At 40.3% G+C, this 144,179-nt stretch overlaps 1 protein-coding gene across 3 annotated transcripts; it reads left to right on the top strand.

Annotated features, from left to right (window-relative positions):
• The first annotated feature begins 72,649 nt into the window (after positions 1–72,649).
• On the top strand, positions 72,650–142,059 carry LOC148041748 (uncharacterized). 3 transcript variants are annotated; one of them, XM_087682034.1, is made up of 6 exons: positions 72,650–73,108; positions 73,195–73,279; positions 73,559–73,706; positions 140,776–140,892; positions 140,985–141,137; positions 141,380–142,059. In XM_087682034.1, the coding sequence occupies exons 1-6, from the start codon at positions 73,003–73,005 to the stop codon at positions 141,425–141,427; spliced, it is 657 nt and encodes a 218-aa protein (XP_087538160.1). In that variant the 5' UTR covers positions 72,650–73,002; the 3' UTR covers positions 141,428–142,059. The 3 variants fall into 3 exon arrangements, with proteins under 3 accessions (XP_087538160.1, XP_087538154.1, XP_087538145.1); XM_087682028.1 differs by having other exon boundaries at positions 140,985–141,141; positions 141,363–142,059; XM_087682019.1 differs by having other exon boundaries at positions 72,656–73,108; positions 141,363–142,054.
• Positions 142,060–144,179: the final 2,120 nt, after the last annotated feature.

The following is a 144,179-nucleotide window of genomic DNA, read 5'->3' as shown; positions in this document are numbered from 1 at the left end:
CTAGGGACAATGCTATGATTATCAAAATTTGCATTATCTTGTGCTTTCCTCTTACCTTCTCATTGGGCCTATCATTGCACATTTTATGGCACTACAACCTCATATGACCCTACTGCCCATAGTAATAACATGTCAAAGAGGACTTACATCCACATGACCTATTATGAGATTGTCCATGAGACTAATTTTGTCCCTGTTGGGATGTGAGTCTCTATTATGATTATTATTGCCATTACCACCATTTCTACCTCTAACGATCAATGCATGAGAAGTGTGGGCTGCATCAATGTTCTTTCGATTTACCTCTTCTATCAATAGAGCACTCTCTACATCATTACATTTAAAACAACCCTTATGTAAGAGAGGGGAAATAAAATAATGAGGATAAAATACCGCCTACACTAGCCGATATAAAAGGTGTAAGGGAGTGGATTTTGGACTATCAGATTATAATAACAAGTCTCCTTCATCTTCTCTCCCTCTCTCTAGCTTTCATGGCTTCCTTCCTTCCTTTTCTGTCTTTCTCTCTCTTCTTCTAGTATTTCTCTCTCCTCGTCATTCTCTTTCTCTCTCTTTTGCTTCTCTTCTTCTCTCTTCTGTAGTCCTCTCTTCTCTTTCTCTCTCTCTAGTCCTTTCCTTGACAATTGGTATCAGAGCCATAGGTTCTTGATCTAGTTGGCCAACATCCCATTCAGTTATCTTTTTTTTAGTCACATAGATCTAAGAGCCACAGGTACACAAGTACATACATGACATGGAGCAACAGTGGAGTTACCAAGGATCTCTGGACCACAAGGACTACAAGTCTAGAGCATTAAAGGAGTCTTGGACCAATTTTGGTGGTAGGAGGTTGAAGTTAGCAACTCGTTGGTCATTTTAGGCCATTTTCTAAAGGTACTTCTCTTAAAACAATGGTAACAGGAGCTAGTGGAGGATATAGTTATTGTTACTTTTCAGGGAGAGTCTTTTTCTCTCTTTCTTTTCAAGCTTCTACCAAGCTTCCATGGAGGATATCAACCCCTTCTTCCTTCCATCTTCTTCCTTCCAGCTTCAAATCCAGGCCAAACTCAAAAGAGATTAGACTTAGAAGCACCTAAAAGCATCACAAAACAGATTTTTGCTTTCACTTCCCTTCTTTGCTAAACCTACTTTGGCATCATCCTTCTCCCTGAGAATTTGGCATGGTTCCTCGAGCTTACTCTACTGTCCTGGGCAAGTGTCTTCTCACTCGCAAAGACCTTTACAAGATGCCGATCGTGCCCAAACTTAGTTGTGAAGAGCTTGTCTCTGACGACCAAGTGCTGTTGACAATCACGGGCATGGCAAAATGCCCCGTCTGCTCATGTACTAGAGAGACAACAGTGAGTACATGAATACAAAGACCAAAGTAAGCCAGGAGACAAGAGCCAAAACATGTTACCTATGGAGGAAGGGCTTTATCTTGTAAAATTATTCTTGAAGACAACAAGTTCGAACGTGTTCAGATTCTAATGCCTTCTTTGCAAGCCTTGCCTGGGATCATGAAAAATGTGATTCGGCTTTGCACGCCCTGGAGAATGAACTTATCATCAATGCTTGCTTCGAAAACTTTACCTGCCAGAACAACATTGTGACAAGTTCCATGACAAGATTCACTTCAACTCAAGCCAGGACTGTAGATTACTGCTCACTCATGACAATTATAGTGTTCTGGCCAAGCTTCCATCAAAGTCAACATTTATGGTTACCAGCATGTGGCATCTTGTAGATCGTGCCTTTAGCCCTTATGAGTTTCTATCGAGCATTGATTGCAAATATCACATGTACACATTGAATTGCAGAAGATCATACATCAGATTTCCTTTCTTATTCTGTTGAGGAGCAAGCTTAAGCAGAGTCATTGTTGCAAGCGCTTCCACTTTTCCACAAGGGAATCATTTCAATTTGGCTTGAGAGCTAAATTGAAAAGTGATGTTTTGCAAGCGCTTCCACTTTTCCACAAGGGAACCATTGCAATCTACTGAGAGCTGAATTGAAAAGCAATGTTCTACTAGATGGATTTTTTTAAAAACAGTGTGAACATGAGACCTTGTTTTCTTCTTCCAAAGCCTCCATTGCTGTAAAATTATGCTGTAGATTTATGCTGGTTGTACTTCATAAAGTTGGCAAATGGAACTGTGTGTGGGCATGATAGTAGCATCGCTGTCTCCAATTTTTGTAGAGAAGCCCGTGGAGTGATGAAGAAGGCCTTCGCCACCACAAGGGAGCAAGCCACCTATTTTCGACAACATTTACAAGGCCATTGAAGTGTAATACAACATTTTATTCCTTTGAGCTTTTGTTGAAAGTTGCAGAGAAGGGAGTTATCAAATTTGCAAGGACTGTCGATTCAAATTTGTAAGGACTATCGATTCATGAGAGTCAATTTCCAAAGTGTTGACAAGCTCAAAGTCAGCAAGATGTGGTTCAAGGTTCTCATCAAGGAGAATGTTATTTGATGTTTTTGTAGAGCAATCGTGACTTGTCTCACAGAATGCATAGGGTTGTCCAAACGAAGAAAGAACATGTACTTGTTACAGTCAGTTGCTAGAAATGTTGTGTATTTGTCATAATGAAAATAGCCTGCTCATCCTCTTCATTTGAAACAATCATATTGTTTGGTATATTGAAAACTTTCTGATATCTTGTGATCTTGTCATGAAGTTCCTCTTAGATTCTCTAAATCGGATGGTATAGGCATACATACAGGCAGATTTCTGTGTCATGAGTGAGCATTCATACTCGATGTAGAGCAGCTATTGATTCCTTCCTCTCCAATTGCCTAGTACTGGCATCCTCTTGTTTGTGAGAAAGTTGTCAAGAGATGGCTACATTTGAAATATTAATGCTACGTATGTTGAAACATACCTGCCACAGGTTAAGGCTACTTTCTTGGCTTTGATGACAAGATAGGCTGCTTGAACTCTCCAGCAATAGCTGCAATCATTGATGAGTCTCCAGGAAGATCAAATGGATTTCTTGATATAGATGGTGTTTGATTATAGCTTCCCACTTGCGTGCCCATTCCTCCTGCAGTTGCATATGGCAGACCAAATGGAGCTCCTGGCAACTATAGTCCTGGTTGTCATGCACTAAAAAGATCCATTGCAATTTCTAGTCTGGAATATTTTTGTTCTTGGATCATACCAGTAGCAAGAGGTACAGAGAGCTTCAAAGACAAAGCAAGGAAAAACCTGAGCAAAGGCTTGACAAAATACTGTGCAAGAAATTCACTCCTATCGTCCATGGATTTCGTAAGCATCTTCTGAAATCTTCAAATGTGGTATAAAATCCCCTACACATGACTCAAAAATTGCTAATAGCTCCTTGGATAATAAGCTCAGTAATTGGCAAGCCCACTTTACAATACTTGATCTTCAGTCTGAAAGTTGAAGACTTAATGGGTCAATGAGATGTTTGGGAAGATGTTTGAGATGCCATGAAGACTGTTGAGTGGCACATGCTATTGTTGATTTGTCTCTTGTTGAGATGTTGATTGTCCATATGGCTCATGATAACATAGAAGACCTACAGTCAATTACAGAACCATGAGATACCTCCGCATTCTTTGAGGATTCATGATCACATGATATTGTTGTAGCTGGCTTCTGCCATACTTTGGAATATTCTGAAAGCAACGTGATTACAATGGCAACTGAGATAAATAGCTCCAACTCTATTGAACAAGGTTGGCTTCAAAAACAGGCTAATATTGATAAAGTTGGAGCTTTAGTTGATCGATATATTGCTCTTATGAAGGTGGATAGAGAAAAAGGAGCAAGACTTGAATCAAGTATGGATTCTCATCACCCTGAGTATTATCAACAACATGATGAGTATTATGGTCATGATGAGTATTCTCATGGGCATTATGCATCTGATGCTTATGCTTATGGTCAACATGTACATGTTGATGGTACACACTATGATCTGTATGCATCTTATGAATATGGATAGCAACAACATGCAAATGAACATGAACAATATGCAAGTACATCTGGACAACATGTTAATGATTATAGATATGATGTACCATGTCATAATGCATAGTGTCATTCCATTGAACCATGGTAGCAGAATGGCTATATTGGGCAACATGCTTATGCTTATGAGCATCCACCTTTTTAGCAACATAGTCATGATTATACATGTGAACCTTCTTTACTTCAATAGCCCAATTCTTATGGACATGACAATAATGGTCATGCTTATCAGTACTCTTCTAGCTTTGGTGAGAAACAAGTTCATAACTACCATGGTATCCTATATCCCAATAAGCTCTTACCTCATGATCACCCAAATGTAATGATGAGTTCTTTTCAAGGTGCTAATGATGAAGAAGAGAGTAATGAGCAAGCTAAACAACAAGAAGGGGATAATGAGCAACATGATCAACAAGAAGATGCACACAGTACAGAAAATCATGCTGAGATGATGAAGGAAATGCATCAAATGAGAGACACCATGGACACACTTAATGCCAATATCTCTAAGTGGTTGGAGATTCAACTGAAGGGAAAAGAGCAAGAAGACCAAGAAGATGTACAACAAGGGAACAGTGAAGAGCAAGATGTACAAGCTCATGACATATCAGTTGAAGAATCACATGAGCCACTCGCAGATGTAGATGGTTATGTTGAAGGTTTTAGACTCTTGGAGAAACCTCATGATGACCTCTTGAGCATCAGTTTACACTTAATCAAAATTTACAAAGCAGGCATTCAATGCATTTGAGAATGAGTACCTTGATCATGGTTACGATGTCTGGTATATGTTTGATGAGGATGTAACACATGATTTGGGCACACATGAAGATGAAGATGGCATTGTGCTTCCCTATGATCCAGGAGATTATGGATGTGATTATGGACTTGATTATAGGGATACTTCCTTGTATCCATTTGATCCAGGTGGATTGGAGTATGTGGTTGATGGCCATTCTCTTCTCTTGGACAATCATTATGATGGAATACCTTTTGATCTAGGAGGTTAATGGATTGCTTGGAATCTCATTCAGACAAGCATCCATCTCGCAGGTTTTTTTTTTTTTTTTTGGTAGACTCTTTTGGTTGAAGATTAGTTATCTATGGCCATATTTTAGTATAGGGAAGATTGCAAACAACTCATTGTTTTACACCATATTAAACTCTAAACTCTGAACAGCCAAACCCAACCTTCATGTTTACTACAACAAGGTCATGTAGTAGACAACATGCTGTCCACTCCCTACAGGCTTCATCTTCTTAGAGAATATGGGTCAAGTTTTATATTTTATCATTCCCAAATCATACCTATATATCATACTTGATCAGTGATCCTTTATACATCAACGATTACTCGTCATTCCATTAGATAACGCTTGTAATGTTTGCAGCAGAGTACTATTCTAGTCTACTCCTACCCTATTGTTAATCCCAATACGAAGAAAGCAAAATGAAATAAAAAATATGCAAGGAAAAGGCGGAAAAAAGGTAGCCCGACTGAAGAAAGAAGAGGAGAAAAGGCCAAAAGCGCAAGGGCAACCTTAAAAGTCCAAGGCAAATGCAAAAGGGGAAAGGTGCATTTTAAAATACAAAGGCGCACCCTGAAATCTTGTAAAAGAGTGCCAGGTGGTGGAAAGTCCGGAAAGCTAAAACAGAAGACAAAGACAAAGGCCAAGGCAAAGAGAAACGGAAGACAAAGGTGCACAAGGAAAAGCGCAAGTCAAAACTTTTGTAAAAGAGCGCAAGCGCATCATGGTTTAATTCAAGGAGCGCCGGGCTCTCACCCGTGCAATTTATAAATGTAGATGGGCAGTGGAAAGGAAAGCTAGGAAGATAGAAGGACAATGGGAAAAAGGGCATATACGACCGGCCATGTAAAAAAGGGGAAAAGGGGATGACTACCCAAAAGGGATTTAGGGTTTTGTATATAAAGTTGAAAAGTGAACGAGAAGCTCATTCTTGTGTGTGGCCAAAAGTAGCTCTCCTCTTCTTCTTCTTCTTCTTCTTCTTCTTGCTTGCTTGAGCTTGTGCTTGAGAGAGGGAATGTGAGGGAGTGAGGGAGTGAGTGTGTGAGGGTGAGGGACCGTGGGGTGGAGAAGCTCTCCATCTTCTCCTCTCTTATTCTCTTTTCTTCTCTTCTCTTATCTTGCTCGTGCCGATGGAGCTTGGAGCTTGGAGCGGGAGGATCGAGCTTGCTTGAAGCTTGCACTTGGATCGTGGAGCTACTGGAGTGTGTGGGAGAGGAGGCAACTCGATTGGCATGAAGGTAAGCTCACTACACCCGTAGATATGGATGGTGCGTCGGCTATGTGAGAGTTAGCCATTAGTGCTCAGCTTGGAACGCTTGAAACAATAAGCGGTCCGTGGGTCTTGGCGGTTGAGCGAAAGCTCCCACATTTTGGTTCCGTTGCCGGGATCAACGGATTCAATCTTGAGCACTTGCATGCCTCATATAGAGCATCGAAGTAAGGGATTCATTCCCGAAACGGAGCTTGAGATAGGTAGGAAGTTTGGGTGTTTTTTATCCTCAAAACAAGTAAGTATTTTGGGATATTTTGTTTGTTTAATGATTGGGAAACATGGAGAAATTATTTCAGTTTTTTGCTTTCAATTCTTGTTGCATTTAGAGTAGGTTAGGATTAGGAAATCGCACCGGAGAAGGGTAAGGTTTACTGTTGCAAAGCAGGGCAAAAATCGTGCAAAAAATGGTAAAAAGCTCGCTTGTGATGCCTAAGATCTGCAACAAGTGAGTGATTGGGGGCGTCAACACCATACCCGAAAAGGGGCATAAGAGCCAAGAGGCCAAGGTAGAGCTCATTTGTGACCATTTCAGTGAGAGAGAGAGAGAGAGAGAGAGAGCCATCGCACGATTTGATCCAATCTCACCATCGACGAGCCTACTACTCTATTTAGGTAAATGAATCCCTTCCCTTATCCCCCTAGATAGGATCTGGAGGTTTATGCTTGCTACGATTGATTAAATCGCAAGAATCGAGCGAAATCAAACTCTTGCTGTCGATGTCGCACTGCGTTCGGCCCGTCCGAGCGGTCGCTTCGGGGCCGAGTCTCAGAATTGGCCCTTGGTCCTTTTTCATTCGGCCCACTCGACCCAGACCTACTTGGCTCATCCGAGTTGACCATTTGGCCCTCGGCCTGTCTAAGCCAAACTGTCCGAGCCATAGGATTCGGCATTGGCCACGTGTCATATTCGGCCCTCGGCCCAAGTGCCTCGGCCCATCCGAGTGACCTCGTCCGAATTGACCACTTGGCCCATCCGAGTGACTTCCTCTGAGTCTGCGCCTCGGCCCGTTCAAGTCTACCCTGTCCAAGTCCCAAATTCGGCCCTCGGCCCATGTACCTCGGCCCGTCCGAGTGACCCACTCGGACCCTGCAATTCGGACCAGCTGGGTTGAGTGAAAATTTTATCAAATTCTCAGAACTTTGACTTGACCCGGCTAGAGCTCAGTAGCGCAAACTGTCGAAAGCCCTTCCGATGCTCAGAACTTGATTCTGGCTCATGGAATAGACGAAATCGTAGGGAGCAGTCGCTTAGCAGCTTGAAGTAGGCAACAGTGAGACCCAGAGACCTAGACACAAAACGCTGAGCAGTTAAAATCTGATTGGCCAAAAACAAACGAGGCAACATATTAGAAAAACCTTGAACCCCGAAATTGACCCCAAAGGCTACGTAGAGCTAAAGGCACATCATAGACCCATCACTGGGCTGAAACTTAGAACATTACTTCAAAATTTGGCTAAATGGTCCTCCAAATTGTGCATGGTGTTTACCGTATCGGCCCTACGGGCTGAGGGGCTGCCCCCCCCCGGACCCCCGCAGCTCTGCCCCCTCCACGCCTCCCCCAAGTAGGTTGGAGAGAAAATGCGCACTATGACAGGTTCCCCAAATTAGACCTTAGTGTAGTAATGGCTCTACACTAACGAGCCAAGACATCAGTGGAGAATCCACATCTGGTCGTGCAGTTGGGGACTCAAGGGCATTTGTCAGAAGGCTTAAATTTACAAGCCGAGACTCGAAAGATGAACACAAAGTACCACCTGCTTATCTTAGGGTCAAACTCACCGTGAAAAGAGAGCATACTATCGATGCTTTGATTGATGAAGGAGCAGATTTTAATGTCTTGACCTGTGAGAGGCATGGACCCTACTAGGCCAACCAGAGCTGACACCGACTAATGCAACTCTTAGCCCTTATGGGGGACCTCCACAAGCACTCATAGGGAAGTGCAATATCCTTGCAACAAGTGAAACTGAAAGCTTGCCTATCCTATTTCATGTTCCTCCAAATAGTGCTAAATATGGTAAGGAAACCCTCCTGGGAAGACCCTTCAAAAGGGTGACTAAATGTGAGGCTGACTATGTAGCACAGAGGATACACCTGGCACTACTGGGTGTGAGGATAGTCACAACCTTTAGCAAGGGTGACCTCATTGAACCTCGAGGGAAAGGCAAGGAAGGTGCTGACTTAACAATCAAGCCTACTATCGAGAGCAAGGACTTGTTGGGAGAGCTGATACAAGCACAAGTCGAACAACGAGAACCAGTAAGTGAGGCCACACTTGAAACAAGAAGGTCAAGAGACAATGCCAAGGACAAGCTTTGGACTTACAAATATCATAGAAGACCCCAAAAGAAGCCCAATCCTTATAGATAAAGGCATCGATGGAGGGTCAGCACAATGCCGCAATGGATATCCAAAGCATTGCTACGTGCTCAAGGGTATTACGCAGGTAACCGATGGATGTGGGTACCAAAATCCCCTGCTAAACCATCTCTATCAGTTGAAGGCAAGATTGCATCAAAAGCAACGAAGCACAAGAGGAAATCTAAGAGAAACTCTAGGTCTCCAGGCAAGAGACTGTACATGACTGTTCAAAAGAAAGAGCCTTAGCCTAGCATGCTTACTAAGCAGATGTCATATGTAGCCATTGAGCGTGCACAAAAGCCATTAGTGCCCAAAGAGCCTTTGATTTTCTAAGAGGATAATAGGCATCATAGGCACAACATTGCTCATGGCAAGGCTGATCACTCAACAAAGCAAATGGCACAATCATCTAATAGCCTCAAGCAAATCATTCAACCAGTGCCAAGTCCACCTAAGAGTCCTAGATCTCCTACATCCTCTTTTTCCAAATGGACACAGGAAGCACAACAGCCGTCGTCAATAGCAGTTGTTCACTCCCAATCTCTATCTCCATCAAAGCTTCCAGATGTCCAAGAGGCAAGACACGACAACACCCTTAGCTCTCAACCTAAGGATATGCCTGTGCAATCCACCGTGGCTAGCTCAACTGATACTCGATCTACGCAAGTGAATGCTCTAAGGGCAACAAAAGACACGACCACTTCCAATTGCCCTAAGGACTTGACACCACAATCCACCAATAGTAGCAAGTCCACTGAACTAGTTGCTAGTACTTTAAATCAGGGATCATAGTAGTCATAGCCCTTGGCCGTGACAATGTCCCTTGCGAAACGTGTCCTTAGTAGTTTACCTGTGGAGGAGGTGTCAGAACCAACTTCATTAACAACTCCAGCACTTCCAAAGCACCTAAAGCCTAGGCTGGAGAAGTTAAACACATGGGAATTGGCTGAAGAGCTAGACTCTCTCAAAAGGGAGGTAGTTGTACCCTCACAACCTGGTGAGGCTAATCAGCAGGCCACGGCTATGTCCCATGAGGACACACTAGAGAAAGGAAATGCTGAGGCCCAACCAAGCACATCAACGGTTGACCTAGTCCAGGGTCCTGAGTCGTTGAGAGATGCACCTTCACTGACCAAGAAAAAGAGGAGAAAACGGCAAAAACGACAACGGTTGCAGGTGGTTGTGGACCCCAAGAACATTGAGACAAAGAGCGCTGGAGAGCTGATGAATAAAGCATCAAGTCCATCCACCAATGAACCCATTGATGCCTCTCCTAATAGCGGTGAAACCTCAGACACATCCGTGTGCTCTGAAAAATCAAAGCAGTCGTTACCATCAATGGCTGCTTGCAACTCTCAATCCACCGACAATGAAACTTGCATTGACCAATCAAGAGTGGATATAACACTATCACAATAGGGTGACAAGCCTATACCAATCACATCCAAGGAGAACCATGATGCAATAACGAAGCCTCAAGAGTGGATATAACGCTGTCACAACATGGTGACAAGCTATACCAGTCACATCCAAGAAGAACCATGACGCAATAACGAAGCCTCAAGAGAAACATGGAAACCCCAAGAGCATAAGAAATCCTAGCATTGGCCAAACTTGCACATCTAGGCCTGAGCCCCTAGCTACGCTAAAGCCCAGGCAAACTCCTAGAACCTTGCATGAGATAGCAACCGAGCAAGCCCTCTTTGAACATAGAAGTGTCATAGAGTGCTTAACTGAGTTGGATGCTAAGCTCAAAGTGTTCGCACGTGTCTATGTCTTGGCAGCTCAAAGAATACTTGTCTATGTCTTGCGCGCATTCCCTAAAGAGCAGCTCAAAGAATACTTGTCATTTCCCTTATCTTGGGAAGAGCACGAACATCTTGACGAGCACTATAACATGCTCCTGTGTAAACGCATGTGACTCATCTCTGGCGAGGACGCCGACGAACTGCGCTTAACTGTCACATTCAATTATGCGCTCTACCAACCAAATCTCTTAGAGATAGAGCAACTAAAGTGACTATTAGAGGGCCGAAGTCAATTTGAACAGCGTTGGTGTGAAAACTATGTTGCAATGGCCGAACTAGGAGCCCAGATCATGACAGTCTCAGAGGAGCAATTGGCCAAATGGCGGTCTCAAAGAGACCCAACCTATGTGGCACCAACTTCCCTTCAAGTGCTGACTGCCATTCAGGGTACGAACTTAGCTGAACCTAGCCAAGAGAACTCTCTGTTTGATAAGGTTCTCACTGAGGAGGAGCTACATGTTGCCAATAGACTTGGACAAGGTTCCATGCTACTCAATGTTGCAAAATATCTATCGGTATTGAGTAAGCTGCCACAAGTACTGGATGCATGCGCCACACTCCAGTACAATCCAGAGTTCTATAATTGGCTTTTATCCTCATGAAGTGACATGGATTCATGGATATGTATGTAAATAAATAATAACTTTTGTGACCCTATATAGACACTATCAACACACACAAGCAATAATAGTTAAGCGTAGGGAGAAGAGTTGGGGTCAACAGGCTAAGCTCGTCATGTCCTCCTCTCACCACATATTTAGAAGTTGTGTGACCATTTCCACCTCGGGGCAGAGGGCATGCACCCCTCATGACCACCATAGGAAGCCTTGACCAACATCTTTGATGGTTTAGACAGGGTGCAGTCCCTTTCTATACACCTTTTTCCCTTTCCGATCTATCCTTCCGAGGATGAGCCCTGCCCCAATCCATGACCACCAGTCCACGTAACTCAGCGTGAGCCAAGATCTGCTAATGGCTGGAGGCTAAATGAACATCATCATGGGGGCCATCCCTCTACAACAAGCACTGCATACCTCACCCCTCCCCATCTCGTCATATGCGCTTGATAACCCACACTATAATCCCTTACATGCAAATGGTTTTATCTTGTATCAAGGCCTAATCCTTGGTTCGCATCTTGCAAGTCCCCCTATGAGGAAGACATGGAGCACCTAGGGCAACTGGCTTGCAAAGATGCTCTCCGCCGTCGACAAGAACATGCAGCACACGCCCCTCCACCGGTGCGCTACATGCCTACCCTCAAAAGGTATGCAAAGAAACGAGGTCCCAAGCGACACCGCCCTGGACGTAGGCCAAAGAATCCCCAAGTCAGGGGAGTAGAAGTTCAAAGAAGCACACAAGGTGTGGCAACACCGATTGTGCAAGCCCCCAACAGGCGCTCGAGCACCAGGTGCTCAAAGGCTAAAAAGGCAGCTCGAGACAAGGAAGAATTCGATACATTGTTCAAAAGCATCTTGGAAATGGTTGCAGCCAGAGACTACACCATTCAGGTCCCGGCCGACATCTTCCATGCCCAACCTCACAGGAGCCCCTCACCAGCAGAGCCTCAATCACCTAACCACCTGGACTCACCCTGCCTTCTGTAAATCGAGTAGCCCCTATGATATACAAGCAGCTTAACAAGCCGTCCTACCATAAATTTTTGTCTTTTGATGATTAAAGGGGCAAGCTCCCCACTTGTACACACTTTCTTTACTATCGTTAATATATGCCATGTCTTTAACAAGCAATGGCATAGGCATTGCAATCAGCATCATAGCATTTTGAAAAGTTATATCTTAACATGATTGCATTTGTTCATTGTACTTGACGCAAGCAAGCATATACTCTCATGAAGTGACAAGTGGATGCAAGATGACACAGGTCTTCGTGCAAACATATTCAACGCCCAAGTCATCACAAGACCACCAACCGTACAAAGAACCGCAACAAAGCCACGCTGTCAAATGCGAAAAATCACCCTTGCGAGTGCCCACATCGCACGAACCAAAGCATAGTCATGGGCTAGGCTCTCTTCTTGGGTCAAGCTCTACAGTAAGCTCACGATGGTTGTTACGTCAAGCATACCAACATCGCAACAATGGCTTCTCTAACAACGAGGCTAGGGCACAATCATCACTGTCATATCCAATTCCCGAGCCTTTGAAGCTTGACATTTCCCAGCCCATTGAAAAGCTGATAACCTCAACATATTGCAATGGTTGTACTCAGGCAAGTCACCAAAAAAAAAAGAAAAGAAAAAAAAAACAAACGAAAAGATAAAAAGCACCCACGATCACAACACCACACCTAGGGGTCCTCAAATTAGGTGCATCCAGTGACCTTGGTCGGATGGCTCCGTCCCTAGTCCCCTAGCCCCCTAGCATCACCCACAATAGTTCAGGGCACATCGAGGGCAGGCCAGACCTACGAGCTTGTCTCACCTATGGTTAGACCTGTCACCCTGACCCATTCACACAATTCCCTCTTGCACTCTGCCTTAACACCATTGCAATCAATTGTGGTAAGCACTGCACGAATGGCCATGAACAGTACACTGTCCTCATTGCACAGGCCCAGTGTCTACCAGCTACCGATAGTGCAATATCCATGTGTTCTATTATGTTACGTCGTGCAATCACAATGCATAGGATGTCGCATACATCTTCACGTGTACTTCTTCCCACCATGGACGACTTTGCTTCATCCACGTGTCATTATGAGAAACCAACCCGCGGTCTTCTCCCTATGTAATATCTAAGTATGCACGAGCACTCACATAATATCTGCACCGAAGTATATACATAGTTTGGGTCCTCAAGTGCAGGACAATACTCTCAACTTGCTTAGAGCTTGACCTGTCTCCCAAACTAATTAACCTCTGTCTTGCGTACAATAAAGAAGGCTCGCACTACCCCTAGGGAGAAACCACCTATGAGAGGTTTTCAATTGCAGGTATTGAAGACTCCAACGAGGGTGTCGTTCGCTCTTCATCAACACTCAACTCTGAATTCCTATCCTTATCACCCTGTAAGCCTGCCATTGTACACCATCAGTGCAACCCCCCCAAAGAACAGCCCTACCACCAACTCCCATTGCCCTACCACCTACCACTTAACCCACCAACGTGACCTCAACGACCTTCCTCCCCACCACTACCAACACTCCACCAAGGCAACCACAGACGCCCTTGCCACCCACGTCTTCGGTGCATGCTAATACCTGCTACCTACGACGGTAAGTGCCATGGGACTGGCACTCGTCTAGGAGGGGGTAATGTTAACCCCAACACGAAGAAAGCACAATGAAATTTAAAAAAACGTTGGGCAAAGGCCGAAAAAAGGTAGCCCGACTGAAGAAAGAAGAGGAGAAAAGGCCAAAAGCGCAAGGGCAACCTTAAAAAGTCCAAAGCAAATGCAAAAGGGGAAAGGTGCCTTTTAAAATACAAAGGCGCACCCTGAAATCTTGTAAAAGAGTGTCATGCATTGGAAAATTCGGAAAGCTAAAACAAGAGACAAAGACAAAGGCCAAGGCAAAGAGAAACAGAAGACAAAGGCGCACAAGGAAAAGTGCAAGTCAAAACTTTTGTAAAAGAGCGCAAGCGCATCATGGTTTAATTCAAGGAGCACCGGGCTCTCACCCGTGCAATTTGTAAATGTAGATGGGCGGTGGAAAGGAAGCTAGGAAGATAGAAGGACAATGGGAAAAAGGGCCTAGGCTACGGCCGGCCATGTAAAAAAGGGGAAAAGGGGATGACCACCCAAAAGGGATTTAGGGTTTTGTATATAAAGTTGAAAAGTGAATGAGAAGCTCATTCTTGTGTGTGGCCAAAAGGAGCTCTCCTCTTCTTCTTCTTCTTGCTTGCTTGAGCTTGTGCTTGAGAGAGGGAGTGTGAGGGAGTGAGGGAGTGAGTGTGTGAGGGTGAGGAACCGTGGGGTGGAGAAGCTCTCCATCTTCTCCTCTCTTCTTCTTTTCTCTTCTCTTCTCTTATCTTGCTCGTGGCGATGGAGCTTGGAGCTTGGAGCTTGGAGCGGGAGGATCGAGCTTGCTTGAAGCTTGCACTTGGATCGTGGAGCTACCGGAGTGTGCGGGAGAGGAGGCAACTCGATCAGCATGAAGGTACGCTCACTACACCCGTAGATATGGATGGCACGTCGGCTATGTGAGAGGTAGCCATTAGTGCTCGGCTTGGAATGCTTAAAACAATAAGCGGTCCATGGGTCTTGGCGGTTGAGCGAAAGCTCCCACATCTATCTTTTTGTAATGAGTGTCCAACTTGTTTTTGAGGGCAAAAACCTTTAGGTAAGGATAGAATGTAAGAGAGGGAAAATAAAATAATGAGAATAAAATACCAGCCACACTAGCCGGTATAAAAGGTGTAAGGGACTAGATTTTGGACCATCAGATTATAATAACAAGTCTCCTTCATCTTCTCTCCCTCTCTCCAGCTTTCATGGCTTCCTTCATTCCTTTTCTATCTTTCTCTCTCTTCTTCTAGTCTTTCTCTCTCTTTGACACTCTCTTTCTCTCTCTTTTGATTCTCTTCTTCTTTCTCTCTTGCAGTCTTCTCTCTCCTCTTTCTCTCTTTCTAGTCCTCTCCTTGACACCTTAAGGGAATGAGCACTCATATAATCTTTAAACTAAATGCCCTACAATATGAGCTAACTAAGCATGGAATGAAACTCATTTAAATGAGTAGGCATAACCGTATCCTCCTTCATGTGAAGGTCCACAAGCTTCTTCAATCAATATAATTGAGATACAAGACTTCGTTTATTAAAAAGATCACAAATCTTTTCCATAATGCATGATAACAACCTTCACTGTCAATGACATTAAAATACATGCTCTGAGCATGATAGAATGATAGTGGACTTGCATAGCTTATCAAGTTTTGCCCAATCCTCAGCATCATAAAGCTCAAGCTTTACATCCTCTAACTTTAATGGCTTAACCTATCACTTTTGCACCAAGACTTGCCATATCTGTGTCTTCCAATATTAGAAGCTATTACTATCAAGCTTTTCAATGTTGAGAATAACACTATCTACTGAAGAACTTTCCATAATGATCACAAATGTTTACAAATGACAAGAGGATAGGCTACTTTAAAGTCAACAAAAAAGCCCTAAAAGTGATTCAAAAGGGTGTGAGCAAATGAGGATATAGTAGTTCACAAATTAAAATCAACAATAAAGTGCCAAAACAAACTCTTTGTTATTCCAAAAGAATGCTTAAAATTTTGTAGTCATAGCAATGCTAAATAAAAGACAATAATACATGCTAATCCAACTATGGGCAATCAACCAAGAAAGCAAGCTCCTACTGCTAGGGATATATAGATAGCAATTTGAGATATGTAGAATGCAACTAGCAATGTAGCAACCAAGTACTAATAGTTGTCAAAGCATACAAAATCAAATCAGCCCATAAGCGGAGGTAACTACTTCCAATAGTATACAAGAGAGCATATATATGAACCAAGAGTCCTAGTGTCTCAAAGAACCAAGCTTTGCCAAGTTCCCCATTAGAAGTGAATCCAAAATGCAAAGTCGGCAATAAGCAAAGCTTAAGACATATACATGAAAGCATTTAGGAAGCCCAAGCACATCACAAAAACATCCAAGAGCATAAATGTCCAATGAAGCTTCAATAACCATAAGTAAGTAAGCATCAAGGCTCAAAGCAACTGATCAAAGTCTAAGTATATCAAATGTAGCTTAATGTCATAACCATATCTTGGCTTATACATCAATGCTAGACATCACTTAGACATGTAGCATACCTGAAATACCATATGCACAATATGTATACAAAACGTACTCACTATTATATGTTTATTGTCCAAACTATTTTACAACAATAAACACTTCAATCAGTAATTTAATCAAGCTCTAATAAGCACAAAATCCTTTTTAGAGCATTGCAAATATTCCCCATAAGCATCAATAGAGCATAAACTAATCAAATGCTTGCTACCCAAACCAAAAATATTTTGTTATATGTTTTAAAAAAAACCTAAAAATTGGCTAAAATCAACTCTATGAGTATAGCTCTCATTGCATTATTTGTTTCTAGCTATAGAACACTTGAAATCGATATCATATGCAAAAATAGATAGAATGGCCAAAAATAGCTATGATAATTGTGTACGATTGCAATATATTATGTAACCACATCAAAATAGATAGAATGGCTATTTCTCAACTCAATAAGCACTCAACAAGGCTTAGCTATGTCTTGGGAAGTTTCTCAATAAGCTAGGATCAAGTTGGGAGAAGAGAAGATTCAATGCATACCTCAGGAGAAAGAAATATTGGTTGCCATGAAACCTTGAAAACTGAAGCTTCTTCATGGCATAAAGCAAATGATTAATGAAGCTCCTCATGTCTAAGCTTTGACACCAATTGAAAGGTAGAGCTCGAGTGGAATCACACAAGAAAAAGCAAGAGCAAACCAAGAGCTATAGTGGATGGAGCAAAAGAGCAAGGGAGAGAGACACCATATATGGGAACTCCAATAGTCATAATGTGCGAATGGCCTTCCCTTATTGAATAGTCATTGAAAAAATAAAGAATAAAGTAACAATGATGGATGCCTACTACCTACAATGTACAAGTGTACGAATACATTGTCGACTGAGTAAATGCAAGCGATTATGCACAAGCGCCTTTACCCCCAACATTCATGGTCTAGGGGCTAAGGTCTTAGACTTTAAGAAGTGTCGATTTATTGAAATTAAAGTTTAATCTATTTTTTAGAGAATAGAGCTAAGGATTTTCCATGCTAAATGTGCATAGCATCAAGACTCGGTTTTCCATGGTAGATAACATTAGAACTCATGGCATTGATAGGAAATGATCTTTAGTACTCATTTTTAACTAAGGTCCTAAGGTCTTTATAGGTAGGGGATAAAGTTTTAGACTTTAAGAAGGATCTATTTGTGAAAGATCTATTATGCCATTGTCAATCCTAGTCTTCCTCTGCTCTATCACTATATGATCTTTTTCATAAAAAGAGAAAACTTAGATTCTTGAGAGATGTAGTGCCACCGTACTACTACTAGTAGATGCGATTCAATAACCATTTTTTACTAAGTCTTAAGGAGTTCATGGGCTATGTGCTAAGGTTTTAGACTCTGAGTATGAAGGGCTAGAGTGAAACATGTGAGAGAGAGAGAGAGAGAGAAAAAATAGCCGAATCATGGAGGGATTTGAGAAGATTAGGTTTACAAAATAAAGAAATAAAGTTTACATAAATGAACATAGTGTTTTGGAGAATAAGAAAATTAAAGTTATAGGATTTGTTTTCAAGAGGGCTAAGCTAAAGATTTTCCATGGTGGATGTGGATAACATCAAGGCTTAAAACTAGTATTGTCTAGGAGCCACCAAACTAGCTTAAAGCCACATAAGTGGCTAAAATAGGATTTGGCAAGTAATTTGATAATAACTTTCACATACATTATTTAAAAGTTATAATATTGATCAATTCTATATTAATAACCATAATAGCACATTTGGATGATCTTATTTTATGGTTTTGATTGATTTGAAAAATGAAATGTCGAGGAAAGCCACAAAGTGGTATTATTTTTCCTTTGCACCCCTAACTTTCAGTGCTTCAAAAAGTTGACAGTTTTTCTTCAATTGATATAATACTTATATGGATCAGTTTTATGCATGTTAAATAATTTTGGATAAAAAAATTTACGCATTCAAAAAATTGTTCAAAAAGTTATTGAGGAAATTATCATTTGAACAATCTTTTTGTAAAATACCCTCAATGATACCCCTCAAAAAATACACTTTCTTCCTCATCACTTGCTCATGTTTTGACCTCATTTCTTCCTATCATCACATGGAAAGATTGTGTAACCTTAAAGCATGTTAATTCCACTCTCTCTACAAGCATGTGGACTATTTTTGTAGGGCTGCAAGTGGTTGTGTTATTGGACAAATTGTTATTTGTACCACAAGTGTTTATCATGAGTTGTACATGGCATGTGGGCTGCCCTTCTAGGATGCTATGCAAATTATATCCTTTAGTTTACCATCATCAGCCAATGTTTCCTACTTAGGAACTTTATGGTTTGCAACCTACATCTCTATCCTCTATTACTTTGGGGCTAAGAATTGAAGAGAAAAAGCCAAGGGGTTCTCAAAGGATTGGATAATGCCATGTTTGCAACTTGTGAGCTACTATGAATTGACTATGATTGATATAATTTTGAACGTTATAATTGCATTTGATTGTGAAATAACTCTATTTGAGCCATGAAATTAGCATGATATGCTCCACTTTGTGGCATTGTTATCAAAGCAAGGATTTTCTTCTTTGGTTTTGTGCATGAAGAGGTATAAGGCATTGCTAGATTCATAACTTTTGGCACATCTCTAGTGCTAATTATGTGAGAGGAAATATTGAACAAATAATAGAAACATTAACAAAAGAGAATGAAAAGTTTTCATAGCAACAAGCCAACATGAAAAGCAGTTCAAATTGGCAGCCTTATGAGCAAAGGAGACTAGCTGAGCAATTTCTCTATGATGTAGGTAATCTAGTATGTTATCAGTTGGATGATGAATGGTCCATTTTAATATTAAAAGAGCCCAATATGATTTCATGACAAACATAAGAAAAATAAGTATCATGAAGTAAGGAATGTAGAAGAAAATAAAACGCTAGCATGAAGCAATCACATAAGCATAAATCTCTTAGAATTAAATACTTTAACAAGAAGAAAAAGTATTGACATACTTTGAGAACTAATTGGATTCATGAATCTTCTAATTCTAAAGATGCTTCTTCTTTTTTTGAAGATGATACCAACTAAAAGAAAAAGATAATGAGAAGAGATCTATCCCCTAACTCTTTAGCTCTTCATCTAATAGTAGTTTTTAATCAAAGTCTTTTAACTTTGAGTTGTCTTCCTCATTTGGTGACAATCATAAGAACAAAAAGAAAAAGAGAAAAGATAAGTGTTTTAAGGTTGGCAACAAAAATTATAGAGCCAAAAGTTTTGATGGCAAGAAGAAGAACTGGGTGAGAAGGCTTTATCATTTTTGAGCTAGTTTGAATTGCCATTTTGAGATGAGAACTTGTCAAAACAAATATAAGCTAAGGCATGTTGGGAATGCATCATTTAAATTCAAATAGTGATTGGTGGTTGGGTGTGAAGGATATTGGCAAGGATGAAAAAACATGGAAATATTTCATTGAGTAGTTTTGTCACATATTCTTATCATAGAAGTTTGAGCAAGGGATCATGAAAATATGACATAATCTAAAACAATGGTCCAACTCTCTTAAGATTTACATTCAACATTTTAGAAAAGCACCTCTTTCCATGATGCCATTTACGAGGATCTTTGAAAGCACACAACTATTGTTTGAGAAGGTTATGTACTTGTATTTGTGTGCCACACTTTTGAAAGAAATAGATTTAATATGTACTTCTCAACATTTGCATACTAAGGAGACTCAAAGAAAGATAGAGCCTAGTGATTGGAAGACTAAGTAGACAACAAATCAAAAGTAGGGACAATTGTGAATGGAAAAAGAGATTTAAAATTGGTAGATGCTTTGATTCTAGCAAGAAGGGCATCATAATACTAACAAAACCACTTCAACCCCCTAATCTAAGGCAAGGCTCCTATGATTATTGTTATCATTGAGGAGAACTCTAGTGAAGAGAAAACAACATGACATCAATTGCCACAAGTGTGGGGGGTTAGAGATAGAAATGCATTTTGCTTCATTGACAAAGCTACTTCACATATATTTTTCATTATTGAGTTGGCTTACAAATTGAGTATTACAGCTAATAGATTGGGTCAAAAATGATTGGTGATGCTTCTATGAACTGATGCATACTAATGCAAGGACTTTGTTGGAAAAGTTGAAAATTGATGTTCAAGGATGTATTGATAATATGACATTTTTGGTTGCATCCATGAAGACATGTGATATTGTTGGGATTTTTCACACTATGATATTCAATTTTAAGTAAAGAATAAGAAAAAGTTGATTTGGCTTATTTTCATTTTTAAAATGATAAAGGTGAACATGAAGATTATGTTGTTGAAGGGAAATTTAGTGGAACCATAAGCACAAACACTATCAATTAGGATAGATTTAGGTTTTTGGATCAATAATCTAATCGTTTTTCTCATGCACTTTCTAGAGAGTTTCCACCCTAGATGCATGAGGATTTTCAAATGATGTTATTCCTAGATTTACATCGTCTAATAGGCCTTATTATAAAGTTAGCCCATAACAACAAGAGCAACTATATGAGAAGTGGCTGAGTTGCTCAAAAAGGGTTTGATAAACTTATACTTTTGGTGGAAAATAAAGAGAGTACCCGCCATATGTGTAGATTATTGAGCTTCAATATGATCACTTTTAAGAAAAGATTTTTGATTGGATCATTGAAAATATATTGGATAAATTATCTGGTGCAACTAATTTTAGCCAAACTGACTTGAAAAATAGATATCATTAGATAGATATGGAGCTTGAGGATGTTCATAACATGAATTTCAAAAATTCATTTGGATTGTAAGAATACCTTGTGAAGCCTTTTGCTTTGACAAATACACTTGTTATATTCAACCATATGATGGACATCATTTTCAAATCATATAATGAGTTTACAAGTACTTTCTTTGATGACATTATAGCTCATTCCTCATGTAAATTACTCATGAATATATGTGTGCATCACGTTGGTTCAAAATAATGTATTTTTAAAATACCATTGTTATATAATTTTTTAACAATATAGAAGGGTGTAATTGCATTGTAGAATAAGATATAGTCCAATGTGGACTTGACATAACGCAATGTATGATGCAATGTATCCAAATGTGGCTTCCATGGAAGCTGTATAAATTGAGTCTCCAAATCAACCATGTGGTTTAGGTCTAGCCTAGTGATCATTAAATAGATAGGGCTGCCCACAATCTTCCAGGATGGGACCCGTAGGGGGTTCCACCCACCCGCTTCCCTTGATAGCTTAGTTTCCTACTTACTTAAGGGCACATTAGTGGTAACACATACAAGTGGCTTCCTTAATTAACCTGTTAGTCACATGTTCCTTTACGTAATTTTATGCACTGACACGAAAATAGATCATACAAATTCCTTGAAGTAAACTTTATATTAAAATTTCAACTGAGATACAAATCCCGTCCATGGGACAATTCTCGCAATCCGTAAGGATGTGTCTTGTTTTCCCTCCAAAGGATTATTTACAAATTGAATAGAAAAGGGTTATGCTTTATTCAAGAAAAATTCACAGATAAGGATATTTATAAATAGACCTTAAACACGCGTAATGTAGAGGATATACATATAGTAACTTCCTCGAGGCTCATTCTAAGAACAAAACCTGATTTGATTTGCATGCTTTGAAAATAGGCACTTGCCTCTGTCAACAAGATTCAGTGATGTATATGTGTGTTTGGTTATGTATTGAGCTTCATCACTTTCTACTCAGTTAGTTGTGTATTTAACAGATCTCTACACTTGATTGAGATCTCTTACGTACACAAAGTTTATGCCCATGGGATGTATTGCTTATTGACTCCCTTGACTTTATGATAGACTTTAGTACCAATTGTATGTCTATTCACTACTAGTTGCTTTTACAAATCCCAATTGTTACCCATATATTCTTGGCAGTGGGAGCTTGGTATCTTCTGATTATTTGCCCACATTGATCTTAGTCATATTGCTGCATTTTGTAGAAATTACATGCCACAATAGATAGAATCTGAGCAAGGATCTACGTAGAGAATACACAACACATATGAGAAGAATAGAAACTGCTTTAATTTCAAATGATGTGATATAAAGATGGCTCTATTTTCCTGTGCACTTCCATTGTGAAGCTTAGATGTCGATCTAGACAAGATGATAGGCAAAGAGCTTAAGGGTAGCTATAAGAACTCTAACTAAGTGAAGGATAGATTGACCATGGCTTTGGAGGGGTCTCGACCTTATTTGAACCTTCCCTAGAGTCAGCTAACTAGGGAATATTCTAGAGAGTATTTCCTTTACCATCGGAAAGTTGAGGGGGGGGAGGGGTGGCACTACTCCCAAACCCCTATTAGGGGGACCATTGGCCTCTTTGAGACCCCCCAACTAGGGGCCGCTTGTGTGGCCCCCGAACCCAAAAATAGGGGTCCCTAATAACTCCCACACCCGACAACTCAATGCATTGTGCCTAGAGTTGCTACTAGCATAACTACTCTATTTAAGCCAATGGTTAGATCCACAAAGGCCACCTTTTTTGAGATCTGGTCGCATAGACCTCACTTGATATATAAGTCGGGACCCAACCAATGTCCATGCTCACACATAGCTTCTCCTCATAATGGGGGCCTTACAACTTAGAGCACCATGGATCATTGGTGGCCCCTTACAAGGATGAGGCATTGAGCATATCTAACACCCTCTCTCAATGTCTTGAACTCCAGCCTCAATGTTGAGTCTCTAAAGATAAATTTGAAGGAGACCCTTCGTAAGAGCTTTGGTGAAGATATTTCCTTCATTCTCCTCCATTGGACATTAGACTAGCTCTACTATCCCATCCTTGATCAAGTCATGGATGTGTTTGGTATGTGTATGGAAAATTGGATTTTTGGCAACGGTGATGCAACTCTAATTGTCACATATTCGCATTGTTGGATCTTCATCATGTACTCCCATATGCCATAGGATCCTCCTTAACCATATTGCTTCACATGCATCAAAACAAGCTACCTTGTACTCTACTTTGGTAGAAGACAATGCTGCATTTGGTTGCTTCTTACTAATCCAAGATAATATTTCTAAACCTAAAGAGAAGCAATATCTAGAAGCTAATTTTTTGGAATCCCTATCACCTACCAAATTTGCATCACAGTTTCTCATAAGAGCACTTCCAGAAGTGTATGTGATATCATAGTCAAGAGTTACCTTCAAGTACTTGAGCACTCGCATCCAGGCTTTCTAATGACTTTATTGTGGTTTATTTGAGAACTTTCTCAAAACACCGATAACAAAACTAATATCTAGCCTGGTGTTACACAAGTAGATGAGGCTACCAACCAACCTCATGTACCTCCCAAAGTTTGCTAGTGTTAATGTATCCTCAATGGATAACTTCACATTGATCTCCTTAGGTGTAGCTATCTCCTTACACTCAATCATGCCAAATGTTTTTGAGATCTCCCATGCATATTTCTTTTAAGAGATGAATCCAAATAATAGTGCAATAAGCCTAAGTCTATCATTTCAAACTCAAAGCTCAAAGCCTTTCGAGTCCTGATGGATCATATCTTCATAGTCACCTATAATAAGAAGGTCGTTTACATATAGGATAATCACTACAGACTTTTCACCATCCTTGTAAACATACAAGTTAGCATTTGAGGCACATCTTTTGAAATTCAAGCCTAAAAATAATTCTTCTATATACTGGTACTATGCTTTAGGGGCTTGTTTTAGCTCATATAATGCCTTCTTCAACTTACAAACTTTGTTCTTAGAATGGAGGGGACCTCAAACCCCAGTGGTTGAGCCATGCACATCTCCTTCTTGAGGTCTCCATTCAAGAACGTTGATTTAACATCCATTTGGTAAATTGGGCACCTGTTATGAGTGGCCACTACAAGTATTGCACGAATAGTGGCCATTTTAGCAATTGGAGCAAATGATTCTTGAAAATCAAATCCTTCAACATGTGAAAATTCCTATGCAACTAATCTAACTTTGTACTTTTCTAAGCTACCATCAACCTTGTACTTTACCTTCTAGATCCAGCCAATAATCTTCCTCTTTTCTAGCCAATCCACTAGCTCCCAAGTATCATCTTCATTATGCTATCATATTCATCTTCCATAGCTACTCTCCACGTTAGATCCACAAGTGTTTCTTCAAAGATTGTTGGTTCCTATAATTCTCTCATAATCTCAACCATTAAGGTCATATTGACGATGTGAGCAAAAGCCTTTATTTGCTCCTCTATTCTTAGAGACCTCCTCAGTCGATCTGCCTTTTCCTCAACTATGGTAGGCATAGGATTACTATGATCACAGAGTTGCTTTACCCATTATGGCAATGGCTTTTTTGATGGCATGATTACAGGTTTGTGAGCTTTTTCTTCATCATCCGAAGATGATGCTTCCTTCTCCTCAAGGGTAGGGACAACTCTTGGGATAGGACTATTTCTTTGGTAGATGATAAAGTGGAAGACCTTATATTCTCCTTCTCCATTGTATGTGGCTACTTCTTGAACACCACATCACAGCTTGCTATAATCTTCTTTGCCTCTTGGTCTACAATTTGTAAGCCTTTTGCTCATCACTATAATAGAAGAATATACATTTTGTGCTTTTTGGATTTAACTTGTTTCTCTTATCCTTTAGAACATATCCATAACATTCACATCCAAAAGTTCTAAAATGTGAGACAAATGGTTTCTTACTAGAATAGGCTTGGTGAAGAGTTTTGCCCTTAAGAGCCTTTGCATAACTTTGATTGAGAATATAGACTGTAGTATTAACAGCTTCTTCCCAAAACTGATCTCAAGCAATCCCTTACCCTTAAGCATACACCTTGCCATTTTCACAATGATGCAATTTTGGCATTCAACAATGCCATTCTTTTAATGTCACATAGTCAAATATTTATCACTTATTTGAAATTGAGACTTAGAAAATTTCCAAAATCTCTATTATGTTGTTACCATATGTTCTAAACTTCTTCACACTTTTTCCTATTTCATTCTCAACAATTTTTAGCCATTCTTTAAACTTATCAAAAGCTTCGACCTTATCACAAAGGAAGTACACCCACATCTTTATAATGTAGTCATCAATAATCAACATAAAATAAGAAGATCCTCCCAAGGCTCGTGTAGGCATTTTACTGCACAAGTTAGCATGCACCAACTCTAGAGAAGCCTTTGCTCTATCCTTAATTTTTTATGAAAATTCCTTTCTCTGTTGCTTGTCCATCATACAAGCTTCACATGGTTCCCTTATTTCAATTATTATAAGTAGGTGAGCAACTATATCTTGCTTATGCATCTTCTTTAACATTGCAAAATCAATGTGACCAAATCTTTCATGCCAAAGTTTATTCGTGCCCATACTAGCAGTGGTTGTAAAAGCACTTAGCTCATACAAGTTGTTTCTTCTTTCTCCTTTGCCAACAACTTTGCCATCACCGTTGATAATTTTTGTAGCTATCTCAGTGAACCTCACCTCTTGGCTAAGATAAGTTACATAAGCAATTGATAATAGATTTCTCTAATCAATGGAACATACAATACATTTGAAAGATGTTTGAGTTTACCATTTGTGGCAACAAAGGAAATAGTACATGTGCCCTCAATAGGGTAGTTCGCATCATTTCCAACCATCACAGTGATGGATTCTTGTAGAGGCTTCATAGAACTATATAGACCTTTCTTATTGGTCATGTAATGGGAGGTGCCACTATCCAATATCCATGAGTCAATGGTAGATATGTCTTGCATTGAGGATCACACTTCCTCAATGGTCAACATGAATAACTCTAACTTTTCTTCAATCGTATTGGCTATCCCCTTCCCTTTAGTCTTTACAGTGTCATTCTTTTCATTTGCCTTCTTGACATGACACTCTTTGCAATTGCACGTTCTTTCTTCTTGTAGTAGAAGCACTCTCCTTGAAACTTTTTCTTACCACCCTTCTTCTTTTTGTCATTGTTGGTAGAGGAACCACCTTTTCCTTTCGCTGTCATTGTTGGTAGAGGAACCACCTTTTCCTTTCGCTTTGGGAAAGAATGCAACATCTCCACTATTGATACCTTCTCAAACTTTAAGCCACAACTCCTCTTCCATTAGTAGTGCACAAAATTCCTCAAACATCAAAGCTTGGGATCTCACACGAGTATTTAGGGTAGTTTGGTCCATCAAACTTTGGTAGACAAATCAAAAGATACCTCCGAGCTAGCTCCTCACTAGACTTTTATATCCTAGTGCCAACCATTTGGTTATGTAGATGTTTGATTCGAGCTTCAGCTGTCTCTCCTTTAGCACACTTCTCTCTTGCTAGTTGATTCTCCAAGTTCTAAATCTTTATTCGATTTCATGTTTCGTATTGACTCCTCACTACGTTCCAAGCCTTTAATGCCTTTGTTGTATACCAAATCAAGATCAAAACACTGTTAGAATAGCTTATAACTAAGGCACGCAATGCATCTACTTTCATTTGTTTCCAAGCTTGTAGAATATATGCATTTGGAAGAATCATAACATTGTCAAAACAGCTTGTAACTAAGGCACACAATGCATATGCATTCCTTTGTTTCCAAGCTCATACAAGATATACATTTGGGGAAATCATAACACTAAAATTTGATGGGTCAGGGATAGTTTGTGGTTTTGGGTCAATCCCTAGCACCGTCTCCGGAAGCTCATATGAATCAAGCATAGTTTTGATTATAAACTTTCACAAAATGTAGTTTGTACCATCTAATCGCTAAAGATTGGTGGATAAATCCTTAATGTTTGAATTGTCTATATAGCAATACCACCACCTGTGTGCTAGCACCACTAGATGATATTTCTCCTCTTTGTTGTTGAAGCCCTTTCCTCTCACATACTCTTTTCTCCTTAGAGCTCCCTGGGCTGCTCTGATACCATGTAGAAATTATATGGCATAATGAACACAATCTGAGCAAGGAATAGAGAACACACGGCAAATATAAAAAGAATAAGAACTGCTTTAATTTCAAACGATCTAATACAAAGATGGCTTTGTCCACTCATGCGCTTCCACTATGAAGCTTAGATGGCAATCCAGACAGGTGATAGGGAAATAGCTTAAGGGTAGCTGAAAGAACTCTAACTGGGTGAAGAATAGATTGACCATAGCTTTGGAGGGGTCTTCCTTTTAGAGCCCAGGAAGGTAGTCTAGTTGGCTTGGTTGACGATATTATGAACCTTTCCTATTTGTTCGAGGAATATTCCCTTTATTGTGGGCCAAGGACGCTGTCCCCGAACCCCCATCAAGGGGGCTACTGGCCCCCTTGAGAATCCCCAACTAGGGGCTACTTCTGCAGTCCCTGAAACCCAAAACAGGGGTCCCTAATAACTCTCGTATCTTGCAACTCGATGCCTTGTGCCTCAAGTTGCTATCAACGTAACTACTCTATCTAACCCAAAGGCTAGATCCACAAAGGTCACATTTTTTGCCATCCAGTCACATAGACCTCCTTTGACATATAAGCTAGGATCCAACCAATGTCCATGCTCACACATGGCTTCTCCTCATAATGGGTGATTACAATTTTCAACATTGTGTTGGAGAGCAAACATTGTACTATGATAGTCTATTTATTGCAATTGGTGGATAGCTCTATACTTTGGTATCCCCCCCTATTTTTTCATTGATTGGTTGACTTAAGATTAATTTGCAATCGTTAACATCAACCCTTTCTCTAGATTTTTCACTGGTATACTATCATTGTGACTGGCTCTTCAAATAATAGTACTATTTTCAATATTAAAAAGCTCGATAACACATATTTCACATATTGGAAGATGTAGATATAGTAGGTATTGGCCCAAAAGAAGTAGGTTAGAGTATTAAAAACCAAGAGTGTAAGGCTTGAAGGTATGGATCAGGATGATTGGGATGAGTTGGACAAGCTATGTAAATCCATCATTTTGCCATTGTCTAAATATGTTTATTTCAATATTGTTGTTGTAAAGGAGGATAATGCCTAGTAGTTATAGAAAAAGATACACAATCAATATGACAAGTAGAGTCTTGAATCACAAATGTATTGGATGAAATAGCTTGTGGACCTTTGCGTGAAGGAAGGGCCTAGTGTGTGCATGCATATGAATGAATTTCATTCTATTCTCAGCTAGTTGACTTTATAGGGTATTGAGTTCAAGGATAACTTACCTCCCTTGTTCTTCCTTGTGATACTTCCCAAGTCATTGGACACTTTTCATACAACCATGTGTACTAATATACCTAATGATAATTTAAAATTTGAGGATGTTGAGGGTGCTTTATGAAAAGTAGAGCTTGAGTGGAAACACATAAGTGAAAGTAAGAGCAAAGCAAGAGAGAGAGACACCATATGTGAGAAGTCCAATAGTCATAATGTGTGACCGGCCTTTCCTTATTCAATAGTAAGTGAAAGAATAGAGTGATAGTGACGGGTGTCCACCACCTATAGTATATAGGTGTGCAATCACGATGTGTAAAGCAAATACAAGGCGGCATAGGCACAAGTGCCTTTACCCCCAACAACCTCCCACTTAAACGTGAATGTGCCTCTAGTGAGAAGAGAACAAGGACAAATTACAAATGTACATAAAGTACATTGAGATGAGGAATAGACACCATCTCATCCTATACCCATCATCCTCCTAAGAAAGGCAAAATGTTCCATTGAGGGACTTTTAGTGAGAAGATCTACAAGATTCTTCTTAGTCCAAGCTCAACAAACTTGCCCTCTACCCCCTCCCTGATAAAGTGATAGCACACCTCAATGTGCTTTGTCTTTGTATAGAAGATTGGTGGGTTCTTGGCCAACTCAATAGCACTCATAAAACATGAACATAGTGTAGGAGTAATAGTAATATCAAGGTCTGTTGCCACCAAATGGCCTAACCATAGGCCTTCCTTTGTAAGCCTTAATGGCTACAACATACTCTATGTTAGTAGTAGATAAGGCTATGCATTTTTGCACCCTGTATCCAAGGTATTGCATTTGTCACTGGGAACATGGCAAAAGGCCTCACATCAAAAGATATGCAAATGAGCATATGACAAAGGTTTTCTAGACCATACGTCCTTTGTAACCTGACAACCAATAGCAATGCACAAGGATTTGTTTATCAAGTGTATGGTAATAGTAACCGCCTCAGCCCCAAAATGCTATTGTAAGCCTGCATGGTTAAGCATACTACAAACTATCTCTTGAATTTGCTTTATGGGATATACTTAGAACTTATGCGAATAATCATCAATGATAGTCACAAAGTACTTCGCACCACCTAGTGATTGACAAGGCATGGGACCACATACATCAGAATGAAAAAGAGCCAAAGGCTCACCCATATACATAATACTAGACTTCTTATGAGAACTGCATGTCTACCTGCCATAAAGACAATGATCACATGAATCAAAACATTTGCAGTGAAGGGGCAAAAGATATTGCAAATGGGAATGCATTTTTATTCCTTTTAAGGACATGTGCCCAAGGCAACAATGGCATACAAATACATATAGTATGTAAGCCATAGCCAAAACATGGTCAATATATCCAAATACAAGCAAGCAATAGAGGCTGCCAACCTTGGCACCTTGGGCAAAGACAAGATTCCCAAGGATAATCTTCCACATGGATCACGAAAAGATACATGATATCCTATATCATTCAACTATCCAACAAAGAGTAGGCTTTTGGTCAAAGCTAGAATGTGGTGTACATCATGCAAAACAAAAGTACTGCCTGAAGCAGTTTTAGTCTAATATCACCAATGCATATAATATCCAATGCGAAGTCATTTTCTAGTCTCATAGAACTTGTTATTTTATGATAGAATGAAACCTATCCCTATGCGTGGTAATATGAAGAGAAGCCCCCAAATCAAGCAACCAACGCTGAGAAAAAGTGGATGAGGTATCAACCAACTAAGTAATATCAAGAGAAGAAGCTACCAAGATGTAATCATCATTAGACTTAGGCTCCAAGGCATTTATCTCCTCAATTTTCACGTCGGGCTTACTAATAACAATGATGTGACCATCAAACTTTTCTTGCACTTTATCCTTGCCTTTCTCTTTGTGTTTATCAACATGCATCTTATGGCACTAAGACTAAATATGATCTTGCTTCCAATAATAATGGCATGTAAGAGAGGCCTTACGACCATGGGACTTACTACGAGACTGACCGTGACATTAAGATCTCTACGTCTCTACCATGGTGGTCACTACCACTCTTACCATCATGTTTGCCCCTAACAGTCAATGCATGAAAAATATGGGCTACATTTACATTCTTTTTGTTTATCTCCTCTATGAGTAAGGCACCCCCAATATCCTGGAATTTTAAACCATCCTTAGGCATATTAGCACACATTCAAGTATAAGAAGTGTCACATGACTCGAAAAGTGTCACACAAGTAAGAACAAAGGAGGGAGATTATCCTTGAACTCAATGCCCTATGAAGTCAACTGGCTAAAAATACAATGAAATTCATTCAAATGCACAAATACACTAGTCCCTTCCTTCATGAGAAGGTCCATGAGTTGTTTCAACTAATTCATTTATGAAGTAGGACTTTGCTTGTCATAAAGATTGTATGTCATTTTCCATAACCAACAAAGTATTATCTTTAGGTGCCATAACATTAAAAAATACATATTTTTATAATGATAATATAAGAGTGGATTTACATAGCCCATCCAACTCATCCCAAGTATCCTAATCAATGCATTTGCAATTTACACTCTTGGTTTTCAAAGGCCTAGCTTGCTTCTTTTGAATCAATACCTGCCATATCTATGTCTTCCAATAAGTAAAATTTGTGACATTAAGATTTTCAATATTAAAAATAGCATTATCATTTGAAGAGCCAACCATAATGATAGTATACCAATGTAAAATCCAAGAGAATGGGCTATTGTAAATGACAGCAAATTAGCTCGCAAATCAATCCAATTAAGCTTTAATACCCATAAGTGAGTAAGCATAAAAGCTCAAAGAAACTAACCAAAGACTAAGTACATCAAATATAGCTTAAATCCAAGTGCCAAAGCATGTCATAACCATATTAGGGCCATAACCATATTAGGGCTTATATGTCAATGCTAGACATCACTGTAGATATGTAGCATACCATAAATACCATGTAAGCACAATAGGCATTCAAAGCATGGAGTTCATAGTTCTATACTTGCCATCCAAACTATTATGATAGCAATAAACCTTTGTGAAGCTATGCTAATCAATCTCTAAATAATCCAAATAGCATCCCAAATCATAACCATACCATAGAGGCACCAAAATAGCATCCCTGAAGCATCAAACATGCATTATCGAATTTATTGTTTGCTATCCAAAGTAGAACTGTTCTATTTTGTATGAAATAGAGAATTGAAAACTAAAAAAAATCAATTCTTTGACTACTCAAATCTGTAGTTCTCATTGCACACTTTGTTTCTAACTATAGAAGTCCTAAATCCGATATTGTATATAAAAGTTGTGGCCAAAATATAAAAGGGTTGTTAAGATGCCATAACTATCCACAACTTTTGTAGCATACTCTATATCCACTCAAAATGGACAAAATGACTATTTCTTAGCTCAATAAGCACTCAACAAGGCTCAACAATAAGCCTTGGGAGGCTCCTCAGTAAGCTGAGAGCAAGTTGGAACAAGTCGAGAGAAGGGAAGACTCAATGCTTACTTCAAGAGGAAGAAACGATGGATGCCATGAAATCTCGAGTTGAAACTTTGAATCTAGGCTGAAGGAAAGGATAAACAAGCTCCTTGAATGGTTCGCTCTAATACAGTTGAAAAGTAGAGCTTGAGTGGAAGCAGAGAAGTGGAAGCAAGAGCTATGGTGGATGGAGCAAGAGAGAAAGAGAGAGCTATATATGGAATCTCCAATAGTCATCATGTATGATCGGCCTTCCTTTATTCAATAGTCACTGAAGGAATAAAGAATAAAGTGACAGTAATGAGCACTTGTCACTTGTAGTGTATAAGTGTGTGGTCACGATGTGTGAAGCAAATACACGGTAGTGTAGGCATAGTTGCCTTTACCCCCAACACTTTACTCATATAAGAGATAAACAAAAAGAATGTAGATGCAGCCCACACTTCTCATGCATTGATTGTTAGGGGCATACATGATGGTAAGAGTGGTAATTACCACAATGATTGATAGAGACTCACAAAGATCTCAGTCTTGCGAGTAGTCTCATAGTAAGTCTCGCGGTCTTGTAAGTCCTCTCTAACAAGTGTGGGAAGTAGGGTCATATTTGGACACAGTGCCATAAGATGCGTGATGATAAGCACAAAGAGAAAGACAAGGGAAAAGTGTAATAAAAGTTTGATGATCACAACATTGTCCCTAGTAAGTCTAACAATAAGATTGAAGAGATAAATACAATGTAGCCTCGGTCAAATTACTAGCAGCTTCCTCTCTTAACACTTCTTAGTTGATCGATGCTTCATTCACATATTCTTAGTGTTGGCTACTTGATTTGAGGGCTTCTTATATTATTACCCAACATAGGGATTGGTTTAAGTCACATTACAACATGATAGGTTCTATAAGACTAGAAAATGACTTGGCATTGGATATTATTGTCAATGGGGATGTACATCTACAATTTCCTTTAAGCAACTCCTTTACTTTGCATAATGTATGTCACATACGGACTTAGACCAAAAGCCTTCTATCTATTGAATAGTTGGATGATGTAGGCTATTAAGTATCTTTTGGTGATTTTGCATTGAAGATTACTCATGGGAATCTTTTCTTTACTCAATGTGCCAAGATTGGTAGATTCTATTCTTTATTTGTAACTGGGTCCCTTAACCATGTTTTGGCTATGACTGACATACCACATGTATCTTTATGGCATCGTTGCCTTAGGCACATGTTCTTAAAGGGAATGAAAATGGTTACTCGTTTGTAATATCTTCCGTCTCTTGATTATAAATTTGTTTATTCTTGCGACCATTGTCTTTATGGCAGGTAGATATATAGTTCTCATAAGAAGTCTAGCATTACATGAATGAGTGAGCCTCTAGTATACTATATATCTACCATGTTTCTATGATTGTGCTAATATCGCTACTTTGTTTAGTAGAGCATTTAGTATTTTTTAGTTGACCATAAAATTTATCCATGTAAATCATATCATAAATAATTGACATTTTTTAAAATCTAATATTGACCACGTTTATTAGTGTTCCAAGATTACTGTTGCAAATGAAGATTTTAGAAACCAAACCTAATAGGAGCTTAGCATTATTTGGATAGTGCATGTGATAAATTATATCATTTTTTGAATTGTGCAACATGGAGCATGTTGAGTCATTCGATGTGAGATATCATGGGTTTAACCCTGATATTGTACTTTGCGCTCCCAATGCTCAAATGAATTTGTGCAAAATGAAGGATATGGCAAATAAGACATCAAGAAGTCATACCCTCAAACATGTTAGAGGATATACAATAACGTTGGATCCTTAAGGATCTTACGTCGCTTAGACTCCATTGAGAAAAGAGTAAAGAGTTTGTCCAAAAATCAAAGTGACTTAATTTCTTTCTCTAAAAACTTTGGTGATTGTTTGTGGCGAGTTGAACAACCATTGTAAGAGAAGGATGATGGCAAGTTGGCTAATGTAGGTGGAAGGAATAAATGGATACATAGGAGAAATATGTGAGCACATGCAAAAAATGTAGCCAGTAGAAACCTCTAGAGATTATGAGAAGAAGCTATTTCAACTAACTAGAAGTAGTAGCCACATCGAGAGTGGAGTACATAAGTTTCTTGCTCACATATATGTCAACTTGCATGGATCATAGAGTTTCTCGCGATGCACAAGTTGCCTTTTTTAAAGTTTATTTCAATAGATTTTTAGCCATATCAACCTAGATGAATCATAACATGACTTCATCCTCAAAGCCAAAGTTTAGCAAACATTTTTAATCTTCCTCTTCATTTTGATGAACAATCAAGTAGAAGGATTTCAAATAGTTGAATTTCCAAATTCACTAATGTGCTCAACTTGTTTTATCTTCAGCAAATAACTTGATATAGTATGAAATTAATAACATCGTATCATATTATTATAATATATATACTTTTCATGTTTTTTCTTGGATTTGCTATAATATATGATGCTCCTGGTATGTTATGTTTTGCTTGATGTATTTCCTCAAGCCTCTATTCATATACACTCTTAATATTCCAATTGTGTGTTTTTGTTTGCAATTTCATACCTAGATCAATTGTAACATGGCCGCCATTTTTACACACTCATATTATTCGAGTCATGTTTTTTGTTTGCAGTTTCTCTTGTATTTTATTAAGGCAAGGTAACAAATGAGCATATTAATTTGGTTTGCACTATATTTTCTCTTAGTTTTCCTTCCACGATGGTGCTCCTAGTACATGTTTTACATAGGGATCATGCCTTAAATGCATGCAGACATGCTCTTAATGTTACTAAATGTAAACATAGGTACAATACAGGAGTTAGAATAGAATTGCACCAGCTATATGTATCTTATTCTTACATACAAAATATGCATATGTTAATGTCTGCAAGAGATATAAATTCAATGTCATTCTTAAGATACAAGATCATTCTATGTCTTCATTACCTTCGGATATGAGCATGGCCTTGGTCAATGATCAAGGACATGGTGGTTGCACAAGCAATTTCAAGTTGCAAGTTGCAATTGGGGCTATGAATCAAACTTATGAGTAGGATGCAAATTATCATAGATTGTCAACTATCAATGGTGAAATGTGAGCTTTAGAAGCGCAATCGGTTGTCAATGAACACAATGCACTTGACATTAGGCTAAATGCTAATATATATATAAGTAATACTGATGTTGAGATAATGGATAGGCAATGCAGAAATAACCACCCTATGTTTCTTCCAGAAAATGTTCGATTTTGTTCTATTCTCCATGAAATACCAACCTTAGAAGCTCATCCATCAACAACCATTGTTCTATATCAAAAACCACCTAACAAAATATTGGAACACTATGAGAGGTTTATGAGCTTTTCACGGCCAAGTCATGGCACTTAGAAATAAAGAGTATGCATGTTGTTTTAATAGGAAAACATTGTTATAGAGGTGGAAAAGTAGATTTACCACCTTTACAACTACCACCACAACCTCTACGTGATTTATTGGGTGACTCACATCCACGTGGTGGAGAATTCAAAAAGAACATATGTGCTTACAATAGTGCTCTCGCATTTGTTTCAATGGGTGCAAGAATAGACGAGCTTTTACCTTAATATCGTGGTTATACCTTCTAAGTTCATGGATCAATATATCATCACATCGGTTCTCTCTTACCAAATGTGATTGAAAATCAAAGACCAAATTTTGCACCAATTTATATTTATGATACTAAACATGAGCTATCAAATCATATAGGGGTTATGTCTAGGTTTCTACCTAATTTGTTGGAGGAGCTTCAATGTATGACGCACGAACACAATGTTTATACAATAGCATTTGGATTAGTGGGTGCATGTTTGCAAGCCAATCCATATGTGGATGTAAGAATGACTATTTTTGGGAATCAAAACAATATTTTGTTTCAATTATAGGTGAGATTGTTGCAATCATACATGGGCAAGGTGATGCTTTATTGCCTGGCCAAACTGCATATGATTGCCCATATCTTACTAGCTGAGTTTTCCATGAAAAACATAAGGATATTATGTAATCAATAATTAAAAATTAACTCTTTGACAAGGTTTCTAAATATGTTTCTATGTTACAATTCTAGAATAGAGGATTACCTCATTCTCACACACTATTAATATTAGAGCCATGATTTAAGCCCACTCAACCAAAACACTATGATAGATTAGTGTGTACTAAACTTTCAAATAAAAAAAATTTCCATATTTATATCAAACTCTCACCAAATGCAACATACATGGTTCATGTGGGGTGTTTGATTGAAAAACTCCTTGTATGAGGGATGGTTGATATACAAAGGGATATCCAAAAAGATATGTCCACCTAACTATAGTTGATAATACCGGTTATCATGTGTATAGATGACAAGACGATGGAATTAAGCCCAATATAAAAGGTAATATCCTAGATAATCAATGGGTTGTGCCATACAATCCTTACTCAAGTCTAAAATACAATACACATATAAATGCAGAGGTACGCTCCACAATTGCTGTGAATCATGTGACCATTAGATCGACAACTACACATGATTTCACATCAAATGAGGTGGGCAAGCAAGATATAGATGAATTTGAGAGTTATTGGTATGTGTGGTACATTTTTGCTTTTGAGGCATGTTAGTGAATATTCAAGCATTAACTTTCTGATGAGAAACTTGATATTCAAGCTTACAAATGCACTTACCTAATGAAAATAGTGTTGCTTTTCATGACTCCGATAATATTCTAAGGTGATACAAAATAAAAATGCTCAAAAATAACTCTTAAAAAGTGGTTTACTTGTAATTGTATGCATTCTGAGGCTAACACACTTATGTATTAAGAGTTTTCAACATATTGGGTTTGAAATGCACAAAGGAAAATAGGGACTAAGAGAAAGCAAGGAAACACATGTGGTCAGATCTATCTTGTTGCTCCTACATGCGGGGAGAAGTACTATTTGTGTCTACTCCATACTATGTGCAAGGAACACACTTCATTTAAGGCCTTGTGTCCAATTGATAATGTCATCTATTCTACTTATAAGGAAGCTTGCATAGCAAAAGGTATGCTGATAGCCAATGAAGAATGGTATATATGTTGTCAAGAAGTTGCATTGATGCAAACTAGTTTATAGTCGAGGATCTTGTTTGTCTCTATTTTGGTATTTTGTGAGCCTCACACAACCTGGTCAACTTTGGAAGGACTTTTTAGAACCACTCAAAAAGGATATAGTACATCTATTATCTTTGTAAAATAGACCAAATGTTTATTTGTAAGATGAGGCTACTAATGAAGCATTGTTGCATATGCAAGATCTTTTGTGTCAACATGGTTGCACCTTAGTTGACTATCTAGGATTACGTGAGGCGAGGATGTATCACTATGCAAACCCTTTGCTACAAGATGAATTGACTTATGACAAAATGAAAGAAAAGAAAACTTTCTTTGCTTTGAAAGCTATGCTTAATGATAGGCAAAGGAATGCTTTTCTAGCTATAATAAATTCCATTGATAATGGTTCAAGTGAAATATTCTTTTGAGATGGTCCACATGGTTCATGAAAATTTTTTCTCTATAAATGCTTACTAGCAAAGTTACATAGTCAGGGTTGCATTGCCTTGGCCATAACATCTTTTGGTGTTGCGGCATTGCTTCTTCCAAATGGTTATAGCCATTCTACTTGCAATATACCTATTTAGAATAATCTTATTGAATTGTTGAAAGAAATTAGCCTTATTTTATGGGATGAAGCTCCCATGATGCATCAATACACTTTTGAAGTGCTTGATAGGACTTTGAAGGACATAATGCACAATGATAGGCCATATGGCAGCAAGGTTGTTTTGCTTAGTGGAGATTTTAGGCGAATCTTACATGTTGTACCAAAGGGTAGACATGAGGATATTGTGGGTGCAACTTTTGTTGTTCCAATTTATGGCAGCACATCAGAATTTGAAACTAATCTAGAACATGCGGGTAATAGTGGATGGGCATTGCTTTATCAAATGGATGCAAGACATCAAAGATGGAAAATCTTTATCAGATAATGATGGTAGGCTACAAATTCTAGTTGGAATGGTATTGAATTGGGGGGTCAATGCATGACTTGGTTAAATGCTCTTTAAATATATCTATCAAGATGTGGATAACGTAAATGATCATAGGTCCTTCTTTAGTAAGCGTACCATTATTCCATGCCGAAATAGTGAGGTAGAAATGTTAAATAATCATGCATTGTAGTTGATGCAAGGAGAGATCAAGCAATATTATAATGTTAATTCTATTTGCAGAGACTGATGAGAACTCCTTCTTGTACTTTGTGGAATATCTTAATTCTCTTGACCTTGGTGGAGGTATTCCTCCTCATGTCTTTCTATTAAAGATAAATTCTCCAATAATGTTTCTTAGAAAATTGAATATTGCTAAATGTCTATGTAATGACACCAAACTTATATGCAAGGCATTTAACAAAAAAGTCATTGACATTGAGATAACAAAATGAATCAATGTTGGGGAAAGAGTATTCATCCCAAGAATAACCTTTATCCCAATTGCATTACAACTTCCTTTCTCTATGAAACATATGCAATTTCCTGTCCGTTTAGCATTTGTAATGACAACTTAATAAATCTCAACAACAAACATTATCATATTTGGGGTTACCTCTAAATACGCTAGTTTTTACTCATGGGAAACTTTATGTTGCACTCTCTCGAGTAAAATCACCACGTGGATTGAAGGTCTTGCTAAGTGAGAAAGAGGATATGGTAAATACCACCATCAACATTGTATTTAAGGAAGTTCCACAAAGAGTATTATAACCTCTTATTTCCTACTTTAACATTTTGTCAACATTTTTGTGCAAGTGTAAGGCTTTCATTGCTTGCTTCAAGACTTTAGTACTTATACTCTTAAGAACATATTCATATATAAATTCTCTTGAGTAAAATCACCACTTGGATTAAAGGTCTTGCTTAGTGAAAAAGAGGGTACCACCATCTCTCATTTTCTCCTTTAACAATTTATCAACATTTGGTTTGGTTTATGTAAAGTCTTTCATTACCTGTTTAAAATTTTTAGTTCTTATGACATTAAAAACATGCTCATATATAATTTTAATTTATGATTTATTGAAATTAGTTTTATTTTTAAAGTTATTTATTATTAGTTTAGTCCACGATAATATTTTTAATGGATTTTTTGTTGTGACTCTTTTAGCTTTTTAGTATACAGCTATGGCTATTTTCAAGTGCTACTGTATGCTTCCAAATTCTATAACAAATTCAAGAGATGTTGCGTCCATTAACTTCAAATGATAGAGATGTTGCATCCATTAACTTCAAATGATATCATTTGTAGAAGCCTAGCATGGATAATAGAGAGGCTATCCAATGATCACTTTATTAATATGGGCACTTCTTTGTTTATAGAGATTTGCTACCAGAGCTATAGTCAATGCTATCACCTATTGCCATTTGATTGTGAGGATAGTATATCTTGCTCACACGTAAGCTATATCCCCCATGATTGGAGTAAGTGGGAGTTGTAAGACCTATCTTGCTTTGAGACTTTGCATCAATTTCACCCCCAATCTGCAAGTTACTCAACAAATGAAAAGGCTTGACAAGTTACCTCACCAAATATGATTTACTTATTTTTGAAGTTAATCTTGAGTATATATGTGAGTTAACTGATATGTGTTCTTTTTAAATTTTAGGTGAAATAACACAACAATCTAAGAGGGATGTGATATAACTTCACCCCTCCATGTACTTAGTGCACCAAATTTGACAAATTTTGGGAGGAAGAGGAAGCTATCGTTTATATAAATTTATGTTTATGATAGTTGCTCTTTAACTTTCAGATTTTGGGCAAAGAAAGTAGAGATTATGTTCTATAAGCTTTATAAACTTTTTTAAGATTTGTGTTCTCCTCTATTCAAGGTATCAAACCCTATGCTTAAAGATATGTTTTACAACCTTCTACAAATTTATTTTTAGCAATGGTCTTAGAAAACTAAACTATGGTTATTTCTAGATGTAAATTGCAATTATATTGGGAAAACCTCTATATTTCTTATCAAAGGAATAATTTGGAGTGTATTTAATGTGTGGCTTTATACAAAAGTAAGAAATACATTTGATTTTTATATTGTTATTTAGATGTGGCTTAAAAAGCCAAACACAAGTTCTCAATTTAAAGATGTAGTACGAGGTACACTTAGTTTTCTCTTAATGTGTATGTGGATGTATACATGATGTAAAGGCTACTTGGTGTTGCGTGTAAAAAGCATAACATTGCACATATTTATTAAAATAGGTTTTATGCTTCTATGCAAAGATTTGGCAGTTACTAACATCGGTGTCAAGTATTGACCTAACATTGGTGTGATCCATAGGATACGTAGTGCTCCAACTATCAATGACATTGGTGCAAAACACTAGGAGAAACATAGTGCTTCAAAGTTTGGCATGAAATGCCAAACTTAAGTAGCACTAGCCTTGGTGCAAAGCACTAAGAGGAAAGTACGCATGGATCACCTCCTTTACATATTAAAAGGAAAGAACCAAACCTAACACCCAAAGTACCAAAAAGAAGATGAGTCTACATGGCATATCCACAAAACCAAGCATTCAAGCAAAAAATAAAACAAATGTTCACTATATCACATGTATATTCAATACTCGCCCCTCTCTCTCTTTTCCTTCTTCTTTTGTATCATCCTGCTATGCACATGATGAGCATTCATTGTCAAACCATGATGAGCACATCTCTCTCTCTCTCTCTCTCTCTCTCTCTCTCTCTCTCTCTCTCTCTCTCTCTCTCTCTCTCTCTCTCTCTCTCTCTCTCTCTCTCTCTCTCTCTCTCTCTCCCTAGTGTCTGTCTTCATGCAGTGTCTTTTTATAGTTTTTGCTCACATCATGGAGCCATCTTGAGCTATGCATACTTGCATCACAACCACCCTAAACTATTGAAAGATGGTGAGCCTTCTTGACCATGCCACACTACAATCTTGTTTGATTGCATAGCAAAACCTAATAGCCCATCTTCAAGCCCAAATCACTTGCATAATGCTCAAGGGCCCAACTATAGCATGAGCAGGTTTGCATTTTAGGAAATGGAGAAGTGGTGCAAGATTAGGATCAAAGAACATGAGCCAAGATCTCAATGTATGCTTTGGCAGGGCTTCTACTCTCATATGTTAAAGAAGAAGATAGACGATATCGTCCCTTGATTTGTTAATGAGTTTGTGGACCTAAGGTAGGTATACTATGTGCACATTTGATTTCCTGCAACAAGCACATGCATCTTTTCCTTACTAATGATCTTTTTTTCTCACTAATGTCCTTTGTTTGCAAATTGTTCCTAGATTGTTCGTCATGTTAGTTTGCATGGTCTCTCTGCCCAATAAGCATGAGGGAGAGAACTCAACGAAGAAGCTTGCAATTTTTATGTTGCCTTGGGAGTAGCAAAAGAAATTGAGATAGGAGCAAAGGATGTGGAGGAAGATGGCTTAGATGGTAATGCCTTGGTGAGGAGGTGAAGTTCGTGAGAGGAGTAGGTTGTAAGGGTAGGTGTCAATAATGGGGTTGCATCATTACATCCCTAAACAAGGACTACCCAATTGAGAAAACCTAAAATGAAGCACACATTTCATGACATCCATCTAAACAGTGCTTGTTGAGAGAAGACATGGCAATGATTTGCAGGAAAGGCTCTCTCTCTCTCTCTCTCTCTCTCTCTCTCTCTCTCTCTCTCTCTCTCTCTCTCTCTCTCTCTCTCTCTCTCTCTCTCTCTCTCTCTCATAGTTTTGAGCCTACGAGAGAAAAGTGAGTAATGTTTGTTTAGTTTGTTTGTGAGGCTAGTAACATATTGAGAAGAATAAGGGTTGCTTTGCATCTCTTTCTCACACACATTCATGCACACCCACATGGGGTATCACATGAATCAATTAGTAGATATATGTAGAGATACACATATGCACACGTTTGATGAGGTTCTTTGGCGGGGCCATGCTCATCTAAGGAGCTTAGCTTAGCCCATCCAAAAAGAGAGATAAGGGCCGTAACCTTAGAAAGAAAGAGAGAGAGAGAGAGAGAGATAGATCTTTCCTCCATAGCTTAGGCTCTATACTGTTTGTAGGTTTCATTAGTTATCACAAAAAACATTGTCGAGCTATCATAAAAAGCATGGTGGCCAAAGTTTCGCAAAGATAGGTTGATGATAGCTTATGACTGTAGATAGTTGCCTATGAAGGATTGGGATCGATGCATTATGTGGTGCTATACCATTAGCACATAATGGTAAATTCATTTTAAGAAGAAGACACGCCATAGCATGTACCAATGAGAAAGTGAATTTCAATTATTTTAGAAAAAATTATGTAAAATAATTTTAAGAGAAGAATATACAAAGTATGATGTTAATTTTACATGAACAATACCCAATGTTGACTCCAAAACACCATATTCAGCATGGTCCTACATGGCAAGAGGGGGATGTTAGATGCTTATTTGATCATTGTGAGAAACCTTTCAATAAGTTTGTAGACTTATGGACAAATTTATTCCATATTATGATATATCTTGTCATTGGTATTCATTAATACGTTAGTTTTTCCACGACAAATCCAATATTCAATTTTTAAAAGAGAATTTGTAATGTTTATTTGGCTGATAGAGAGATCAAGTACATGTTATGTTAACTACCACTACAAGATATAGGCCTCATGCCAACGTTCAAAGTGATGAAAATGTTCACCAAAAAAATTACCCCCGTCGTCGCTAAACACATCGGTATTAGCAACGCCATAGAACCATCGCTATCGACGTCGCCATTAGTGACGCTTTGCGACACAAACTGCGATCTAATAGCGACGTGTGTAGTAAATTTGCGACGCTAATAGCGACGGTTACAAAGAAAAAAAATTGTGGCCCATACAAAAGAGTTACAGTAAAGTGTACAATGCTCGTTAAAATCAAAGCAAAGTGTACTTGAATCCATAAAACTAATACATAAAATAAGTACAAGATCATATAATGAAAGCGCTCATGGAATCATGGCAAGATACAAAGGATGATAATAAGATAGTGCATAGAAAATGCCTACATAAATCACATGACCAAAAAAAGAAGAGGATGTGCGCTCCACGGATCCAAGTGCGAGCTATAGATCCTTGCCATCTGAAAGCTCATCCCATCGTAAAGGAGAATCAAACGGACTCTTCAAAAAAAGAAACAACTACACATCAGCCCACCACCATACAATAATGAATTTTAATTAAAATGAGTAAATACGGACAAGACATATGAGTGACTTACTAGGCCGCCACGTGTATACAATATATCGATCAATGCAGTGAGACCGTGTCTCTCTGCATATCAAGTCTGTAGGGGCTGATGGGATCGCGGTTTGTAATGGAATGCTACAAAGAAAACAAAATACAAATGTTAGAACACGATTATCAGTACAAGTGATATTACAAAAAAATAAGCGAAAAGAACAAAAGAAAAACTTACAAAGTCCTCCATATAAGTCCTGTGGCCGCCACTCCTAAGATGATGGACCACTCCTGCCTCTAGTCATGCCCTCGCTACCTTGCGCTGCTGTCTCCAATGTCCTGGAAAATCTATAGCCTCCTCCCTGAGTCGGTGCCAGTCATCTGCATCTAGCCACTCGAGCTTTGAGGACCCACTCTTAAGTGCCTTGCGTGCGTATTGCCTATGTGACATGTACGCACGAATGCACTCCATCATCCAGCCTGTGGAAAACCTATCTGCTGCAGTGTTGGATACCAGAATCTCCTCATGCAAGGATGCTACTATGTAGTCCTTACTCCCCTCTTGTATGTTCTTCTAATCATCCAAGAGGTTGTGCCAAAAAACTTGTTGGCACAACTCTCTCATACGAGACATCACCCTCCTCCCCTCGTCATTCATGATGACAGCTCATGTCCTATCATCTACAAGGTATCCATACCCCCCTAGGGTATGTCTAAGATGTGTCGTCTGCCACCTATTGTCTTGGGCATATCCAAGAGACCCCTATACATTTAGTGTATCCACGGGGGTGGTATCTCTCGAAGTAGTATCCATAGGGGTGCCACCTGTGGATGGCTGGAGCAAAAGCTGGGTGGAGTGACTGGAGTAGATGTCCCCACATGTGTGACAGATCCCACAGGTGACGCAGCTCCAACAGAACCACGAGACAGAGACATTGCGTCAGTACCTCCACAACAACCACTTGAGCCACCCTCTCTCGAACCTGCACGAGAGTGAGGAGTAGCACCTATATCTCGAGCTGCCAACCACAGGCTCATCGCATCCATGTCTCCGCAGCATCCCCCATAACCACTCCCTCCATCTGGCCCAAGTTTGGAGCGTTGACCTTGTCTACTAGAAATCGAAGCATCAGAGCGTATTGAAGTAGATCTAACGAAATGGCCTGATGGTGTCCGAGACAGCTCCTGGTCTACCATATCTCTGAATCGAGCCATCTGATCTAGAGACATACGTATGAAGATCTCCTATAAATCCTCGTAGCTCATCCCTTGACTCATCATGCGGATCCAAATATCCATAAAGGTCACCTACATAGATAAAAATTGATGTTAGCATAATTAATATAAATCAAGCAAAGCACGGTAATAAAAATCTTAAACAAATGATCTCACTTAAAACGCATATTCAAGAGTACCCTTATAAGCAATTCATCAACGAATTGAGTAAGTAGATGCTCCAAGTATGACGTACCCTATGGTCCCATGTCAATCTCCTAACACAACTCCGCATACACTGGAAGGTCGAATTCTTGGCCTCCTGTCTTTCCATCATTGTTACCCGATTCTGCCTCCTCTACATGCTCCAAGCTTTGGGCGGTCTCCACCTTGCAATATTGACCCCTCTATCTGCATATTGTCCTCATCTATGCTAGGAACATTACTTTCATCATATACTCTCGCACTTCGGGGAGCTAATGGTACGAGATACCACCATCGAGGTTGTCATGGGTTTGGATAAAAATTTACATGTTCAAAATCACGTACAAGAGAGATTTAACATTTGTGACATATACCATGGATCGTAATAAAATTTAAAAAAACATGAGTTCATGCACATGTTCACAATGGGCCGACAATACAAACGTGTCGTGCAAATTCGTCCATCTTTTTTTGGAATCTATTTTAAGAAATCTAGATGGACCTCGTCGAACAGTTGCCCCGGCTCCTTCAAATACCACTTTGAACCACTGCACATCGAATAGGATCATGGAGAAGCTACAGTAATCCACCGTAATAATACTTTGCAAGTTTCCAAAATACTCCGTCTCATCTATAACGGTGTTTGGATCCATTGCTCCTCGTCGGCTCACTTACTCAACCTTTGCCATGATACCACAATCTATTGTGGAGCGCATTTTGTCAATACGCTCCACACGAAAATATCATCCGTGTGACCACACCACATTGTATATTTTGTATTGTATATTGAAATGATTAATTAGTTGTTGCATATAAAATCTAAATACAACGGCTTATAAAACACGTGGTCACATCCCCTTAAGAGTTCCTACTCCTCAATTGAGATCTCCACCCCTTTGCAAGAGGCTGCAGTCAAAGCTCCATGCAACCATTGCATTGACATAAACCGCGGCATCTCCTCCATGCCCTCAGGATATGATATTAAATCGGTCGATTGCGCGTACTACATTGAAATTTAGATCGCGCTTCTTCCCGATCTTTCCTAGCTTACTCGTACCTAGCGAGCCACGTCTCCATGGAGAAATAGTGCAACATACAAAAATGATTCACTTTCTCCTCCATTGCAGCATCCATCCTTTTTCTATCCCATTTACAACCACCACATCTCCGGCAGTCCATCATCGTCCTTCAGTGACCATAGCATACTATTGTCTGAATCCATATTGGTAGCCACTGTGAAATATGCACTAACACCTCATACACCAACCAAACTTGAGTCATGCTACCTTCTGGCCAAGCTCGTTGTCGCGCAAAGCCTTTTAGGGTTTTCATGAAATGCTCCAAGAAGAACATCCATCGCGTATGGACAAGTCCCACAATCTCCACTTTATCTACAATATACACCACAAGCTAGGTTTGTATTGTGAGTATGCTGGTGGGCAAGTACTTCTCAAAGATACAGACCACCGTCTCCATTGCTCCCTGCCTTGCGGATTCAATAAATGATGTCTTGATCTCCTTTTGTGAGATCCATTGCACTAAATTTAACAACCTGTAAATCACCCCGCAATCACGATCAATAGTACAAACTATCCCAAATGAAGAAGCATTACGAGCAACAACTAGACTCCAAATAGCAAAATATGCACACGACTTACAATCCATTCGTAGTACAAACCTGATATATCTTATGCCAATCATGGGATTTTAGCCTTGATAATTGGTCGTCTTTAGAAAACACGGATATGAGAGAATGCATCATACCCATTGGAGTGTGGATAAACTTGATAATTTCCTTTTCAAAGCACTTTTCTTTAGTGGACAAAACCCAAGGAGTGCGAGGTAGTTGTAAGTGACCATCAGTACCTGACTACGGCCAAAGCGCCTCCATCTTGCCTACCTCCTTCAAATCCATTCATGCCCTTGCAGTGTCTCTCTTTCCTGTGATGTGGTCCCATAGTAAGCTGCCCACATTCTTGAAAATATGCATGAGATCCAATGAGTTGATCTGTAAGTGGGTCCAATATGACAACTTGTAGAAAATTGAGAACCGTCGCATTCCGTTTGGATGCAACTCCGTGTGGACCATTTTCAACTCGTACCAACTTTGGGCATTCATTCATGCTAGAGGTTGTTCAAGAAAACCTTCCCTCGGTTCATGACCCTCCAACAAGAAAGCGGCGTGTCCTTGATATACTTCCTTCTTTATAGTTCGTAACCTTCGGGAGTCTAACCGTGGCCCCCACACAATAGACATGCATGATAACCTGAGGTAACCAGACATGTCCCAACATCCAAATATCCTGTGAATACAAAATTGAATGAGCTATAATAGATATTACCAACGAGAATGGAAGCCTACTTACCTGAGCGCTCCCTGAATCCCGAAAAGTCATGCATGGTCCACATGAGAATGGCTCGTATATTGGCAGACCGTCAACCATCGCGCTTACTCATATCTTCCACGGCGATCCCCTCCTCCCACAAAATCTTAAGCTCATCGACTAATGGACAGAGATAGATGTCCATATTCTTGACTTTGTAATGGCTAGGAACAAGCTAAGGATTAGGTGTCCTTTCTTCGTAGAAAGCCATGGTGGGTTGTTGTAGTTAACAAGGACTACAAGCCACACACTGTAAGAAGTTGAGCGGAGACCGAATGGGTTCACGCCATCCATAGCAAGACCGAGGCGAAGGTTCCTTAGCTCTCGTGCAAAGCTTGGAAAGGTAGAGTCAATGTGGCTCCATGCGTGTAAATCTATTGATATTCATTGGACTCCATCTCTGGATCTATTCTGTGCATATCATTGTCAAGCTCGCCATGCCTGATGTACGAAACATGTGATGTATACGGGGGATAAGCAAAAAGTGTCTAAGAACTTTTTAAGGGATTGTCTACCCTTGCAAGTCGTGTCGATACTTGTGAGCACTACACTTTGGACATGTCTCCACAGTCTCATATTCTCCTTCAAACAACACACAATCGTTGACATATGCATAAATGCTTTTATCGATTTTTGATGATTTGTTATTATGTTTAATTGTTATTAAAGTGATTATTTTATTGATACTTATTATTATTATTATTAATTAGTTAATAATTAATAACTATTTAGTTATTTAATTAATTAAAGTTAGTTGATATATGATTTGTTGATTAATTATTGTTGATAGTTATTATTATTATTTAGTTATCATAATGTTATTAAAATATTATTTGGTTATTATTATTATTATTATTATTATTATTATTAATTAGCTATATATTAATTAATAAATTATATAGTTATCTATACTCCTTTTGTTGAATTGAAAGTTGATAGTTATAGATTATAGATATAGATTAATTAATTAGTTATTATTTAGTTCTTATTATTATTATTTAGTTAATCTTATAATATTATTAACATTAATAATTAGTTAATAGTTATTTGTTGATAGTTAATAATTAATAATTAATTTAAAAAATAATTATTTGTTATTATTATTATTATTAACATTGATAATTAGTTAATAGTTATTTGTTGATGTTGATGTTGATTTGATTGTTGAGGAACCTGATAATTAATATTAATTAGTCATTATTTAATAATTATTTGGTTGTTTCATTAATTAATAGTTGAAGTTGATGATGCTGATTGATTATTAGTTATTAATTGATCAATTAATAATGACTATTTTGTATTAATATTGATTAATATAATATAATATAATAATGTGATATAGTAAATTAAACTAATAAACAGAATAGATATTAGTATTAGATTGTTTAGTACATATTAGTAGTAGTGATTGATTTAATAATTAATTAAATAATAATGAACTTTTACTACTTATTAATATTGATAATATTAATTAAATCATAGTAAGTTGTTGATTAATTATTAATTATTAATTATTTTAATTAACTAGTTAGTTAATATTAATTTTTGGTTATTGATATAATATTTATAGTTATTATTATAATTATAATTATATAGATCATATAATATAGTTATAATTGCAATTGTAATATTGATTGATTGATTAGATATTAATTAATTACTAATTTTATTAACTTTTTAGTTATTAATATTAATTATCAATTATTATTATTATATTAATAGTTAACATTTATAATTATAATTATAATTATACAATTGTATTATATAATTATAGTTATTATATGGTTATAGTTATAATTATTATAATATTAATATAATGTATATAAAATAATAAAGTATATATATTATAATAATAATACAATGTGATATCATTAGTGGTAGTAAAGTAATTAATTTAATAATGAATAATGAATTGTGATTATTGATTAATATTGATTAGTTAGTTTATTAGTATTAGTCTTAGTAAAGTAATTAATTTAATAATAATAAGTAATTGTTATTAAATCATAGCAATCAATACTTAGAGGTTGATTAGTAATAGTAACTAACATTGATAACTATTAATAATTAAATCATAGTTATTAATAGTTAATGGTTAATTATTTATAATTAATATATTAATTAATAGTTATTAGTTATTTATTGATAGTTAATGGATTAATTGATGATTAATATTAATTGATATTAGTTAAAGTTATTTAATATTAATTAATTAATTAATAATTATATAGTTATATGGTTATGTAACTATATAACCATATAATAATTATATAATATAATACTAGCGTTCCTTGTGCGCTTCCCCCGCAAGGAACGTTATCCCACTTCGCAGCAACTTCAGCGGGGTGCGAGGGAAGCCTATCGCATAGTAGCTTTGCCACCCTTGAGCACATAAACATCACATGCTTCACTATCACATGCTAATACTATCACACGACAGCTTCACTTCCCTATCGCACAGTAACTTTGCCACCCTTGAGCCCAAAAACATCACATGCTTTACTCTCCTCTACTCACAACCCCTCTTATCTCTGACCCCTTTTACACCTCCCCCCTATGTATTCACACTCTCGCTCACACACACACACACACACACACACTCTCTCTCTCTCTCTCTCTCTCTCTCTCTCTCTCTCTCTCTCTCTCTCTCTCTCTCTCTCTCTCTCTCTCTCTCTCTCTCTCTCTCTCTCTCTCTCATGTATAAAAGGCCAGATATGCATTTGCATCCATGAGTACATAGACGCATATATACATGCAATGACCATGCACCAAACTTGTAAACTTGTATCCATACTTGCTCTACACAACAGTTATAGAAGTAGCTCTACATATCGTTGGATGTTACAATTATGAGAAATAACATTGCTATGCTGAAACAAACCATAAAGAAGATACATGAACCACACCACAAATTTTCAGTATATCCAAGCATTACATACAGACTCTTAGTATTAATAACCTAAACATGTGAAGCAAAGCCCGAAACCAAAGTTTGTTCTAGAGACTGCGCCAATAACTTCGCACCACAAATTCAAGTATCAATAAACCACAAAGCGTCACTCCTTGATTGTGCATATGCATCTACATCCAAATGTTACAAAAATTTTGAAACTTCCCATGGGGCCCAACCAAAATGAAACTTTCTTTTCTTTGAGAAATCATTGGGAAATTTTCCATTCTCCAATACAGCATGGCTAGGTGAAGCAAGCCCCATCGCCACTGTTCGTCTTGGTGATGATACAACAACAATACCTAGCCTAACATCCGCAAACCACTCGGTAGGCATTGTTACAGCTTGATGTAGCGTCACAAAACAATAGAGGTCTTTAGATTCATGCATCGGCCACCCCCTTGGTATCCTGTCTCAATGTGAGATTATTGAAACCTCTTATCATATTCAGCTTCACCCATATGCACTCAAAAACACTGAGTATACCCACAACATCTTCCCCCCTGGTCTATGCCTCTCCTCTGTTTGCAACCCCTCTCCCACACCATTTTTACATCTCTCCCTGTCTTTTTACACACACACACACACACACACACACTCTCTCTCTCTCTCTCTCTCTCTCTCTCTCTCTCTCTCTCTCTCTCTCTCTCTCTCTCTCTCTCTCTCTCTCTCTCTCTCTCTCTCTCGTGTACACATGCATAAAAGGATAGTTATGCATTTGCATTTAGGTGTATAGAGACTCATATATGTATGTAATGCCTTTTATGCACCAAACTTGTAAACTTTGCCCATACTTACTTTGCATGATATCTAGAAGTAGCTCTATACGATCCTTGGATGTTACAATTAGAAATAACATTGCACCAAACCATAAACAAAAGACATGCTAAATGCATATTTTGTATCATTGAGTGCAAGAAATCACATGCTTGATCACTATATTCTCTCTATCCCGAATCTCTCTTAATATTTTTTGCCTCTTTCTCCCTCTCCCTAACCCTTTTCACCCCCCTTCTCCATTTGTGACTCTTCTCGCATCTATTTGTTACCCATCTCTCTTTCTCGCATCTATCTTCCTCGTTTCCTCCCTCCCTTTTTATCTCTCTTCTCCCTCCGCAACCTCTATCTCTTCCTCCCTCCCCCCCTTTTCACCTCTCCCTCCCTCCCCTCTTTTATCCCCCTCATCTACTCGCAACCTCTCTATCTCTCACCCCTTTTACACCTCTCCCCTCTGTATTCACACTCACTCACTCTCTCGCTCCCTCTCTTCCTCTCTCGCCCTCTCTCTCTCTCTCTCTTACATGCATGTATAAAAGGCAAGACATGCATTTGCATCTAAGAGTACATAGACTCATATATACATGCAATAACCATGCACCAAACTTGTAAATTTGCATCCATACTAGCTTTGCACAACAATTAGAAGTAGCTCTAGATGATCCTTGGATGTTACAATCAGAAATAACATTGCTACATTGAAACAAGCCACAAGTTTTAAGCATATCCAAGCATCATATACAAACTCTTAGCAATATTAATAATCCACACAGGTGAAGCAAAACCCGAAACCAAAGTTTGCTCTAGAGACTGCACCAATAACTTTGTTCCATAAATCCAAGTATCAACAAACCACAAAGCATCACTCCTTGATTGCGCCTATGCATCTACATCCAAATGCTACAAAAATTTTGAAACTTCCCATGGGGCCTAACCAAAATTAAGTTTTCTTTTCTTTGAGGAATTACTGGAAAATTTTCCATTCTCCAACACACATGGCCAGGTGAAGCAAGTCCCATTGCCACTCTTTGTCCCAGTGATGGTACAAGGGACATGATACTCTTTTCTCTCTTTCTTGCACCTAAAATTTTAGAAGCCCACAATGTAAATGTAAACACATCTAACAATCAACAAAGATTACTTAACATTAGAATAACAATACATGGCCTAACATCCATAGACCACTCGAAGGCATTGTCACAGCTTGATCTAGCGTCACAAAACAACAGAGGTCCTTAAATTCATATGTCAGCCACCCCCTCGATATTCTATTAGTGTGAGATCATTGAAACCTCTTATCCTATTCAGCTTCACCCATACGCACTCAAAAACACAGAGTATACCCACCTCAATAAAAACTGAAAGTAAAATCTCTATATTGACATAATCATATAGATGCCCAATGACCCTTGCAAGCGTTCTTCTTATAATATTATGCGTTGTCACTATGGGCAAGATACACTGTAGTTCCTTCTTATACTCATAAAATGAATAATATCCCCAACTTGGAGTAGGCATCTGCAAAAGTTGAGAAAACACTTAAATATAGTGTAGGAAATACTCAATTGCCACTAAGTATATGCCAACTGAATATAACACAAAGGCCATTTCACATATATGCCGAGCAAGGACTACAAAGCCGTCAAAATTTAGCATATACATCTATGCAAAAAAGCAAGCATATCATTCCACCCTCCAAAAAATACATATCTGTATGCATCTGTGCAAAAAAGCAATGCACCTTATTGCATCTTTTGAAGTACATCCTTGTACACAATGTCCATTGTGACATTCACAACGCTTCCATTCTCATCCAACAAGAGCCTCACACCGCATGAGAATTTCACCCTTGAAAATGCAACATACAATTGTCCATGTGTTAATACGAGTGCCTTTAAGTAAAGACCAACAACAGACAAAGTTAGGCCCTGTGACTTATTGATCATCATAGCAAACGCCAATCGAATAGGAAATTGCCTCCGCCTCATAATAAAATGGAAATTGCAAGGTGCTAGGAATAAATTTCCTAACCAGAATAATAGGTGCATTCATCTTTAGCAGCAATAAATGGGGAGGAAATCTACCTCTAATATCTAGTGTATTTAAATACTCTACAAAGTATAAAACTAAGCTATCATCCGTTTTTGCAATTGAATCCGCACTATAGTATTGTATAACTTCTCCTGGCATCGATTGCACTGTGCGATGATTTAAAGAAGCCACCTCTGTATTCTGCGCTGCAAGTATAGCACACTCGCTGAAATATGCTCCAAAGCCTCTCACCATGGATACTTCACCTTATACTATCAACCAAGGTTTCGAAAGAATGTCCTTCAATACCATGCCAGCTGGAATATGTAACTTATCACAATTCTCTATAATACCCACTCCATCCTATATCCCTTGAATCCGACTAATAAATCCATTATCCATTATACCACCAATAGTTGACATCTGCATATTCCTAGACAACCTTAGCATCTTAACATGATGCCATAAATGAGAGTAACATAGTGGCGCATTAACAATATCTTCATGAGAGCCCTTCATCTTGATGACCGGGATCTTCTAAAATCACCTCCAAGTAAAGTGACCTTTCCACCAAATGGTTTATCGCAACTCATAATATCTCTTAAAGTTCTATCAACTGCTTCAAATGCAAGCATATGCATCATGGGAGGCTCATCCCACAAAATAAGGCTCGACCATCTCAATAGTTGAGCAAGATCGCTCTGAACAGGAATATAACATGTGGATCGATTACTAGATCCAATGGAATTTTAAACCTATAGTGAGTAGTACAACTACCCTGCAGAAGCAAACCAACAATGCCAAATGATGCTATTGCTAATGCTATATGCTGATCATTACGTAGTCTAGCAAGCAAACACTTGTAAAGAAATGTCTTTCCATACCCACTGAGACCATCCAAAAAAAAAACATCCCCAGAGTTTGTACCAATAACATCTATAACTACATTATATGCAACTCTTTGTCCATCATTCAACATTGCCTCCATAGAAACACAAATTCTATGCTACTCCAATATATCATATGCATATTCATCTCCTAAAAGAGGGTTAGCGCACAAATGAGGATCAGTTCGACAAGGTTCTTGCAATCCATCAAAGTGAGACAATCTTCACCCTTGTTGTCATAAAAGATCTTGAAGATGCAACAAAGCCCTGTTTGATGCCTCTTGTTGTAGAAATGCAAAAGATATATGCACATTCTCTAGCTGTAACTTATTCAGAATGTCCTCTACCATTGGTGACATAAACCTATCCCAAAGCTGACCAGGCTACGCAGGCTCACAAAAGACCAAAATTGTAGCAAAAAAAGCATGCAACTGGGCACCAATTTGTATAGAGGCAGCTTCTTCCAAGCACATAAAACACTCCTCATCACCCTTTAACGCACCCTTTGCAACGCAGGCTTCCTTAAAAGTGTTGCATATCACATTGCCAACAGTATGCAAATCATCAAAAGACATACATCCTCAAGACATTGTCAAGAGCATTCACAAGTAATAATGCTCATCAAATGTGGGCATCACAAAGTATATTCGACCACATGTATTTCCATGCTTTCTCTACGTCCATACCTTTTGTTGTGCATTCCACACCCATTACATTGGGAAGTCTTGATAGCAAATAGCTCGAGCCTCTAGATGAATACGATTACACACAAAAACCATTCTATAAGAGTAGTTTTCCTTATATCTTCATTCTACATAACATCTGATATATTGTCTATATCTTGAAACACCAGACAATTCTCATTAGGCAAGTGCACCTGCAACTGCTATATATTAGGCTTCTCCGTATGCAACGTATAGTCATATATACGCCAACACGCTTCCAAAGCAAAAACAGACCATGCATCTAAATAACTCTCCATCTCATCCACTTCACTGATGCTCATACCATTCAACCCTAAGTTTCCAACATAAAATTTAATGGTTGCACGATCACGTCCCTTGTATATTTACTTATACAAATACTTAAGAGCTGCCACTGTTGAGCAGACCTCAACATTTATATGTGCATTGTAATTTTTGCTAAAGTAAGGATTGTAAGGAACAATCCATCAATTATCAATAGTATTACCCTTTATTGTGACCTTCTTTCCATCAACTCGTCTTCTATAAAGAGGATAGCCAGAGCTGTCAACAATTGTTACATTCACAAAACCTTCGAGGAAAATTTTTAGTACATTGGCCATTGTGCATGCAAGGGCTCTTGGGATTCATTACACTGTAAGGACCATGGACATTGCATTTTGAGATAGTTTCAAACAAAGTTGAAAACTTTGCTTTATCAAGAAACTCAGCACAAACAAATCTATCATAATGGCATGCTTCAAAGGGTTTAAAAGGGTGCTCCAAAATTAGCAAAGTATGAGAATGTAGTAGCCCTGGCTTTTGAAACTCAATCACACTAACATAGCCTACAACATTCCCAAATAGATTCCTTCTCAACAATGTATACATCATATCAGCATGTTTTTTATGAAAGAGTCCAGTAGTCAAATCAAGACGATCATAAGCAGCCTGTCCCGACAACAAAGCATTAGTTATCTCTAACCACTTTGGATTACATGTCATTGTTATAATGAGATCACATTTTCCCTTAATCCGCACTATAGCCATGGCATCCTGATACAACTGATACATGTGCCTTGGCCCACCAGTAAAAGAAGATGGCAAACCCACCCTTTTACCAACAACAAATGTACCAATAATTACCATTGGCCCATCATCTATCACTCCCATCATATCTGCCAAGCTCTTACAAACTTTCAAGCATAAAACTAATTGATTCTAATGACACCAAGCCAACCTACATTGCTCTATACTACAGTAAGCATCAATAATAAATTGTTGCAACAATTGACCACCCTGTAACATGCACACCTTAGTGTCCTCGTACACTTGTAGTCAAAATGCATAAAATTACACTTGAGTAACATAGTCCTTATTAGAAAATCCATGTATATAAGTTGGAACATTAACACCACTATAAGGTACCTTTACATGCCAACCATCATCAGCCGATAAAGAAGAACATATAGCATTGGCATATATGCCCGATGCAAGTTTGAAATAGCAATACATCATCCATCTCAACTATAAACATGTATGTCTCAACGATCAAGAGTATTCTCATCGCCTTGTCCTGGCATGATAGCCGCAACCTCAGTTGCCACTAGAGTTGAGAGCTATCTATTAGCCCATTGAACCCCAAAAATAATCATTCTTAAATCATGGAAGGGATTGTTTTGCAATTGCATACCCACATATCTAAAAGATTGTGCATATACATTGTGTTGATGCATCATAGACTGAATCTCCCCAAGCAAATTTGGCAGCAAATTAGGCATAACATCCAATTGACTAGATAACTCATGCTCGATATCAGAATCATAAAGTTGTGCAAATCTTGGCCTTTCCCATCATTGCACATTAGGAATCAAAGGGCCTATACGATGATAAATGGAGCCATGCACTCTAAAGGTATATGAATTTCCCATAACATACAAAAACTCATCAACATTGGCACCAAGTGACACAAATACAAGAGCACTATTATATGCCCATATATTATTTTTAAATGCTCTACTTTGAGTATGCATACATGCAACAAATCATGCAATAGCTGTAATGGATGTTGCAACGGTGGCAACATTACTTTTCCATTTCGACAACAATGTTTACCAAACAAAAATGATCCCTGCACTTGAGCCTCACATCTCCGCAATTTAGCCGAACATCACTCACACATCTCAAAAAGACTCCCCATGGAATGCACAATCGGGTCTTGAAATAGCAATATTGTAGTTGCAGGATGAATATCCACTAAGGCAAAGCATGTAAAATGGAGCAAAAACCTCTGTTTTGAGGGCTAAATGTTGGAGCATTATTAACATGTGATTCATTAATCACAGGATTTTCTAGATTTTGGTGATTTTCAGTATCACAATTATAATCCGTAGCAAATTGTTGCTCAATCAATTCATTATTTCCATTTAAAATTCCCACGTGAGAAGCATATTTTGAATACTATGCATCAAATTGTGAACTCCCTCATGAATCAAGCTACCATGATTTAGAGTCCCTCCTTGCAAAATGTTCTGGCACTCAACTATAGTAGAATACATATCTTTGTGCCCCCTCCAGTCATGTTTTGCCATTTGATCCCTAAGCCTAGCAACTTGTCGTCGTCTATGTCATGTAGAGTTGAGTCTATGCCTATGAATACGTAGCACATAATCCTTGCTAGTTATCCGATGTGAAAATCCCATATTGATTGGATTCTCACAAAGCCTGCACATGAAGAGAGACCATGCATTCTTTCAAGGAGAGACTTGATTGGGATTAGTATTTTCAAAAAGACTTAAAAGTAGAATCAATCCAGAATCACATAATCCAAAACATTGTAGCAATTTAAATTAGCACAATGCTCCTATGTGCAAGGAATGCTAGTAGCCAAAATTAGAATAATATATTTTTATATTCTATACAATTAGATATCTAATCCAAAGACAGATGAAAAAAAATTATATCTAACCAGCAAGCGATTCCCCAAAGACTATAACTTAAACCCAAACATATCACTCTTCAACAAGATTGTGCAATATACCTAAAACATTAGGATTCTTAAATTATTTCCAACACTAATAACTTTCTCGAATGTCATAGATGGCTGTCACTAAGGGTTGAGAGAGAGAGAGAGAGAGAGAGAGAGAGAGAGAGAGAGAGAGAGAGAGAGAGAGAGAGGGGGGGGGGGAGGGGGGGAGGGAGGGAGGGAGACCCAAATGAATGCACATGCATTTTATATCATTCATCATTAAATTCTCTGCACATGATCTACGTGCAAATGCAAACACAATTCTCCAAGTACAAAATGGACATATTAATGACCATCAAAGGTTTTTTCATCATCAAATATTTTTCTAGATGCAATGGACACACACACACACACACAGATTATGCCATCACTTACCGAAGAATTGACGAAGAATCAACAATTGCAATAACAGACTCATTTCTTCACATGAAATGCAGCTTCATAAAAAGAAAGCACACAATATTACAAAAAGCACGTGTTGATGCACTTTAAAATGCTAGTAGTCAAAATCAAAATTGACCCAAACCCAAATCGAAAAAGGCCCAAAAAAACCACAACTATAAGAGAGAGAGAGAGAGACACACACATAGGGAGATAGATTTTCACTCAATAAGTTCAGTCGAGACAGCTCAATTGCTACAATAGGACATTCAACTTACAAACACTCATGTATACCCAACAAACGTATACTTAAAAATAAAAATGTATTTAATATTTATAGAGAGAGAGAGAGAGGGTGTTGGGGGGGAGTTTAGACAATACTTAGCCGGCCTTTGTTGAGCAATGTGTGTGCATGTGCTCATGCATGGCCATATATGCATTTGGTTATGCATGTTGGACCTAATGCGTATGCATTCTTTTACTTTCAAGTTTAGGATACCTTCTAGACTAGTATATCTTCAAATTTGAGTGATGCTTACTAGGCCTTCAGCAAGTATTATGTGCACATGTGGATGAATGGACATACATTGGAGAGGGGGATCATGAATTGGCCTTTGGCGGGCATTGTGTATGCATGTGCTCATGCATGGTTGTTTACGTGTGTGTTCATGCATGACCATTCTTTTATCTTTGAGTCCAAGTCACCTTCGATTTAGGGTTTTCAGTTGCAAATGTGTTTAGCGATTGTGTCTTCGATGGCTTTGAGATATCTCTATCGGGACTCTTATGCTCTTTTGAAAGTTTCATTGCAACATGCCCGCCTATTGGCTATCTAAGCACGTTTTAGCGGTCCATCGAGAAACAAATCTAAGCGTCGCCGCCTGGCACTCGCATGGAATGTTCTAGGGTTTGTCGCCTAGGGTTTCCCAAGTCTGCCTCGCAATGAAACGTTCGCGGTCGAGTTTTGGACATCCTACTTTACGCAAGGATACCCAATCCAAAGCAGATCCACACCGCAATTGGTTCAAAGAGAATGGGAAATGAGAGGGATGCACCGCTCAACCACTCTGCTCGTAGGGCATAGTCCCATTCCAGTCCCCTAAAACGGCATGAATCGGGTTCTAACTTAACAATACCTAAAGTCATCAAAACCTTGTAAGAAGCCTCCCAGTTCTGTGGGACCACCCTGCCTTAGGACGGACCCGTCGGGGATCCCGTCCACCCGCTTCCCTTAATATCTTTAGTTTTTTAATTAGGTCCTACCACATTTATGTGTGACATTTAAAATCAACTTCATTAATTAAGCCTTTTAGGGCACATGGTTTGTTCACGTAATTTACAACACAGACACGAAAACAAAACAAGAAGTCATTTTCACACACACACACACACTCTCTCTCTCTCTCTCTCTCTCTCTCTCTCTCTCTCGGAGGGGTATCCTCCTCTCTACCTCTCTCTCGCAGCCTTTTGGGGTCTCCTTATGCTCCCTTGTGCCTCTCCATGCCTCATATTTATAATGAATTAGAGAGGAGGGGATAAGATTGTGGTGGGCCTCTTGGAAGACTTAGTGATCTGATGCTTAGATCATAAATCTGATGGTTGCATTGGCTCCAAAAGGGGGGTAAAACCCCAAGACACTTACTTAGAAAGCTCTCAGGTTACTCCTTCTTTTCTCTGTTCGAAGTGTTGTCTACTGCCTGTAGACTGCGATCGCAGCACACGCGATTTTACCAGTCACTTTTCTTTATTTTTCTTTTTATAAAATCTCCAAAACTAACTAAAACATCATTTGTATTTTCTTTTAAATGACTTTCAATTCTATCTTTTTAGGATAATATCTAAAATATACTAGTTTTTTTGGCTCAAAAATCTAATATTTTTGGACCATCCAAACTACACACATTAATACTAGTGATTAATATGACTCATAAGTCTCGATCACGTTGTAACTTCCATGAAGGGTGGCTACGGTCCTTGTCAATCCAATAAAAATATCAGATTATGACTCTTTATTCATTTTAAAATATATTTTTAATTAAATAAAAATAATTAGTTATTAATGTTTGTTAGTTTTTACCTTAGTTAGTCTTTAGTTAGTAATCTTTCTAACTTATTAACTGACTAACCAACTTTCGAACTAACCAACTAACTTTTATTGCATGGAAATGTTACATCCTCCTCCCCTTAGAGAAATCAAGATGTTCTTATCTCGAGAGAAACTGGGGAAGACAAGCATTAATGGGGCTTAGGGCCTGTGGGTTAAGACCCACCATGCATTTGCTACGCTACTCTTAATGTTTCAAGTAGTGCACTCATATTATTCCAATTAACCATAGGTACAAGAGTATGATTTATTCTCAATTGTGTTACATGTCGACTAAGCTTCTAGGATTTTAGTCACCCTAAAGAGGTGTTGTAGGTTCTAGGTCTTTGTCTTCATCTGATTCCTCTATATATCCATAGACTACACCTGTGTAGCTTTGTTTTCTTGGTGGCTCAATGTCTTCTGGACTTAGATCAGGGCAATCTGCTTGGATATGCCCTAGCTCATTACAATGGAAGCATTGACGATAGGGACATCTCCTACAGATGTGCCCTATCTCTCCGCACGCATGGCATCTCTTACTTTGATCTCGGGAGTCATCTTTGCTACAATCGCCTGATTTAAGTTCTTGGACGATTGGATTCGCTCGGAGAAATGCATCTCGCAAGTCCGTTGGACGCATTGCTTCAAGATGGTGGTTCAAAGGAGTGTTTAGGCCATGGCAAAACTTGGATACTTGATGTGCAATATCCATAGGTGGTGCATATTTTAGCAGGGTTACAAACTTTGAGTAGTAAGCTTCCAAGGTTAATTCCATCTGCTTGAGCTTGAAGAATTCATTCATCTTCAAAGTGTGGTAGGTTGGTGGAAGGTATCGTTCGCGTACAACATCTTTCAGCTGAGCCCAAGTAACAACGGCTTCAGAAATACCTTGGTCTTTGCACCATTGCTTCCACCATAACCGAGCCTGGCCAATTGACTTAAGTTTGGCTATCATTACTTGATTCATGGAGAGAGTACCCAAAGTAGAGAAATAGTCATCCATCGACTCAATCCATATCTCCACCTCTGTTGCGACATCTATCCCTTCTCCATCAAACTCGGGTGCCTTAATTTGCTTGAGAATGAATTTCTTCTCTTGCATGTCGGCATTCGTGGGTGCAGAAGGTTCGTGACAATCAAGCCATACCACTCAGGTTATTTCAGTTTAGGATATGTCTATGAACCAAATATTAGTCAATCACGCATCATCATGAAGTTTTGCTCCGATACCAACTGTAACGTGCCCACCTATTGGCTATCTAAGTACGTTTTAGCGGTCCATTGAGAAACAAATCTAAGCGTCACCGCCCGGCACTCCCATGGAATGTTTCAGGGTTTGTCTCCTAGGGTTTCACAAGTCTGTCTCGCAACAAAATGTTCGCAACCGAACCCACTAGGATCAACCTAAAATCTGGGTTCCTAGTTGTCAATGTCTCTTAATAGCATTCCAGCATCGGGTTTTGGACATCCTACTTTACGTAGAGATATCCAATCCGAAGCAGATCCACACTGCACTTGGTTCAAAGAGCATGGGAAACGAGAGGGATGCACCGCTCAACCTCTCTGCCCGTAGGGCATAGTCCTATTCCGGTCCCTAAAACGGCATGAATCGGGTTCTAACTTAACAATACCTAAAGTCATCATTGGTGAAACCTTGTGAGAAGCCTCCTAGTTCTATGGGACCACCCTACCGTAGGACGGAATGTCATTCCTTTTATGATTATGCTATTCATAACCCTTGACTGATTGCTCTATCAACGAATAAGCCATACACAACTAAGTGCAATTAACTTCCCTTGATACATGCATTTTGCAAATTCCATCTTTCAAATATGTGAGAAGAGGCCTATCCCTTCCCATGACCTATTCTTGTCCATCATAGTATGGAGCCTAATGTATGTCATGCGAGAATCAAAACAAGCATCTATCAATTTGAAAATATATTACGTACGACCGGTACCGCAATTGGATTGACAGTGATGCCTTCGCCCGAAGCTTCGTTGCTGGTTGTAGGATTGCCATCCGCACGCGACATTCTTGGCTTGGAGGCCATCATCCGCAAGTACACTCAAGAGATTAAGAAGGCAGAATAGATTTGAGATGGGAGAGGGTAAGGGAAGATGGCTAAGTCGAGGATCGAGATAGAGGGGAATTGAGCTAACTCTCTCTCCCTTGCAACCTCTCGAGGTAACTATTCTCTCTCTCTCTCTCTCTCTCTCTCTCTCTCTCTCTCTCTCTCTCTCTCTCTCTCTCCAGCTCTCTCTCACAATCTCTTGGAGGGATATCCTCCTCTCTACCTCTCTCTCGTAGCCTTTCGGGGTCTCCTTATGCTCCCTTGTGCCTCCCCATGTGTCATATTTATAATGAATTAGAGAGGAGGGAATAAGTCTGAGAACAAGAGTGAAGGGCCTCTTGGAAGATTCAGTGATCTGATGCTTAAATTATAAATCTGATGATTGCATTGGCTCCAAAAGGGGGGTAAAACTCCAAGACACTTGCTTAGAAAGCTCTCAGTTCACTCCTTCTTCTTTTCTTTGGTTGAAGTGTTATCTACTGCCTATAGACTGTGATCGTGGCGCGCGCGATTTTGCCAATCACTTTTCTTTAATTTTATTTTTATAAAATCTCAAAAATTAACTAAAACATCACTTGTCTTTTCTTTTAAATGGCTTTCAATTCTATATTTTTAGGATAATATCTAAAATATACTAGTTTTTTTTCCAAAAATCTAATATTTTTGGATCATCCAAACTATACACATTAATACTAGTGATTAATATGGCTCATATGTCTCGATCACGTTGTAACTTCCGTGAAGGGTGGCTACGGTCCTCGTCAATTCAAAAAAAATATCAGATTACGACTCTCGATTTATTTTAAAATATATTTTTAATTAAATAAAAATTATTAGTTATTAATGTTAGTTTTTACCTTAGTTAGTCTTTAGTTAGTAATCTTACTAACTTATGAATTGACTAACTAACTTTCAAACTAACCAACTAACTTTTGTTGCATGGAAATATTACATTCGTGTAGTCATCATGGAACAAAGCAAAGCCATGGACGATGTTCCAGACATAGTGCATTCGACTCCATTGAATGCAATTGATTCAGTGGAATTAAAGAGAACACCCATGTCTCTTCAACGCTTGCCTACTGGAGCCGTTCGCATGGATATGGGAGATAGTTGTTTTAATTGTATTTGTGTCAAGGTATTGTATACTTTTTGGGGAGATAGTCATTTGTGTATTTTGTTGCAGCCAAAATGTGGAGTTTAATAGAGTGAATAAAGTTAATGTGCAAAAGATGAAAGAAGTGGCAAGGAAACAGGGAAGGCATGTTACTAAATCTACAAGGATAGCAAGGATTCGAAGAAACACAGAGGCTACTTCAAGTCCTTTAGAGTTTAAACGCCTCGAGACCAAGGTGAATGAGTTGATGGAATTGCATATGAGTTTATCCACACGTGTCGATCATGCACTTGCCATTTACTCTGCAGAGTTGCATGAACTGGCTAAAGGTTTGTATGGTGTTGTGTGTGAGACAAAGCACACCCAGAGTGTTCTTCAACAAGTCTCGAGTGGTTTGAGTGGTGAAGTAAAGGAACTTTCGGCATTGTCTCTAAGACAAGTAGGTTGATGAATTTGTTGGTGAATGATATGTGGGCATCATTTTGGGGGCTTGGAGATAACCATGAGCATGTGATTTGCCAAAGGGGTTGTTAACTATTGTTCTTGCAGTTTTAAATGAATGTTAATAGGTTTAATGCCTTGTTGTAGCAATGGAGTTGTCAAATGAATGGTCACAACTAAGGAGGACTTGCTCAGGATGAGGCTTATGATCTATTAATGTCTCACTTATATGATTTTAAAGTGCTTGGGCCGTTGCTTTTTTTGTGATGATGTGTGCTTACTTTTTGTGAAGCCTATATTGGTTTTAATGTAACGAGGCTAAACTGAGTAAAATGTATTGGGTACCTACAATGCGATGTGATGCCTCTTTCTTGGGGTTTGATCTATATAAAGAATTATCATGTCTTGCAATGTGGATATAACTTTATTGATTTTTGTATTGTAATGCATGTGAGAGTAATATTCTCTAATTGTATGGTCTAATTGTAATGTTTCACATCTCTCTCTCTCTCTCTCTCTCTCTCTCTAACATTTGAATGAAACTTATGATCTATTGTTGTCTTACTTATGTTATTTTAAAGTGCTTGGGCCATTGCTTTTTGGTGATAATGTGTACTTCCTTTTTGTGAAGCCTATATTGGTTTTAATGTAACGAGGCTAAACTGAGTAAAATGTATTGGTGAGTATCTACAATGTGATGTGATGCCTCTTTCTTGAGGTTTGATCTGTACAAAGAATTATCATGTCAAATAATTATTGATTTTTGGAGTGTAATGCATAAGAGTAATATTCTCTCACTGTAATGTTTGAATATTCACCTCTCTCTCTCTCTCTCTCTCTCTCTCTCTCTCTCTCTCTCTCTCTCTCTCTCTCTCTCTCTCTCTCTCTCTCTCCAACATTCGATTCAATTCATAGGGACTTGAATTAGATTAGAATAATAATATGTATTTTTCTCTTTTTTAAAGAGAGTTTGTATACATTGATCGCATTTTTAGTTTTGTGTATGTGTCCATTGCCTCTTTCTTGAGGTTTGATCTATAGAAAGACTTATTGTGTCTTGCAATCTAGATAGAAAACTTAATTGATTTTTGCAATGTAATATGTATGAGAGAGTAATATTCTATGTAAAATACTTGGATATGGATAGCTCTCTCTCTCTCTCTCTCTCTCTCTCTCTCTCTCTCTCTCTCTCTCTCTTTCTCTCTCTCTCTCTCTCTCTCTCTCTCTCTCTCTCCAATATTTGTTTCAATGTCTAGGGACTTGCATGTTTGTAAGTTGAATGTCCTATTGCAGCAATTGAGCTGCCTCAACTGAACTTGTTGAGTGGAACCCCTCTCTCTCTCTCTCTCTCTCTCTCTCTCTCTCTCTCTCTCTCTCTCTCTCTCTCTCTCTCTCTCTCTCTTATAGTTGTGATTTTTTTGGGCCTTTTTCAATTTGGGTTTGGGTTTAATTTGATTTTTACTACTAGCATTTTAAAGTGCATCAACACATGCTTTTTGTAATGTTGTGTGCTTTCTTTTAATGAACTTGCATTTCATGGAAGAAATGACTTTGTTATTGCAATTGTTGAATCTTTGTCAAGTCTCCAGTAAATATTGGCGTAATCTCTCTCTCTCTCTCTCTCTCTCTCTCTCTCTCTCTCTCTCTCTCTCTCTCTCTCTCTCTCTCTCTCTCTCTCTCTCTCTCTCTCTCTCTCTCTCTTTGTGTGTGTGTATCCATTGCATTTAGAAAAGTATTTGATGATGAAAAAACCTTTGAGGGTCATTTAGATGTTCATTTTGTACTTGGAGATTTGTGTTTGCATTTGCATGTAGATCATGTGCGGAGAATTTAATGTTGAATGATATAGTATGCATGTGCATTTGTTTGGGGCTCTCTCTCTCTCTCTCTCTCTCTCTCTCTCTCTCTCTCTCTCTCTCTCTCTCTCTCTCTCTCTCTCTCTCTCTCTCTCTCTCTCTCTCTCTCTCTCTCTCTCTCTCTCTCTCTCTCTCTCTCTCAACTCTTAATGACAACCACCCATGACATTTGAGGAAGTTATTAGTGTTGGAAATAATTTAAGAATCCTAACATTTGAGTGATATGTTTGGGTTTGAGTTATAAGCTTTGGGGGATCACTTATTGGTTAGATATAAAAAAATTTCATCTGTCTTTGGATTAGATATCTAATTGTATAGAATATAAAAATATATGATTTTGATTTTGGCTGTTAGCGTTCCTTGCACGTAGGAGCATTGTGTTGATTTAAATTGCTCCAGTGTTTTGGATTAATGATTCAAGATCGATTCTACTTTTAAGTCTTTTTGAAAATACTAATCCCAATCAAGTCTCTCCTTGAAAGAATGCATGGTCTCTCTTGACGTGCATGCTTTGTGAGAATCCAATCAATATGGGAATTTCATATCGAGCAACTAGTAGGGATTATGTGTTATGTATTCATAGGCATAGACTCAACTCTATGTGACATAGACGACGATAGGTTGCTAGGCTTAGGGCTCAAATGGCAAAACATGACTGGAGGGGGCACAAAGAGATGTGTTCTACTATAGTTGAGTGCCATAACGTTTTGCAAGGAGAAGCTCTAAATCATGGTAGCTTGATTCATGAGGGAGTTCACAGTTTGATGCATAGTATGCAAAATATGCCTTCTCACATGGGAATTTTAAATGGAAATAATGAATCGATTGAGCAGCAATTTGCTACGGATTATAATTGTGATATTGAAAATCACCAAAATCTAGGAAATCTTGTGATTAATGAGTCGCATGTCAATAATGCTCCAACCTTTAGCCCTCGAAATGGAGGTTTTGCTCCATTTTACATGCTTTGCCTCAATGGATATTCATCCTGCAACTACAATATTGCTATTTCAAGACCCGATTGTGAATTTCATGGGGAGTCTTTCTAAGATGTATGAGGGATGTTCGGCCAAATTGTGGAGATGTGAGGCTCAAGTGCAGGGATCAGTTTTGTTTGGTAAACATTGTTGTCGAAATGGAAAAGTAATGTTGCCACCGTTGCAACATCTACCACAACTATTGCATGATTTGTTGCATGGTATGCATCCTCAAAGTAGAACATTTAAAAATAATATACGAGCATATAATAGTGCTCTTGTATTTGTGTCACTTGGTGCCAATGTTGATGATTTTTTGTCTGTTATGGGGAATTCTTATACCTTTAGAGTGTATGGCCCTTTGATTCCTAATGTGCAACGACAGGAAAGGCCAAGATTTGCACAACTTTGTGTTTCTGATGCTGAGCATGAGTTATCTAGTTGGTTGAATGTTATGCCTAATTTGGTGCCTAATTTGATTGGGGAGATTCAATCTATGATGCATCAACACAATGTATATGCATAAGCTTTTAGATCCGTGGGTATGCAATTGCAAAACAATCCCTTCCATGATTTAAGAATGACTATTTTTGGGGTTCAACGGGCTAATAGACAGTTCTCACCTCTAGTGGCAACTAAGGTTGCGGCTATCATGTTAGGACAAGGCGATGAGAATACTCTTGATCATCAAGACATACATGTTTAGAGTTGAGATTGATGATGTATTTCTATTTCAAACTTGCATAGGGCATATATGCCAATGTTATATGTTCTTCTTTTTCCTGTGGGTGATTATGGTTGGCATGTAAATGTACCTTATGGTGGTGTTAATTTTCTAATTAATATACATGGATTGTCTAATAAGAACTATGTTACTCAAGAGTAATTTTATGCTTTTCAACTACTAGTGTATGAGGACACTGAGGTGTGCATATTAGGGGGTGGTCGATTGTTGCAACAATTTATTATTGATGCTGACTGTAGTATAGACCAATGTAGGTCGGCTTGGTGTTGTCAGAATCAATCAGTTTTACGCTCGAAAGTTTATAAGGGCTTGGTAGATATGATGGGAGTGATGGATGATGGGCCAATGGGAATTATTGGTGCCTTTGTTGTTGGTAAAAGGGTGGGCTTTCCATCTTCTTTTACTGGTGGGCCGAGGCACATGTATCCGTTGTATTAGGATGCCATGGCTATAGTGTGGAGTAAGGGAAAACTTGATCTTTTTATAACAATGACATGTAATCCAAAATGGTTAGAGATAACTAATGCTTTGTTGGCTAAACAGACTGTTTATGATCGTCCCGATTTGATTTCTCGAGTCTTTCATTAAAAAACATGATGATACGATGCATACATAGTTGAGAAGGAATCTATTTGGGAATGCTATAGGCTACGTTAGTGTGATTGAGTTTCAAAAGTGAAAGCTACCGCATTCTCATACTTTGCTAATTTTGGAGCACCCTTTTAAACCCTCTGAAGCATGCCATTATGATACATTTGTTTGTGCTAAGTTTCTTGATAAAGCAAAGTTTCAGCTTTGTTTGAAACTATCTCAAAATGTAATGTCCATGGTCCTTGTGGTGTAATGAATCCCAAGAGCCCTTGCATGTGCAATGGTTGATGTACTAAAAAATTTCATCGAAGGTTTGTGAATGTAACAACTGTTGATAGCTCTGGCTATCCTGTTTATAGAAGATGGGATGATAGAAAGACGGTCACAATAAAAGGTAATACTATTGATAATTGATGCATTGTTCCTTACAATCCTTACTTGAGTAAAAAATACAATGCACATATAAATGTTGAGATATGCTCAACGATGGCAGTTGTTAAGTATTTGTATAAGTATATATACAAGGGACATGATCGTGCAACAATTAAATTTTCTATTGAAAACTCTGGGTTGAATGGTACGAGCATTCGTGAAGTGGATGAAATCGAGAGTTATTTAGATGCACGGTATGTTTCTGCTTCAGAAGCATGTTGGAGAATATATGACTATGCATTGCACAATGAGAAGCCTGATATACAACGGTTGTATGCGCACTTGCCTAATGAGATTTGTGTGGTGTTTCAAGGTACACACAATATATCAGATATTATGTAGAATGAAGATATCAAGAAAAGTACTCTTAGGGAATGGTTTGTGTGCAATCGTATTCATTTAGAGGCTCAAGTTATTTGCTATCAAGACTTCCCAATGTATTGGGTGTGGAATGCATAACGAAAGGTATGGACGAAGAGAAAGCGTGGAAATACATGTGGTCAAATATACTTTGTGACACCCGCATCTAGTGAGTGTTATTACTTGTGAATGCTCTTGACAATGTCTCGAGGATGTATGTCTTTTGATGATTTGCATATTGTTGGCAATGCAATGTACAACACTTTTAAGGAAACATGCATTGCAAAGGGCGTGTTAGAGGGTGATGAGGAGTGTTCTATGTGCTTGGAAGAAGCTGCCTTTGTACAAATTTGTGCCTAGTTGCGTACTTTGTTTGCTACAATTTTGGTCTTCTGTGAGCCTGCGTAGCTTGGTCAGCTTTGGGATAGGTTTATGTGAACAATGGTAGAGGATATTATGTATAAGTTACAACTAGAGCATGCGCATATATCTTCTGCACTTCTACAACAAGAGGCATCAAATAGGGCTTTATTGCATCTTCAAGATCTTTTACGACAACATGAACAAAGATTGTCTAACTTTGATGGATTGCTAGAACCTCATCGAATAGATTCTTAGTTGTGTGCTAACCCTCTTTTAGAATATAAATATGCATATGATATATTGGAGTAGCATAGAGTTTGGGTTTCTATAGAGGCAATGTTGAATGATGGACAAAGAGTTGCATATAATGCAGTTATAGATGCTATCGGTGAAAAATCTGGGGATGTTTTTTTTTTGGATGGTCTTAGTGGGTCTGGGAAGACATTTCTTTACAAGTGTTTGCTTTTTGCTAGATTACTCAGTGATCAACATATAGCATTATCAACAACATCATTTGGCATTACTGCTTTGCTTCTATAGGGCAATCGTACTACTCACTTGAGGTTTAAAATTCCATTGGGTCTATGTAATCAATCTGCCTGTAATATTCCTACTCAGAGCGATCTTGGTCAACTGTTGAGATGGTCGAGCCTTATTTTGTAGGATGAGTCTCCCATGATGCATAGGTTTGCATTTGAAGCAATTGATAGAACTTTAAGAGATATTATGAGTTGTGATAAACCATTTGGTGGAAATGTCACTTTACTTGGAGGTGATTTTAGACAGATTATGCTCGTCATGATGAAGGGCTCCCGTGAAGATATTATTAATGCGGCACAATGTTACTCTCATTTATGGTAGTATGTTAAGGTACTAAGGTTGTCTAGGAATATGCAGATGTCAACCGTTGGTGGTATAATGGATAACGGATTTATTAGTTGGATTCAAGGGATAGGAGATGGAGTGGGTATTATGAAGAATTGTGATAAGTTACATATTCCATCTGGCATGGTATTGAAAGGACACTCTATTGAAACCTTGGTTGATAGTGTACGATGAAGTGTCCATGGTAAGAGACTTTGGAGCATATTTCAGAAAGCGTGCTATACTTGCAGCGCAGAATATAGAGGTGGCTTCTTTAAATCATCGCACAGTGCACTCGATGCCAAGAGAAGTTATACAATACTATAGTGTGGATTCAATTGTAGAGACATATGATAGCTTATTTTTATACTTTGTAGAGTATTTGAATACACTAGATCTTGGAGGTGGATTTCTTTCTCGTTTATTGCTGTTAAAGGTGAATGCACCTATTATTCTGCTTAGGAACTTAAATCCAGGAAAAGGTTTGTGTAATGGTACATGGTTGATATGTAAGTCATTCAATAAAAAGGTGATAGATGTTGAGATAATAATATGGACAAATGTAGGGGAACAAGTTTTCATTCCTAGGATTACTTGTATTTCTAACACCTTGTAATTTCTGTTTACTATGAGGCAGAGATGATCTCCTGTCTGACTCGCGTTTGCTATGATGATCAATAAGTTGCAGGCTTGACTTTGTATGTTGTTGGTCTTTGCTAAAAGACAATGGTATTTACACATGGACGGTTGTATGTTACATTTTCAAGGGTGAAATTCTCATGCGATGTGAGGGTATTGCTAGATGAGAATGTAACCATCGTGAATGTCACGACGAACGTTGTGTACAAGGATGTACTTCAAAAGATGCAATATGGTTCGTTGCTTTTTTGCAGAGATGTATTTTTTTTAGGGTGGAATGATATGCTTGCTTTTTTGCAGAGATGTATATGCTGAATTTTGACGGCTTTGTAGTCCTTGCTTGGCATATATGTGAAATGGCCTTTGTGTTATATTTGGTTGACATATACTTAGTGCTAATTGAGTATTTCCTAACCTACATTTAAGTGTTTGCTCAACTTTTGTAGATGCCTACTCCAAGCTGGGGCTATTATCCAGCTTCTGAGTATAAGAAGGAACTGTAGTGTATCTTGTGCACAGTGACAATGCAAAAATATTATAAGAAGAACACTTGCAAGGGTCATTGGGCGTTTATATGATGACGTCAATATAGATATTTTACTTTCAATTTTTATTAAAGGTAGGTATACTCAGTGTTTTCGAGTGCATATGGGTGAAGCTGAACAAGATAAGGGGTTTTAAAAAATTTGTAGCATTTGGATATAGATGCATAGGCACAGTCAAGGAGCGATGCTTTGTGGTTTATTGATACTTGGATTTATGGTACCAAGTTATCGACGCAGTCTCTAGAGCAAACTTTGGTTTTCGGGCTTTGCTTCACCTGTGTGGATTATTAATACTGCTGAGAGTCATTATCATGTGATGCTTGGATACGCTTAAACTTTGTGGTTCGTTTCAGCGTGGCAATGTTTTTTCTAATTGTAACATCCCAGGATCATGTAGAGCTACTTCTTATTGTTTCGCAGAGCAAGTATGGATACAAGCTTACAAGTTTGGTGCATGGTCATTGCATGTATATATGAGTTTATATACTCTTAGATGCAAATGCATGTCTTGCCTTTTATACATGTGTGTAAGAGAGAGAGAGAGAGAGAGAGAGAGAGAGAGAGAGAGAGAGAGAGAGAGAGAGAGAGAGAGAGAGAGTGTGTGTGTGTGTGTGTGTGCGCACGTGTGTGCAAAAAGACAGGGAGAGATATAAAAATGGTGTGGGAGAGGGGTCGCAAACGGAGGAGAGGCATAGGCCAGGGGAGGGAGGAAGATACTGTGGGTATACTCAGTGTTTTCAAGTGCATATGGGTGAAGCTGAACAGGATAAGAGGTTTCGACGATCTCACACTAATAGAATACAAAAGGGATAACTGGCGTATGAATCTAAAGACCTTAGTTGTTTTGTGATGCTACATCAAGTTGTGACAATACCTACCGAGTGGTTTGCAGATGTTAGACTAGGTATTGTTGTTTTAATGTTAAGTAATCTTTGTTGGTTGTTAGATGCATTTACGTTTACGTTGTGGGCTTCTAAAATTTTAGGTGCAAGAAAGAGAGGAAAGACTATCATGTCCCTTTTACCATCATTAGGACGAAGAGTGACGATAGGTCTTGCTTTGCCTAGCCATGCTGTATTAGAGAATGGAAAATTTCCCAATGATTTCTCAAAGAAAAGAAAGCTTCATTTTGGTTAGGCCCCATGGGAAGTTTCAAAATTTTTGTAACATTTGGATGCTGATGTATATGCACAATCAAGAAGTGACACTTTGTGGTTTGTTGATACTTGAATTTGTGGTGCAAAGTTATTGGCGCAGTCTCTATAACAAACTTTGGTTTCGAGCTTTGCTTTACTTATGTGGGTTATTAATACTGAGAGTCTTGGATACACTTAAACTTTATGGTGTGGTTCGTGTATCTTTCATTTATGGTTCGTTTCAGTGTAGCAATGTTATTTCTCATTGTAACATCCAAGGATCATGTAGAGTTACTTCTAACTGTTGTGTAGAGCAAGTATGGATACAAGTTTACAAGTTTGGTGCATGGTTATTGCATGTGTATATGAGTCTATGTACTCCTGGATGCAAATGCATATCTGGCCTTTTATACATGTGTAAGAGAGAGAGAGAGAGAGAGAGAGAGAGAGAGAGAGAGGGGAGGGAGGGAGAGTGTGTGAGTGTGAATATAGAGGGGGGAGGTGTAAAAGGGGTGAGAGATAGAGGGGTTGCAAGTAGAGGAGAGTAAAGCATGTGATGTTTTTGCACTCAAAGGTGGCAAAGTTACTGTGCGATAAGGAAGTGAAGTTGTCGTGTGATAGCATTAGTATGCAATAGTGAAGCATGTTATGTTTTTGTGCTCAAGGGTGGCAAAGCTACTCTGCCATAGAGAAGTGAAGCTTCCCTCACACTCCACTGAAGCTACCGCAAAGTGGGATAGCGTTCCTTGCGCACGAACGCTAGTAATAGAAAAAAACAGAATATATGTACGAGCAAGGAAACGGTCCGAAGGAAGGTTCGGCGATAGCCCTGTTACTTCCCTCTGCTTGCAGAACATTGAAATGCGATCTTGGGGAACCTCGTGAGCATGGCAATGATGCTTGCAAGCTCCAGCTACTAGATAGAATCGATAGAAAATAGAGTGGTTTCCCCGAGTCTCTGTGTAGTCATCAGTATCACAATCGAGACTTCAGCAATCATCACTATCGAGAGACCATGGCTACTGCCGACATAGAAGAAGCGGTGCAACAAGCGGCCCAAAAGATTCTGTCAGGGCAACCAGTTGTAGCTTTCACAGGAGCCGGCATTTCCGTCGAATCGGGCAATTCCTTCTTTCATCTTATCCTTGTCGATTTTCTACCACTTCTGCCGTTCTTCGTGAATCTCATACAACCACCGTCTGCCCAGGTATTCCTGATTTTCGAAGCCCGGGCGGGCTATGGACAAAGTATGACCCTTCAATCTACTGCAAGTACACGGTCTTCAAGGAGAGGTGTGCGCGTAACATCCTAAGAGGGCTTGGCTATAAATTTTGATGAATGTGTGTTTTTCCCACCTGCGGGAGTCGTTCATCTTTATCCTTCTCTTTCAATTTTAAACAATCCTATTTGTCTGACTCGATGATGATGGTTCTTGCTCAGTGGTTTAGCCACTTGCAAGTCGTCATCTGTTAGGTCAAGTAGCATTATGGGTAGTGAAGTTGGAGGTAGAGAGGATGTACAGTGAGGTGGCTTGTCTTAGGTCGCTTAATCTGAAGCTCTGTGCCGTCCAGACCTGAGCTTTTCTGGACCATGGCAGCTGAGATGTACGACACTGTGAGCAATGCGCAACCAAACCCTGCACATTTTGCACTGGCAGAGCTTGAACGGTGTGGTCTTCTATCATGCATCATCACTCAAAATGTTGATAATCTTCACCAGGTTTGTGAATGCTTTAGTTTCAATACTGTCACAGTTTACAAAGAATGAGGTTACAATGTTTGTACAAGTGCATACAGTTGCATGCTTATGTTAGAACTTATCAGATATAATAGCAATTATACAACCTTCTTGATTTTGGAACACTGTAACATCACCAATGTTTGAATTTGAACGCTACTTTCAATCAATGACAAGTAGATAAGTATGGAAGAACAAAACGGAAACTATCATGATAATAGGCACAGGAACACTGCAATGAGGTGGTAAGGGCCAACCCTCTCATAAAGACAGCGTTTTGGTCTTCTCAATCAGGAGAAAATACCTAACAGACGTCTCAAGATCTTTAATTTTTGTATTAGATCTGTTTAGTCTTGACAATCTGAAAAGCAATCATCCACATAATCTGGAAATAATCTGGTAAGAACAATTAGTCCAGAATGTCTGAATTTTGTTGAGAACAGCTTCAGAAATGGCATATTTATGGACATCTCGGAGGGGTGTTGGCATCATTGATTGGAGCCCTGGGTCATGAGTGATATAGTGCAAACACACTAAGGGCACTTTTAGGGTTAGGGCAGCTGAGTTCTATGCCCATTTGTGCACACTCATTGTGATCACTATGGTTGGACTGCAGGCCCAATGGCCATTGCGTTTGTACATTGGGACAGTGTGGGTTGGTGGTACTGGATGTCAGCCCTTGTTATGTGAGTGTGGCCTGGTATGTAACATGTTGGCCCCAGGCTTAGGGGTGAACCTGTTTGGCTCTATGGTTGGAAGACTGAAGTTGAGTCCTATGTCCATTCCCTTGTGGTTTCCTTATATGGGTAAAATTTGTGTTGTCTTGTGTGTAGGTCTGATCCTAGTGGGATGTTTCATTGGTATTAGAGTGTGAACCTGTTTTCTTGTGCATATATAATGACATGCACAAAACTACTTTGTTCATAGGACCATGATGGTCCATGCTTGATGGATTCACTTTCTTCTCGAATAGGGTGGTATGGGACACTACTAAGAGGGGTGAACATGGGAGGAACATATATGTAGGTGGTGGGTACGATGAGAAGTTCTTGTCCGACAATTGTGCTTGGGATGTTGTAAAGGGTTATGGTGTTAAGTTTCATGGATGTTTGTCAACAAATGGGGCTTGGGGAGTTGCCACTCCATGGCTATGGCGAACCATTGCATGATCACTATGAAATGTGTTTCACTAGCACTAAGGCATGAAATGCTTGAAACGTTTCACTAAAATGCAAAATGCCTTGAGTGAAATGGCAGATTGAAACATGTTTTTTAAATGGAAAAATTGATTTTTTCTTGCTTTTTTGAGGGGGTTTCTAGACACTCCATATATAGGATAGACATTGTTTGTTGACATGAGAGGATTTGCATGGTATAAATGTGTAAGTTGCACCTAATTGTTTACGAAAAACATTATTTCACATATATTACTCAATGTTTTTACTTGGCACTTGTCCAAAAGTGAAACATTTTAGGATGAAACACAACATTTCATGGGTGAAACATTTCAGGGGTGGGACATTTGTGGTTACCTTGGACAATTGTTAACCACCATGGGACTTCATGCATACAAGTAATTTTAAACTTAAACTTTTATATTTGTAACGGTTTTAGATGTCATGTCGATGAGAGAGAAGTGTAATTTTGAAGAAGTGAAGAGAGAAAAATTGGTCGAATAATGGCAAGTTGAGTTGTGAAGAGATATATAGAGAGAGAGACGTAGTAGTTGGTTAGCAGGGTGAGGATTGATGTGTGCAACCAAAGGAGTGGTGATAGGCTCATTGAAGTGGCTAAGAGCTAGGCAACACATGGTTTAGATGGCATGTGGTTGTTTGAGACAAGCAATCTTGCTATTGGTGATCATGAGCGGATTGGCCACTATCAATCAAGTTGTGAAGGAGCAAGTGGTTACTCTTGCAAATGAGGTGGTTAGGTAGTGATCGGTAGGACATTTGGTAGGTCGCTTGATGGGATAGATAGTCAACGAGATGGTGGCATATTAGTCAATGTGGATTCACATGTCCACTTGAGGTCTCGTCACCATTTTCCAATGAAATGTCCACCTAGGATCTAATTTGCATATGGGACATGATACAAGTTGTTTCAATCCTTGGACTCTTTTTGCATATGCTTGAAAGTTTTCCTTATTTTGACGGTTTTTGTTTCAAACTTTAGCATTTCTTGGCATTTGTTCCATCTCTTGAATTATTGGGGTTGCTCGAATCAATGCATCCTATAAATTTGACGGTCTCATTGACTGAGGATGCATATTTAGGGGTGGATTTAGACCATTCCAAAATTTGGATATTTGTTGTGAAATATCCATCGTAGATGCATAATGTGAAGAGATTGGCATTGGACTTATGTCCCAACCACAGAGCCAAATAGACTCATCCTTGAGTCTAGGAGTTAGTAGCACTTTGGGTCATAACCACATCCCAAGGATTGGCGTCCCATACCACCAGTCCACACCATTCCGACGTATGAATGTGTCGGCTTGCGGACAAGAGTCCAAGAGTGGTGATCGCACAATGATGTGCACAATAGGGCCTTGAGTTCAATAAATACGACTTGACTGTCCTAACCCCAAAGTGACCTAGTGTATTCGAATTAAGTCACTTCATGATCACTGCGGCCAAAGATGAAGGTAGACCTGATGTCATAAGGACATGTATTTTTGAAGCCTCACGTAACATGTGGATTAATTTTTAATCACATGATTAAGTAAATGTTGCATATGTGAGGTGCAATTGGGGTTAAAGTAAATGTACGAGCTCGGGACCCGAAGAAATCACGGGATGTCAAAGGCAAAAGTTGCTATAAGTTATGCTGCACAGGTACTTGGTGGTATCTGGTGCCAGTTGTTGGCCTAGGTCATTCATTTGGCCATAAGTGTCAGTTTGTGATATTACAGAAGTGGCGTTTAATGGTACCTAACACCGATCTAATGGTCAAAGATGGCACAAAGAGATTTGAGAGTGAAAGATGCTTAGCCAATTTAATTATTAGCTAGTCAGATTATTTTTTGGGCACCAAAATTATTATTAGATTAATTTTCAGTAATTAAAGACTGAAAATTAATATTTAATGATGGATAATGTTGAAAAAACCATTTGAGAAGGCTGCCACTTGGCAAACTTGCCCATATAGGCTGGTAAAAGGTTGAAGAAGAGGAAAAACGAGAGGATTCTTGCCATGTCCAGCCTATTTTCAGCCATTGCAGCCAACCACGAGTCAGTTTTGAGGAGGGGATTGCAGATTCGGACCCTCCACAGTTGGACGATTGCATCTAGGTACAAAGTGACAGCTGATTTGGATGTCTCAGTTGTAGGCGACAGCATTTAATGCTGTTGTGGAGGGGCAGCAGCTGCATTTGATTGATTTTCAGTCATTCTTCGTGACAAAACTTTGAATTTTCTCTCTCTACAGCTTTCTATCTCATCTCCCAGCCATTTCATAGCCTTGCTCCAAAGATCTCAGCATTTAGACCCTTGGAGGTTGAGAAATTGCAAATTTCTCTATTGTAAACCCTAATTTACAGCAGAAATTAGAGTTTAGCAACAGCCTCGGGAAGTGTGCCAGAAATTGGAAGCTCCAAGACTTGGATTTTTCAAGGCTGAAGATGAATTTCAGCTAAATTCAGGTGAAGGACTAGCTAGCCATTGAATTTGGGGCATTTCCATCGTCTATGAAGTGGGTGAAGGCCAATTAAGTGCTTGAATCAAGGGGCAAATCAGATTGAAGACTTGCTGGTTAGTTTGGACAGCAAGGGGAGTTTGGATTGCGAAGGGGATTGGGAGAATCCCATTGTAAATCAACTTCTTCAATAAAGTTAAAGAAATACCAAAAGGGGCGCCAATTGGGTGCAGATTGTCCAATATCAGTAGGTAAATTTGTATTTTTAGATTATGATGCCTCTTAACTGGAAGAGATAAAGGAGAATCAACTATTTGGGTGAGAGGAATGTTGTGTTGACTAAGTGGCGTAGGCAAGCTTGAATCTCATCCTTAGGAGAGGGTTCTAGTGCTAGTTAGACTCGCGAAGATAGCAGTTCACCGTGCAAATAGGCCTAGTGGATGAAGAAGAAAGGCTTGATACTCCCCAACTTGAAGAGTGGGGGAAGAGTCAGCCATCTAAGTAGTTGGGATGTGCCCTTGATCTCGCAAGATGGCTTCAATGCTGACGGTGTGTCATAGATGTTAACAAATATGTCAGTTTATGGCTGAGTTTGTGCATGTCAAAGAGGGCTTGGCACATTTCAGATATTTTAGGCATTTTTAAAAATCATTTTGATTGTGTTTATGGCATTTATTGCTGGCTGACCTGACATAATTTATGGCATTATTTTTGCCTATTTATTCAGGCTGCTCCTCCACAGTCATCGTGCATCATCTGTCATTCATCATCTAATAGGTTTTTGGTGGAGGGAGAGGAGCAGGTGCTAGTGCCTTCATAGCTGGTGACTCACATTGGTTCTGTACTGTCTCATATATTGTTATATGGATTCCATTTCTTGAGCATCTCTTTGCTTCTGAGTTCTTTGTGTAGTATTCTTTTCTTTTGTAGTGTTTCTCTTTCTTTTTCCTTTGTCTTGTGTTTAGCAGTCTATCACAACAGCTTTCCACACTTCCATCATTGCATCTTTTCTTTTGCAGTATTTCTCTTTCTCTTTCCTTTGTCTCTTGTGTTCAGCAGTCTATTACAGCAGCTTTCCACGCTTCCATCACTACATCCACTTCTGACATGGTATCGGATTGCAGGATCATTGTTCCTGCTGCTGTTTTTTACTATTTCAAGTCTAAGTTTTGACTTTTTGTCTGCTGATTTGACCTGTTTCTAACTGTTGCGCCCGATTTGCAGTTTGGGCAACTATCTTCTACTAATTTTCAGCCTCTTCTGCTGCTATTTTATCAGCATTTTGCAGTCTGCCATTTGTGTTTACAGATTTCTGGGGCTGTTTCAGGGCTGGGGACCTGTTATTGACCCTTCCCAATCTGTATTTTGGGGGTAATAGGCTGAGGCGACCTATTTTCCTGCAGGTTGACTGCATTTAAAGCTGCTATTGTATGTGTTTTCCTGATCAGCATCTGCGTTTTGCCTTTTGACTTTTGTGTAGGGCTGTTTTTGGTTGTGTTTGGTTTGTATTTTTCTTGTGATACACTGCTCAGCTTTAGAGAGGGTTCTTGTGCATCTGGTTGTTGTGTTCTCATCCCTACACTCTAGTTACTATTGATCTTTTCTTTACGTGCTTTCTTTACTGCTTTGAACTTGTGCAATCCTTGTGAGTTTGTATTTTTGGCATACTTTTCTCCTTGAAGATCCTTAGTCTTTCTTCATCTTCTTTGTATCTCTCTCCTCATGGCTCCTTCGGCATCTCCTCCTGATGTTCAGTAGGTTGACATTATTTCCTCATCTACAATGGTGCACTATGCAAGCCCACTATCATTTTATTACTCTCTGAAGAGGTCCATAATAATGTTGTTGAACATGAAGATTAGAGTGCATGGAATTTAGGGGAAAAGATTCAAGAACTTTATGCAAAGCAGAGCCCTGCTTCACATATGTATTGGCTTAAACAATTGATGGATCTCTGCATGGAGGGGATTCCATTGTCTGCTCACTTTAGCCAGTTTCATTCTATCATGAAGAATCTGCTTCAACAAGGTGTTGAGTTTCAAGATAATTTGCATCCTTTCCAGTTTCAGAGAGGGGTGCCATATGGTGGAAGAAGAAGTCTCAGTGCTACTATTGTGGTAAAAAGAGCTACCTCTGGAAGGATTGCAGGACATCAACATCTTTATGGCCAGAGAAAGAACGGATAGTGACAAAGGGTGATGACTCTCTCGGCAAGGCTATGTGGTCTTAGCGATAGTTACAAAGGGCCTCCCTTCCAGGTTGGTAGTACAGATGATACAGTCATCCCTCACAACTCTTTAGTGCCAGAGAGTGTGAGAGGGTGGTGCAATGGGGTCGGAGAGCTTGATCTATACATATATACAGGTGCACCGGTTCTCAAGAGGGTTTTTTTCGATGCATCGACTAAAGTTTGACAAGTTCAAATTGTGGAGTTGGGATTAACATCTAGGTTTATGATGAGCTGGTTGTTTTACAAAGAGCGGGTTTGGCTTTTAGTTTGAGCTTACATGAGGGGACACTTTGGTGGTTTGGCCAAAGATAGGGAATCCATGGTTACATATGTTTGGAGGCAATTCTTCTCTATTTTCAGGGCACTGATACGATCGACATTGACATTAGGCTCTCTTTGAGGCACCTCGGTGGAGGCTTGCGCACCCACTACTTGGATGTCCATGGTTATACTTTGGTAGTCATTATTGTATGTACTAGGATGGGCCATCATCATTGTATATTCTATTTATCAAATCACCTATGATCTGAGAGAGGGTGATGAAACTAGCCTTCCTTCTTGGAATGGGTGGTGATAACCTGATTTAAGAGTTAATTACAGCAATAAATAAATGCACATAAAATGAAATACACATTTTACCATAACATTCTTGGACAGTAGACTCCCTGTTGGCCCCAAACTGGCACCCCTTGCGGTATTTCTTTAGCTTTCATTCAATTGGAAGGAGTACAACTTGAGATTCTTCAATCTCCTCCTACTAACCAATTGCTCTTGCTATCATAAATGACCAGCAAGCCTTTTGGGTCATTTGTCCCTTGATTCACTCGGGACTTCTTTTCCAATTTGGCCCTTGGCTGGCCAAATGCTGCCCCAAATCCATTTGGGATGGGCTGGCTCCTGAAATCCCTTGATAATCTTCAATTATCAGCTGCTGATTTCAGTCCCTTGAGCCTTCAATCTCTGGCACGGATCCCAAGGTGGCTGCTAAACCCTAATTTCTGTTGTAAATTAGGGTTTATTGCAGAAATTACAAATTAGCCCACCAAAAATGGCTAAGATCTCCTTTGAATGGCTGAGAATTGCTAAGAATGGCTGAACATAGGCTGAAGGAGATGAGAGAATGCTGTAGAGAGAGAAAATTCTGAGATTTGTCGCGAAGAACTGATCAAAATCTGCTGCTGCCCTGCTGTACCAGTCCCAAACGGATGCACCAACAACAATAGGAGCATCAGAGACTGTGATCTTCAGGAGAAAGTGCATCAGTAGCAATTGCCAGCTTCCCAAGGTCAAGAATATGCAATCTCCATCACCAAAATGGTCTCCAATGGCTGGGAAATGGCCCCAAAAGTTGGCAACAACAGTCCAACACCTCTTTCCAACAGCTCCAAAGTGAAAAAACGAGATTTCCCTCTCCCTTCAGCCCTATTTAGCATTTCCCCCACTTGCATGGGAAAGTTTTGCCAAGTGGCAGCTTTCTTAATCTAGTTTTAGCAATTTTCAGTCATTTAATTAATTTTCAGAATTAATTAATTCTGAAAATTAATTCAGTTCTTAATCCATGCCCAGAAAATTGACCTTGCCCATCCAAAAATTAATTGGCTAGGCCATTTGCAACCCAAAGTGGTCCCATGCATTAATTGACCCTTGGACAAGCATTAATCCATTAATTAATGCCTAGTCCCTAGTGCCACCACTGACACTTAATGGCCAATTGATCGTCCTAGGGGCAAACTGACACCAAAATTCACCTAAAATCTAATAAGTGTAACTTGTTACAACTTTTGCGTTTGACACCTAGCTTATTCACAGGGTCTTTCGGCCTTCAATTGTGAAAAAGTAGCTTGCACCTCACATGTGCAACACATGTGTATCTTTTAATTGCACATTTGATTAATCCTTTAATGTCAATTAAACATAAGCAAAGCATAAAATTTTCACGTCCTCGTGATAGGGTGCTAGTAAATATGTTAGTTCACGGCTAAGTTTGTGCATGCCATGTTAGCTTGCCTATTTTAGCATGTCAGTTTTTCATCTCCTGGTTGTGAGCTCTTGTCAGAGTCTGGCAGGAGATAGAGAAGCTCTATTAGTTCATTCAGCTTTTGTGTGTTTGCATTTCCTTCTTGGGTGACAAGCAGCCCATTTTAGGGGATTTTCTACAGGTTAGCTAGATTTAGGGCCAGTCGGCCAGTTTTGGCTGTCCGGCAATAGGTCGGTTAGATTTAGGGCCAATTAGCTAGTTTTGGCTGTCAGCAGGTCGGGTAGATTTGGGGGGTGGGGGCTATATATAGCAGCCCCCCTAGTCACTTATATGTACTCTTTTGCAGATTTCAACAATCTCTCCCGTTTCTCTTCAATATTGGTGTTGCCATTCATTTCAGTTTGATTTGGTGCCCTCACTAACGCTCTGGGCTGTGTACACGGATTGATTAGTCCACATCATTGTATTCAGCATTCATTTTAGTTGGTGCAGTATTTCTTCTTTCATTTTTTGCTCTCTCTCTCTCTCTCTCTCTCTCTCTCTCTCTCTCTCTGTATTCGTGTTCCTTCTTCTGTTGCGCACTCACATGGTATCAAAGCCTACTTGAGAGCACGGAGGAGAGATTTCTTACAGAGGAGGGCACCAGCCATCAACCCCCAACCTTCCATCATTAAACACAGCGGAGGGTGCCATATCCAAACACTCCCCACCTTGCGTTTTGCTAAGGTGGCATCATCTGGAGGAGGCAACCACATTAGACATTGCGTTTGACTATAGCGGCATCTTTAGGAGGAGACGACCATATCTAGCTTTGCGTTTGGTTGTAGGCGGCATCTCTAGGGCCAAGGCGGTAGCATCTGTGTTGGTTGGTGACAGTTTTGCGCAGTTGGCACATTCTCTTTTTATCTTGTGTTGTTGATTGCTTGGTGATTGCAAATTCAGAAGATGTTTTACCAGTTCTCAAGCTTTGATGACTTAGCGGAGGAGCTTCTTTCTCGACACTCCTTTGAGCGGAGATGTGAATATCGGGAGTTTCGTGATCAACAACGGGAGGAGTCTCCTCGAACCCGTCTTGTCCATGTATCTTAGAGGGTTTTGTTGAGAAATAGACAAATGATGTATGCTCCAGGAAGAGATGTCTTGAATTCCATATTCACAGTGAGGAGAGTGGAACAACCCAACTTCTATAAAGTATTATACTTGACTATCACTTTTCCAATTATAAATATAAACCTCTTTTAGTTAGTGTCATTGTCAGTCCAATACACAAGATTGTCTTTATGAGTCTAAGCTTCCATCTTGGAATCTAATTCACTTGTGTAATAATTGTCTACTCATTGTCTATGTCAACATGAATTTAGTCTTCATCTTCCAACCTCCACAGCTCTTGCCATGCTCTAGATCTGACATTTTAATAGGTTCCATCTATAGTGAAGGCTCCGCAGGAGAAGCCTCCATTGGATGTTCGTATGCCTTCTCTGATTCCCTTGATTCAGGTGTCTATGCTTCCTTCTTTACCCAAGGAAGACAAATTGGATGGTTCCAACTATTCCTTATGGTCTTGTAAGGTGGAGTGTATCCTTGATGCGTTCAACCTATGGGAGTTTGTTTCTTCATCGATCACTTGTCGCGAGGAGGACCCTGATGATGGGACCTCCATGGACCGTGTAGCCTTATGGGATCGGTTCAACTCTCGAGCTCGATCCTTTCACTTCATGAGTCTATAGGATTTTGTTCTTGTATATGTTTGCAAGTTGTCGACCACGGTGGAAGTGTGGAATAAGCTTGCGTCTTTGTATCATCACAAGACGTTTACCCACAAGATTTCCCTTGAGAAGAAATTGCGGATGCTCAATCTTGACGATTCTTCTTCCATGAAGGAGCACATCACGAAGATAGAGGATATGAGAGGTAAACTTGCCTCTCTTGGACGGACGATCTTTTCTGAGGATATGGGGATGATTCTCCTGACTAAGCTGCCATCTCCTTGGTTGAGTGTTTTCTACACCAGTCTCATCACCTCTAGGACCTGTGAGAAACTCTTATGGGAGGAGCTTCCAACGCTTGTCTTGGAGTATGACGAGCGACTCAGAGAGGTAAGGGCTCGTGGTTCTAGCTCCACCAAGGCTTTTACCGTAGGTATAGGTGGGGGGAAGAAGCAGAAGCAGAAGTAGAAGCAGGAGAAGGCCAAGTACAAGAAGGAAGAGGACACGAAAAGGATTCGAAGAAGAACCAACCCAAGTGTCCACACTATGGGAAGGGCACTTATCTCAAGGATAAGTGTTGGCAGAAGTACCCCCATTTGAAGCCCAATGAGAAAGATTCAAAGGCGATCCTAGCCACGACTGAGTTAATCTTTGTGCATATATTTGTCGAGGAGGATACATCCCTTGCTTCTACCACTCAGGAGAAGCTTTGGCTTGGGATAGTGGCGCTTCTTCTCACATGACCTTCAGGAAGGATTGGCTTCAGGACATTCATTCTAGAGGGGGCACAGTCACCACTGGTGACAATTCTACTGTTCTTGTTCGGGAAGTGAAGACTTACCTTTATTCTTTGACAAGTAGTCTTCTCTTGCCAGAGTTCTTGATGTACCGGATTCAAGCTTTAACCTATTGTCTGTCCAAAACTCGAACGGCATCAAGGTAAGCTCACTACACTCGTAAGGTATGCATTGCGCGTCGGCTATGTGAGAGGTAGCCATTAGTGCTTGGCTTGGAACACTTGAATCAATAAGCGGTCCGTGGGTCTTGGCGGTTGAGTGAAAGCTCCCACATTTTGGTTCCGTTGCCGGGACCAACGGATTCAAGCCTTGAGCGCTTGCGCGCTTCGAATCGAGCATCAAAGTAAGGGGTTTCCCCCGAACCGGTGCTTGAGATAGGTAGGAAGTGAGGGGGTTGAAGATGGTATTCGATCTCCTTGGCAAGTAGGTTTTTTGATTTTTTGAGATTTATGTTATGAGATGGAGTAGTGTAGGTATTTCCTTTGTGTTTTGGATGCATTTAGGATAGGAAAAAACAAAGAAAAAGAAACAAGCAGTAGGGTTCTCTATTGCTGTATAACAGGCTAAAACAGGGAAATAGGGGCATAGATCCTTGGAGTCTTACATAGCTAGGTACTCGAGTCATTTTTACTAGGATGCAGTTACTATGGAGGATGCTTCTACAGGTGCAGCTCTTTGGACAGGTACACAGGAGGATGGGCTCTACAAGCTCATAGCCTTAGCTGTGCGGTCTTTTCACGAGCTTGGGCTTCTTTGGCATGCTCGTTATGGGCATCTTCATCTTGATACGATCTGACGAGCTTCTCGGATGATGATGGTGGAGGGACTTCTCGATTTCCCTTCTCTTCACACTTTATGCCCTAGCTGCTTGAGAGGCAAGCAACATAGGCAGCCTCACCTACAGGTGGCCTCTAGAAGGGCTTCTTCATCGCTAGATGTTGGTGCATACCGATCTTTGCAGACCTATGGGCATGGCCTCCCTTGGGAAGGCCAAGTATTTGATGCTGATTGTTGACAACTTCAGCTGCTGTGTGGCCTTACTTGTTGGGAATAAAGGGCCATTGTGCCTTTTATATGTGCACGAGTGTGAACATACCCTTAGAACATTTGTACTTTCATATATATCTATCTAAAACCTAAAGAGGCACACTAGTCATTGTATCGAACATCAAGTGTCGTACTCACTCTCCTTTCTACTGCTCTCTACTCTCTGTGTGTGTTATCCGTCGTGTTCACTCTCAGCTTCGTCAGGCTCAGACTCCAACAAACTGGTATCAGAGCTGCGGTTAAGGTGTTTGTGCTTCTCGAAGTCTGTGTAGGTCAGCTTTTCATTGTTCTTTCACGCTTTCAGTCAGGTGATAGTTCTAGGTCGCGAGCAGGTCAAAATGTCACTCGTGCAGTCAGCCGCAGGTCAAAACATCACTCGTGCAGTTAGGCAGTAATTTCAGGTTCTATCTTCGTGATGTGTTTTCTTTGCTGATTTCAAGACTGTTTTGACCAATACTGATCTGGCGACTGCTATTCAAACCAAGCGACCTATTTTTCCTGCATTTTTGCTGACGTCAGCATCCATACAGCCTATGTCAGACCCTCGTGCTTGCGTGTCAGTTCCAGCTTGTGTTTTGGTGTCTCTACATTTCCTCTTGGTTGGGCGATTGCATTATTAGGCCATTTTTTGTTTCAAGCAGTTTTTGGCTGTTTTTTTGACTTTTCGCAGCAAATTTCTTCTTGTTTGGTCAGATTCTAGTGAATATTGCATGCGAACTCTCATTTTCTGCAGTCTGTGCTTGTGGTTTGGTTGTGTTCCCTCTCCAAATCCCTTATTTTCTCTACTTCTCTTCTAAATCCTCTACAGATGGCTCCTTCGTGCACATCCATTGACGATAAGTTCCATGGAGATTCTAATGAGGCTCTTCCAGCTTCAGAGAGGAGTTCGAAGAAGAAGAAGTCGAAGACCTAGTGCTACCATTGTGGGAAGAAAGGTCATTTATGAAAGGATTGTAAAGAGTTGGTGGTTTCTAGGAAGAAGAAGGAGAAGATGACACGGGATGTGGACTCCTCCGACGAGTCATCATCTGCCTCCGACTCAAACTCCGATCCTTCGACCAAAGAGATGTCTAAAGTATGGAAAGGATCAGCTTCTTCTACTCGTGGGAAGGGATTGATGGCTCCTTCCTCAACCACTTTCTAGTGGTGGTTATGATGGCATTTGTAACGTGTCCACTAGTATCATCCAAGACACATCTTAGCAGTCCATCGGAAAGGATGTCTAGAAAGCTCCGCCCGGTACTCCCATGGAATGTTACGGAATTTGCGATCTAGGGCTTTTCGCGTCTACCACGTAGCGGAAATATTCCGGCCGTTCCCACTTAGGATCGACGTGAATTAGGGTTTTTCTAATTGGTCATTTGCTAACAGCAACTAGCGTCGGACCCAAGCAAACTACTTTACGCAGAAACACCAGGTCCGAAGCGGATTCACGCTGCACTTGGTTCAAGGAGAATGGGAAACGAGAGGGATGCAAAGCTCAACCTCTCTGCCATAAGGCATAGTTCCATTCCGTTCCCCTAAAACAGTGTAAATCGGGTAAGACATAACTCTAGGTCAAAGCTTTTGTTGTTCGTGTCCTTTGACGATCATCCCACTGTTCCTCGAGATTTGAGAAAAGTTCCCGGCCAACCGGGACCACCCAACCGTAGGACGGACCCATGGCCCATCCTCCGCACTTTCCTCGGTTTGTTTTAGTTATGTCTCTAACATATTAGTTGGACATGTAACAATCAGCTTCTTTAATTAAACCGTTAAGCACTTGTTCGTTCACGTAATCTTATCACGTGACATAGAAAAACAACATCAGACAAGTTCTTTATTAACATATCATCATATTTATCTTTGAAATACAAGGAGTTCCGCCCGTAGGCTTGTCCATAATCCGCCCGAAGGCTATCCAGCAATCCACAGGGATCACTATTCCAAGTTTCCGCCCGTAGACTAGTATGCAGGCCTCGAGATCCAATCCCGAGTCACGTTAGCCTCTTGTGCAGGACCCGAAAGGTGAGGGATTTACGGCCAGAGCCCCCCCTGGCACCCAAGCGTCCTCCTGCTCCAAGTAGCGCTCAACGGAGAGACCTCTCGCGGTGAGTTCGGTTCACGTTCCCGGCGCGGTTAATAACCCCCTTGGTTAGGGTCAGGCAAGCAGTCGGGGGTAACTGAAGCTGCCTCTCCCTTCAGGCCTTCAACCTGAAGTATAGATATTCATTTAATTTGTAATTCATAAATCAAACAATGCTCTAAAATCTCTAGCAAGCACAAACATTTCCTTTGATCATTTTTTTGTTGTTGGCAAACTGCTAAGGAAAGAATCTTTCCTTTCGAATGCATCCAGTACTCGATCCGGGGTGTCTTGCAACTTGGCAAGATCTCTTATATTCTGGGTTAGGGCGTACCCTATTAACCCAACTTGGTCAAACCCTAAGTTCATTGGATGCTTTAATTTCCGGTTTTTAACCTTCCTTACTTAGAAGGATATCAAAGTATACATCCTCTTGCAAGATAACTTGCGTAAGGATCCGCCATCCTTGTTGCGAGAATTTAGCATTTCTTCTTGTGAATCAATCACAAGACTATATGACCTCGTACTTGCCGCGTAAGTCCTGCATCGTACTATGCGATAATGGGGTTACTAAACAATCCGTTTCAGTTTCTTTAAGCTGACGTTTGTCAGACCTAGGGTTATAAACTTTTAGGTTCTCAGGGAGTTGCAGTTTATAAGCATTAGATCCTAGGCATTTGAGAATTTTGTATGGCCCACAATACCTTGGACTTAGCTTCTTGCAATCTCGTAAGTATAGAGAACTCTTTTTAGGGCGTACGCGAATGAAGACCATGTCTCCTTCTTCGAAGACCCTTTCTTGATGCTTCAAATCCGCGTATGCCTTCTGTCTATCCTTGGCCGCTTGTATGTCCTGTCTTATTGACTTTATTTGATCATCCATGTCTTCCAACATCTGTCTTGAAGCTTCAACCCTTAAGGTTGGATCAGAAAAGTTTAGGGGACTTCGACTGTCAAGACCATACAATGCTTGGAAAGGGGTCATGTGAATGCTTTGTTGGTAAGAAGCATTGTATGCAAATTCAACCAAAGGCAAGTATTGAATCCACCTCTTCGGCTCTCGACAGCAGGTTGCCCTAAGCATATCCTCGATGACTTGATTTACTCGCTCTGTTTGGCCATCCGTTTGGGGATGGTAGGCGGCGCTTAAACAGAGTTGAGTCCCAATAGCTTCAAAGATAGCTCTCCAGAAGTGTGATGTGAAGAGAGAATCTCGGTCACTAATGATTCTTCTGGGTAAACCATGTAGCTTGAATATCTCCTTGATAAACAATCTTGCAATGCCTGAGGCTTTATAGTTTGTCTTTACTAGAGTAAGGTGTGCAACCTTAGTAAGCATGTCAACCACAACCATGATGGAGTTGTATCCTCCTTGGACTTGGGGTAGGCCTACAATAAAATCCATACTGATAAATTCCCATTTCATTTGGGGGATGTCAAGCGGTTGCAGTTTCCCTGGCATCTTGACATGTTCGGCTTTGATATATTGGCAAGACAAACACTCGGTGATATATTTGAGAACGTCACCTTTGAGCCTCTCCCAATGATAGCTCTTTCTAACTGCATTAAGAGTCTTAGCATAGCCAGGATGTCCTGCGAAAGGAGAATCATGAGCTTCCCACAATATCTTCTGCTTAAGTGACTGGCTTGCTGGTATACACAACCTTGTTTTGTAGTAGACAAGTTCACTATTAATGGAAAATTCATGATACCTAGCTTGCAACTTTTGATTCTGCTCCTTGATAGAGATCTCCTTTAGCATTGTTTGGTAGGCCAAATCATGGCATGCTTCTTCTCTAGCTAACTCAAGTATAGGGTTGTTTGGCATAGATACTTTTGTAGCTAGAGATCTGGCTATTGTTGGATTTTGCAAGATTAGGAAATTTAGGAATGCCTTGCGACTAAGTGCATCGGCAACTACATTCTCTTTCCCTGGTCGGTACTTGATTTCAAAGTCATATTCCTCCAACACTTTAATCCACCGATGTTGCCTCATGTTGAGCTCGTTCTGGGTAAAGATCCATTTGAGACTCTTATGGTCAGTTACTAGAGTAAACTTGTTACCCAACTGGTAGTGTCTCTAAAGCTTTAGAGCATGGATGACAGCTAGTAATTCCAGATCGTGCGTAGCATAATTTTTTTCATGACTCTTCAATTTCCTTGAAGAGTATGCTACTGGATGACCTTCCTGCATAAGTACACACCCCAGGGTAAGAATGCTAGCATCAGTTACTACCTCGAACTCCCTATTGAGGTTTGGAAGTTTTAGAATAGGTGCTGATACCAAACTTTGCTTCAATCTGTCGAAGCTATTTTGTTCGTGAGTTGGCTATGCAATGGAAGTCTGCTTCTTCAATAAGTCCGTCAGAGGTGCTGCAATCAAAGCATAGTTTTTGATGATGATCCTATATCATCCTGTCAATCCAAGAAAGTTACGTATCTCTTTGACGGATACTGGTGTTGGCCACTCAAGCACATCTCTAACCTTGGTTGGGTCCACTGAGATTCCTTTTGCTGATACTATGAATCCTATATATTCAATCTGACGCTTGAGGAATACATACTTCTTCATTTTAGCATACAACTTATGTGACCTCATTGTCTTAAGGACAATCCGAAGTTGAGATTCATGATCTTCTTCCCGTTTAGAATAGACTAAAGTGTCATCGAAGAAGACAAGTACGAAATCATCAAGATATGGCCTAAAGATATCCTGCATTAACCTATTGAAGGTGGCAAGTGTATTTGTAAGCCCGAATAACATAACTAGGAACTCAAAGTGCCCATATCTTGTATTGAAGGCCGTCTTTGGGATATCTTCTTCCTTGATCCTTATCTGATAGTAATTTGACCTGAGATCGATTTTGGAGAAGATCTTTGCACCGTGAAGACGATCAAGAAGCTTATCTATTCTAGGAATAGGATACTTGTTCTTGACTGTTGATTGATTCAACCCACGGTAATCAATACATAGTCGAAGTGTCCTATCTTTCTTTTTCTGGAATAGTACTGGAGCTCCCCACGGTGAATTGCTAGGCCGGATGTAGCCCTGATCTAGCAGTTGCTTGAGTTGTTCTTTCAGCTCAATTGCTTCTGGTATGGATATTCTATAAGGTCTCTTTACAATTGGCGCAGCTCTTGGTACTAACCTAATCTCATGATCCACTTCTCGTTGAGGCAGAAGTTCCGTAAACTCTTTAGGGAATACGTCCTCGTATTCCTTTAACCACGAAGGTCCTTCATGAGACTCCTGCTTCTGATCTAATTTGTTGAGTTTGATCATGTAAACATATAATCCTTTTCTGACTCCTTTTATGATCCGATATACTTTGGCCAATTGGATTCTCGGCACTCTAGCCTCGCCTTCAGTTGTGACTAATTCCCTTTCAGAGTTTCGAAAGGAAACTTGACCCTTTCCACAGTGAATGTGGGCGTTGTTAGGCTTAAGCCAATCCATTCCGAGTAGACACTCATGGGTACCTAAATTCATGACTCTGAATTTGACCGAAGTTTTCTTTCCTCCCAGAAAGAATTCCACCTTAGCAGTTTGCCTAGTACAAGTAATCTCACGACCATTTGCCAATTTCACAAGCAGGATAGGTGCTTCTATTGTGGTTATTTTTAATCTTTTTGCACATGCTGGTGAGATAAAGGAATGTGTACTGCCACAATCAATCAAGGTCTTGAAACTTTTACCTTGATAGTCCGACGGTGTCTGAATCACCAAGAATTGGCGATTCGGCCCTTTCTTGTGTAAAGCGGCATGGACTGTCGCTCTTTCGAATTCTGCTTCCATGGTCGGATCTTCCTCTTCTTCTTCTTCGCACATTTGCCTATTGGCAATGCAGGCGGTTCTTCCTCTTCCTTGGGTAGCGGTTCCTTGACCACAGCCTGTTCCTTGGAAAGGCGCTTGGCGATGCCCTCCACCAAGCTTGGGACATTGCCTTTTGAAGTGACCGGGTTCGTTGCAGTGGAAACAACGGAGGTTTCGGCCATTACTTTGAGTAGGAACAAAGTTGTTGACGTTATTCGTCCTTGCTTTCTTTCTTTGTCCTTGATTATGACCTTGAACTCTCTTAATTGGAGGTCTGAATGCTCCTCTGTTCGGGTCATTGTAAGACCAAGCTTTATTATCCCTTGGTCTAGACTGTACCTCCTGAATTATAGGCCGCTCGAATGAGTGCATCCTGAAGATCTGATGGACGCATAGATTCAAGACGGGTATTGACTGGTGGATTTAAACCCACACAAAATTTGGACACCTGCTGTGTCATGTCCATCTGTGGCGCATACTTTAAAAGTGAGACGAATTTAGAGTAGTATGCGTCAAGAGTGAGTCCCAGCTGTTTTAGCTCGTAGAACTCATTCATCTTCTGAGTGCGATATGCAAGTGGCAAGTATCTTCCCTGCACGGCTTTCTTCAGCTTCTCCCAGGTAACAGATCCTTCTGCGATCCCTTGATCCCTACACCATTGCTTCCACCAAAGTCTGGCTTCGCTGGTGAGCTTTAACTTGGCGAGCATAGCCTGATTGGCGGATGCAGTACCGGCTGCTTCGAAGTAATCCTCCATGGATTCAATCCAAATTTTAGCATCAGCTTGGACGAATCTGCCTCTCCCGTCAAACTCGGGTGGCTTAATCTGCTTGAGAAGGAACTTCTTCTTCTGGATTACAGCAGTATTTGATGTAGGAGGCGAATTAGGAACCTGTAACTGGGGTTGTGCCTGAATAAAGGTTTTCTTAACGTTATTATATGATAATCGTCATTAACTTATATTACATCTTCAATTCCGCTATCATGTAACCAGTGTAGCTACTTAACTTTTTATCAACTCTTATGCACAATCAGACATAAAAAGAAGTCTTTATTTGTATTTATATGGGCCTAGCCCTTTTGAATACAACGTTTCATGTGATGATAAGCCAACTGCTACATTTTGTTTGGGGAGAACAACGTTGTATTGCATTTATCTACAGGAACTGTGTAATAGTAAGGTTTTGGGTCATGGATCTTCAGGAATTGATAAGTCATTGGAAGTTTGGGATATCCTTTCCGTTGGAATCCATACTTCTCATGGCGGTCCAACACTTTAATCCTGTCGGCGGGGATTACACGGGTTACTTCCTCATATACATATGAGTTTATCTCAACCCTCCGACCTCGAATATGTAAAGTTGAATTTATGTGAGCTTCCACGAAAACGAATAGCTTCACGACTTTCAGGTCTTCCAACCACTTGATCCTCTTTAGGTTGGTCTGTAGATAAGCAAACCGGTGGGCGACTATATAGTAGATTCCTGAAGCACCCATCCATCTTCGTTTCATATACAAAGGTGATGGATTATAGATCTGCTCCAGGATGTTCATTATCCCAATCCTTTGTCTATAAAGTGGAGAATGCATTGCAGTCATAAACATGACTCGAAATACTAAAAACTTGTTCCACGCTTCGTAATTTTGCAAGACAGCATTGAAGGTAAGGAAATGTTTGGACAACAACAATTGCTTTACTTCATTTCATTGAGATTTCATAAAAACAATTCTGTTGTTGGTCGGCTCTGATACCAACTGTAACGTGTCCAGTAGTATCATCCAAGACACGTCTTAGCAGTCCGTTGGAAAGGATGTCTAGAAAGCTCTGCTCGGTACTCCCATGGAATGTTACGGAATTTGCGATCTAGGGATTTCGGCGTCTGCCACGTAGTGGAAGTATTCCGGCCGTTCTCACTTAGGATCGACCTGAATTAGGGTTTTCCTGATTGGTCATTTCCTAACAGCAACTAGCGTCGGACCCAAGTGAACTACTTTACGCAGAAACGCCAGGTCCGAAGCGGATTCATGCTGCACTTGGTTCAAGGAGAATGGGAAACGAGATGGATGCAAAGCTCAACCTCTCTGCCATAAGGCATAGTCCCATTCCGTTCCCCTAAAACAACGTAAATCGGGTAAGACATAACTCTAGGTCAACGCTTTTGTTGTTCGTGTCCTTTGACGATCATCCCACTGTTCCTCGAGATTTGTGAAAAGTTCCCGGCCAACCGGGACCACCCAACTGTAGGACGGATCTATGGCCCATCCTCCGCACTTTCCTCGGTTTGTTTTAGTTATGTAATTATCTAACACATTAGTTGGACATGTAACAATCAGCTTCTTTAATTAAACCGTTAAGCACTGGTTCGTTCACGTAATCTTATCACGTGACATAGAAAAACAATATCAGATAAATTCTTTATTAACATATCATCATATTTATCTTTGAAATACAAGGAGTTCCGCCTGTAGACTTATCCATAATCCGCCCGAAGGCTATCCAGCAATCCACAGGGATTACTATTCCAAGTTTCCGCTCGTAGACTAGTATGCCGGCCTCGAGATCCAATCCCGTCACGTTAGCTTCTTGTGCAGGACCTGGAAGGCGAGGGATTTACGGCCAGAGCCCCCCCTGGCACCCAAGCGTTCTCTTGCTCCAAGTAGCGCTCAACGGAGAGACCTCTTGCGGTGAGTTCGGTTCACGTTCCCGGCGCGGTCAATAACCCCCTTGGTTAGGGTCAGGCAAGCAGTCGGGGGTAACTGAAGCTGCCTCTCCCTTCAGGCCTTTAACCTGAAGTATAGATATTCATTTAATTTGTAATTCATAAATCAAACAGTGCTCTAAAATCTCTAGCAAGCACAAACATTTCCTTTGATCATTTTTTTGTTGTTGGCAAACTACTAAGGAAGGAATCTTTCCTTTCGAATGCATCCAGCACTCGATCGGGGGTGTCTTGCAACTTGGCAAGATCTCTTATATTCTGGGTTAGGGCGTATCCTATTAACCCAACTTGGTCAAACCCTAAAATTCATTGGATACTTCAGTTTCCGGTTTTTAACCTTCCTTACTTAGAAGGATATCAAGTATACATCCTCTTGCAAGATAACTTGCGTAAGGATCCGCCATCCTTGTTGCGAGAATTTAGCATTTCTTCTTGTGAATCAATCACAAGACCATATGACTTCGTACTTGCCGCGCAAGTCCTGCATCATACTATGCGATAATGGGGTTACGAAACAATCCGTTTCAGTTTTTTTAAGCTGAAGTTTGTCAGACCTAGGGTTTCCTAGCTTTATTATTTTCTTTTAAGAAACTCAGTGACAAACCCTAATTTCTTTTACGTTTACAATTTGCTGACCCTACAATCAGGGAATGCAGGCAAGTATTTAAGGTATAAACGTTTCTTGGATTTTAATTCATTCCAAATGAATATTTCGCAGCATAGGTATTTCTAAGTCTATATTAATTTGGTTAACTTTAGAGGGTAATATCGAGATCACCTCCGCATGATTTGTTATCTATGTGTCAATTTATTTTTCAATCCTAAACTTTATCGATTTGAGGTTAGGTTAATTCAATTAATCTTCCCTTTTCTTTGCGAACAAACTCATTCTAAATAAGCAACCTTTTCCTTGCTAAGTTAAGCAGTTAGCAACGATAATTTCATAGAGTTTATGCATCGTAAGAGTCCTTTCATAATTTGCATTTTCCATGCATAAAGCTATATAAAAAAATTATGCTTATGCTTTATCTATTTTGCAGGTTCCGTTAAAGTAACTTCCTTCGTCGTGAACATTTAGGACAAAATATATCCTATCTCTAACAATTGAATTACAACGATATAAAATTAAGAAGAAAAAACTTGGGTTTGGGGTGAGATATCCACATGGATATCGGGAGATGACCCTCCCGCAGCTACTCCTTGGACTTTCTTAGGAGGCATCGCAGTTGTAGTCCTTCGAACATGGAAGCAGCTTTACACTCCTTTCCGGAATTCCACTGTTGCTCCCTTGCACGTCAATACTCTTCTTCTCTTTTTCGAGTAGGGGAAAAACCAAGTCCCAAGGGTATTTTGGAAAGGCAAGGAACAGTTAAGGGTTTATCCACGAGGAGGGGGTAATAAGATCTTTAAGGTCTTAGTTTCTATGGGGAGGGAAAGGCTCACAAAGCCCAAGGAAAAAGGCCCTATAGGGGTTTACACACGGGGGGTAACAAGCCCAAAAAAAGAGGGGCTTAAGGGTTAAATACGGGGGAAGAAAGGTTTAAATTACGGGGTTCCAACACCCATGGGATGAGGGGGCTTAAAACACGGGGGGTGTGTGTGTGTTTCCAAAGGCATAAGAAGGGGGAGCCTTGGGAGATCTTTGGACACGGGAGTGAAAGGTATAGGAAGGGGGATCTTGGAGGGATTTTAGGACACGGGGGTGAAAAGGACTTAGGGGTTTTAAAACCCAGGGGGGGGGAAAAGATGAAAGGCAACTTAAGGGGGTAAAAGGGCTTAGAAGGATTTAAAAAAAACCGGGGGGAGGGGGGGGGTGAAAAGGGGGAAAGGGGGCTTATAGAGCTCATATGAGGGGACCTTTTGGAGGTCCAAGGGGAAAAAAAAAGAAACACTAATATCCAAGGGGAAGGGGTGATATTTAAGTCACTTGGGAAGGGGGCTTATGAAAGCCCCCTTAGAAGCTTCTAAGAGAAGCTTTCAAAGAGCTTCGTTACGTGGCGGCAGCTTCAATGGAGGGCGGCCAGCAGACACAGACGGCGGCGATCAACGTCTCTCTCATGCTCCCACGGCAGAACTCAGGTGGCAATTTGCCCTCCCTCACCTAGCAACTACAGGCGGCGGCCGTGTGTGTATGTGAGGTCGTCGAGCTCTCCCTCCCTTTTGGCATTCGGACGGCGTTTAGCGTTGACTCCACCCCCCCCTTCATGGAGGCAGCAACCCCTCTCTTAAATAGGGGAGGGAGGGGAATCCTCCCCCTCCTTATGTGTCAATGTGCATGGTGGTGGAAGGCGCCGAGCTCCACCAAGGAGCTTAGCCCTCCATTCTATTTCCCTCCCCTTACAGCACGATAGTCGGGAGGGAAAATAAAAAAAATTTGCATTATTCCATTTGATATATTATAGCATCCCTCATGACTCTCCAGTGCTAGAGAGGGAGTGTGAGAGGGTGGTAAGATGGGGCAGCTATGCCTCATCTATACATCTATACAGATGCATGGGATCCAGAAAGGGACTTCCTTGACGTATCGATTGAAGACTGGCATGTTTAAATCTTGGAGCTAGGATTGACATCTAGGTTCATGATGGGCTGTTTCTTTGACAGAGAGCGGGATTGGTTCCTAATCATGAGCTCACATGAGGGGACACTTTGGTGGTCTAGCCAAAGGTGGGGAATCCATGGTCACATATGTTCTAGAGGCATTTTTGACAGGATGGTCATGTTTGCTACTGAGAGACATTGGGACAAACATAGAGATATGCTATGATCTTCTCTATTTTCAGGAGCTAGTACGATCGACCTCGACATCAAGTTCTCTCCGAGGCACCTTGGTGGTGGCTGGATCACCCACTGCTTGGGTATCCATGGTTCTACTTGGTGGTTCTATGTTATATGGTTTATGACTCATTCTCATTGTACCATTGTATTGTATTAGATTACCTATGATCTAAGAGAGAGTGTTAGCAGATATGTTAGCTCATGTGTGAGTTTGTGCATGCAGACACTGGGCACGTTATTTAGGATATTTTAGGCATTTTTTAATAGTCTTCATTTTGGTCATATTTAGCATTTATTGCTGGCTGATCCAATCATATTAAGAACATATTTTTGTCCTATATATTCAAGCTCCTCCTCCTCACTCAGTCACTCATCTGCCATCATACGTGTGGAGATTCCGTGGAGAGAGGAGCCAGTGCTAGTGCCCACACAGCCAGTGACTCATTGTTGTATGCGAGTGTCTTGTGTTGGATATATGGATTCTATTTTCTGAGCGTACATCTAAGTTCTCATCTGTATTATGTTCTTCAGTGTTCTTTCTTTCCCTTTCTCTTTTGTCTTGTGTTTTAGTAGTATTACAGCAAATGTTTACGCCTCCATTGCTGCTCCACTTTTGACATGCATGCATCTTAAGATAGCCGACAGGCGTGCATAGGCTCAGCAGGCACAAGTCAGAGTCAGCATTTGGCTGCCTAACAGAGGCAGTTAGACTAGGGGCGCACGTTTTTTTGCAGGTGATGCTGATAGGGCAAGCAATAGCGAACAAGCGCAGCAAGCAGTCAGCACGTGATGTGCAGGCTCAGCAGGTGACTAGATGTGGCATGGGTTATGGGCGTATAGGTTGCCATTCGTGCAGGTCCAATAGGAGACAGAGGCACAAGTTAGGTGGTCGATCACAGTGCGGGTGACGGGGCTGACATGCCCAATTTTCCTCCTTTTTAAAAATATTCTGCAATTTTTCTTCTCCTTTCCTTACTGGGTGTTCGCGTGCACATGCGTAGTGTGCCATCTTGGCCAAAAAATTTAGGGCTTTTCCTAGATTTGGGAACCGTGATGCAAAATAGGACAATCTGACCCAGAAATTGCAAAATTGGTGCACATTTGCCTGGGACATTTTGGGGCTTTTCACATTTCAGTGAAATTTCTTTAATTTCACTGAAATTTTGCACACCGCACCCAAGAAATTTGGGGTTTTTGCAAAATTTCTTCAATTTGTGCAACAATTGCATTGTATATGCACTTGGGTGGATGTATTGATGCAATCTGGATAGATTTCCTTTTGAAAATTTGGGGCTTTTGACCAAAATTGTCACATTTGTGCTCGTGAATGCTTTTGGAGCAGAAATTGCAATCAAATTTTGGGGATTTCACATGTAATTGATGCCTTAGCCTTTGAATGTGCTTGTAATTGCTTGTAGAGTGTAGTAGTAGACACTCTAATTTTGAAAATCTATTTGCAGATCTGAAATTTCTGCAATTTTTTGATTTATAGTTCTGGTTAGTACTTTAGTATATGGTGGTCACTTGTGCGATATTTGGGCTTGCATCTGGTGACTTTTGAGTCAATTTAGTGCTGCAAATTATGGTTGGAAGCAATGACAACAACAATCTTTTGCACATCAAGAAGCTTGAGGGTGCACATAATTTTGCAATATGGCAAAAATAGTGCTATAGTGTCTTGGTGCAGAAGAAATAGGTGAAGCCCATCAAAGTGAAGGAAATAAAAACCAGTAGGTATGGAACAAGAAGAGTGGGATGATTTGGATGAGCTTGCATGCTCTACCATTGAGCTCTCAGTGTCAGACAACTTGCTTTTTAACATTGAGAGGCTGAATTTAGCATATGCAATGTTGCAAAGACTTGAAGAATTGTATGCTTAGAAAAGTGCAGCCAACAAGGTTTATTGGCTGAAAAAGTTAATGGACTTTTGCATGAAGGAAGGTACAGCCATGTCTGTACTTTTGAACGTGTTGGGGGTAAAGGCGCCTCCGCCGTGCCGCCCCGTGTATTACTACACTGACAGTACCCGCCACTGCACACTGCAGGTGGCGGGCGCCCGTCACGTCACTTTATTCTTTATTCTTTTAGTGACAGTTTGAATAAAGGAAGGCCCGGTCACACATTGTGACTGTTGGAGTTCCCATTTCTTGTCTCTCTCTTTCTTGCTCTTGCTCTCCCGTCATAGCTCGCGTGCAAGCTTCGATCCTTCTCACCTTTCAACTGGTATCAGAGCTTGGCATTCTCTTGCTCGAGCTCGACTCGGTGCTTCCCGACCTTCGCATCGACTCGCTTCACGCATTGGGTCTCCATCCCGGCAGCCATAGCCGACCTCTTGAGCTCCCGACTCTCCCCGGCTTCCCGAGCTCCATCCTGGCCTTCTTGAGCTTCATCAGGGCCTTGCCCTTGAGGTATTGCTTCAGCATTTGCAGGCATTTGAGTGTATTCTCAGATTGAAACAGGGCAGGAACAAAGGGCAGCCACTCTTCTTGAGCTCCATAGCTCATATCTTCCCTCCCCTTTGTATTGGGCCTTCATGGCTTGGTATGTGCCTACCTTGGGCCATCATTGAGCCCCCCATTACCCCCTTTTCAGCCCATGTGGAGCAGCAGCAAGTTCAGCACCAACAGAGCAGATTGCATCATTTTTTCCAGGCTGTGAGCACTCATCTACTTCAGCTCCACACTTGGCCATTGCTTCTTGCTCTCTACCTTGATCAAGAGGGCTATAGACTTCATGTTTGATGTCATTCAAGCTTTGGGCATTGGTCTTGATCTTTCGGGGCTGATTTCTTCAGATTTGGGACTGTCATAAACTGTCATAACAGGCTGAAAACAGGGCAGCACCATTGGCATTAGCATTTGTTGCTTATACTCCATTCCGGTTGTGCTATTTGATGCCCGTATGCGGTCTACATGATGCCTAGTGCCTTGGGAATGTATGCACATGATTATGCCATGATTTTGGCTTGAAATATTGGCTGATTTGGGACTGTTATTTACTGTTATACAGTGCTGGAAACAGGGCAGCCACACTTGGCATTGGCATTTAATGCTTATACTCTACTCCGGTTACCTTGTTTGATGCCCGTATGCGGTCTACTTCCTACCCGGATGTATTGGGGATGTATGCATTTGGTTTGACCATGATTTTGGCTTGAATTTGGGGCTGAAATCTACTGTTTAGAACAGTAAATACATGCTGGAATAACAGTGGGCTGAAGGTACTTTACATGCTTTGGCACTTACCTACCGATACCGGATGTATGCTTTGAGCTTTGGCATGATATCTCTGACATTTGGGGACGACTTGGAGCATATGTATGAGATTATGGGATGCTTTTGAGCTTCGCATTAGCTCCGTCTTCACTGGCATTTGGACCGACTCGGCATGCTCGTGGAGCGCCTATGCCTCATGTCTCTGCTTGACAGTTAGGCTTTTGCATTACATGCTTTGGTTCGTGACATATGCTATTTGGTTCGTGTATGCCATACCGACATTTGGAGCTTGGATTTGGATGTATTTGAGCATTCCCGGCTTACTTGATCACTGATCTTGGTTGCTATTTGGATGTCATTGAGTTGACCGAGAGCTTATTTGGGCTTATGTATTGCTTCATGGTTAATACGACCGGTGCTTCATGTATGTCATGCTCTCTCGGATGCGCTTGATGCATTGACAGGGTCACTTATCACTGGTGCTTTCTCTTGGGTTGTTTGAGCTTATGAGCTCGCTTTGTACGTCTTTTGTGCCAGTGGGAGCATTTTACATGCTTTCTTGACCTTTGACAGTTGCATGCTATTGGAGCACTTACATGTATTTGGAGCAGTTTATGTCTTGAGCAGCTACATACACATTGAGACTTTGGGATCATACTCCGATCTTTATGGATATGCATTGATGTACTCTTGGTTCACAGGATGCTTATGAGCTGAGTCTCATATTTGGATCTTTCTCTTTGAGCAGATACCTATTTGTGTCAGGTTTTGGCAGTTACAGGAACACTTTGCCTAGAGTGTCTGGGGGTGTGCCTTTCACTGGCAAATGTTATTTTGACATGCTTGGTGTTGAGCTCATGTTCTTTTCACTGTCATTGGCCTTGCTTATGTCCATTTCATGCCGGCTTTGGACCTAGCATTGTTTGCTTGACATTGGATCCTATTTTGGGACAGTTTGCTCTCTAGACTGCATACCTGCAATTTATTACAGCAAGCAGTTATTGGTGGACTGAGGTGTACTTTTCATGCTGAAATATCCTGATTTGGTGTACCGCACCTAGTACTAAGTGGGCAGCCACTTTTGGCACACTTTGCTCGCCCTTTGGACCCCGTTTTGGTCATTTTTGGGCAGTTTCTGCAGTAAAACAGCAAGCAGTTTTGGACTGTTTGGGCATTTCCAGCCTGCATAATGGCGTCATCTTTGCATGATAGTGCCATCTTTAACATTACAAAGTTGGATGGTACCAACTACTCTTACTGGAAGAGTCAAATATGGCAGGTTTTGGTGCAGAAATCTCAGATTAAGCCACTTCGGTTGAGTGGGGAGCAGCCTGAAACTATGGACAATGACGACTGGCTTGAACTTGATGAGCTATGCAAGTCCACGATTGTATTGTCTCTCACTGAACAGGTACATTATAATGTATTTGAGGAAGCACAGAGTGCATGGGATCTATGGAATAAGATCAAGAATCTTTATGATAAGAAAAGTCCGGCGAGTCAGATGTACTGGTTGAAGCAGCTTATGGATCTGCGCATGAAGGATAATGCGACTATGTCTGCTCACTTGAGCCAGTTCCATGCTATACTGAAGAACCTGACTTCGCAGGATATCACCTTTGGAGAGGAAGTAACTCCTCTTTTCTTGCTTGGAACTCTGAATGAGTCATGGGATGTATTCCGCACTGCTCTTTGTGCCTCTAGTGCTACTCTAAAATTGGCAGATGTTGAGAGTGCTCTTCTTCAGGAAGAGGTGAATCGCAAAAACTTGGATGCCTCTCGTGGTAGTCATGCTTTGACAGTTAGAGGCAGGAATGACAGGTATGACCGTGGTAATGGCCGAGGCCGTGACTCGCAGAAGGGTCGGTCTAAATCTCGTGGTGGCAAGTCGCGTAGTAAGTCGCGTGGACGCAATGCAAATGTCACTTGTCATCATTGTGGGAAAAAGGGCCATATTAGACCACAGTGTCATGAGTTGCGCAATGAGAAGCGCAAGGATAAGGGGAAAGATAAAGTGCAGGAGAAGTCCTCTGATCGCAGCATAGTACCTGCGAAGTCCAACGTCAAGATTGAGGAAATTAATGTCACGCAGACTGAAGAGTCCGATGGTGGTGATGAGTTTATACTTGCAGCTAGTTCTTCTGATGCTTCACACTTGACTGAGACACCTAGTATGTATGCACAGTGCTGGTTATTGGATTCAGGTGCGTCCTTCCATGTGACGCCTTACCGTGAGTGGTTTCACTCTTACCGTACTGTATCTGGATCAGTCAGACTTGGAGATGACAGGTCTCTTGATATTGTGGGCTGTGGAGATATTCAGTTGCAGTTTTCCACTGGCAGTTCCTTTTTGCTCAGGGATGTACGTCATGTACCTGCGCTTACGCGTAGTCTTATGTCTGCAGGACAGTTGGATGATGCAGGATTTCATGTCTGTTTTGGGGATTCTGCCTGGAAGATTACCAAAGGCAGACTTGTGCTTGCTAGAGGCGCCAAGGCTGGCAGCCTCTATCCTCTTGTTGTATCTGGGTCTTCTGTAGACCATGTTTTGGCAGTGGACTCTATCCCACATGTATCACTTTGGCATGCCCGTTTGGGGCATATGTCTTTGAAAGGAATGAAAATGTTATCTGGTTTGCAGTATCTTCCGCCTTTGGATTATGCATGTTTTGACTCGTGTGATCATTGTCTTTATGGTAAGCAGAATAGGTCTACGCATAAGAAATCGGGTAGGCCACGCATGAGTGAGCCCTTGGCATTGGTGCATTCCGATGTTTGTGGGCCTATGCCTTGCATGTCTATGGGTGGCGCGAAGTACTTCGTTACCTTCATTGATGATTTTTCTAGGAAAGTGTGGGCTTATCCAATAAAGCAGAAGTCCGATGTCTTGGCAGTTTTTCAGAGATGGCTTGCTCTTGTTGAGAACCAGACTGGGTATAGGCTGAAATGCCTTAGGACAGATAATGGGGGAGAATATGTCTCGCATGCTTTTGAGCAGTTTTGTGATGACAGGGGTATTAAGCGTCAGTTGACCGCCCCTTACACCCCACCCCAGAATGGTTTGGCTGAGCGCATGAACAGGACTATTCAGGAGCGTGTGCGCTCTATGCTTAGCCATGCAGGCCTACCCCCGAGTTTTTGGGCTGAGGCAGTTAGTACGTCAGTGCATGTCATAAACCGATCGCCTTCCAGTGGATTGGATTTCCAGGTTGCAGAGGAAGTTTGGGCTGGTAAGCCACCCTCTTATGCGCATCTCCGTGTCTTTGGATGTGAGGCATTCTGCCATGTGCCCAAGGACAAGAGGAGTAAATTGGATCCAAAGAGCATTAAATGCATATTCCTTGGCTATGGTGAGTCAGGAGAGATGGGCTATCGCCTATGGGATCCGCAGGCGCGGAAAATAGTACGCAGCCATGATGTCGTCTTCCATGAAGACAAGATGCACAGGCAGCCTGAGAAGGTGGTTGAGATCCGCAGAGTGATCTTTCAGGAGGAGCCTAAAGCTCCAGCACAGCTAGTAGTACAGCCTGCAGCAGTTCCTCCACAGGGCCAGGATGTTGGACAGGTAGTTAGACAGGCAGCAGAGCCTGCGGTGAGACGGTCTGCTAGAGATAGACGTCCACCTGACAGATTTCAGCCCTCTATGCATTATGTTTTGGTTACAGATGCAGGAGAGCCTTTCACTTATGATGAGGCTATGCGCAGGGGTGACAGTCACTCCTGGGAGAGGGCTATGCAGTCTGAGATAGACTCCCTGCATAAGAATGAGACTTGGGATTTGGTTGCCTTGCCTAAGGGCAAGAAGGCTTTGCCATGCAAGTGGGTGTACAAGCTGAAAAGTACCCCTGGACACCCCAAGCCGGCATACAAGGCTAGATTGGTAGCAAAGGGTTTTAAGCAGGAACATGGTGTGGACTTTGATGAGGTCTTCTCTCCTGTGGTTAAGATGACCACCCTGCGCTTAGTCTTGGCTTTGGTTGCACAGCTTGACTTAGATCTATATCAGATGGATGTCAAGACGGCTTTTCTACATGGGGACTTGCATGATGAGATCTATATGGATCAGCCTAAGGGCTTTGCAGAACCTGGCAGGGAGCACCTAGTGTGCAAGTTGAAGAAGAGCTTGTATGGCTTGAAGCAGGCACCTAGGGAATGGTATCATAAGTTTGATGCCTTTATGCAGTCACAGGGCTACAGCAGGAGTGCTATGGATCCGTGTCTTTACACGAAGAAAGCCCGTGATGGCAGTTTGCTTATCTTGGTACTCTATGTTGATGATATGCTGATAGTAGGGAAAGCTCATGATGAGCTAGATGCTCTTAAATCTCAGCTGAAGAAGAGCTTTGAGATGAAGGATTTGGGACAGGCCTCACATATACTTGGGATGCGCATTAATCGCGATAGGCATCAGGGACTTTTGTATCTCTCACAGCGGGAGTACATTCATAAAGTCCTTGAGCGCTTCCGCATGCAGGACGTAAAGCCTATTGGCTGTCCATTACCTTCTTATGTGAAGATATCACAGGCCGATTGTCCGCAGACAGATGAGCAGAGGGCCGAGATGGCCAAGATCCCTTATGCATCAGCCGTGGGCAGTTTGATGTATGCCATGATAGCCACTCGTCCAGATATTGCACATGCAGTTGGTGTTGTGGCACGCTATATGGCTACACCTGGCAGCAGACATTGGGATGCCGTGAAGGGTATCATGAGGTACCTGAAGGGCACAGCAGATATGTGTATTTGCTATGGCAGCCAGGATACAGGGGTCGTGGGGTACACTGACTCCGATTATGCAGGACATGCAGATAGTAGGAAGTCCACTTCTGGCTATGTATTCACCTATGCTGGAGGGGCTATCTCTTGGATGTCCAGGGTTCAGAAGTGTACGGCTTTGTCTACCACTGAGGCCGAGTATGTTGCAGCCACTGAGGCTTGCAAGGAGGCCATATGGTTAGGCCGTCTAGTTGCTGACCTTGGGATTGATGCTACACCTACACTGCATTCGGATTCTATGAGTGCCATTCAGTTGGCTAAGAATCCGGTCTTCCATGCGAAGACGAAACACATTGAGGTGAGGTATCACTTCATACGTGGTGTCGTGGAGGACAGGTCTGTTGACCTTGTCAAGATCTCCACTGACGAGAATCCTGCAGATTTGCTCACGAAGAGCCTCACTACTGAGCGCTTTGCCTTCCTCAGGAGGTTGATGGGCGTTGGATGAGATGTCACCTTTCCTCATCCCTTGTACCTATGTACATTTGTACTGTCTTTTCTTTTTCTTTTCTCTCTCACTAGGGAAGATTCGCCTTTAAGTGGGAGGTTGTTGGGGGTAAAGGCGCCTCCGCCGTGCCGCCCCGTGTATTACTACACTGACAGTACCCGCCACTGCACACTGCAGGTGGCGGGCGCCCGTCACGTCACTTTATTCTTTATTCTTTTAGTGACAGTTTGAATAAAGGAAGGCCCGGTCACACATTGTGACTGTTGGAGTTCCCATTTCTTGTCTCTCTCTTTCTTGCTCTTGCTCTCCCGTCATAGCTCGCGTGCAAGCTTCGATCCTTCTCACCTTTCAGAACGAGTTTAATCCCATTTTCAGTCAGCTGATTGCTTTGGATTTCCATATTGATGATGAGTTGAAAGCTACTTTCTTGCTATGCAGTTTGCTCGAAAGTTGGGATACTTTTAGGACAGCCTTGAGTAACTCAAATGCTCAGTTGTCATATTTTGATGTGGAGAGTTTTTTGCTGATGAAAGAACTCAACAGACAAAATAATTCAACAAACAAGTGTTCTAATGCATTGCACACTAGCCAGATTTCAGCAAAAGGGCAGTTCTAAAAATAGAGCATGCAGTAAGTCTCATGGTAAAAATGTGGAGTGTTATCATTGTGGCAAGAAAGGGCACTACAAACGAGATTGTTTTCAATTGAAGAAAGAGAAAGGTAAAACAAAAACACTGAAGACAACAAGGTTGAGAAAAAGGACAGCCAGCCTGCAAAGAAGAGCAGTGTGAAGATAGGAGAGGCAAATGTAGTCACTCATGAGAATGATAGTTATGTTGATGTACTTCTTGCTTCTTCTTTGAGTGCACATGCATTGATTGTAGATTTTGAGGATGACATGCACACTTAAATATTTGATTCAGGTGCGTCTTTTCATGTTACACCACATCATGAGTGGTTTTCTAACTACGACGGTCGTGCATGTGGTGTTGTCCACTTGGGGGATAACTATGCATGTAAAATTACAAGCAGTGTGAAATTGGAATTTCAGCATGGCTCGGTGTTTGTTTTGCATAACGTGAGGCATGTACCTTAGCTCAAGAAGAGCTTGATAAGCATAGGGCAGCTAGATGATGAAGACTATCACACTATCTTTGAGGATAGCAAATGGAAAATTTGTAAGGGCTCTCGCATTGTTGCCAAGGGATCCAAAGGTGATACTTTGTATACTTTGTATGTATCTAGCATGCATGATCCTGTAGTCGTCATAACCGAGTAGCCAAGCGTTTCTTTGTGGCATAGCCGGTTGGGACACATGAGTCAACTGGAATGAAAGTGCTTTCTCGCTTGTATTATTTTTTGCCTTTGAAGTATGCTGATTTTAAATAGTGTGATCATTGTATTTATGGTAAGCATGCTTAAACGTCACATAAAAAATCTTTTTTTTTAAAAGTCTTCACCCTTAGAGTTGGTATATTCAGATGTATGTCAAATGCTAGGGTTATCTCTAGGGGAAAAGAAGTCGGTCATTACCTTTGTTGATGATGCCATATGCAAAGTATGGGTTTATCCAATCCGTCGTAAAGACAAGACCTTGGACCTTGGATAAATTTAAAAAATTCTTGGCACTTGCTAAAAATCAGACTAACAAGACATTAAAGTGTTGCTCTGACAATGGTGGGGAATATGTGTCCAAAGCCTTTCAGGACTTTTGTAACAACAAAGGGATTAAAAGGGGGCTCACCGCCCCTCACAATCCACCCCAAAATGGTGTTGCAGAGCATATGAATAGGACCATTCAAGACAAGGTCCGTACAATGTTGTCACATGCTGCTTTATCCCTAATGGATTTTGGGCAAAGGCTGTTATGACATCCGTACACTTGATTAATCAATCACCAAACAGGTCTTTGGTTGGGGGGTCCCTCCATGCACAAACAGCTCGAAAAGACAGAGGAGGTCAAAAGGGTTGTATTCCGGGAGGATGTATTGGACAGCAAAGGATGCCCGCTAGACAGTAGCAAATACCTGGTGTAAATGTCCTTGAAAATGGAGGGAATAATGCTGAAAATGATCAGCAAGATATTGCCCATGATGTACCACAAATTTAGCAAGAACATATGCCTTTGGAACAACCAGAACCAGTTGTACAGCATGCTGAACTTGTAGAACAACAAGCTGTTAATGCAAATGTACAGGTTGAATAACCAGCAAATCTTGACCATTGGGTTCGTAGGTCGACCAGAGTGCAAAGAGAGCCAAACAGGTTTGTTCCTGGTGTCAATTATGTGGCTGATTATGTCATGTTGATTGATTGTGGTGAGCCATCATGCTTCCAAGAAGCAATGGATAGAAAAGACAGTAAGAAATGGCATAAGGCTATGTTGTCAGAGATGGAATCTCTCATGAAAAATGGCACTTGGGATTTATTGCATTTGCCTAAAGGACAGAAAGTGCTACCATGCAAATGGGTTTATAAAATGAAAGTCACTTCTGATTCTTTGCCAAAGTACAAGACACAACTAGTTGCCAAAGGGTACAAGCAAGAACATGGAATTGATTTTGATGAAATCTTTTTCCTGTAGTCAAAATGACTACTTTGCGAACCATCTTGGGCTTGGTTGCATTTGAAGATATGGAACTCATATAGATGAATGTAAAGACAACCTTCTTACATGGTGATCTATATGAGATCTATATGCAGTAGCCCGAGGGTTTTGTTGCAAAGGGAAAAGAGCACATGGTATGTAAACTTAACAAGAGTTTGTATGGGCTGAAATAGGCACCACGAGAATTGTATTTTAAATTTGATACATTTATGCAATCTCAAGGATTCCATTGCTCTCAAGTTGATCATTGCTTGTATACCAAGAAGGTAGCAGATGGCAGCTTTATTCACTTGGTTTTATATGTGGAGGACATGCTGATTGCAAGCAAGGATGTTCATGCCTTGAACTCCTTAAAATAGAGCTTACATAACAACTCTTGGCATCCGTATACTCAGAGACAGATCGAAGGGTCTTCTCTATCTGTCATAGCAGGAGTACGTAACTAAGATTTTGCAGCGTTTCAATATGGAGGGGGGGAGGGGGGGAGCTATGGGTGTACCATTGCCTCCATATGTGAAACTTAGTATAGATGACAACCCTACATCTGATGATGGAAATGCTAAGATGGCTAAGATCCCTTATGCTTCAATTATTGGTAGCTTGATGTATGCTATGGTTGTTGCACGTCTTGACATTGCATTTGTGGTGGGAGTGGTTAGCAGGTATATGGCATATCCTGGCAAAAAACATTGGGAAGGAGTGAAAGATATCATGAGATACCTTAAGGGCACAAGGAATTTGTGTATCTGCTTTGGAAGCAGAAGTCATCTGTTGTTGGCTTCATGAATGCAGACTATGCTAGTCATCCTAACTGTAGGAAGTCTACTTCAGGATATGTGTTCACGTTCACAAGGGGAGGAGCCTCTTGGATATCCAGGCTGCAAAAGTGTTGCATTCTCTACTACAAGGGCAGAGTGTGTGGTTGCCATTGAGGCATGCAAAGAGGCTTTATGACTTTCCCATTTGGTGAGAGAGCTTGGTATTTGTAAGCAACCTTCCTTCTGTGGATGGGTGGTAAATCCCTGATTACAACTTAATTACAGTAGCAAACAATAAATGCAAATCTGAAAATACATATTTACCTACTGATCTTGGACAATGCACACTCGATTGGCCACAAAATTGGCACCCCTTTCGGTATTTCTTTAGATTTTTTGAAGAAAAAGTTGACTTACAATGGGGTTCTCCTAATCCCTTTCGGTATTTCAACTCCCCTTGCTGTCCAAAGTGACTAGCAAGTCTTCAATCTATTTTGCCCCTTGATTCGAGCACGCAATTGGCATTTACCCGCTTTGATGGAGATGGAAAATGCCCCAAATTCAATGGCTGGCTAGTCCTCCACCTCAATTCAGCTGAAATTCACCTTTAGCCTTGTTGAATCCAAGTCTTGGAGCTTCCAATTTCTGGCACGTTTTCCAAGGCTGTTGCTAAACCCTAATTTCTATTGTAAATTAGGGTTTACAGCAGAGAAATTTGCAATTTCTTAGCCTTCAAGGGTCCAAATGCTGAGATTTTCGGAGCAAGGCTGCGAAATGGCTGGGAGATGAGAGGGAAAGCTATAGAGAGAGAAAATTCAGAGTTTTGTCGTGAAGAATGGCCAAAAATCAGTCAAGTGCAGCTGTTGCCCTGCCACAACAACATGTAGATGCAAAGAACTGAAGAAAATCAGTCATTTATTGCTGTTGCCATGCCTCAACAGCCTGTAGATGTTGTCTCCCGCTGTTGATTGGTCTTCTTTTGCCCCTGGCTGCTTCAGAAGGTCCTCCAATGGCTGCAAATCGGACTAGCAGCCTCCCCTCCCTCTCTCTTGCAGGCTGAATTTATAGAAATGCTTCTCTCCAGTCTCTAAAGACGTTTTTCAGTCTTACATGGGCATTTTTCACAAGTGGTAGTTTTTCTAAACGGTTTTCCCAACATTTTTTATAATTAAATATTAAATTTCAGCCTCAAAATATTGAAAACTAATCTAATAATTATTTCTGTGCTTTGAAAAATAATCTGACTGGCCAATAATTAAATTGGCTAGGCAACTTCCATTTCCGAGTGTCTCTACGTCATCTTTGACCACCAGATTGGCGTTAGGTATCATTAAACACCACTTCTCTAGTATCACCAACTGATACTTATGGCCAAATGGATGACCTAAGCCAACGACTAGCACCAGATACCACCAAGTACCTATGTGGCATAACTTTTAGCAACTTTTGCCTTTGACATCCCGTGATTTCTTCGAGTCTCGGGCTCATAAATTTACTTTAACCCCAATTGCACCTCACATGTGCATCATTTACTTAATTATGTGATTAAAAATTAATCCACACGTTAAGTGAGGTTTCAAAAATACATGTCCTCTTGACAACTCTCCCCCTTGAAATCCTTACAATTATCCTCGATTGCATTGCCAAATGCATCAAAAGCAAAGTACTACCTTGAAATTTCCATAGGGCATCATAGTCAACACAACATTGCGCACTGCTATTCAACCATTCCATATGTCCAACATATGCTGAAAATTACCACCCAAATACAGCATAACATAAGACTGACAAAGAATCTCAAAAACATTGCCAGATCATCATGTGACATGTCTACATTGGAATTTCCATAGGGTATCATAGTCAACACAACATTGCGCACTGTTGTTCAACCATTTCGTATGCCCAATATATATTTACCAGCCAACATAACATAATATAACACTCACAAAGAATCTCAAAAACATTGCGAGATTATCATGTGACATGTCTATTTCTCATGACCTCAACTCATCTGGCAAAACCAAACCATAGCATAGCGTAACCAAGGATAAACCATGGCTAAAACATCAATGGCATCATAACATATGGTGTTGTCCATGGAACTAGATGTAAACCATTGAAAGCTCAACATAATCTAATCATAAACTGATCACTTACTGATCTGAGAATTGATCACAAACTGTTGCAAATGTGACCCCAAACTAATCACAAACTCATTGCAAAAACTGACCAACAATCTATGCAAAAACTGATACACAACTGATCCAAAAAGTGACCATAAACGGTTCTCAAGCTGATAAAAAATTGAGCTGAAACTGATAAGAAATTTTGTCTCAAAATTTCAAGATGGGTAGTAAATCCATGATTACAACTTAATTACATCAGCAAACAATAAATGCAAATCTGAAAATACAAATTTACCAACTGACCTTGGACAACTGATCTTAGACAATGCACACCCGATTGGCCCCAAAATTGGCGTCCCTTGGTATTTCTTTAGCTTTTTTGATGAAAAAGTTGACTTACAATGGGATTCTCCCAATCCCTTTCGGTATTTCAACTCCCTTGCTATCCAAAGTGACCAGTAAGTTTGAAATCTATTTTGCCCCTTGATTTGGGCACTCAATTGGCCTTCATCTGCTTTGATGGAGATGTAAAATGCCCCAAATTTAATGGCTGGCTAGTCCTCCACTTGAATTCAGCTGAAATTCACCTTCAGCCTTATTGAATCCAAGTCTTGGAGCTTCCAATTTTTGGCACGCTTCCCAAGGCTACTGCTAAACCCTAATTTCTATTGTAAATTAGGGTTTACAGCAGAGAAATTTGCAATTTCTCAGCATCCAAGGGTCCAAATGCTGGGATCTTTAGAGCAAGGCTATGAAATGGTTGGGAGATGAGAGGGAAAGATGTAGAGAGAGAAATTCAGAGTTTTGTCGCGAAGAATGACTGAAAATCAGTCAAGTGCAACTGCTGCCATGCCACAACAGTATGTAGATGCAAAGAACTAAAGAAAATTAGTCATTTATTGTTGTTGCCATGCCTCAACAACCTGTAGATGTTGTCTCCTGTTGACGATTGGTCTTCTTTTGGCCCTGACTGCCTCAGAAGGTCCTCCAATGGCTGCAAATCAGACCAGCAGTCTCCCCTCCCTCTCTCTTGCAAGATGAATTTATAGAAATGCTTCTCTCCAGCCTCTAAAGACGTTTTTCAGTCTTGCATGGGCATTTTTTATAAGAGGCAGCCTTCCCAAATGGTTTTTCCAGCATTTTTCATAATTAAATATTAATTTTCGGCCTTAAAATACTAAAAATTAATCTAATAATTATTTCGGTGCCCTGAAAAATAATTACTGGCCAATAATTAAATTGGCTAGGCAACTTTCATTTCTGAGTGTCTCTACGTCATCTTTGACCATTAGATTGACATTAGGTACCATTAAACGCCACTTCTCTAGTGTCATCAACTGACATTTATGGCCAAATGGATGACCTAAGCCAACAACTAGCACCAGATACTACCAAGTACCTGTGCGGCATAACTTATAGCGACTTTTGCCTTTGACATCCCGTGATTTCTTCGAGTCTCGGGCTGGTAAATTTACTTTAACCCCAATTGCATCTCACATGTGCATCATTTACTTAATCATGTGATTAAAAATTAATCCACATGTTAAGTGAGGTTTCAAAAATACATGTACTCATGACAACTCTCCCCCTTGAAATCCTTGCAATCGTCCTCGATTGCATTGTCAAATGCATCAAAAGCAAAGTACTGCATTGAAATTTCCATAGGGCATCATAGTCAACACAACATTGCGCATTGCTATTCAACCATTCCATATGCCCAACATATGCTGAAAATTACCACCCAATATAGCATAACATAAGACTCACAAATAATCTCAAAAACATTGCTAGATTATCATGTGACATGTCTACATTGGAATTTCCATAGGGCATCATAGTCAACACAACATTGCGCACTGTTGTTCAACCATTTCGTATGCCCAATATATGCTAAAAATTACCAGCCAACATAACATAACATAAGACTCACAAAGAATCTCAAAAACATTTCCAGATTATCATGTGACATGTCTATTTCTCATGACCTCAACTCATCTGGCAAAACCAAACCATAGCATAGCATAACCAAGGATAAACCATGGCTAAAACATCAACGGCATCATAACATATGTTGTTGTCCATGGAACTAGATGCAAACGATTAAAAACTGAGCATAATCTGATCGTAAACTGATCACTCACTGATTTGAGAACTGATCACGAACTATTGCAAATGTGGCCCAAACTAATCACAAACTCATCGCAAAAATTGACTAGTAATCTGTGCAAAAACTGATGCACAATTGATCCAAAAAGTGACCATAAATGGTTCTCAAGCTGATAAAAAATTGAGCTGAAATTGATCAGCATTTTTGTCTCAAAATTTCGGGATGGGAGGTAAATCCCTGATTACAACTTAATTATAGCAGCAAACAATAAATGCAAATCTGAAAATACAAATTTACCAACTGATCTTGGACAACTGATCTTGGACAATGCACACCCGATTGGCCCCAAAATTGGCGCCCCTTTCGGTATTTCTTTAGCTTTTTTGAAGAAAAAGTTGACTTACAATGGGATTCTCCCAATCCCTTCCGGTATTTCAACTCCCCTCGCTGTCCAAAGTGACCAATAAGTTTGAAATCTATTTTGCTCCTTGATTCAGGCACTCAATTGGCCTTCACCCGCTTTGATGGAGATGGAAAATGCCCCAAATTTAATGGTTGGCTAGTCCTCCACCTGAAATCAGCTGAAATTCACCTTCAGCCTTGTTGAATCCAAGTCTTGGAGCTTCTAATTTTTGGCACGCTTCCCAAGGCTACTGCTAAACCCTAATTTCTATTATAAATTAGGGTTTACAGCAGAGAAACTTGCAATTTCTCAGCCTCCAAGGGTCCAAATGCTGGGATCTTCAGAGGAAGGCTATGAAATGGTTGGGAGATGAGAGGGAAAGTTGTAGAGAGAGAAAATTCAGAGTTTTGTCGCGAAGAATGACTGAAAATCAGTCAAGTGCAGTTGCTGCCCTGCCACAACAGTATGTAGATGCTAAAAACTGAAGAAAATCAGTCATTTACTGCTGTTGCCATGCCTCAACAGCCTGTAGATGCCATCTCCTGCTGTTGATTGGTCTTCTTTTACCCCTGGCTGCCTCAGAAGATTCTCCAATGGCTGCAAATCAGATGAGTAGCCTCCTCTTCCTCTCTCTTGAAGGCTGAATTTGTAGAAATTCCTCTCTCTAGCCTCTAAAGACGTTTTTCAGTCTTGCATGGGCGTTTTTCACAAGTGGCAGCTTTTCCAAATGGTTTTTCAGCATTTTTCATAATTAAATATTAATTTTCAGCCTTAAAATACTGAAAATTAATCAAATAATTATTTCGGTGCCTTGAAAAATTATTTCGTGATTTCTTCGGGTCTTGGGCTCGTAAATTTACTTTAACCCCAATTGCACCTCACATGTGCATCATTTACTTAATCATGTGATTAAAAATTAATCCATATATTAAGTGAGGTTTCAAAAATACACGTCCTCATGATAGTATTACAGAGATTCCTATCCTTCATTGTGACAGTTAGAGTGCTATCAAGCTAGCACAAAATTCTGTCTTTCACGCAAGGACAAAGCACATATAGGTGAAGTATCATTTTATCAAGGATGTACTTGACAGCAAGAGCATTGAGCTTGTCAAGGTCCATACAGATGATAATCCTATAGACCTTCTTACGGAGGATCTTCTAGCAGAGCGGTTTGCTCATTGCTGCCAGATGATGGGGGTTGGATAGTATATGTGTGTTCAGCTTTGTATATACATAGACTTAGTTGATTCTTTCCTCTATCTTCAGGCACATTGCCTTTAGGTGGGAGCTTGTTGGGAATAAAGGCTCACTGTGCCTTTTACGGTGTTCGGGTGTGTATGCACCCTTACACTTGTACTTTATATATATCATCAAAACGTAAAGTGGTACATTCTATCATTGTACCAAAACACTTTTTGTGTTGTGCTCTTACTTTTTTTGGCTCAATCTCCCTACTCTGAACTCTACACTCAATCTGATCTGCACTCTATCTCAATCCTTTAACATCGACATCACTAGGCTTGTTGCCAAGGGTTTTGCTCAAAGGGTAGGTTTGGACTACTTTGAGACTTTTGCACCTACAACACGGATGTCTACTATTCGGGCTAGTTTGGCTCTTGCAGCCCACCATCGTTGGCTTGTTTATCAAATAGGCGTCACGTTGGCATTATTGAATGGCGTCCTTGAGGAGGATATCTATGTCTCATGGCCTTTGGATTTCTTGTGCAGGGGAAGGAGGACCATGTCTATAAATTGTAGAAGGCTCTTTATGGCCTGAACCAGGCTCCTAGAGCTTGGTACCAAAGGATTGACTACTTCTTTGTGTAGAATGGTTTCCATCGCTCCGATCATGACCCCAACCTATACTACAAGGTTGAGGGTGGCTGATGTGTTTTGGTTACGTTGTATGTTGATGATCTTATCATTATAGGGAGCAATACTTAGGAGGTGGATCATACTTGGGCTATTTTGAGACGAGTTTGACATGACGAATCTTGGGATCCTACACTTCTTTCTTGGATTGGAGATCTATCAGATGGCACAAGACATTTTCATTTCCCAGCACAGGTACTCCTAGCTACTTTTGGAGTTTCGTATGGCCGAGTGTCGGCCTTTTTCTTGCCCCATGGACCCTGAGTTCAAGCTTGTGTTAGATGGAGTTTTCCTTATAGATGTTACTGATTACAAGTGTCTAGTTTGGCTCCCTTATCTTGCTTATCCACACGCGGTCGGATATTTCTTTTGTGATGGCTTTGTTGTCTTCTTTCATGAAGACTCCTACACAGGATCATTGGAGGGCCACCTTGTGTGTTCTTCGATATTTATAGGGGACTTGATCCTATGGGATCATGTATGGAGAGGGGGCCACTCTTTTTGGATGGAGTGACTCGGATTGGACAGGTGATGTGGATTCAAGACGATCCACTATAGGATATGCCTTCTCCCTTGGATTGAGAGCTATCTCTTGGAGTAGTAAGAAGTAGCCTACTTTTGCCCTTTCTTCTACAGAGGCCGAGTATCAGGCCTTATTTTCAACCACTATGGAGGCAGTTTGGCTCCATCGTTTGTTGGCGGATATTGGCTTTCCACAGACAGGACCTATGGAGCTACGTGTGGACAACTAGAGTGCCCTAGCTCTGGCCAAGAACACGGTGTTTCATACTCGTATGAAGCACATTGAGGTTTAGTGCCACTATGTTTGAGAGCAGATCGTGGACTCAGATATGGCGGTGGCCTATTGTCCCACAAAGGACAATGCGGCTTATCTCTTTACAAAGCCTTTGCCCACGACTTCTTTGCTTCATCACATGAGGTTGTTGGGTCTTTAGACTCTCCCAGAATTTGAGAGGGGGTGTTAGCCTGCCTATTTTAGCATGTTAGTCTATCATCTCCTAGTTGTGAGCTCTTGTCAAAGTTTGGCAAGAGATAGAGGAGCTCTATCAGTTCATTCAGCTTTTGTGTGTGTTTGCATTTCCTTCTCGGATGGTAGGCAGTCCATTTTAGGGCTTTTTTTTGCAGGTCGGCCAAATTTAGGGCCAATCAGCGAGTTTTGGCTGGTTGCCAGCAGGTTGACCAGATTTGGGGGGTGGGGGCTATATATAGCAGCCCCCCTAGTCACTCGTGCACTCTCTTTTGCAGATTTCAACACTCTATCTCCCGTTCCTCTCCGACATTGGTGCTACCATTCATTTCAGCCTGATCCGGTGCCCTCACTGACGCTCTGGGCTGCGTGCAGGGACTGATCAATCCGCATCATTGTATTTAGCATTCATTTCAGTTAGTGCAGTATTTCTTCTTTCATTTTCTGCTTTCTCTCTCTCTCTTTGTGTTTGTGTTCCTTCCTTTGTTGCGCACTCTCACATGCCAGAGAGGGCTGGGCACATTCTACATTTTAGGCATTTTTAATTTGTCATTTTGATGGTGTTTATGGCATTTATTGCTGGCTGACTTGACATCATTTATGGCATAATTTTTGCCTATTTGTTCAGGCTTCTCCTCCATAGTCATGATGCATCATCTGTCATACATCATCTAACAAGTTTTGGTGGAGAATTAGGTGCCAGTGCCTTCATAGTCGGTGACTCACATTAGTTCTATACGGTCTCATATCTTAGTATATGGATACTATTTCTCCAGTATCTCTTTGCTTGTGAGTTCTTTTCTTTTGTAGTGTTTCTCTTTCTCTTTCCTTTGTCTCTTGTGTTCAGCAGTCTATTACAACAATTTTCCACTCTTCCATCACTGCATCCGCTTTTGATAGTAGGTACAAACAACTACCAAGATAGCAGTCCATTTGACATGAAAAAGAAATGAACAAGTACTGTAGTAAATGATGATAATTGATAAAAACACCTCAACTAAAAGAAAAGAAAGGCGAATGCCAAGATAAGGAAAAACAATACCCTAGACCCGATCTAGAGAGAGAAGACACTTTTTGTGTCTCCATGCTAATAAAGGCAATACTAAACAAGATAAGAATTGAAAAATACCTTTAGCCCAAACAGGAATAGTAAGTACTTGCAATGTTAACCCTGAATTGAAATGCAAAACCTAGCTTGAAAGGATTAGAAAAGAGATTGCATACAAGTTGTGTCACATTGAGATGTGGATGTTGTGCTAAAGTGGAAAAAAGAGAGTTTAAATGAGTATCGAAGCAATGAAAAGAAATGAAAAAGTAAATAACGAAGTGTGCAATGGAAGTATTGAAAAGATGAAAGAGTATGGCTAAGCCTATGGTAGCCTAAAGAAAACGTAGCTGGTCTAAGGTTCCCAAGGATGATCTAGGACTCCTAAGAAACTAGCCAAATGGGACATAACGACTGAACCAACTAGATATGCCATAAGGCATCGACTAAGGATATCCATGATCGACGACTACGAGTGGCCTCATGAACTCTAATATGAGGTGTCATGAGGACGTGAAATTTTGATATTTTGCTTAGCATTTGATTAAAAGTTAATCAAATGTGCAAAATGTGACTTGCACATGTGGTGCAAGTTAATTATTTGGAAATATGGGACCCAGGTTCGCAAGATATTAGTTGATGCCAAAGGCAAAAGTTGTAATAAGTTATATCTGATAGGTACTCAGTGGTACCTAGTGTCGGAACTTGGCCTAGAACATTTAATTAGCCATTAATGTCAGTGGTGACACTAGAGAATTGACCTGAATTAATTAATTAATGCTAATTCTGGGTGAATGAGTGCTCAGGATCACTTGGATGATAAATTGGCCTAGCCAATTTAATTGTTGGTTGCTTAGATTATTTTTTTGGGCACATAAATAATTATCAAATTAATTTTCAGAATTTTATATTCTGAAAATTAATTTAATGGATAGGATGATGCTGGAAATTCAGTTTAGAAGGCTGCCAATTGGGCAAAACTTGCCCATGCAAGTTTGGGAAAGCTGGATTGGGGTTGAAGAGAGAAGGAAATCTCATTTTTAAAATATTTTGGAGCTGTTGGGAAGAGGTGTTGCATTGTTGTTGCTTACTTTTGGGGCCATTTCCCAGCCATTGTTAGAGACCATTTTGGTGAAGGCCATTGCATATTCTTGAATAGGGGAAGTTGGCGATTGTGAGCGATGCTCTTTCTCTTGGATATAGTCTCCAATGCTCCCTTTGTTGTTGATGAATCCATTGGCGCTGGAAAACTTGGAACAACTGAATTTCACTAAAATCTTGCGACAAATCTTTGAATTTCTCTCTTTCTCCAGCCATTTTTGAGCTTTACTCTAAGTTTTACAATAATCTAGCCATTGGGGGTGGAGATTTTGGTGAATCTCTGCTGTAAACTCTAATTTACAGTAGCAAAAATCGGGGTTTGATAGCCACCTTGGGAAGGGTCCCTATTAGAAGTATAGCATAGGAACCCTTTGTAAGCAAGGGTGCATGAGGGGAGGTGAGGTATGAATGGACTAGAGGATAAGGGAAACCCTAATACATGGCCAAAGATCACTCTTAAGTAGAGGAGAGAGTGTACTAGTTGTACTCCATAAGCAACTTAGTAAGCAAGATTTTGTTCTTGTATTTTGAGCTCTCCTCTTTTAGTATTTGTTGTATCATCTTTCCACAAATATCCTTGTAGCCTACTTTATAAAGGCATCCCATCGATTCATTGAGAGAGGCAATTGTTTTCATTCTATATAATTGAATGCTGCCTTGGCGTTGAGGGGGGAGATGTTAGAAGTATAGCATAGGAACCCTATGTAAGCAAGTGTGCATGAGGAAAAGTGAGGTGTGAATGGACTTGAGGATAGGGGAAACCCTAACCCTAACTCCAATAAGGCTATATATACATGGCCAAAGGTCACTCTCAAGTAGATGAGAGTGTAGTAGTTGTACTCCATAAGCAACTTAATAAGTAAGATTTTGTTCTTGTACTTTGAGCTCTCTTCTTCCTCGTGTACATATTTCCATGTTGCCACTTCGATATTTTGATAGTCCCTAGATTTGATTCTTGAAGGCTTCAGACTTGAATTTTTAAAGCTGAAATCAGTGTAGGAGAATTCTGTTGTTGTGTCGTCTGTGCGTGAGCTGAGTTGAGAGTGAAGGTGTAGAAAATTGAGAGCAGTAGTGAGAGAGAGTGAGCACAACATAATGGGTATCCGGTACAATCACACATGTACCACATTTTAGGTTTAGGTTTTGAATATAAATAAATAAATAAATAAATATTACAACGTGTAAGGGTACGTTCATACCCGAACACGGTAAAAGGCACAGTGAGCCTTTATTCCCAACAAGCTCCCACCTAAAGGCAACGTGCTTGAAGGTAGAGGAAAGAATCAGCTAAGTGTATGTATGTACAAAGTTGAAAGACACATATACTATCCAACCCCCATCATCTGGCGGCAATGAGCAAGCTGCTCGGCTGGAAGACCTTTCGTGAGAACGTCTGCAGGATTATCATTTGTATGTATCTTGACAAGCTCAATGCCTTTGTTGTCAAGTATATCCCTGATAAAGTGATACTTCACCTATATGTGCTTTGTCTTTGCGTGAAAGACAGAATTTCGTGCTAGCACGATAGCACTCTGACTGTCATAGTGGAGGATAGGAACCTTTGTAATTCCAAGCTCTCTCACCAAACGTGAAAGCTATAAAGTCTCTTTGCATGCTTTTGTCGCAGCCACATATTTTGCCTTTGTAGTAGACAGTGCAACACACTTTTGCAGCCTAGATATCCAAGAGATTGCTCCTCCTGTGAACATAAATATATATCCTGAAGTAGACTTCTTGCAATCAGGATGGCCAGCATAGACTGTGTCTGTGAAACCAACAACAGATGACTTTTGCTTACCAAAGTAGATACACAAATCCTTTGTGCCCTTAAGGTACATCATTACACCCTTCACTGCTTTCCAATGCTTTTTGCCAGGATATACCATGTATCTGCTAATCACTCCCACCGCAAAAGCAATGTCAGGATGTGTAGCAACCATAGTATACATCAAGCTACCAACAGCTGAAGCATAAGGTATCTTGGCCATTTCAGCCTTGCCATCATCTGATGTAGGGCTGTCGTTTGCACTAAGTTTCACATATGGAGGCAATGGTATATTTATAGCTTTTTCTCTCTCCATATTGAAACGTTGCAGAACTTTCGTAATATACTCCTACTGTGATAAATAAAGAAGACCCTTTGATCTGTCTTTGAGTATGCGCATGCCAAGAATGTGATTTGCCTCACCAAGGTCTTTCATATCAAAGCTATTGTGTAGACTCTGCTTTAAGGAGTCCAAGGCATGAACATCCTTGCTTGCAATTAGCATGTCATCCACATACAATACCAAGAGAATAAGGCTGCCATCTGCTGCCTTCTTGGTGTATAAGCAGTGATAAACTTGAGAACAATGAAATCCCCGAGATTGCATGAATGTATCAAATTTGTGATACCATTCACGTGGTGCTTGCTTCAGCCCATACAGAATTTTATCGAGTTTATATACCATGTGCTCTTTTCCCTTTGCAACAAAACCGTTAGGCTGCTGCATATAGATTTCCTCATGCAGATCACCATGTAAGAAGGTGGTTTTTACATCCATTTGTTTGAGTTCCATTTTCTCAGATGCAACCAGGCCTAAGATGGTTCGCAAAGTAGTCATTTTGACTACAGGAGAAAAGATTTCATCAAAATCAATTCCATGTTCTTGCTTGTATCCTTTAGCAACCAAGTGCGCCTTGTACTTGGGCAAAGGAGTAGAAGCGACTTTCATTTTGTAAACCCATTTGCAAGGTAGTACTTTTTGTCCTTTTGGCATTTTTCATGAGAGATTTCATTTCTGATAGCATTGCTTTTTGCCATTTCTTACTATCTTGTCTGTCCATTGCTTCCTGGAAGCATGAGGGTTCACCACAATCTATTAACATGACATAATCAGCCACATAGTTTACTCCAGGAACAAATCTATTAGGCTGTTTTTGCACTCTGGTTGACCTACGGACCCAGTGGTCAATGTTTTTTGGTTGTTCAGCTTGTAAATCTGCATTAACAGCATGTTGTTCTGCAGGTACAACTTGCTATATAACTTGTTCAGATCGTTCCAGGTGCACATGTTCTTACTGAATTTGTGGGATATCATGGGCAAGATCTTGCTGATCATTTATTGCATCATTCCCTACATTTTTAGGGACATTTTCAGCAGGTATTTACTGTTGTCTAACGGGCATTCTTTGCTGTCCTATTGGTACATCCTCTTGGAATACAACCCCTCGGACCTCCTCTGTTCTTTTGGGCTGTTTATGCATGCGATCTCCCAGAAGATAACATCATTGCTGCGTACTACTTTTCTTTTCTCGGGATCCCATAATCTATATCCCATTTCACCTTCATCACCATATCCTAGGAAAATACATTTACAGGACTTTGGCTCAAGTTTGTTACGTTCTTGCACAAATGTCTTGCAGCTAAACACTTTCAAGTGTGCGTACGAAGGTGGCTTGCCCGACCACACTTTTTGGGAAACTCCCCCCCCCAAAGCCTTGTTTGGTGACTGATTAATCAAGTGTACGGCTGTCATAACAGCCTTTGCCCAAAAACCACAGGATAAAGCAACATGTGACAGCATTGTACGGGCTTTGTCTTGAATGGTCCGATTCATATGCTCTGCAACACCATTTTGGGGCGGATTATGAGTAGTAGTAAGCTCCCCTTTTAATTCCTTTGCTGTCACAAAAGTCTTGAAAGGCTTTGGACACATATTCCCCACCATTGTCAGAGCGAAGAACATTTTAACGTCTTGCTGATTTGATTTTCAGCAAGGGCCAGGAATTTTTTAAATTTATCCAAGGCCTCGTCTTTGCGACGGATTGGATAAACCCAAACTTTGCGTGTGGCATGATCAACAAAGGTAATAAAATACTTCTTCCCCCCTAAAGATAACCCTGGCATTTGACATACATCTGAATGTACTAACTCTTAAGGGTGAAGACTTTAGAGAGATTTTTTGTGTGACATTTGAGCATATTTACCATAAATGCAATGATCACACTGTTCAAAATCAGAAAGACGGTAAATAACCCAAATGAGAGAGCACTTTCATTCCAGATTGACTCATGTGTCCCAACCGGCTATGCTATAAAGAAACACTTGGCTGCTCAGTTATGGCGATAACATGGTTACGCACACTAGATACATGCAAAGGATACAGAGTATTACTTTTGGATCCCTTAGCAACAATGCGGGAGTCCTTACATATTTTCCATTTGTTATCCCCAAAGGGGTGTGATAGCCTTCATCATCTAGTTGCCTTCTGCTTATCAAGCTCTTCTTGAGCTGAGGTACATATCTCACATTATGCAAAACAAACATGGAGCCATGCTGAAATTTCAGTTTCACACTGCCAATGCCTGCAATTTTAGTATAACAGCTGAGCATTCGAATTACTCAAAGCTGTCCTGAAAGTATCCCAACTTTTAGGTAGAGTGCATAGCAAGAAGGTAGCTTTGAACTCTTCATCAATATGAAAATCCAAAGCAATTAGTTGACTGAAAGTTGAGTTAAACTCATACAAATGTACATACATGGCTGTACCCTCTTTTATGCGAAAGTCCATCAAATTTTTAAGCCAATAAACCTTGCTAGCTGCACTTTTCTGAGCATACAATTCTTCAAGCCTTTGTCACATTGCATATGCTGAATTCAGCTTCTCAATGTTGAAGAGCAAGTTGCTTGACACTAAGAGCTCAATGGTAGAGCGCGCAAGCTCGTCCAAGTCATCCCACTTGTCTTGTTCCATGTCTGCTGGTTTGATTCCCTTTGTTTTGATGGACTTTACATGTTTCTTCTTCACTAAGACATTGTAGCATTGTTTTTGCTAGATTGCAAAATTATGAGCACCCTCAAGCTTCTTAATGTGCAAAAGACTAATGTTGTCACTGTTTCCAGCCATAATTTGCAGTCCCAAATTGGCTAACCAATCACCAAAGGCAGGCCCAAATATGATACAAGTGTCTATAGTGCACAAGAGCACCAACCAGCAATGAAAATCCCAAGATTGCAGAAATTTTCAGATCTGCAAATGAATTTTCAGAATTAAAAAATGTGTCGTTTGCTGCACTCCTCAAGCAATTTCTGACACAATTAGAGACCAAGCCAACAATTACATGTGAAATCCCCTAGATTTCACTGCAATTTTTGCTCCTAAGGCATTCTTGAGCATAAATTTGACAATTTGGGTCAAAAGCCCCAAATTTTTAGAGGATAATTTGTTCAAATTGCATCAATTCAAGTACCCAAGTGCATATAGCAAGCAATTCTTGCACAAGTTGATAAAATTTTGCAAAAGCTCCAAATTTTTTGGGTCCGGTGTGCACAAATTTCACTGAATTTGAAGAAATTTTATTGAAATGTGAAAAACCCCAAAATTTCACGGGCAATTGTGCACTAATTTCACAATTTTTGAGTCAGAAAATCCCTAAATCTAAGAAAAGCCCTAAATTTCTGGGTCAAAATTTCATGTTGTGCCTGTGCGTGTGAATGCCCGACAAAGGAATGGTAGAAAAGTAGGAAAATTTTTGAAGAGAAGAAAAAAAACAAGACAAGCCTGTCCTAGCGTCGACCATGGTCTCGCCGTCGGTTTTGACGCCTGGTTACATGCAATACGTTCGTTGCGTGCCGATCGTCGGGTCTGACCCTACGACGCTTGCGACTTGCCACGTGCAACCTGTCATGTGGCTCCTGCCTGTTGAGCCCACCTGTTGTCTGTCGCACTTGCCTATCTAGCCCCCTTGCGACTTGTCTATCGCATGCCCTGACTGGCTTGCAACCTGTCTGTCGCATACCTCGATTGTTACTTGTCATCTCAGGCATGTCACCTCACACCTGTAACTCGTTTTGATACTGGTTTGTTGTTGTGTCATCTGTGCGTGAGCTGAGTTGAGAGTGAAGGTGCAGAGAGTTGAGAGCAGTAGTGAGATAGAGTGAGCATGACACAATGGGTATCCGGTACAATCACACATGTACCACATTTTAGGTTCTGAATATATATTAAGTACAAAGTGTAAGGATGCGTTCACACCCGAACATGGTAAAAGGCACATTGAGCCTTTATTCCCAACTAATTCAAGAGGCTAGCTAGACAGCATTGAATTTGGGGCTAATTTGTTTTCCAAGGAGCAAGGGTAAAGGCAATTCCCTGGCAATTCAAGGGACAAATTGATCTGAAGGCCTCTTGGTAATTTATGATAGCAAGTAGTACTTGGATTAGCAGAGGAGATTAAAGAATCTTTCTTGTACTCCATCCATTTGGAATTGAAGGTAAAAAAATTGTTACACTTATTGTGTCTCCTAGGTTTTGATGTGAATGCTCCCTTCTCCAGAGGCACTTTTTACATTTTAGTTGAAGAAGGGATTTTTTCCCCGTGTGAACACTTGTCAGTGGGTGTGGTACTTAGTACCTTAGGGATTGTACTTTTATATGATTCTCACATAGTGGATGTGACCTTTTGATACTCTCCTCTCTTGTTGTTCAGTTGTTCACTATGAGTGTGGGTTTATGCACATGTGTAACTAAATCCTAACCTAACAGTGGTATCAGAGCCATACATCTAATCAGCTCTATCACCACTTAGCTTGTGAGCTGACGCCACGAGTACTGCTATTGAGCCTTGCGCTTGCCTACTCTCTTGCATACTGGTTGTTGCTCCAAGTTTAATGAGCTGCATACTTGCTTCAATTCTACCTTTCAGTTTGTGTAGTCTCCTTGTCGCCATGCCCTGGACCACGTCACCTTTGCCTTGACCCACTACATTTTGTCCATCCTGGTCATTGCTTAGCAGCAACTCAATGTTGCCTTGTCTTAGCCTGTGGACTGCACTGATTCTACCTACATGTTGAGTTGGACCCCTAACGCATATTCGTGATCCGTATACCGCATGCTGAAGTTGACATGCCATGCATGTTACGCTACTTGATTGTTGGGATTATTGCCAATAGGCTGTGCTTTTATTGAAGACATTGTCCTAGTAGTATATTGTAGTTTCCAAGGAGCTTTGAGGTTATACATGTGGTTCAGAGGTTAGGCTTGCAAGCCCAAGTTATGTATGTAGTTCAGAGGTTAGGCATGCAAGCCAGACTACAAAGAGTGTTGTAGCTTCATCTAGCTCATCCACTGTCGTCAGTGTATCTTTTGCCTTAGCCCTTGCTCCGCCCCCCATTGCAAATCAGTTGAGATGGTATTTTGTGCAAAAAATAGGTTTTCCCTGTATATTTAATTGTGCACAATGGCCAAGGATGCTCAAGATAAGCTTGCCTCATTGTTGTATCAGGTGCGTAATGAGGCTTATGTAGCTTATTTGCGCAAGTAACTTGAGATGGAGCACATGATAGAGGGTGATTCAATGGATGCATACATTACACGTGTCAATGACATCACAAAGTAGCTTGCAAATATTGATGAAATAATTCTTGATGCGTCTCTTCTATCTATAGACTTGACTGGCCTACTTGTTACTTAGCAAAGTTTTGCCACTACACTTCACTTGTAAAAGGAGATGTTGAGGCATATATATTTGATGCGTTGGTGTGATTGTTATTGTAAGAAGAGAAATCATGGGTGAATCACTCTAACATAAGTATGATCAAGCATTTAAAGCCAACCATCGGAGCAAAGGGAAGTCATAGCAACCCTCGAACTCAAAGGGTAAAGGTAAAACTTCTTCTTTCAAGGATGACGATGCTAAGAAAAAGATATGCAATTATTGTAGAAAAAAGGGGCATGTTATTGAAGGCTGCAGAAAGGGGATGATAAGTGAAAAGAGGAAACAATTGGGCATGAGAGTGTTGCTGAAAATTCAGCAAGTGCAAAGGATGCAACAACACATATAGCAAGCTTGGACATTGGTCAGGCAATCTTATGCTTTTGTTGTGCATTGTTCATATGATCCTTCTTCACATGCACATGGTCTATTGGTGGCTCAAAATTGCAGCACATGGTATTTTGACAACAGAGCTTCCAAACGCATAATGTCCTTTCGTGACTTGTTTGTATCATATGCAAATGTATAAAAGGGGGGGTCCGTTGTATCTGCAAATGATGCTTCGTATGCAATTCAAGGTATTGGACAGATTCCCATTATTGTAGTGGATGGAAAAATTATCATACTTGAAAAGATCTTGTATGTGCTTGGCATCAATGAAAATTTGCTTTTAGTTTCAGCCATTGCATATGCTGGTTTTGTGGTTAAATTCTACATAGATTGATGTGTAGTCTATGATTGTAGTGATGGGGATGCCCTCATTATCATTGGTACATTGTACAATGGCCTCTATTAGCTTGATTTATATGAGAGGAGAGCATTAGAGGATGCATTGCAAGTTGATGCCACCATTATGGATGACATTGAGTTATGGCATGCTCTTTGATTATCATAATTATGGTAGTTTACTTTGTCTAAGAAGCAAAAATATGGTGCTTGATCTCCCTTCTTCGAAAGCACCTACTCATAATGTATGTGAGAGTTGTGTACTTAGCATAATGCATCGTGCTTCGTTTTCCAAAGATGGATCTATGCATGTTGATCAGAAATTACAGCTTGTGCCTAGTGATGTTTGTGGATCCATGTGTGTCAAATCCATTGAAGGATACTTGTACTTTGGCACCTCCACTGATGACATGACCCATCATTGTTGGGCATATGCTTTGAGGCACAAATCAGATGTGCTTGCATGATTTAGAATCTTCTTAGACTTGGCTGAAAATGGCAGTGAATACAAGCTGATTACACTTTGTACCGATGGAGGATAGGAATACATATCACGAGAGTTTTAACTTCTTTTTGGTTGAAAGGGGCATTACACATCAATGTTATACAACTTTCACACCTCAACAAAACGGGTGTCATGAACAAAAATACAACATTAATATTTGCACCTTGGATTAATTCCAGCCTTTGTAAATTTAGCCCTAGCCTATGTGTACATGTGTGAACAGCCCTTAAGTTTGGAAGAGGGTTAGAATAAAAGGGATTAGAGGCCAAAGGCAAGACATCTTTTGATCATTCAATAATCTTGGCTTTACCATTTTCTTGGAGTTAGCTTCTTCTTAGCTTTGAAGCACTCAGCCATGGCCGTCATGTATTCTTGAAACCCCAACCATTAATACATGATGAGGATGTCTTGGTGCAATAGATTTGTTAATTCTTTGTTGTAGCTTAGTTAATTTTTCAATTTTAGTTAGATTTCATTCCATGGCTGATTGCTTTCATTACATTGGTATCAGAGCCATAGCTTAGATCCTTGCAGAAGTCATTTTCAAGTACTAGATTCAGTTTCCTAGGCTAGAGAGAGCAAACCATAGTTAGAAATTTGAGTGACAGGACTTGACAGGACATGAAGGATTCAAACCGGAGTTACATGTGAAAGTCTGCTACAAACAGGGATGAAGATGGTGATTCTTGGCATTAATAATGGAAGAAATGGAGGGCTCTAGCCAAAATAGCAGGACGTGATCAAGATTTGAGCCAAAAACTGGGGGTAAGTGGACAAACTAATGGTTACAGGACATTTTGACTGTGGTTACTTTTGAGAAGGAAGGGTTTCTTCTTCTCTTTCCTCATTCCTTCAAGCTGCCATACAAACTGCCATGGACATTTCTTCTCAGATCTTCTTCCCGCGACCTCTAATGCTCAAATGGCTTATGTAAGAGTGTAGTATGGGTCTTAAGCTACCTATGGAGTACCTACATGCCTCATATCCACCACGTTTTCATCACGTGATGTAAGAGGATGTACAGCAGCAGTTTGCGCTATTTTTACAGCCCCCCCCCCCCCCCTTCGTGATCAGCAAACGTGAGGCAACCAGAGCTTGTACTCTTTCTTGGGATGATCAAATGGAGTGCAACTATGAGTATACATCATCTTCTACTTGATCTTTCACTCCTTTTGGAAGATGGGAGCTTTCTCAAACCCTAGGTATGGAGTTTTATGACAGTTTTGGACAGCACTCAAATTTCTCAAATTTCTTCATCAAGATCAAAGGGTTTTTGCTCTATTATACTCCCTGAGGCTTCTACACACATCCTAGTACCAACATTGATTGATCTTGAAGCTTGAAGCTTTGATGGAGCTTGGATATGGAGATTGCAAACTCTATGTATAACAGTTTGGGACAGCATTAAAGATTCCTGAAATTTTTAAAGCAATTCATGGGGCTTTTGTGGGCAAAGCATCTCTGAAGCTTCCTCAACCATTTCCCCTCAAGAATCCATCAACATTGGACCGACATTGAAGGAGATTGAAGCCAATGGAGGTCTAGGTGTTCAATGGACAGCATGAATCTTTTATGCCATTAAATTTTGGCATTCCCTCTCAAATTTCGGGATCTCTTGGACACATTGAAGCCCTCTCTATTACCTATTGCAACCTACTTCAAGTAGAGAAGGTAATTGGTCTTCATCAACCCTCATTTGGAGCATTCATGGAGTCATGGAGCTTTCATGGGATTAATGAAGCTGAAGCTTATCAAGGAAGGGATTATCCTTGAATATTGAAGATCTCTTGGACTGATTTTAGATGGATTATCAAGCTCAGCTCACCTATGTCAAGCATTATGGATTGAAGGTCATTCCATCAACAATGCTCTTCTCCAATCAATTAAATGAGGTACTCTAATCACTCTTAATTTCTCTTTCCATCCAATTATTGATCTCATTTCCAATTGCTGAAGAGAAATAAGAGGATTAATGAAGCTTTCATTCATAGCTTAATGCATTACATGAAGCCTATAGGTTATGTCAGTCATTGTCTTTGCTAAACCTTTTCAATTTACTGAAATGGCCATCTCTAAATGTCTCAAACTCTTCCATAATGAATGAGCATTACCCATCTACTTTCATTCACTGAAATCAGTAATTTCTTGAGCTTCATTACTCAATCTTTATTGCCTAACCCTGACATGAAATTGATTGCCTATTTTGCCTCTTGATCATAAGAAAATCATTACCCAATTGGTAAGTGAGAAAAGCTTTGTAAGCAGTGAGTCACTGCTGAGGTAAATACCTCTCCATTTCTCATTTACATTTCAGCCTTTTCAATTCCAATCTTGCATATCATGAAAAGGGCAAATGAAAGGCAATTGTATTTCCTTCCTATTCCATGCATATCATACTGATTTTTAGAGCTAGAATTCACTTGCCATGTACTTGCCCACGAGGAAAAGTGGATGCCGGGCGAGTCGGTAGGACAAAAGAGAGGTGACCCTCCCCTACCGACGAGGACCCTGAAGGGGAGCGCAACCCGGCCCGAGAGGGAACTTTGCAAACCCCTCGGGTCTCGGATCCCACGTATTTTCAAGTTTAGGTGCAGGTACAAATCTCAAAGGCACTTGAAATCAGCCTACAGCATGAGTTATGGGGAGTGAGTTCTTGAGATATTGGCAAATGTATGGTATGGCAAATGTATGAAGACATATGGCTACAGTAAAATGTATGCATCCTATGGTAAAGACACTATGGTTCAGCATTAAAGTTTGGAACAGAGTATGTATACATACCCTCATTAAAGATTGCAGTCTACATTGAGTTAGACAGCCATTTTACTGGTTACAAAGGTCATTTTCAGTATGGGCAGACGTATGAGACTCTCCTACAGGGTTATGAAGTTGGTACATGCTTGGTATTGATGGTACAAGCCATTAATTGACTAGAACAGGGTATTCATTGCCTGCAGGAATTTTCAGACAGCAACAGAAAATCCCTTACAGAAATTTCTGTACTCATCCATTTTCTGCACTTGATAGATCGTTGGATAGAGGGCTTTTCAAGCTTTGAACAGAGCCAGAGACCTCGTAATTTGGAGCTCTAGAAGTAAAGATAATCAAGTTTTTCTACTGCAGGAAATTCAGGACAGAAATCAACCCATGGCTAGGAATAAGAAGAGAGACCCTGTTTTGGATACTATCAATGAAGAATTGAAGGAATATCAACATGAAAGGGATGAACATCAACAGGAAAGGGGTGAACATGACACTTCTCAAGATGCCATTTACCGAATGCATTATGAGAACGATGAGGTCGATGCAAGTTCCACCCACTCCCCTACCAATCAACCCATAGAGACGTCTCATATCTCAATGAATTCAAACAGTTTTCAACAATTGTCAAATGACATAAAGGATATGAAATCAGGTTTCGAGGGTATGAGGTTGGGTTTTGACAAGCTTGTAGCACTTTTTGGTGAGAAAATGTTGCCTACAGCTGGTCTTAATATCCCACATCCTCATAGGGCTGAAGAACCACCTAAACCACTTACTCCTAAGGTGGTAGGTCAATTTGAAGTTGGAGAGTCATCTAAAGCTAAGGAATTTGTTCAACCCACTTCACTTCAGCCACAATTCCATCAACAAAAGGGTCACTTTCAACCACATGGGCAGGATCTTCAAGAAAGAGTACAAACAAACTCAAAGCATGATGAAGACATCCATGGGTGCAACTCTTTCTACAAGCAATTTTACCCTCAAGCAAATGTTGGTGGCTATGAGCAAGGGCATGTTAATTCAGCCCCAAACTCTTATGGGCAGCCACATGGACATGTGAATTCAGCCCCAAATGCTTTTGGACAGCCACAACATAATTTCTCTACTCAAGTGCAGCCCAATAGGCCAAGTCCCATGTTAAATCATGGTTGGAATCAGCAAAATAATGGGCAGCAACCACCTTTCAACTCACCTATGCATGGACAACCTCCCAATGTGAGCAACACATACTTTCAGCCTCAAGGACATTGTTTCCAGCCACAAAGTCATGGTATGCATTATGGACAGCAAACTCCTTATGCGCAAGGGCATGGAAATAATGAATATCCTAGGCAAGGACCTTTTGGCAATTCTTTTGGGCCACAACACCATAGTGGACAGCAGCACCCTAATGGACAACCTCCTCAATACGAGAGAGAGTACAAGGAGAAAATAATTATCTCAAACTTCAAGGGAGAGAACCCTTCACCCACGGAGTTGGAGGAGTGGTTTGACAAGTTAGAGATGTATTTTTCCCTTTACCCAAGGCCCGAGAATGCCAAAGTAAAATTTGCAGCTCTTCATCTAGAAGGCTATGCTCACACTTGGTGGAGATATATGGCGAGGATGGGACATGACTTCTTGTCTTGGGATGCATTGAAAAATGCTATGATTGAAGTCTTTGTTTCTCCTATTGAAAAAGAGCGGTTAGAGAAAAAGTGGTATACACTTGAGCAACGTGGTCTCTCGGTTAGAGAGTACTCAAATCAGTTTTTGAACCTCTTGATGTATGTTCATGGGGTTTCCGATAGTGCTAAGTTGAATAAATACATATTTGGTTTGGAACCTATTCTTTCTTCTGAAGTTGGAGCCATGAATCCTACATCCCTACAAGCTGCCATTCAATTGGTTGAACGTTATGGGCAGAAATACAAGGGTTTTCAGCCAAAAATAGGACATTCTTTTCAGCCTACGCAGTTCCAAGGACATCAGGCCATTATGGGCATGCTAAAACTGATTTTCAGCATATTGGGAAGCCATCAAAAGTCCAAATGCAAGGCCAAAAATATGAAGATTAGCATGATCATCGAGGATGATTCCGATGTTGAATCTGTTGAAGGAAGCTTGGCTCAGCTTGATGTCACAACAACTCAAGAAGAGGCACATGAAAATGAAGAGAATGGCCATGATGAGTTCTATGATCCGATGGATGGGTTTCCTTTCGACCCGGGTGGTCATTATTTGGATGATTCATGGACTGATTTACATCCATCGCTATGTGCCATATCAAGTGATGCATGGAGTGGTTCAAGAGGGGATAATACCCTACGCCTTAAAGGTCAAATCAAGGGAAGGACCGCTCATATACTCATAGATACGGGAAGTACACATAGCTTCATTAATGCTAAGTCACTCAATGGGCTGAAATTGAATACGCATGAAATGCCTACATCACTCAAAATCCAAGTGGCAAATGGAAATTTTGAGATGAGCAATCAATGCTGTCCAAATGTACCTACCTCTCACCTTTTCCCCATTGTGCACTACATCAGTGAGCCTAATTGCATTAGAAATGGGTCCCATTGTTATAATACTTGGCTGCAACTGGCTGAAATCTTTGGGCAGATTTACCATGGATCTCAACAACATGGAAATGGAGTTTAAATGGTGTGGACAACAAGTAACGCTACATGGAGCTGAAAAGAAAAGAATGGAGATGATCAGCCCCAAGAAAGTTAAGAAAGAGATAAATGCAAAGGCATGTATGTTCACCATTCTTCTTTCCAAGATTGAAGAGGATCAACCCTCTTCTCCTACCAACAATATGGACCCATATCTTTGTAATTTGCTGAAAGAATATGATGATATTTTTCAGCCACCTACCTCTCTTCCTCCCAAAAGAGAAGTAGATCATCCCATTGACTTGCTGCCCAATACAAAGCCCATCAACAAACCACCATATCGCCTCTCCAAAGTGGAAAGAGAAGAGGTAGAACGCCAAGTCAAAGAGCTTTTGGAAATGGGTCTCATTAAGGCAAGCCAATCACCTTTTGCTTCTCCAGTTCTTCTTGTGAAGAAGAAAGATGGCTCCTTTCGAATGTGCATTGATTACCGCGATCTCAACAAGGTCACTATCAAGAATAGGTATCCAATACCTAGAATAGATGATCTCTTAGATGAATTGAAGGATGCCAAGGTGTTCTCCAAAATTGACTTGAGATCAGGATATCATCAAATACGCATGAAGGAAGGGGATGAATTCAAAACAGCCTTCAGGACGGAGAGGGGTCTTTATTAGTTTATGGTTATGCCTTTTGGGTTATCAAATGCTCCAGCCACATTCCAGTCTCTCATGAATAAGATACTTCAGCCATTGCTCTTTAAAACAGTTTTGGTATTCTTTGATGACATTTTGATCTATAGCAAGAATAAAGAAGACCATTTGCAGCATGTAAAAGAGGTCTTTGACATATTGAGGATACACAAACTGTTTGCCAAGGCCACTAAATGCTCTTTTATGACAAAGGAAGTGGAGTACTTGGGTCATATAGTGGGAGAAGATGGAATCAAAGTGGATCCTAAGAAGGTCCAGTGCGTCAAAGAATGGCCTACACCAACCAATGCCACTTCATTAAGAGGTTTCCTTGGTTTGTCATCCTTTTACCGACGGTTTATGAAGAACTATACTCATGTTGCAGCTCCTCTTACCGATCGGCTGAAAAAGAAGGCTTTCTTTTGGGATGAGATCGCTGACAAGAGCTTTAATGAGCTGAAAGAATTGCTTGTTTCAGCACCCATACTAGTTTGCCCTGACTTCTCCAAGACTTTTACCATTTATGCAGATGCCAGTGGTAGAGGTTTGGGAGCAGTTTTGGTACAGGAGCATGGTGTCATTGCATTTGAGAGCAGAAAATTTGATGACAAAGAGAGAGAGATGCATGTTTATGAGCAGGAGATGCTTGCTATTTTACATGCAATCAAGAAATGGCACCACTACCTCTATGGGACACACTTCAAAGTCAAAAGCGATCATAGGGTCTTGAGATATTTTCTCTCGCAGCCCAATCTTTCTCCCAAGCAAAAGAGATGGTTGGCCACTTTACAATCATATGATTTTGAAATATCATACATGGCTGGCAAGGATAATGTGGTGGCTGATGCGTTATCAAGAATGTGGGCATGCAGTCTATCTACTGTGTCTATCATCTATAAGGATTGGATTGAAGACATTCAAGAGGAATATGTGCTTGATGAGCATGTTGCCCATATTTTACGGAAATTACAGCAAGGGTGTGATGCTGAATTTCCTAATTTTAAAGTGCATAATGGCCTCTTATGGTTTAAGGGTAAAGTGTACTTGATTCCCAGCAGTAAATTCAAGCTGAAAGTGCTTCAAGAGATGCATTCATCACCAATGGCTGGTCACTTGGGCCTTTTCAAGACGTTTAATAGAGTTCATCAAAGCTTCTATTGGAAAGGTCTATGGAAAGATGTTAAAGAGTATATATCTCAGTGCTTGGAGTGTCAGCAAAATAAGGATTCCACTCTATTACCAGCTGGCTTACTTCAGCCTTTACCCATACCTACGGGCAAATGGACAGATATTTCCATGGATTTCATAACGGGATTGCCTACTACCAGTCATGGATGGAATAGTATCTATGTGGTAGTTGATAGATTGACCAAATCAGCCCACTTTATCCCAACTAAAGTCCAATATTCAGCAAGGCAAGTCGCCGAGCAATTTATGGAAGGTGTGTTTGAACTACATGGTATGCCTATGAGAATAGTATCAGACCGTGATTCGAAGTTTATGGGCAACTTCTGGAAAAGTCTATTATCCTCTATGGGTACTTTCCTCACTCTTAGCACGGCCTATCACCCTCAGACTGATGGGCAAACGGAGAGAGTTAATCATTGGGTGGAAGTGTACCTTAGGCATTATTGTCATGACACACAAGCTTCATGGGATCGTTGGATCCACCTTGCTGAATTTTGCTATAATAACACGCATCACATGAGCATTGGGATGTCTCCGTTTGAAGCTCTTTATGGGTATAAAGTCCAACTTCCATCAGTTTTATTCCATGAAGACATCAACCCACAAGCAAAGGAAGAGTTGGAAAGAATGGAGTTGCTCATGAGGCAATGCAAGGACAGCATAAGGAAAGCACAAGACGTAATGAAGGTCTATGCTGATGAGAAAAGAAGACATTTAGACTTCAAGGTTGGAGATTGGGTATTTTTCAAAGTGCCCAAGACGCATTATGCTTCATTAAAGGGTGGGAATAACAAGCTTGCTCATAGGTTTTATGGGCCATATTTGATTTTGGACAAAATTGGAGAGCTTGCTTATAAACTTCAGCTACCATCCTCCACTAGAATACATGATGTATTCCATATTTCACAGCTGAAGAAGTATGTTGGGCCCGATGTACAAGTATTGGAAGAGTTACCACCATTGGATGAGGCAGGACTGATCATATATGAACCTGAAAGCATTATTGGAAAGAGAGAGAAAGTTCTCAGAAATCGTACTCTCATTGAGTATCTCATTAAGTGGAAGAATTTGCCCATTGAAGAGTCTTCTTTGCAACCATCCACTTATGTCAGTAACTTTCCTTGGTTATTACAGGATGATATATGATGCAGTATGCAGTGACTGTGCAGAGACAGCTTGTTGTATGAAATTTCTGCAGACAATAAAACTGTCCTGACTTCATCAAATTTTGATTCTGATGTTATGGGGTGATGCTTGGGAGTGTATACTTCGTTTCCACACCTCATACGCCTTATTTGGACCAATATATCAAAAGTTATGGCAGTTTTAGTGAATCAGCCCTGTTTGGACAGCAGCCAGTTTTCTCACAGTTTGGCATGCAAAAGGTCTTCTTTTCAGGGACAGTGCTTTCTTATCATTTGGAAGATGAATGGGCATGATTACTATCATCCTCGACTTGGATTTAGGCCATTACTTCTTGGTTTTGAGGACAAAACCATCTTCAGGACGGGATGGTTTGTCATGAAGGAAAAATACAACATTAATATTTGCACATTGGATTAATTCCAGCCTTTGTAAATTTAGCCCTAGCCTATGTGTACATGTGTGAACAGCCCTTAAGTTTGGAAGAGGGTTAGAATAAAAGGGATTAGAGGCCAAAGGCAAGACATCTTTTGATCATTCAATAATCTTGGCTTTACCATTTTCTTGGAGTTAGCTTCTTCTTAGCTTTGAAGCACTCAGCCATGGCCGTCATGTATTCTTGAAACCCCAACCATTAATACATGATGAGGATGTCTTGGTGCAATAGATTTGTTAATTCTTTGTTGTAGCTTACTTAATTTTTCAATTTCAGTTAGATTTCATTCCATGGCTGATTGCTTTCATTACAACGGGGCCTGAAAGAAAAAATTACACTTTAATGGAAATGGCACGTTGTATGCTTTCACACAATAAGCTACCCCCAAAGTTTTGGCTTGATACTATTATGTGTGCAATGTATGTGCTGAATCGTAGTCCAACTAAAGCATTGGATGAATGTACACCTTATGAGGTTTGGAATGGTTGGAAACAAGTGGTGTCACATATTCATGTCTTTGGTGCCATAGGTACGAAGACATAAATTGCGAGACACGGTTGTCAAATGCATTTTTATTAGTTATAATGCAAAAAGTAAAGGGTCTCGCTTGTACCAATCCTCTAGAAACAAGATTTTTGTTAGTAGAGATGTGGTATTAACATGCTGGTCAGCCCTTCATGGATTGCAAAAATCAGCCCAATGTGGGCCTACGAAGATGTGTGACAATTTGTTGCCATTGTTTAAGCAAAATGCACTTGATTTTGGTTAATTTTAGCAACCTATCGAGGGTTTACAACGGTAAAATATTCGGGAAGCTAAAATAGTCCCTAGATGGCTATTACATACATGTATATTTGATTGCTCTTGGCTTCAGTAATTCACACATTGAAAGCATGCTTTATGTTTGCAAAGATGGGGATAACCTCTTGCTTCTCATTCTTTGTGTGGATAATATGCTCTTGATTGGATCTCATGAGACATAGATTTCAGCCTTAAAAGCTGAATTGCAGCATGCTTTTGATGTGATAGATCTGGGCCACTTGCACTATTATCTTGGCATACAATTTACTATAGTTGAGGGGGGTATAATTTTGCGATAGTCTAAGTACATTGGGCAGCTCCTTAAGCATTTTCAAATGCAAGACTGCAAGCCTATCTCTACTCTAGTTGAGATAGGCCACAAGTTTACACTTGAGGATGTAGAAGATCCATTTGATGCTTCTCTTTATCAATGCACCATTTCTACATTTTGAATGACCTCATCAACATTAAGCAGCTGCTCACGCAAATCTTGCATGTATGTGAGGTGATAAGTCATATTGTCACCCTCATCCATATTTATATTAGCAGCTCTTTGGGTGGATAAGATATCATGGTTTCATTATGTGCTGCAAACACATGTTCTTGCACTTCTCCCAAGTTGCTTTTGAGGTCTTACAACATTGAATATATGGAATATTATCTCTTTATACTGACAAGGCAATCAAAGAAAGGGTTTGTGCATCCTTCTAGTCCCACCTCCGTTGATCCTCTGTAGGAGGAGGATGGGCTGCAGCAAGAGTAGCTGTAGTAACCTGTCCTCTAGCATTATGCAGAGGTGTTTGAGGTGCGAGACCTTTTGATTGTTGTAGATCACCATTGACATAGTTCCACAAATCCTTCACCCCAAGAAAATTACGCACCATAAAACTCCAGAGAGGGTAGTTGGTGTTATCGAGCTTGTCCTCCCAAGCGAGGACACCAAGGATGCTGCTTTTGTCACTATGCCGTTGATGTGCCATGTTGCTAGTGATGCACAAAAGTCAGCAACCAAATACTTCATGCTGAAGTATAGAATGTACTCTACTAAGTACCATAAATCCCCACACAGGATTAGAATGCAAGCACCAAACTGTCAAATTGTCACAATTCTTGACAAATGTGCCCAATGTTGCACAAATCAGCACTCAGCCTACAATTTTCAGCAATATACTGCTGTACTGCACTCGCCTCGAAATATGTGCCTAAAAAGACAATTTACAGCAATTGAATGCTAAATCTTTCCAATTTTTATTGAAAATCCTCAAAATTCAATGCCAAATCTGACAGATGCAGCAAGATAATGCTGCTATAACACTTGTTGTCTGCCTTGGAATGTGTGTCAAGCAAAAGCCCCAAATATGTTCTCAAAAAATTTGAGAAGAAATTTATTCCTTACAATCTGAAATTTTGTCAAAATGTTGCCTTGGGATGCGTCTCGATAGTAACCAGCAGCTGTAATCTGCCTCATGATGCATGTTGGAGCCAATAGACCAAAAAACCCCAAATTTCTTGCAGGAATTTGGAGTAGATTGTGCAATGTCATTGTTTTCAATGTTGAACTGCACATAGGATGCCGATTCAGCCAAAAAAGACTTCGGATTGCACCAATAGAGTTCGATACAGACTAGCAGCATTGTACAGCAACTGGGCGATTGGGGGGATGCAAGTGGCTGCACTGGTGGTGCAGGTAGGAGGTCATTTGGGTAGCAGGAGCACAGGCATAGATCAGGTAGCAAGGAGTTGTGGGAGGTGGCACTTGTTTCTTGCAGGAGGCACACAGGACAGGATGGTGGGTGCATGGGCACAAGTAGTAGGAGGCATAGCAGATGGCTGTGGCGCTACGCTTGGCAGGTGTCGTGCAAGTGGACAGCAAGTGTAGTAGGGCAGGCGGCATTGCCAGGTGGACAGTTGGCATGGCGACCACAAGGAGCTGGAGTAGGTGGCAGTTATCTGATGGCTAGCGGCGCTTGCAAGGGGCGGATTGGACAATGTCCTCGGCAGTGGTGGCACAACAACTGGAGCAATTGATAGGCCGGGTAGAGTTAATAGGAAGTTGCTCAGTCTTCAGCAGCTTCTCCTCTTCCTCACGCGAATGGAAGCTGGTGGTAGTAGGATGTTGGGGGAGCAGCATTGGTTGATGGTGGGTGGCAGTAGGACCTTGGGCGAATGGAAGTTGGTGGCAGTAGGACCTTGGGCGGAGCAGCATTGGTTGATGGTGGGTGAATAGAACCCGCGCACAGAAGTTGCTTTGATTCAAGAGAGAAATGAGAGAGAGTGATTGTGAGTTGAAGCAACAGGAGAGTAGTGTACTTGCTGAACTAAAAGATAGAGTGAATGTATAGACCGTGTTCAGCTCAAGGGTTGACCTAACCAGCCTTCCACCAACTAACTAGAGTTAGGTTTATTTACTCTAGACCCTAGTGTCACTACTTTAATGCTCTGAGCTGGAACAATAGCCAATATAGGAAAGGGTAGTTGAGTGCGAGGCTCAATGGCGGCAGTGGTGACGGCGAGGGTTGAGAAGAGATATGCTTTGATATCACTATTAGGTTAGGGTTCAGCTGTGTGCACGCACGCGCGCGCGCACACACACACACACACTCTCACTTACTCAATAGTGAATGAGTGAACAACAAGAGAGAAGTCGAGTGTTGGAATATCAGATCCAATATGTGAGAATGATAAGAAAGTAAGGACTAAGGACCAACCTATTGATAAGTGTTCACATGAGCAAAAAACCCTTCTCCAGCTAGAAGGTAAAAAGTGCTTGTGGATATGAGAGTGTTCACACCTTAACTTAGGAGAAACACTATAAGCGTAATAGTGAGGTGTAGGTTAGTTATTTCACAATGTGTGACCTAGGACCTCGAGATATTAGTTGGTGCCAAAGGCAAAAGTTGTAATAAGTTATACTTGACAAATACTAGGTGGTACTTCGTGTTTGAATTCGGCCTAGAACATTTCCGAAGCTAATGAGTGCTCAAGATTACTTGGGTGATAAATTGGCCTAGCCAATTTAATTGTTGGCTAGTCAGATTATTTTTTGAGCCATAAATAATTATTTAATTAATTATCAGAAGTAATCTTCTGAAAATTAATTTAATAATGCAGGAAATGCTGGAAAATGGATTTGGAAGGCTGCCACTTGGCAAAACTTGCTTATGCAAGTGAGAGAAGACTGATTGGAGGCTGCGAGGAGAGAGGGAAACCATTCTGAAGTCTGGGAGCTGTGGGGGAAGGCTGTTTGCAACAGGCAACAGCAGTTGGAGGCATTTCCATCCCTTGAGAAGCAGCTAGACAGCAGGCAACAGCTGCCAAAGGGTGCCCTACTGCTGGCGACAGCATTTGGCAATATGTGACTGCATATAAGCACACATGGTGCAGCAACATTGATGAATCTTGATGCTCCGATACTACTGTTGGTTTGGTGGAGCTTGTGAAGGATGAGCAATATCTAAGTGGATGGAACCCCATGGTGTTAAGTGTGCGGGGGGTTGTTTTTTGGGCGGGGGGGGGGGGGGGGGGGGGGGCGTGGAGAGAGAGAGAGAGAGAGAGAGAGAGAGAGAGAGAGAGAGAGAGAGAGAGAGAGAGAGAGAGAGCTAGCTCTTGCCGGTACACAGAAATTTATTAGATGGATTAATAGTGATGTGAAATATATAATTACAAAGGTAGGGCCTTATTTTATAGGCTTATGGATGACCCCAAACCCTAAACCTAAATTTATACAGCTAACATGTGTTCGCACACTGAGCTGGTAGTGTTAGTAGTGTTCACAGATGGAGGTGGTAGATAACTAATGATTTCTACCCTCAGCTTTCAATTCATGGCTTTTCTGTCACAAAAATGCCAAACACACCTTTTCAGAGTGCAAAAGCTAAACCACAACAATTAATTAATTATTTTAACTTACTGATCTGATCATGCTGTCATGCAGATGTCAACATTGTCACGTCATTATCTGCAATGTCAGCATAACCTGTGATCAAACCAATAGTCATGTTTATCATCAAACGAATTGTCTCTAAATCCTCTTTCCAGTCGTGTTTTTAACCTGCGAATCACATCCCTGTGGAAAGTGAAGACTTTGATCCATCTTGACACTGAATCAGATGCGATCCTATCTACTTCATCTCATTACCATGTATTGCTGCCCTATTTCATAATTTAGGGTTTATTCACAGATTTAGTGCACAATAAATCATTATAGACTTACTTGGGGATGTAAACAACACCAAAAATAACAATCTTAATTTGAAAACATTCTCTACCATTTCAATGGTTTGTCCATATGCCATAAAGCATTGGCATGCTTTTGGATCCAAGGTGGAAAGTGGATGAGGATATATGATACTTGTGGCACACGTATGCTTGGACACACTCGCAAGCATGCGTGCACTCACATGCACACACGTGGTTCCCGTGCACACACACACACACAGAGGTGGGGGGGGGGAGTTGACATAGAGAGAGAGAGAGGGAGTTGACGTATTTGTTCCTTTGTAGCAAGCAGGTAGCAAGATTGTCTATGAACTTCATGGGAACTCTTCGACTTCAACTTGTATGATGTGCAAAAAGAAGTTTGACACCAGTACATTGATGCAAATGCTTAAGCTAGACAAGGTTTGTATAGCACAAATGCAAATTTGCCAATTGTCTCAAAACCTTGCCTTTGGCTTTTTGAAAGTTTTATGCTACAGCTCAGTTAATTGCAGACTCTGAGGTATCCCAAGTGCCCCTACTGTAATGGTCTTATCAAGATGGATGCTGTTCTCTTTGGAGAGTCTCTACCTCAAACGATCATGGAGAATGCAATGCTTGCAGCAACTAAAGCCAAGGTGTTACTTATCATAGGAACATCTCTCACTGTACGTAAGCATCTCCTCTTGAGATATTCCCTCTTCTCTTTTTTTTTTGCCTATCTTTACATACCATGAACTGCTCAACATGATCAAAGTGGAGTCGCTAGACTTAAATTGTTATGTTGGTTGCTACAAGGGAGTGCCCAAATGTGTTTGTGATCAATGTCTGTGCATGTTGTTCTCTTCTATCCACTTAACCCCATATTATTTATTTTTATTTAATCATAACAGGTTTCTCCTGCAAACAGTGTGGTGGATCTATGCAAGAGCAATGGAGGCACAGTGATAATATGTGATTCTAACTCTAGCATTGGCAGTCTTGCTGATGTTATGTTGTGTGGCCCGGCAGGGGAGCTCCTTCCAAAGCTTTCAAAGACTTGTTTGACTTTGAGAAGCAAACTGACATGAGGTACTCGTGGCTCTGAATGATTTTCAGCAAACATCAAGGAACACTATGTTCATCATATTTACATCCCACACCACCTGAATGTTAATAACAATGAGATTCAGTCGTGGCCACTGGATGCTCTTGCTCATGGTTATCTGATTGTAAGGGCTGGTCTTCCATTTGCTTCTTACATCTTTTTTGGGGTCACTGTAATCATGCATCACCTAGAATCTATGTTAATGGCAACAGAGCTTCAGCCAATCAAGAATAACTTTTACTTCCTATAAGGGATGAATAGAGGAAAGTTAGAAAGAAATGAAAGGTGGACTGCTGCGTGGATTTTATGGGCCATTGATGGAAATTCCAGTGGACCAGATTTGGCTGATATAATCCTGTTGAGGGAAGCAGCTCACAAACATGAGTGTCAAACCAAATACTTTGATCAGGCCAGCAAATTAAGATAAATTTAGACCTACAGGTTGTAATAACATTGGAAGAGGACACCGATGAGAAAAGATGAATAGAGTGGGTTCTTAGTAGATTAAGAAAGAAAATTTAAGCTTAGTCCTTCTTGCATGATAGATCAAATATAGTTAGCATTCCTCGCCCTTGCTGTAGTATATTATCTTTCTATCTGCAAAGGATTGATAGCTAAAGCTGGGATTCAATGATTAATTTGAGGATCACCACAAGCATTGAGCAGTGACAAGTGACATCATGGAAGGCAAAGTAGCAAGACATTGGAAAGAGAGAGCATTACGTTAAGCTTAGGGAACACATGACAAAATAGGCATTACAAGGAGTGTCATGCAATTGTATATGTGAGAGTTTAGTCACATTTTTGTTGAAGATGAGGAGGAAAATGAATGAGGACCATGCCCATACCAAGTCAAGGATTGTTGAGCGTAGCCATAATTTACCACTCACAATGTCTAGGCAATGCGTGAAAGGAGTGAAATTCAACTTAAATACGAGTAACGTCTTTATGTCAGATATTTAGAAATTGTGACTAGCAATGGTGTAGTTTTACAAGTTGCTAAACATGGAGGAAAGTTGGAGTTTCTATTGAAGCAAGGCAAGAGTTAAGTCATAAAAGGGAAAAAGTAGATCCCTCAACCCATATTAAAGCTTAGACATTTAGATTATCTTAGTGAATTCGATGGCTTGTTGCATTTTGGGCATTCCAATTTATTATACATAGACCAAAGTGGGGGGAAGTTCTAAATGTGGAAGCCTTTGGGCAACATACTTTGGAATGGTTTTTTGATAGTTGACCTAAAGAAACTAAAGTGTATGCATTATTTCACTTCGTTTGTTCCCAAAAGGAGAATGAGAGATGGGGCAAGTTGTGTTATAAGGTGAGTCATGCATGAATCATCATCATCATCGCTTTTTTATCTAGTCTTGTGAATAATTGGAAGCTAATTACTTTTAGTCAATGCAACACATTTTGGTTTCTCATGGGTATGGTCTACTTATGGTATGGGTGGTTCTCACTAGCAAGCACATTGTGGCTATCGATGGGTGGTGTCTTATGATGATGGAGTCAATGATCTTAATTCGGTGAAGCAATTGCTTATGTGGTACTACAGAGAGATATCATTTTGATATGATCAAATAGAGCTTGAGGGGAAGTTGAAGAGTACAACTTAAGAAATGAAATGCTTAGAAAAAGAGAACCATGTAGTGTGGATGGCAACACAAGTGAGAGATAGGACTAGGTGGATAGCACATGTTGCAGTGCAGCACAATTAGCCCAATCATAAGATTGTCTACACTTCATTCACTAAACTACAAACAAAATGAGTCAAGTTTTCGAATGGGGTGTTTTGACAATCTACAAGAGAGTCACTACAATGTGGGGGGATACTCTTCCCTTGCATTGTGGTGATTTGAAGTGATTGCACAATTACACAAAAAAACATAAATGCATATCAATCTTCGTGCAAAATTCTAGACCGACTCACATTCTCTTGCTCATAATCCACAAGCATAATGAACCAAGGAGTCTCCCATACCAAGTTTGTTTGCAAAATAGAGATATGTAGTATGTTGATCTCTTGAAGCTTTTGCCTTCCCAAGAGGTCTTTAGTCTTTCCTTGGCTTTGTTTGGCTATTTTAGAGCGCGGCCATGCCATTCTATGTTTATTAATCATTTTCTTGCAACTTGGTGCCCTTTTATTGTTGCTCGTGGTAGTGTCATTACTTGTGCATGTGGTTGTGCTAGTTGCATCATTCTTGATTGATGCATTTGCCTCTCCCTTTACTTCCAATCAAATAATCCATACCCACATCATGTAACACTTGCCATGTTGTTTTGTTGAGGTCTAGAAGAATGCTAGATGTTGGGCTTTAATGTGGGGGTGAGGATCAAGTTATGGTTAATAATTATATGTTTTATTGCAACCATTGTGAAGTCATATAAATCAAGGTTTTCATAACATCACAATTCTAGGGAACCTCTAAAAAAGCATGATGATGTTATGAATAGGGAAGTTGATTGTGTACCATCTTTTAGCAAAATGAAGCAACACACTAAATCGTACATGTCCTTATAGCCTTAAGAGTTTGGTGTAATAAATGTGCACATTCAAGCAAACCCTCCAATCAAGCTTATCCTACATTAGGATATCAACCTCCTTGAGTACAAAATCTTTGAT

This window comes from Lygodium microphyllum, chromosome 1, assembly GCF_053477565.2.
Source record: "Lygodium microphyllum isolate KBCC chromosome 1, Lygodium_microphyllum_v1.1.10, whole genome shotgun sequence".
NCBI classification, from domain to species: domain Eukaryota; kingdom Viridiplantae; phylum Streptophyta; class Polypodiopsida; order Schizaeales; family Lygodiaceae; genus Lygodium; species Lygodium microphyllum.
This window is presented reverse-complemented; position numbering and strand designations above follow the sequence as displayed.

What these genes read in the sequence shown, in the direction of transcription:
- LOC148041748 (XM_087682019.1), top strand. Translation starts at nt 73,003, where the DNA reads ATGGCTACTGCCGACATAGAAGAAGCGGTGCAACAAGCGGCCCAAAAG. An exon ending in CGGCATTTCCGTCGAATCGG is followed by an intron (nt 73,109 to 73,194) that starts GCAATTCCTTCT and finishes CCGTCTGCCCAG; the next exon opens with GTATTCCTGATTTTCGAAGC. An exon ending in AAATGCTTAAGCTAGACAAG is followed by an intron (nt 140,893 to 140,984) that starts GTTTGTATAGCA and finishes AGTTAATTGCAG; the next exon opens with ACTCTGAGGTATCCCAAGTG.